This window comes from Dermochelys coriacea, chromosome 9 (assembly GCF_009764565.3).
Source record: "Dermochelys coriacea isolate rDerCor1 chromosome 9, rDerCor1.pri.v4, whole genome shotgun sequence".
In the NCBI taxonomy this organism is placed as follows: Eukaryota; Metazoa; Chordata; order Testudines; family Dermochelyidae; genus Dermochelys; species Dermochelys coriacea.
Genome location: NC_050076.1, coordinates 65,100,202 through 65,232,279, shown reverse-complemented (window position 1 = coordinate 65,232,279; position 132,078 = coordinate 65,100,202). Strand labels below are relative to the sequence as shown.

At 49.3% G+C, this 132,078-nt stretch overlaps 5 protein-coding genes across 11 annotated transcripts; 4 read left to right on the top strand and 1 right to left on the bottom strand.

Annotated features, from left to right (window-relative positions):
- Positions 1-22,035: 22,035 nt before the first annotated feature.
- Positions 22,036-23,385, bottom strand: CLDN2 (claudin 2). Its single transcript, XM_038417277.2, has one exon. The coding sequence runs from the start codon at positions 23,383-23,385 to the stop codon at positions 22,696-22,698; it is 690 nt and encodes a 229-aa protein (XP_038273205.1). The 3' UTR covers positions 22,036-22,695.
- A 4,313-nt stretch (positions 23,386-27,698) lies between these two features.
- RIPPLY1 (ripply transcriptional repressor 1) lies at positions 27,699-39,601 on the top strand. 3 transcript variants are annotated; one of them, XM_043492278.1, is made up of 6 exons: positions 27,699-29,939; positions 30,260-31,376; positions 33,398-33,682; positions 34,426-34,501; positions 38,194-38,264; positions 38,671-39,601. In XM_043492278.1, the coding sequence occupies exons 3-6, from the start codon at positions 33,450-33,452 to the stop codon at positions 38,924-38,926; spliced, it is 636 nt and encodes a 211-aa protein (XP_043348213.1). In that variant the 5' UTR covers positions 27,699-29,939; positions 30,260-31,376; positions 33,398-33,449; the 3' UTR covers positions 38,927-39,601. The 3 variants fall into 3 exon arrangements, with proteins under 3 accessions (XP_043348213.1, XP_038272296.1, XP_038272295.1); XM_038416368.2 differs by having other exon boundaries at positions 27,699-31,376; XM_038416367.2 differs by lacking the exons at positions 27,699-29,939; positions 30,260-31,376 and having other exon boundaries at positions 31,719-33,682.
- Positions 39,602-43,127: 3,526 nt separating this feature from the next.
- PRRG3 (proline rich and Gla domain 3) lies at positions 43,128-63,866 on the top strand. The gene is made up of 4 exons (XM_038415640.2): positions 43,128-43,258; positions 49,099-49,140; positions 57,629-57,789; positions 58,379-63,866. The coding sequence occupies exons 2-4, from the start codon at positions 49,134-49,136 to the stop codon at positions 58,913-58,915; spliced, it is 705 nt and encodes a 234-aa protein (XP_038271568.1). The 5' UTR covers positions 43,128-43,258; positions 49,099-49,133; the 3' UTR covers positions 58,916-63,866.
- A 2,609-nt stretch (positions 63,867-66,475) lies between these two features.
- On the top strand, positions 66,476-92,992 carry LOC119861107 (fetal and adult testis-expressed transcript protein homolog). 4 transcript variants are annotated; one of them, XM_038415639.2, is made up of 7 exons: positions 66,476-66,624; positions 80,298-80,525; positions 82,353-82,516; positions 84,498-84,583; positions 87,169-87,324; positions 89,698-89,776; positions 90,320-92,992. In XM_038415639.2, the coding sequence occupies exons 2-7, from the start codon at positions 80,324-80,326 to the stop codon at positions 90,449-90,451; spliced, it is 819 nt and encodes a 272-aa protein (XP_038271567.1). In that variant the 5' UTR covers positions 66,476-66,624; positions 80,298-80,323; the 3' UTR covers positions 90,452-92,992. The 4 variants fall into 4 exon arrangements, with proteins under 4 accessions (XP_038271567.1, XP_043348211.1, XP_043348210.1 ...); XM_043492275.1 differs by lacking the exon at positions 66,476-66,624 and adding an exon at positions 66,683-66,904; XM_043492276.1 differs by lacking the exon at positions 87,169-87,324.
- A 6,971-nt stretch (positions 92,993-99,963) lies between these two features.
- Positions 99,964-116,159, top strand: CNGA2 (cyclic nucleotide gated channel subunit alpha 2). 2 transcript variants are annotated; one of them, XM_038415635.2, is made up of 7 exons: positions 99,964-100,781; positions 103,981-104,124; positions 106,005-106,115; positions 106,768-106,941; positions 110,200-110,307; positions 111,369-111,475; positions 112,769-116,159. In XM_038415635.2, the coding sequence occupies exons 2-7, from the start codon at positions 104,012-104,014 to the stop codon at positions 114,190-114,192; spliced, it is 2,037 nt and encodes a 678-aa protein (XP_038271563.1). In that variant the 5' UTR covers positions 99,964-100,781; positions 103,981-104,011; the 3' UTR covers positions 114,193-116,159. The 2 variants fall into 2 exon arrangements, with proteins under 2 accessions (XP_038271563.1, XP_043348209.1); XM_043492274.1 differs by lacking the exon at positions 99,964-100,781 and adding an exon at positions 101,955-102,007.
- The last annotated feature ends 15,919 nt before the right edge of the window (positions 116,160-132,078 follow it).

Genomic DNA, 132,078 nt, shown 5'->3' with positions numbered 1-132,078 from the left:
CACCTTTATCCGAAGTTTCTCACCAAAGTGGTTCTGACGTCCACATCCATCAGGAAATATATTTGTCAACTTTCTTCCCGAACCTTCATGCTCATAAGGAATGAGGTGAGACTCCACACGTGAGATGTGTTTTACTTGGACAGGACTTGTTTGTGGCAGTTCGTGGCAGTTGCAGACAGGATTAAAAGACTTCAAATCTCTTACATTTGTGCTACAACATGGCCAACGTAACTCCTCCGAAGAACGTGCTGGTGCATTCAACCAGATCTCATGCAGCCTGTGAAGGCCTTCTAGCCCTGGTGCCTATTCTGGACATTCGTAGAGCTGCAGCTTGGTTTTCACTGCATGCCTTGGCTTCACATTATGCCATCTCAGCAATCTAGAGATGATGCTAGATTTGAAAAGGTAATCCTTCAGCCATTATCCAGGTAGACTCTAGTGCCACCTCTAGACCAAACTGCTTCTGAGTCATCTGAAGTGGAGTGGACATGTGCAATCACTTGAAGAAGAAACTGTTACTAACCTGTTCCGTAACTAGTGTTCGAGATGTGTTGCACGTGTCCATTCCATGATCCACCTTCCTTTCCCTCTGTAGCAGAGTCTGTCCTATCAAAAGGAGCTGAGGTGGGGATTGGGGTGGCAGTGCCCTGTATACCGTCACACAGTAGCACAAGGCAACAGAGGGCATATGCACCATCACAACACGTACCAAAAATCTCTGAAAACACTGTGCACGTGTGAAGTGGAATGGACGTATGCAACATGTATTTAAGAACAACAATTATAAAACAGGTTAGTAACAGTTTCTTATCCCCAGATCTACTCACTGACTTCTATTTTTTTGCATTCTCGATTACCTCCAGAGATCTGGCCTCTTACTCTGTATCTGTCTGGACTTTAGCCATGCTTCCAGCACACTTGCCATTCACCAGTAGAAAAAATAACAAAGGTTACCATGGTTAAATAAAGGTTACTGTGGTTAAATAAAATCCAGGAACAAATTTAGCTGACTTGTCTTATTTTTATGTTTTGGAAACTGAAAACAGCTTTCCAGATATCAAGCCAGTTCTGCTGCCCCTGGGGAAACGTCAAAGTCTCTTTCTTTAGTTTCTTTTTATTTTGCAGGTAATTTAATTTCTTTCCTAAGTGTACTGATACATCAGAGAAGTTAAACTCCCCTTCGCTACTTTCTTCTGCAATAAATTGTCTTTGCCATCATTCCAGTGAATATTTGTAGACCTGTTAACCACAACTAGATGTTAGCTCTAATTTAGAAATAATCTGCAAAGGGATTTTATATTTCTCCCTGATCTTCCCAGAAGACAAGACCACCCTTACTAGCTATGCTGCCTTTTAAAAATTCCACTGTTTCTATTACATTATTTTTCAGCTATAGTGCAGTGAGTACTTCCGTAGAATGAGCCCTGAGGAAATTAGATCCACTGACCTTTATTCTCTTTCTCAGCTTCTTGGCTACCTTGACACATGCTTATCTATTTTTTGAAACTACGCACTTCCCTGTTATAACCTTGCAAAGCTAATTTACTAGCTCAGATACCAAAATACCTCAATTATAATCAAAAATTAATATTTAACTTTCCTATAAAAAATTATCCATCTCAGATGAGTGGGCAAGAAGAATGTGATACCATCTTTTGACTGGCTTACCCTTCCAGAAACTCTCCATTTTTCCCCTTTTCTGTACTGAGCTATGTTTAAAGAGAGGCCTATTCTATAAGATACATGGTAATGAAAAGCAAATTCAAGATTTTGGAGGCAGTCCCTCTCTTCCTTATTTTAATATTTATATTGAAATACTAGAATGCTTGAACTTCCTTACAAAGTGTGATGTGTGCAAATAACTAACTTGTATTCTCTTAACCACTTAACAGAAAACCTGGATGGTAGGGCAAATAATCAACACAGGAGTGTAGGTTTGTATCTTAAACAGATACTAATTTTACCCCAGATGAATTGGGAATAAACTGCATCATCTGCCCAGATCCTTTTCAACTGTGTCCAGTAGTTTTAAAGCTATGGATTTTCTCAATGAATGGATGTAACTTAATCCCAAAGTATTAGCTCTGGGACCCTCTGTCTGAAAGTTAAACCATGTTGACAGTCAGAGATCATCTTGCTTCAGAATATAAATAAAACCCCAGAATAACTCTATTCTCTTTCCGATTAAACATAGCACCTGTTAGATTACTGGTTTCTGCACAATGAGTATTTGCTTAGCGTGGGCATGGATGCTGCCCTGGCTTCATCTGAGAAAGAGTCACTACCTATGGTCCTGATCCTGCACTGTTAAAGTCAATGGAAATTTTACCATTGATTTCAGTGAATGCAGGATGAAGTCCTATATACCTTGTGCAGTTACAGGGATATCTGTTAGAAGAAGTGGACTCAACCCCCATGTCTAAAGTGTGACTCTCCTCTAAAGAGGCTGTATAACAATGGCACCTTCATACTTGCTGCCCCCATGTGTTTTTTGTCATAGCAGTTCACCTGACTACATTTTTATTCATATTTGCACTGGACAGCTAATACAGTTGTGAGGATTCCCTGGATTCACTTTTTGGCTCACATGCCAACAAGACTTGTTAATCTACTTTCAATTGCAGACTCTCTTGTTGATGATCCATAAGCTAGAAAGACCCAATGGGGTGAATGTGTAGTACTGGCTGCTTAAGAGGTGGTAGGGAGAACATAATGCAAACAGGTTGTCATTTTTAGGCAATAGGACATTATTAAAATCAAGGTAACTGTCAATTTGTAAGCCCTGGGATGTTAGCTTTTCAGCCCTGTGAGGATCTGTTTGAGAAATGTGTAACTGTGCTTACCATAAGCTCCCCAGATCCTCTAATGCTGATCTAAAGTATCCTCCTCTCCATTGGATGGAAGACTTGGCATTGTTTTCCTTCTCCAACTTGTTTATCTATGACTCATTCAGAGTTTGTTGGTTCTTTCCACGACAAGGCAAGAGAGGCCCCCTGCATGGATCTTAAAAGGAAGAAGGAAATTATTTTTACATCTGTAGTGATCCAGATCCAGGCTGTCTGGAGTGGCTCGCAACCAGGAATGCCTACCTCAAGGCCAAAAAACAACAACAACAAAAACGAGGAGTCCTTGTGGCACCTTAGAGACTAACAAATTTCTTTGGGCATAAGCTTTCGTGGGTTAGAACCCACTTCATCAGATGTATGAAGTAAAAGATACAGGAGCAGGTATAAATACATGAAAGGATGTGGGTTGCTTTACCAAGTGCGAGGTCAGTCTAACGAGATAAATCAATTAACAGCAGAATACCAAGGGAGGAGAAATAACTTTTGAAGTGGTAAGAGAGTGGCCCATTAAAGACAGTTGACAAGAAGGTGTGGAAATTTCTTAGTCTCTAAGATGACGCAAGGACTCGTCGTTTTTTTTGTTTGTTTTGCTGATATAGACGAACGTGGCTATCACTGAAACCTACCTCAAGGCAGACACCCGAAACTGGTGGTATGTTCTATAATTAGATTTCACCCAGCCAGTAACAAATGTGAACTCCAGGATCACTGTAACAATCTTATCATGGAGTCACAGACAGTCCCCTTAGACTCTCCTGGCTATCTTGTCACCCAGGCAAGCTGGACTTAGTGATAAATAGTCACTTAAACCAAAAATCACAAAATATTCAGGTTCCTTCCAATCCCAAGAGACCAGTCACTTACCCCAGCCTTAGATCTTACAGCAAAGACGACAATGTCTGTAGCCAATCCTGTAAAAAACTATCTAAAGTTTTATTAACTAGGAAAAAATGAGTTATTTACAGGTTAAAGCAAGCAAACATCTACACACAAATGAGTTTTTATCTAAGTCCTAAGAGTGATAGGGTTGTAGCGATCTTTCAATTAAAAATGTCTTTCAGGGTGGGCCTTGGGGTAACTCCTGGAGACCTCTGGCTTCAGTTTAGTGTCTCTGGTCCTGTGAGAATTCAAATAGCAAAGAGATGACAAATTTTCCTGTCTTTTAAAAAAAGAAAAGGAGGACTTGTGGCACCTTAGAGACTAACAAATTTATTTGAGTATACGCTTTCGTGAGCTACAGCTCACTTCATCGGATGCATTCAGTGGAAAATACAGTGGGGAGACTTATATGCACAGAGAACATGAAACAATGGGTGTTACCATACACTCTGTAACGAGAGGGATCAGGTAAGGTGAGCTATTACAAGTGTGTGGTGGGGGGGAAAGCCTTTTGTAGTGGTAATCAAGGTGGGTCATTTCCAGCAGTTGACAAGAACATCTGAGGAACAGCGGGGGTGGGGGGCAATAAACATGGGGAAATAGTTTTACTTTGTGTAATGACCCATCCACTCCCAGTCTTTATTCAAGCCTAAGTTAATTGTATCCAGTTTGCAAATTAATTCCAATTCAGCCGTCTCTCATTGGAGTCTGTTTTTGAAGTTTTTTTGTTGAAGAATTGGCACTTTTAGGTCTGTAATCGAGTGACCAAAGAGATTGAAGTGTTCTCCGACTGGTTTTTGAATGTTACAATTCTTGAGATCTGATTTGTGTCCATTTATTCTTTTACATAGAGACTGTCCAGTTTGACCAATATACATGGCAGAGGGGCATTGCTGGCACATGATGGCATATATCAGATTAGTAGATGTGCAGGTGAATGAGCCTCTGATAGTGTGGCTGATGTGATTAGGCACTATGATGGTGTCTCCTGAATAGATATGTGGACACAGTTGGCAACAGGCTTTGTTGCAAGGATAGGTTCCTGGGTTAGTGATTTTGTTGTGTGGTTGCTGGTGAGTATTTGCTTCAGGTTGGGGGGCTGTCTGTAAGCAGCTGTCTTTGTTTTTATTTCCTTCATTCAGCCTCTAAGACCAGAGGATGAGCTTCCTTGCATGTAACATTTCCAAAGTGTGATGGGGCCATTCACCAGCACAATGTTTCATGATGGCCCATCTGATTTTGATAGTTTTTCAGAATGGCTGGGAGGAAACACTCTTCTCCTCTGAATTCACAGGTTTAGAGCAAATGTGCTTTATAACTTCAAAAACAAGTTACATATTTCCTTATAGTATGGAATACAGACATTACAAACATTCTATAGAGTCTAAACACTAAATACATTCTTATAAGCCTAATACCTATTTTGAGCAAAACTAACACAAAAGTGAACTGGTGTGATATCCAGCTATGAATTTGTGAGTTCATAGAGGGCAGGGGAAGTATGCCAACCAGGAAACCTATCATTAATGGGCAGGGTAGGGCTTATCAGTCTAATCCCTGTTCCCCAGCTGACCTTTTTAATCCATATTTACTTTGCACCATCGCAATGAATTTAAGGCTCCTAGGAAAAAGTGAAAAATCCAAAGGCTAAGATATACTATCTTTACAGTAAAGAGATTAGGTAAAAATTGCAGAAAAATGACTTAGAGGGCATTAATATATTGGAGACAGATTTTAGAAAACATGAGTCCAATGAAGTTTAAGGCTTTACCTGTTTTATCTCTTCACCCATCCACAAAATCTTCTGGCTTCTATGAGGCTGAACTAGGGTAATTAATCCGGTTCCCCTAAACCTGGGATCCTTATATATCACCCTCCCAAAACAGGAAAGCTTACAAACTTGAGTCAGCTAATAACAGTTTCCCCATCCCAACTTGATTTACTGGAGTTCCTGTGAAATATACCTGGAGAACTGGAACTCTTCATATAAGCAGTGACAATTCCTTCAAGATTCCAGGCACATTTAGCAAGGAGTTGGGTGTTAGCCCCAGCACCCGTAACTGGGACAAAGTTACTTGAAAACTTAGCTGACAAGCTGAAAGGGATGACTTTTTCCCTTGGACCAAATGAAAAGCTGCTACTTCTCTCCCGCAGCTCTCTCCTGCTATCCTACTACCCACCAGAAACAGTCCTGTAGCTTTCATCCCTCCTCCCCAGAGAAGGGAGCTGGTTTAATGAAGCTGCTTTAGCAGAGACTGTTTGCTCTCTTTTTTTTCTTCAGCAATGTTACAGCAAAGTACCCAATCATATTAAGAACCCCCCACTGGATCAATCGTCTGTACTGCTAGAAGCTCTGAGGATTCCTTGCGTTGGGTGGGAGGGAGGCTTAGTGGGAAATTAGCACGCCTGGTAGCAATACCCAGCCCTTAGTCTTTGGAAGCTTTGGTCCAGTCTAACTAGTTCTGAGGAATCCATCAAAAGTCTCTCAAGAAAAAAAATCAAAATGAGCTTCTTCCAGGAGTGCTGCATGCTGCAGGTTCAGAACCAGAAATTCTTCTGCTTCATGGGTGTGTTTATCTTTTAGGTATGAAGCTATGTGGATCTCTTTTCTTTTACTGCTCCATTATTTTACTAGAGATTAAAGTGAGACTTGTTGTGAGGGTAAAACTGCATGTTCCTCCAGTTCCTTCCCAATTTTCTGAAGCCAGGTCTACACTATAAACTTTTGCCGGAATAGCAATGTCAAGTGTGTGTGTACAGCACTTGTACCAGCAGAAGCCCCAATCGGGATGCAGTAATACTGACATAAGTCTTTTTGCTGATATTGCTTATTTCTCTTGTGCAACAGGTATAAATTATACTGCGAAAAACACATTTTTGTCATTGTAAGCTGCTTCTATGCTAAGATGATTTGATGGTAAAGTTACACCAGCCAACCTTTTCTAGAGTAAACTTAATCATCAGAAAAAAGCATCCGTCATTTGAGAGTCAACTTCCCATAATTGTCTGGAGATCAAATCCTCCAGCCCTTCTGATTTGCATACAGTGTGTTGCTGTTTTTCAGGCATTCCAAAATCTGTTCTGGATCAATAGTTGCTTTTAAAAGTTTTCATAATTGTCCAACTTTCTTTTGTTTTTATTGTTAAAAATTATTTTTAAAAGGGCAGTGTCTGATGTGCTTAAAATTTCAGTTTCATCCATTAATGAATCTACTTTCTAATATGCCTCTGTCAAGATGTCCTGAATGGCTCAAGAGCGTGAGTACCAATCTCATGGCCAACTGTTGAGAGCCATGGCACAAACCCCAAATTAGTTGTGAGTTCTATACTTGGATTTCACCAACCAATTATCAAGTGTAAACTCCTCAGGTGCCTTAACAGCCTTAATGTGAAATCACAGACAGACCCCTGGGTACTCCAGTCTGTCTTGCCATCCCAGTGAGTCTGCCTCTGTGATTGATGGTCCCTTACACCTCAAATCACAGCAATATTCAGGTTACTTCCAGTCCCAGAGAACCAGTCACTTACCTCAGGTCAATTCCACCTTAGATCTCTCGCCAAAGACAATGCTTGTTGCCAATCCTATAATAAACTATGTACAGATTTAGTAACAGGAAAAAGAAATGAGAGCTATTTATAAAATTAAAGCGAGTAAACATACATACACAAATTAGTTACAATCATAGAAGATGCCTATCATAGAATAGAAGCTTCTATAATAAGCAAGCTCTATACGGTATGTCCTTTAGGGCTAACCCAGGCTAAGTAGCTGGGGATCCCTGGCTTATATCTTGAAACCTGGCCCCGAGAGTCCAAGCAGCATAGAGATCTAGTTCATTCTTGTTAGAGATTTTTTTTTTCCTTCCCCCTTCTGCTTTGAGCTGCACACTCAGCTGATGGGAGGAATCCACTTGCAAGACTCCTCTTCATGGGCAAGGGAGAGTAAACAACAAAGTCTTTTGTCCTCTTCCACTCTATTCAGTTCGTGCTGAAGGGTCTTCAGTGTTGTGTAGGACATAACACCTTCTTTCTGAGACCAGCACTTCACACTCTCCTGTCTGATGATTTACACAGTTACAGAGGCTTATGATGTGAATGCTCAAATATTTCCTTACAGCATGGGATACAGATGTTTTAAGTGAGATTAATGCTCGCAGCAACTTGCAAACATTCAATAAACTCTAAACACATTCTTATAATTCTAGTACCTATTTGAACAACACTTAACACAGGTGAGCCCAACTGATTGCAGCTCTTTGTTTGTCAGTGTTCAACTGAGGCCTGGGGACCTTCAGTGTCCCAGACTCGCATGGTAAATTTGTGAAAGTCCTTATTTCCCTTAACTCTACTATGTAGCTGTGATTTATATGCCCTTTTCCTCTTCTCATCTTTTACCCTAAATGTCTTAACTGGCTGTGTTCCTGTTTGTCTTCCCTCTTCTGTTTCCCATGCAGCTTTTCTAAACTGTCTTGAACAGTCTCTTTTATGAAGGTGGACTGGCCATTTCTTCCTCCCTCGTTTGCTTGCTTTAGTAGAGGAATTGTTCTCTATGCCTTGATATGATGTCTCTTAGGATTCCCAGCATTGCCTTGCGTGCAGATGGATTTTCACCCTTCCACCCTTTGCCCATTACTCACTAAATGTCATATTTCCCCAGAGCTTGCCTTCCTGAAATGTTATACTCTTAAACTGCTGTGTTCTGTTCTGTACTGTGCTGCCTTCAAATAGCGTGGGGTTGCTGGTGTGAAGCTGTCCTGTCAAAGGTTCTCTTTCCACTTCTACTGCTGTATCCAGTTTTAGTTTAAATTAAAACCGTCCCTGTTTTGAACCCAGGGGCTTGCTCTCACTTCTGCTGAAGTGAAGTTTGTGTGATGGGAACAATCCCTTCCTATGGCATTCAGTGCTCTGTGAATTCCAACTCCCCTCCTGCCCCTTTACTATTGCTGCTCTTCAGTATTGGTCTTCTCCTTATTTTCTTACATGCACTTGGCACAAGATTCCTGGCTTGGCAGAGAGAAGTGCTGAAAGAACTTGGGTGCCTTTCGTTCCCTTTCGTAGCATTCCTCGTTCTTAATGTGTGACTCTAGTGCAGGGGTGGCCAACCTGAGCCTGAGAAGGAGCCAGAATTTACCAATGTGCATTGCCAAAGAGCCACAGTAACACGTCAGCAGCCCCCCGTCAGCTCCCCCCGTGCCCCAGTGTCTCCCACATGCCAGCAGCACCACTGATCAGCACCTAACCCTCCATCCCTGTGCCTACAGCTCACTTCATCACTCTGATGATAAATTTGTTAGTCTCTAAGGTGCTACAAGTACTCCTTTTTCTTTTTGCGAATAAAGACTAACACGGCTGCTACTCTAAAACCTGTTTTGTGGTGTGTAGGAGGAGGAAGAGGAGCAAAGGCATGGCAGACTCGGGAAGGGGCCTTGGCAGAAGGAGTGGAATGGGACCGGGCCCTGGGGCAGAGCCAGGGGTTGAGCAGTGAGCACCCTGTAGCACATTGAAAAGTTGGCACCTGTAGCTCCAGCCCCGGAGTTGGCGCCTACGCAAGGAGCTGCATATTAACCTCTGAGGAGCTGCATGTGGCTCCGGTTGGCCACCCCTAGTGGCCTTTATCTTTTTTCCTAGGCGGGTGTTCAACAAGGCATGGAAGCTGTTTTCTACAGACACAGTAGTTTCTCATTGTACCCCAACCTTGGGCACCTCCTGCACTCCAGAGCAGTCCACATCTCCCCGTCTCACCTTGTCATTTCAATATAATATCGGCACTGGAATTGGGACAGCAGATGATCCTCAGGATTTTCTGGGGCAGTGTGGGAAGGATGGAAAAGGGGAAGAGGCTGAGGGAGTGAAGGGTTAATGTAAATTGTTGGCCAATCAATAAGCAGCCTTCACTGCTGCCCCTCTGATATTTCTATCAGGTTTTGTGGCCCAGGGAATATGGCAGGAACATAAGAATGGCCATACTGGGTCAGAACAAAGGTCCATCCAGCCCAGTGTTCTGTCTGCCGATAGTGGCCAATGCCAGGTGCCCCAGAGGGAGTAAACCTAACAGGTAATGATCACGTGATCCCTCGCGTGCCATCCATCTCCACCCTCTGACAAACAGAGGCTAGGGACACTGTTCCTTACTCATCCTGGCTAATAGCCATTAATGGACTTAACCTCCATGAATTTATCCAGTTCTCTTTTAAACCCTGTTTTATACCTAGCCTTCACAACCTCCTCAGGTAAGGTGTTCCACAGGTTGACTGTGCCACTGAGTGAAGAAGAACTTCCTTTTATTTGTTTTAAACCTGCTGCCCATTAATTTCATTTGGTGGCCTCTAGTTCTTATGTTATGGGAACAAGTAAATAACTTTTCCTTATTCACTTTCTTCACACCAGTCATGATTTTATATACCTCTATCATATCCCCCCTTAGTCTCCTCTTTTCCAAACTGAAAAGTCCTAGCCTTTTCAATCTCTCCTCATAAGGGACCTGTTCCAAACCCCTAATCATTTTTGTTGCCCTTTTCTGAACCTTTCCTAATGCCAGTATATCTTTTTTTTTGAGATGAGGGGACCACATCTGTACGCAGTATTCAAGATGTAGGCATACCATGGATTTATATAAGGGCAATAAGATATTCTCTGTCTTATTCTCCCTTTTGTTAATGATTCCTAACATCCCATTCGCTTTTTTGACTGCTGCTGCACACTTCGTGGACGTCTTCAGAGAACTGTCCACGATGAATCCAAGATCTTTCTCCTGATTAGTTGTAGCTAAATTAGCCCCCATTATATTGTATGTGTAATTGGGGTTATTTTTTCCAATGTGCATTACTTTACATTTATCCACATTAAATTTCATTAGCCATTTTGTCGCCCAATCACTTAGTTTTGTGAGATCTTTTTGAAGTTCTTCACAGTCTGCTTTGGTCTTAACTATCTTGAGCAGTTTAGTATCATCTGCAAACTTTGCTACCTCTCTGTTTAACCCTTTCTCTAGATCGTTTATGAATAAGTTGAATAGGATTGCTCCTAGGACTGACCCTTGGGGAACAACACTAGTTACCCTTCTCCATTCTGGAAATTTACCATTTATTCCTACTCTTTGTTCCCTGTCTTTTAACCAGTTCTCAATCCATGAAAGGATCTTCCCTCTTATCCCATGACAACTTAATTTATGTAAGAGCCTTTAGTGAGGGACCTTGTCAAAGGCTTTCTGGAAATCTAAGTACACTATGTCTACTGGATCCCCCTTGTCCACATGTTTGTTGACCCCCTCAACTCTAATAGATTAGTAAGACATGATCTCCCTTTACAGAAACCATGCTGACTTTTGGGCAACAATTTATGTTCTTCTATGTGTCTGACAATTTTATTCTTTACTATTGTTTCAACTAATTTGCCCGGTACTGACGTTAGACTTACCGGTCTGAAATTGCCAGGATCATCTCTCGAGCCCTTCTTAAATATTGCCTTTACATTAGCTATCTTCCAGTCATTGGGTACAGTAGCTGATTTAAAGGACAAGTTACAAACCATAGTTAATAGTTCTGCAATTTCACATTTGAGTTCTTTCCGAACTCTTGGGTGAATGCCATCTGGCCCCGGTGACCTGTTACTGTTAAGTTTCTCAATTAATTCCAAAACCTCTAGTGACACTTCAATCTGTGACAATTCCTCAGATTTGTCACCTACAAAAGATGGCCCAGATTTGGGAATCTCCCTAACATCCTCAGCCATGAAGACTGAAGCAAATAATTCATTTAGTTTTTCTGTGTTGACTTTATCGTCTTTAAGTGCTCCAGGGGCCCCACTGGTTGTTTAGCAGGCTTCCTGCTTCTGATGTACTTAAAAAACATTTTGTTATTACCTTTTGAGTTTTTTGGCTAGCTGTTCTTCAAACTCCTTTTTGGCATTTCTTATTACATTTTTACATTTAATTTGGCAGTGTTTATGCTCCTTTCTATTTATCTGACTAGGATTTGACTTCCACTTTTTAAAAGATGCCTTTTTATCTCTCACTGCTTCTTTTACACGGTTGTTAAGCCACAGTGGCTCTTTTTTAGTTCTTTTACTGTGTTTTTTAATTTGGGGTATACATTTCACTTGAGCCTCTATTATGGTGTCTTTGAAAAGTGTCCATGCAGCTTGCAGGGATTTCATTCTAGTCACTGTACCTTTTAATTTCTGTGTAACTAACCTCGTCATTTTTTTGCATAGTTCTCCCTTCAGAAATTAAATGTCACAGTGTTGGGCTGTTGAGGTGTTCTTCCCACCACAGGAATGTTAAATTTTGTTATATTACGGTCACTGTTTCCAAGTGGTCCTGTTATAGTTACCTCTTGGACCAGATCCTGCGCTCCTTTCAGGACTAGATCGAGAGTTGCCTCTCTCCTTGTGGGTTCCTGTACCAGCTGCTCCAAGAAGCAGTCATTTAAACTATCAAGAAATTTTGTCTCTGCATTTCTTCCTGAGGTCACATGTACCCAGTAAATATGGGGAGAATTGAAATCTCCCACTATTATTGAGTTTTTTATTTTGGTAGCCTTTCTAATCTTCCTTAGCATTTCATTGTCACTATCACTGTCCTGGTCAGGTGGTTGATAATAGATCCCTACTGTTATATTCTTATTAGAGCATGGAATTACTATCCATAGAGATTCTATGGAGCACGTGGATTCATTTAAGATTTTTATTTCATTTGTTTCTACATTTTCTTTCACATATAGTGCCATTCTCCCCTCCTCCTGCACAACCTGTTCTGTCCTTCTGATATATTTTGTACCCCAGAATGATTATGTCCCATTGATTGTCCCCACTCCACCAGATTTCTGTGATGCCTATTATATCAGTATCCTCCTTTAACACAAGGTACTCTAGTTCACCTGTCTTATTATTTAGACTTCTAGCATTTGTGTACAAGCACATTAAAAACCTGTCACTGTTTATTTGTCTGACCTTTTCTGATGTGTTAGATTCTTTATGTGAATGTTTCTCGTCTGATCTGGCCCATACTTTGTCTTCTTTCATCCTCTCCTCCTGACTAAAACCACAGAGAATCTCTATCAATAGTCTCTCCTCTAAGAGAAGTCTCTGTCTGATCCATGTGCGCCTCTGCAGCAATCGGCTTTCCCCCATCTCTTAGTTTAAAAACTGCTCTGCAACCTTTTTAATGTTAAGTGCCAGCAGTCTGGATCTACTTTGGTTTAGGTGGAGCCCATCCTTCCTGTATAGGCTCCCCCTAGCCCAAACATTTCCCCAGTTCCTAATAAATCGAAGCCCCTCCTCTTTATACAATCGTCTCATCCACGCATTGAGACTCTGAAGCTCTGCCTGCCTACCTGGCCCTCTGCGTGGAACTGGAAGCATTTCTGAGAACTCCACCATAGAGGTCCTGAATTTGTCTCTTTCCTAGCAGCCTAAATTTGGCCTCCAGGATGTCTCTTCTAGTCTTCCCTACGGCATTGGTACCTACATGTACCACGACCACCAACTCCTCCCCAGCACTACACATAAGTCTCTGTCTAGATGCCTCGAGAGATAGGCAACCTTCGCACCAGCCAGGCAAGTCACTATACGGTTCTCCCAGTCATCACAAACCCAGCTATCCATGTTTCTAATGATCGAATCTCCCATTACTAACACCTGCCTTTTCCTAATGACTGCAGTTCCCTCCTCCAGAGGGGTAACCTCAGTGCGAGAGGATACCCCAACATCATCTGGAAGAAGGGTCCCAACTATGGGAAGGTTTCCCTCTTTTCCCGTTGACTGCTTTCCTTCTCTGGGCCTTTCATCCTCCTTAACAGTGCAAGGGCTGTTTGACCGGAGGTGAGACAAATCTACAGTGTCCCCGAAAAGCCTCATCAGTATACCTCTCTTCCTCCCTTAGCTCTTCCAATTCTGCCATCCTGGCCTCCAAAGCCTGTACACGGTCTCTGAGGGCCAGGAGCTCCTTGCACCGAATGCACACACATGCCACCCACCCAAAGGGCAGATAATCATACATGCTACACTGAGCGCAATAAATAGGATAGCCCCCACTTTGCTGCTGGGCTTCTGCCTGCATTCTCTCCTACAGCTACCTAGGTTAATGACAGGGTTTTTGTTTAAATCAAGAAGTTTTGATTATAGTTTAATTTAAAGGTTTTAAAGAATGGCAAGTGTACCTCGCCCCTTTCCACTCCCCTTCCAAACTCCCTCTTGAAACTCCCTGTTAGTGGTCCCTTTTGGCCCAGTAATGGCTCAGAAAGCCTGAGTCTTGGTTAATAACTTTAAAGTTCATGAGGGGAGTGGCCCCTCCGATCAACCCCCCCCCCGGGAGACAAGCACCCCGCTGGGCTTTCCACCCTCTCCTGCAGCAATGACCGGTTCTTAAATGCTCCCTACACTTCCAAGGGATCTCCCGTCTCTGATCCTGATAAATGACCACAGTTTGAAAACAGGAATGTGGTGACTCAAAGTGCACCCTGGGGGAAGGCTGGGTCCTGTGTGGGAGGAGGCAATGTGGGTAATATCACCTGCCGCCCTTGCTGGGGTTATTTCATATAAGGCTGCAGCAATTTATTGGGTGGCTCAATATGGACCTCGTATGAGGAAGGATGACTTCTGGTTATCCCCTGGCCTCTCACCATTGGCCACTACCTCTTCCTCCAAAATGTGCTGACGGGGGGGCGGGGAGCGCAGTAGCAAGCACAAAAACTCCTCCGCATACTGGGATGGTCACATAACTTGGCACAGACCCCCCTGCAGAGACCAGGGCAGAAAGCATAGCTCCTGCCCCTGAGGTTGCTAGCAGAGTGGATGGATGCCAAATGGCTCATGGCCCTCTGGGCTAGGACTTCGTCATTGCAGGTTACAGACTTGTCTTGGCTTTAACTTCCTATCTTCCTGGCATCTTTACTTTGATTAACCTTTTAATTCTAGGCTGTTTTAAAAAGCCAATCCTTATTCCTCGATGGAGTCCTGGAGCTCCCCAGTAGGATTAGGAGAGGCTGCTGAGAATCATGACTAGGGGAGAGGAAGCAAGCTGGGGGGAAACATAAAGGTGGCTAGATCAGGGACAATGTGGATCTGCAGTTTGCTCATCCCAGGAGAAAACTTGTCACCGTTTTTTTTTTCCTTCTGCTCTTCAGCCGTGAGCACCTTTCACCCTCCATACTATCACCTCGAGCTGCGAGTGCCTTGTGTCAGGGGCTGTCTCTGACTGTCTCTGATACTGTGGACAGCATCTAGCACCTGGGGCTTCATGCCCAAGCAGTTCCTTTGGGGGTTACTTCAAGATAACTATTTCAGAAATACAGGAAAACTGTGGCAAGAGGATGGTTTCTATTCTGAGTCGCTTATTGTATGCACTAGTCAGTCCACATAAGCAGGCACGATTCTTGGATGTCTGTTGGCACTAAGGGCTTGTCTACGTGGGGCAAAAAGCCCAGTAGAGCTATGCCACACTAGCTCCCCATATGGACACCCCAATTCCGCACTGGGCTCCTTTGTGCAGATGAGGTTAATCCACTTTGGAAGTGTGGAAAACGTGTGTCCATAGGGGAACTCAATATGAAATAGCTACTGCGGTTTAAATTTGCACTCTAGCTATTTAACCATGTAGACAGACCCTTAAGGAATTCAACTTCACTTGTCCAGACGTGAGGTGTTTGACCCAGGTTGCTAGGGGAAAGGATTTGCTTTAGCCTGGCTGAAAGGCACAGATGCACTGCACCTTCTCCAGCTGTGGAGTGAGTGCCAAGGTAGCTCTTCCTAGTGTGGATGGGAGGTTCTGGGCATGAGAGTTACTGACATTGGGCTGAGAGAGGGGGTCAATTGTACCAGGGCCTCCAGCTCAGGGGAGCCCCCAAACATCTGTAACTGGACTGAAATGGGAGGGGAGTGGGCCCCAGTGAACACTATGTACCAGGCCCCACATTTCTCTCAGTGGGCCTGTGACCCCTTCCCAATGTGAGGCAGAGATAACTCTGGCAGGGTAAAAAGTGGAAGGTTCCCTCGCACGGCAGGGGTATTGACTAGAGTTTGAGTTGTGATAGAAGCCATGTTCTCATTGTGGTAGGCACTGCAGAAACGTATGATAGACTGTCCCTACCCCAAAGAGTTTATAATCTATGTGTAAAACTATAGACAACAGGCGCAGGCAGGCAGGCAGGGGAGCACCAGGAAGCTAGGAGACGACATAGGTCAGCCTGCAAAGCAGCAGTTCCAGCACACCAGCCATTGTTGAGTGTTTTGAAGGCATCATACTGAAGAAGAGTTCGAAGGAGGACAGCAGATATTTGTGGGGTGCTTCTCCCCTGCATGGCAGAGAACATGAAGCTGCCTCTTGGAAATTTATAATCATGGATAATCAAGACTGGCATAACCTGCAAAGAGAAGGTGGAGCGGTTGACATCTTGATATAGAAAGAAATATGATGGGTAGGGTGAGGATAGGCTATGAAGGGCCGTCAAAGTGAAAGCAAGTTTTTGGGTGCAGTGGGGAAGGGGAAGCCAGTGGAAGGATGCAAAGAGCAAGGTGACATGGTGGAAGCCAGGAAAATGCTCTTTGCAGCAGCACTAATGCTGAATTCTGCAACCCCCAGATCCAGGTGTGGCTGCTGGTTTCTACCTAAATCTGTTTATGGTGCCTGTATCACACTTGGAGATAAGAGCATGTTAATATTTTATTGCCCCTTGCTTGATATGAGACACCAGTCAGGCAACAAGGCAATCAAAACTAGCTTTCGTGGTGGGAATATATTTATATATGAGTCATCAAAGCAGGGCCTCCGCTTAGCAGAGTAGGCTGGGCTCTGGCCCTCCTGGTCCCACTCTTTCCAGTGTGGCGGTGGCGGAAGGGCTTTCGGGAATGGAAGTGATCCCTGTCCTTGGAAGGAAGTACAGTGGGAGTGCTGCTGCAGGGGTAGCACCTGGTTGCACTGGTTGCTAAAGCCTGGGGGGAGGGGCCGGTCCTGCCCTGGCCACTAACTCTGGTGCCCTCACTGCCTTGTTCTTTCTGTTTCACCGAGTCCATTGCACTCAGTGTCCTGCTCACCTTGGCCTTTCTTCAGAGTGATTCATTCTTGATGTGTAGTGCATCATGGCCAGCCCTGCCAAGAAGGCTCTGAGGGCTGATGATAGACAACTTGCCCATCAAGATACAGGGCATGCTGGCAACAGCCCAGCCCAGACAGCTGCATGGGCATGGAGACAAAACAGGCCTCTCGCCCCTGAACTGAGTAGCTGAGCTGAGTTAGCAGAGGGGAGAAGATGGTCTTCTCTTTGGGCAGCATATTAAAAGAACCCGTCAGTTGGGCACATTCCACTAGCAAGAAATTCACATTAACATTGAGAAAACAAAGGCAGCTTGGAGAACAGGGAACTTCAGACAATGCCACATTTTCAACATTATTGTGCTGAATGAGCTTCTAGCCACCTCTCTCTGTGCAGCGTCTCCATCCCCAGCACCCCACACTCATTCACGTGCCTGATTATTGACTGGCTTTGGTTCAAACAGGAAATGGTTCTGCTCACAAATCCGTTCAGTTTGAGACATGCACAGCAGTGATGCAAATCGTGATACCTCGATGGTCTTGAAAAATACTCATCTGCAGCAATATCCGTAGGCATTCTTTTGGGCTGCAGGGTGTGGGCCCCTGGCTGTTGAATACCACAGTGCATACACCATGTCGCTGAGCTGAGCTGGACTGTACTGGGAGACCCCCCAGTGACCTGCTTACTTGATTAAGTCTATTTGATATCTTTCCCTATCATATATTGCAATCGTGTGTAGTGAAGATTGTGACTGGATTTACATAATCTGCTCAATTTTTTTCCTTTTTCCTGTCCTTAATCCTCTTTTAAAAGTAAACCAGCTCACGTTTTGTAGGTCGTCTGAAGCGAACACAGATTGTTGCAAGTTTCCAGGTGTGTTAAAGTTGGACGAAGGCCTGGTTATGCATTTTGAAAAGCCTTATGCTAATTTTCTTTTGTTGCTTCATTGCTCAAACACAGCTTGGCTTGGCCACTTCAGAGTTGGTTCCAGAGCGTCTGGGATTTAGCACACAGGACTGCTGGAGAAGGGGGCGCTTACTCTTGAAGTTCATTACAGGATCTTGATGAAAGGATTGATCATGTGTGAGGGACTTTTTGTGCCCTGTTGGCACGCCACCTGAGTCTTGGATTCTGGGGCTTCCGTGAAAGCTTTCCCCATGCCTGCCAGAGCCAGGCCCTGTTAGTTACTATTTGTATTACAGCAGTACCAACTGAGCTCAGGCACCCTTGTTCTAGGCACTGTACAAACACCCAGTGAAAGACAGCACCTGCCCTGGAGAGCTTACAGTCTCCATAGACAAGACAGACAAATGATGAGAGGAGAAATAGAGTCACAGACAAGCAGAGGTCACACAGCAGCTCAGCGGCAGAACCAGGGATGGAATATAGATCTAGCGCCCTTCCCACTGCTGACTTAACTTAAAAGTGCCACTAGGCCTATGGGTTGTCCACAGTAAGTTACCAGAGTAAATCACAATAGTACCTAGGCACTGTCTACATTAGGGCTCTGCTCCAGTGTAGTTATGTTGATGCAAATTTCCTTGCTGCAATCAGGCCCCTAGATTTCTGGTTTCAGAGTTTTGTAAATTGCAACATTGGTTCCGGTTCACTTTACAATTGCTGCTAACTCTGGAGTTCTGCTTGGAGCCTTAAGGGCTCATGGATCAATCCTGACGCTCTGTTTTTGAAATGAAAAAGGAAATTCCAAGGCAGTGATTCTAATTTCCTATTGGTAATTTAAGAGAACGTTAGATTTACAAAAGCCACACGTTATGCTAAGAAACTCTATTTTAAGGTTACACATACTTCTTGTCTATTATGTTATCCTAAACAATCTTAATATTGCCCCCATAGCCCTGAAAATTCTGTGACCAACTCTCAGACATCCTTTCACCCATGCACCTTACATCTGTTATTTTGATTATATCTGCCATGTATTCTGTTCTTCCCTTAGCTTGTCGTGTGAATTGGGAGCACTCTCAGCCCTTAATTGTAGCTGCTGGGGTGTTAAAAGATTCAACAAAAGAGCTTTACTTCTGACTGTTTGTTCAGACATTTGCGTTAATTAAGAATGGCTAAAAATAAACTCCAGAATTTTTAATAGTCTGAATAAAGTATCCCCTTTTCTCAATCAGGTCTCCCTGAATATCGATGATATCATAAACCTGCTGGTTCTCCTGTCAGCCGTAGAATCTTTGAGGAGGGGCAGGACAACACTGGATAGACAAAACCTGAATTTCTAGGGCAGGGGATAAAAATTATTTCAAGTGTTTTTTAAGTCACCATTGTACATCATTTGCAAAGAAGCAAGCATTTACAATTGAATGGCTTAAGTAAATGTAAATAGCGCCTGGTCTATACTACAGTTAGGCCAACACAAGGCAGCTTATGTTGCCCTAACTATGAAATGTCACCACTAAAATTTCACTCTCACCAACATAACTGCCATGCTACGTCGACTTCATAACTCCACCTCCATGAGTGGCATAGAGTCAAGGTTTACGTAGTTAGGTCACTAATACTGTGTTGCTTACATTGACTGTTACTGGCTTTCAGAAGATGTCCCACAATGCTCCGCACTGACAGTACGGTTGGTACAAGCGCTCCTGGTGAGCACATGCACTGCTGACACAAGAAGCATAGTGTGGACATGCAAAAGCGATTTAATTACTGTGGTGGCTGTATGCCAATGTAACTTAGGTCAAGATAATTTTGTAGTGTAGACATGTCCTCAGTGATGAACTCACCACCTTTCCCCAATTCTAATGAAGGTGTCTTTTTGTATGAGGAACAGTCTTTAGAAAGGACTTGCTGCATAGTAGGTGGCTAGCGCTTGACAGAGCCCTCTGTTCTGTTGCCACCTGCTGCAGTGAGTTTTCTTCTTGTCCTGTGCTCCTTCTACTGGACCGGGACCCAAGTTCCCTCTCCTGCCCCCATGGCAGGTTACCACCAATACATAGGTTGGCCAACAGATTGGTCCCACCAACCTGTTTGCTCATCCATCTCAGGGCCTTTTGGGGCTTTTGATCCCTTGTGCCCTTTGTGGAAGAGATTTCAGGCTCATTGTTTTGCTCCGGAGGAAGCTGGGCCCAGAGAAGCGAAGGCCCTTTGCCTTGCTATGAGCTGCAGCCTCCCCTAACGTATGTCTCCGTTATCACTGGGGACAGGTCCTTGGGGTTGCTGCCGCAACAAACTTGGAGGGGAGAAAACATGAGTCATGCTATTATCAAGAGTATTAGCGCTTCAGATAAATACAATTTCCCTTGTGCAAGGTTAATGGTGGAGGCGGCGATGTTTGAGCAATGAACCTCCTGCCCCGCTTGCCTTTGCTAATCTAAATTGCTTTATGTTGGGACGGCATGTAGGGAACTTTTAAAACTGCACCTAATGCCCCCAAGTTCATTAAAGGAATTTTGGTGTTGAAGAGGCATTCACTGTGCATCAGATACGGATTAGCTGGAGGATGTTCATACTGATACTGAGCCCAGCGATGTGTGATTCCTCGTCGCAGTGCACTGGCAGTGCCAGCCAAGACTATGGAATTCTGCAGGGCTCTGTGATGTAGTGCTTGGTCAGTGCCACTCCAGACCTTAGCAGGATGGGGCAACACCGTGGCAAAACCAGCTGCCCTCTAAATGATGGATGGTCTCTACAGACTCTGCCCGTGCTCCAGTCTGGCTGGACTGTCCCTTATCACCTTCATCCATTGTCGCACATGTTTGTTTCATCGCTGCATCTTCAGGCCTGGCATCCTATGCTGTTGCCATGGTGTGTTTTCCTCTAGCTTATTGCATCTGTGCAGGGCTTTTTAATTATAAAGCATCTAACAATGTAGCCACGGGCTCATGACATGTGCATAGCATATTGAGGCTGCCATGTTTAATTAGTTTATTTCTCATTTTTGATCGATGCCTCTAATAAAACGCAGCAGAGCCAGCATAAGCACGTCAGCAAAATCCTTCATCTCTGACCTCCCAGAGTGGGTGGCAGAGTTCAGCTGAATGTGCCCTGGAAATACACAACTCTGTAAGGCACCCTTGTCTCCTGAGCCCCAAGGCACTGGGATGAGATTGTCCTGTGACTCATCCGGACAGATTGGGAAACTGACCATGGTGGTACAGAGTGCGCCATGATGTCCTCCAGCAAGTTAGAGGATTTATGAGAAACCAGTTTGCTCATTGAGAGGGGTCTTGCACTGTGATTGCTGAGCCAGCCGGCTGCAGCATAGCATCGTGGTCTGAGCACAGGCCTGGAAGCCAGGAATTCCTATATTTAGACAGCTGTACCACTGCCTTGCTTTTTTGGGGGGCAAGCTACCCCATGCACTGTCAGTTTACCTATCTGTAAAATGGGACCAATAAAACCCACCTTATAGGCATTGGGAAGGATGAACTGGTGTCTGCGAGAGCAGTCTCTGAATTAACAGCAAGGAGTGACGCACGGAGCGTCACACAGCTGTTTGCGCCACGCACATGCCGGGAGGGTCTCTAGTAGGCTCATGTGAGGAGGACCCCACCAAAGTCCTTAATAACAATATTGTGTGCCTGTTGAGAGATCCGTCTAGTCTAGGGTCTCCAGACATTTACGAAGGCAGGAGTTAGCTCTGTTTTACATGGAGGAATGGAGTCTTGTCCAAGGTCACTGGCAGAGCTGGGCTTAAGCCGAGGCATTCCTGGCTCCCCGGGCCCTGCTCCATCCACTGGACCATGCTGCCTCTCTGCTCCCTGCGAATCTCTGGCAGGACTGGAGCTGTGCTTCCAGAGGTGACAGGGTTGTGCTAATATATCTGCTGTCCACACTGAGCTCCTGTCATCTGTTTATCTCAGGACCCAGTTCTGTTCCCCGAAGGTCAGTGGGTATTTTCTCACTGAGTTGAGTGGGACCAGAATTGGGCCCTTCCTGAGCAGCAGCCTGTCTTCTTTTAGATCTGTTTGTTTACTCGGACCATCTGCAAGGGGCCGTGGTGTTCTCATGCCCGAGGGACACGGCTCTTCAAAGCCAAGCACGGAAACAAACACAGGATTGCACGGGGGGTTGGGTTTGGGGCTCCCAGTCCCCTTTGAAATATACCTCTGAGCCTCTTCCCTCTGGCTGGGCATCAAGTGGGCAGCTGTAATGGGCACAAGATGGCCTGGCCCAGCATAGGTGGGGTTCCCTGGGGGTGAGGATAGAGCCCCTTTGGCGCAGAAGGAAAGCTAAGTCAGTTTCAGCATGACTGTAACACAGATTTATTGCAACGCCTCGTCATTCTTGACCCACAAGGCCATTCAGCAAATGTGCTGCTCCTGGAGAGCCTGCCTCTTCCCCACCCCCCAAACCACTCCAAAGTACAGTAAGTGCTTCATGGCCAGTCCCAGCAAGCTCACCCCTGACCCACCGCCCTGTCAAACGCTCTCCCACCTGCTGTGTGACTGCACCTTTCCCATCTTCACTGTCCTTCACCTGCAGGTGGGCAGCATTGGCAAACATGCCCCTTGTTCTGTGTCCAGTGCACATGAGCAAGCAGGCCAGTGACCGCTTGTGAGAGCCCGGTGCTGGGGCTGAGTTCCACACGTCCATCTGTTGCTGTGCCAACTGAGCACTCGCTGCTCTCATGCGGACGGCCATCTGGGATGCTGCTCTTCCTCTTGGTGCAGAGGGGGGTTCCCAATGGGGAGCGCTCCTGTGGGCTTGTGTTTTGCTGCCTGCCACTTGAGGGGGCTATGGCAGAAGGCCAGAACCAGCCTAGTCCGTGCGAGCTGCTGAGTGCCTTGTGGGAGCATCGGTCAGTCAGTGGAAATTGGGATTCAAGGACAAGTACATGAGAGAGACGAGCTCAAGTGATTGGTTTGGCCTCTCCTCTTACCTCCCCCAGTCCAGTCCTTCTGAGTGGCCCGCAAGGCAGGTGAGGGTTTTAGATACCGACTGCGTTGCTGCTGGGGAGTTGGCCATGCCTCGGGGCTCCTACACATACCCAGTCAGGTTGTAGCCATTGAACTCACTCTTAGGTTTTTGAATATGGCTGATGGATGGCTGGGGGGTCGCCAGGGCTTTGGATTGGTAGACACTCTGGTAGGCTGTCACAGACTCCCGGGGCGGGCAGGATGCGGAGAGGATGCAGCCACCAAGGAGGGTGAGCAAGGCTGAGACAATGCCCAGGTACATCGCTTCCCCCATCTCATACTTGGCGCTGTCTGGGATGATCGGGTTGTAGAAATCTCGCAGCACCACGTGGGTGTTCCACACCACGGGGATGAAGCACAGCACACCCCCCAGGATGAAGATCACACCCCCTGTCACTGCTACCCTGTCCTTGGCAGGGGAGTTCTTAGCAAAGATGGTGCACTTCATCCCCATCACGGAAACGATAAAGGCCAGCGAGGAGACGGCACAGGAGGTCACCATCAAAGCCTGAGCTGCCTGGATGTCGATGGGCAGGGCTAGCAGGGAGTTGTAGCTATCGCACTGGGTGACGCCGGTGCTTTGTATGGCACACTCCATCCAAAGGCCCTTGGTGAAGCCCACCATCGTCACGATGCTGGAGCCAATGTAAGAGTTGGTCTTCCAGTTGGGTAGGAGCGTGGTGATCACGGTGCCCAGCAACCCCAGTGCCCCCAGGATGTAGCCCACGACCTGTAGCCTGACTGAGATCATCTTCAGTTGCTCTCCTCACCTGGCTGTGGCTGACTGCTCCTGCCTTTCCTTGCTGGCTGCCTGGCTCCTCACCACCAGCCCCTTTCCTGTCTTTCTATTGTCCCAGCTCTTGGAGAGCAGCTCGGTGGTCTGGGCTTATCTCCTCCCCGGTCCTTGTTTGCTAGGTCTATCGGGCTATCTGTGTGGGGGCGGGAGAGAGGGGAGGAGAAACTCCCTGGGAGGAAAAAAATCCATAGCAGATTAAATATTGACCAGAGACTACTGAGAGAAGCCAAGTGCCCTTTCACCTCTGCTATCATTCCAAACAACCTTTTGAGAGAAAAAGCCCCCCAAATAATAAACTCTACCAAGGGAGTCTAAATGTGCCTTGGTGGCAAGGGTCCGGTAAAACACCCACGTGAAGGAACATGAGACGAATCAGAGCTTTGCTCCACATCTGCATGTTCCCTTCCAGCCCGGCTGCTGGATCAGCGGCTAGTGGCATGTGCCATTGCATTGCCTGAGCTGGGGCACCCTGCGATTAGATGCTCGCTCTCTCTCCTGCAGCCTGGCAGGGGAATCGCCCATGGTTGCCCACAGATCTTGACCCCTCCGGCCCTCTGTGTTTGAGAACACCACCTCGGCGGAGCCATCTCCGCTGGTCATCGCTAATGTCATACACATAGGGAAGGAGAGCACTGTAAGTGCCAGGCCAGCGCCCAGCTCCCTGCCAGCCCAGGCCAGTTTGAACAGTAATGCAAAGGCAGCCTGACGGGTAGTGCTGTCAGGATGCAAAGGGCTTCAAAACAGAGACCCTCTGTCCCTGCTCTGAGGTTCCGCTCATCTGGGATGATTCCACCTTGGTCCTTAGGTGCAGCAGGGACTGGGCCAGGGAGGAGGCTGTGTTTCCCTCCTGAAGAAGATCCCCTAGGCTCCCTCGTTGATTGTCTGATGGGAACAGCACTAGTGAGAAGGCGCAGCTCCAGTATGCTGTCCCTGTGAGCCCTGCTGTAGCGTCTCAGATGACAGCAGAGACCTGACCCTGAAGAAGCTCATCCTTCGGAGGTGAGGGGACAGCTCTGGTCTCCATGTTCATCTCATCTTGGGCTCTCTCACACTGCTCCCCACCCTAAGCTACAAACCTGTCTCTGTGGTCTGCAGCTGCTTGGCCCCTGCCTGGCATTCACTGGCCAATTCAACACTTCTTAATGCTGTCAGAGCTGAACTCATTTCTGCTGGGGTTCCTGCCACTCCTGGTGTGTACAGCACAGCAACGCATAGGCCTCTGAGCATTGGGATGGAGGGAGGAAAGGTCTCCCGCCCCCATGCTTTCTACACTCAGTTACGTTCTCCTCAGTGCAGGGCTCGTTCTCCTGCATTTTCTCCCGTTCCATGTGGTGTTTTCAGGTCCTGCCACCCCAGGTGGCTTCGGCTGAGCACTGGGAGGGACCTTACCCCTTGTGGCATTACCTTAGAGTCCAGTAGCTAACACAATCCAATTGGGATGCTCCCAGGGAAATGCCAGAGAGCAGTGGGACGGCCCTTGGGAGTGGATCCGATCACCCTGCTTTTCCTTGCTTTGGGAAAATCTTTATTTTGAATTCAGCCCCTTTCCCTCTTAAAACATCTCCTTGCCACCAGCACCCCCACCCCCCAGCCCAGCAGTTTGATGATATCCCAGCTGTCTACCTTTGGTGTTTCTGTTGAGCACATCACGCTAGTATCTTGGCACTGCCCCTGTTAGTCCCAGGGCATTTCACTGGTGTCAACCTTCTGGATCATATCACAGCTCTGATGTGACCTCTGGAGATGACTGCAGTGTGGACTCCAAAAGTGGAGTAGATGTGTTGTTCAAAGGTCTGGCTTAAGCCCTGCCAAGTGACATAAGCAGAGCTGCATCCCCCATCCCTGAAATGCAGCCAGGAACAGAATCATAGAATTGTTGGACTGGAAGCCACTTCAAGAAGTCATTTAGTTTAGTCCCCTGCACGCACGGCAGGATTAAGTATTAAAGAGGAGTGTTGAAAGCTGGCAGCAGCCTGTATGTATGGCTCAGCGACACTCTGCAAGAGCATTGGGACTGGGTGAGGCCAGGCCAGGAAGTGAAGAAAGGAATGAGGGGAAATCTCATCCTTGCACCAGGTCCGGCTCTAGGCACCAGCAAAGCAAGCATGTGCTTGGGGCAGCACAGTTCCAGGGGCAGCATTCCGGCCATCCTTTTTTTTTTTGCTTGGGCAGTTGCGCTCTCGGAGCTTGGGGCGGCAAAAAACCTAGAGCCGGCCCTGACTGGCACCCAGAGAAAAATGCACAGGGGCTTTGAAATACTTAACGGAAATACAGCATCTGCAGGGAGCGACGGAGTAGCCGAGTGGGGATTGCACAAGGGGCATGAGTTATCCAAGTGCAGGAGGACCATGTCTCCTTGGGACAGGGCGAGCAGAGAGGAGGCCAGGGCCCAGGGCAATAAAGGATTTCTAGTGGTTAATTGCAGCTTTGCAAAAATCCATCTGCAAATCTTAGCCTGGGGTCAGAGGCTTATTCCAGATCAGAACTAAATCCTTGAGAAGATGCAAAGCATTGAGGAGTTGCGGACACCTTTTTGTTTGTCCCTCCCCCCCAATTAATTAAAATTGTAAATATTTGGCAAAGGGGTTTGGGGTTTATTGCCCATGTGATTTTGTGGGGGGCGGAGGGGGGAAGGGAGGACAGAGCAGCCAGAAGATGGTTCTGGGCAAATAACTGCAAAGCTGAAAAGGTGCCAATTTGGTGCAGTCTCCAATCTGTGCCAAAGTAGGAAACTGACTAGGCGAGGAGTGACACAGATGGTGAGAGCTGCGCGTGGTGGTGGAGAGAGGGTTGGACTCTTACTGGTGAATATAGGATTGCCCGTAAACCTGCAGAGCTGATTTTAGATAGCAGCATCCTATAAGCATCCCTTTGAATTGTCTCAGCCAGTGCATGGGGAAGCATCTTGAAACTGAAGGTGAATTAGACACAGGGGAGACAAAATGTAAGAGTTCTTGAGTCAGTGCAAGTGTCGTTCTGCTACTGATCTTGTACCTCCATCCCCACATATGCATCATTGTGCCCCCATTAGATCCTCTGGTGGCATAGCCATCAGCACACGGGTTTTCCTTGGAGAATGGCCATCAAGGCACTGGCCAGCTGCAGCCCCACTTAGTTTATGAGCTCAGATTATCAAGATCAAAGGTCACAGGGATACTGCTGCAGGCATGGTACTTCTGTCACCAGTGTAATGGCAGATCTGCTGTAGATAGGCCATGGCTCTGCAAACTCTCAGCCCCATGGGGTGTGAGAAATCCAGATGCGGAAAGGGAGTGTATGACTCTGTGACCTTTGTCTGACTCTGTGCCACAAACTTCGAAGTGTGCTGGGTCCAAAGGTCTGGAGAAGTGACAGCTAAGCAGAGTGTGCCAACACCTTCCCGGGCCAAGCTGTCACCTCTGAAAAGGGCAAGAGAGACCATTTGGGAGGCTGAGGTGTGAAGTCTCCCATTTAGGCTACACTTTCCAGACTCCTGTCCATTCCGCTGATCCTATCTTTACTGGAGCTAGTCATGAGATGGGTGAACGCTGCTATGAGGTCCTGACAAGTGTGATCAAAGAATCGTTGCAGCCGGTACGGCATACATCAGACCTGTCTAACTTCAGGCTTGGGGCCTTCCCAGGGCCTCAAACCTGCATCCAAATCGCAGGCTCTTTCATGCTGGAGCTCTGAAAGTGACACTGAGTAGTGTGGAGGAAGGGATAGAGAGAGAGCCCTGTTAGGCAGGCCGCAAAGGAGAGCATTGGTGAGCGCTTGAGCCATGCTGTGGTGGGAGTCACTGAAAGTTGGGAGCTGGTGTTTTAAAGAATTCCTGTCAGGGTTTTTGCTTTGTCAAGAGAAGCTGTAGGGCCAGGGGAGTGGTCACCATGGCTAGTTTCCATTCGTAGGAAGCCAGGCGGTACATGCTTGAAGCAATTGGTCTGGATCCCATGACAGGGCAGGTTGCTATGGTGTGCAGTTGTCAGACCCCCTCATGCGACCACGAGTTGATTTAATGAATAGTTTATAGGGTGCTTTAGAGCCCAGGTAAGGAAACAATGTCCCTGAATCAAAGAACTTGTGAACTACAACAGCCAAGTATAGACCAAGGGAGGTGGGGAAGGGCTGCAGTCGTGATGGCAAAGGGATTGAGCTGGGGCGTGCGTGTCTGGCTTGTTTGTACCGTGGCTGTTGTATAAAATACAATGTGAGCCGTGTGGAGGGGGGCAGGTAGGGGTAGAAAGCTAGCCAGTTACGTGAGGTTTGGATGGAGTGGCAGGGGAGGGGAGGTTTCCAGGTGTCATAGGGTGACTGGGCCCATGAAGAGGGAGCAGGGTCCCATGCACCGGGGCTGCCGACCTGCTGCGCCATTCGGGCTTACGGGGAGGCACTGGGGTCTTCGTAAAGAGGAAAGAAGCAGAGGGCTGCAGATGCTGGGAGGCTCCTGCGGGCTGCAGAGAGGTGAGGGCTGAGAGCCAGGTGAGTAGGAGTAGGAAAGACTGGAGCCAGGGAGGGCTATGAGTGGCTTGCCAAGGCAGGGAAGTGCTGCAGAGAGCAGATCAGGGGAGAAAAGAGAAGCCCCAGGACTGTGCATTGTTGTGTGATTTAGGCCATTAAATTAGACCCTGGGAGAAGGGGAGCTACTGGCCAAAAATAAAGGCTGTGAGGAATTAACAAGGGGTGCAAAGAAGAGACCGGATGGAGGCTGCTGCTGAGGTACACCAGGCAGAAAGGGGATGCTGTGGGGCAGGCATGCCATTCTACAGCACCCCCTTCTGGCCTGCTGTGGCTCAGCTTGTGGGTTGTCTGCCCAGGGCTAGCCTGTAGGGCCTGATTCTCCATAATGCTGGGAAGCTGTGTCCCTGGCTGACTCCAGGTGGAATTACCTAGGTGCCTAGCCCCTCTGATCATCGGAGCGTCGGGGTCGAAGCTGCTGGCCGGGAATGAGCTTGGGTTTGGTACACAGGGCACTCCAGGGGAATGGAAGGCTCTGTATTAGGAGGAGCATGTGTCCCCACACCACCAAGAGTTGGCCCAAGACAACATTGACAGGGGGCCAAGTCATCCAGCTGGGAGAAGGCGTCCATTCCTCCTGAGTAACCCTACAATAACAACTCAGGTTCCTGAACAGGATGGAGGAAAACAAGCTGAAAGGCAACAGTTGCCCATCCAGTATCAGAAACAGTGGGGAGGACAAAATGGCAGCCTGCGCCCACTGAAGTTGATGGCAGAGCACCTCATGCCGGCAGTGAGAGCAAGACTGAGTCCTGGGTGAGGATGCCGTGGCTAAAGGCTGGCTAAGGCTCCCACACAGAGTTCAGCAATGCCCAGGGTGTGCCAGCTCAGCGCTCGCTCTCTTTACTCAAGGGCAGGCCCATGTTTTCCTAACCGCCCTCTCACATCTGCGCACCTCACAACCTGTAATATATTTAGCGTCCTAACGCTCCTGGTAGGCAGGGAAGGGCTGTTATCCCTGCGTCTCCCCAGGCCTCTGGTTTGTGTGTGCTAGCGGCATTTGCACATGCAGCCTGGCTAGGCAGACCCTGAGGACTAGAGGAAGGAGCGTGAATGCACACACAAGCTGGAGTGCCCCTAAACACAGATTCTCAGCTTTGTGAACCGGAGGGGAGGGGATCCTGAAAATCTGTGCCATGGTGTCTGTCTGTCTGGTGCATGCAAATAACCCCAATGTGATTTCCCTTCCCCCCCCACTGTAACAAAGGCGAGGGGGCACTCAGGCTAGTTCCCAGAGGCTGCAGGGCTCTCTGGAGCAGGGTAGTGGGGAGGGGAGGAGGACGGGGGATCTGGACTGACTGGCTGAAATACCTCTCTCAGCAGCAGCCTTCTCCGCCCTTCCCAGGGTTTGTTATTCTAAGACTCCTGGCCCAAATGAGAAACAAATGGGGAAATGTAAGAAGCCCTGCACAGGCTGCCGTGCAGGCAAAGGCCTAACCACCGTCACAAATGGGGGGCAGAGGGAAGCCCCAGGGGTGACAAATTGTGTTTTCCAGAAGGGCCCAGCAAAGCCTGCAACGCTTGTTCCCAGAGCCGGAGCATTTGGGACAGCTGGACGCAGAAGGAAGAGGCTGGACGGGACCATTTGCTATTTTCTTTCCTTCTCCCACGCTGAAGACATCTTGAGAGAGGGGGCTGACCTGTGACCCCACTTTGCCTCCTGCCCCCATCCCCACCCTATGAGTGTTTCTAAGCTGGGTCTCACCCAATGATGAGAATAGCAAGCGGGGAAGAGGCATATCGTTGGAGTGGGTCTCCTGGGATAGGGTGGGGCATCCTACAGCATCGTGTTAGGTTGCTTTTATTTACCTCTTTGCATGCCCTGTATTCTACATCAGCCAGGGACCATGTGCTTCTTGCTGTACTGCTATGCTGAGGCTGAGGGGGATGGTTGCTGACTCTTTTCACAGTGAAAGACAGTTAATCTGGGGTTAGAATGAGGGCAGGGAATGGAGGCAAAGGAGTGGGAAGCAACTGGCAGGGAGTCCTCACCAAATCAGACCCTAAAATGGAATGTCCTTGGAATGAGGGTTATTTTCCCTGCTGTACGACACCCGGCAGCAGCTCTGCACAATGGGCCTTGTTTTGAATCAGACGCATGCTGTTTCCCTGCCTGCCTGCATCAGTTTCTGCTAGTCTCAGCCGGCAGGTGCGTGATGTGAAGTGCCCCATAGCCCAGGCTCCCAGATGGATAGCTGCATGGCTCCCCAGCCCCAGGGGGTGGGGATGGGGGAGAGGCCCAGCACAGAGGAGGTAACATTTCTGGCGTTACAGCACCTGAGCAAACACGGTTGGGAGGGGGAATAACCCCCATGACTCCCCAGAGGCCAAGCAGCACTGATCCCCTAAATGTGCCATAAAAAGACCAGAGCACAGTCCCCTCATGTTTGGAATCAAAGGGCAGTCGGAGGCATCAGAGCAGCCAGCGTGGTGGGGGAGTTGGTCAGGGCTGGAATCCCATCCATGCACGGAATCCCATCCATGCACTGAATCCCCAAGTTCTTTCCCTTGATTATTTCTGTTGAACAAGCAGTGGGAGCTGGGTCACCTCCATGGCAGGCTCCTATGCGAATGGGCAGGTGGAAGGACAGCACCAGTCCAGCAACCATGTGGGCCCAGAAAGGAGATGTCTCATGGCGGTCAAAGCCCCCACTGACTTGTAGAGTGACCTTGAACGTAGGCTCCGATCTTCAAACGTATTTAGGCACCCATTGAAATTCCCTTGACATGGGAGCTAGGTGCCTAAATACCTTTGAGGATGTGGGCCTTTCCCTCCCCATGTCTGAGCTTCCTCCACTGTAAAATGGGGCTAACAATACAGTCTAGCTAATGATTTTATACTGCTGTCCATCATCCTTGTATGTGGGCACCTTCCATATGAAATTGATAGCAACAGGGAAGTTCCTAGGGGACTTGGAATCTCTGGCCTGGCTCCTTTTGAAGTGTCCCATCTCTGCTTGGGCTACCCTTTGGTTTGTTTTATTGATCTCCCCTGTGTAAAGGGCTCGGCGAGCTGCAGCTGGCGAGTTCTCTGGTAATGGAGATACTGTTGGGGGGTAAACTTTAAATGACATGTTTTACAGAGCTGAGGAGTAGGTTGTACCAAGAAATTGAGCACCGAGTATTAACAATCAGAAACGAGTGAGCTTCTACACTGAAAGCAGGGACTGCTTCATGGCTTGAGACTCTTGTGTGATCACTGGGTGTGCTGCACATTTTATAGCTAATCAGCATGCTCAGTCCTGCAGTGCTCGGCTCAGAAATAGTCACTACAGGCATTTTCCGTAGTTGGATTGTCCATAGGATCCTTTTCCCAGCTTCTTGTTCCAGGACCAATGATAGCTTTGCCAGGAGCAGAGTTAGTGGCCAACCCTGTGGTCAGAGCCACCTGTTGAAGTAGGATCCCTGCTCTGTGACCTGGAGTGGTGGCTTCCAGATGTGCAGCCTTGGAGGTGAGTGAAAAATCAGTTGTCACAGTGAGGAAGGGCCCAGCGTAAGCCTGGACTGATACAGCTCCAAAGGGGAGACCATGCCCCCAGCCCAGCATTAAGCTGTCTCAGGGCTTGCAACGCTTAGCGATTCAAGTACTCTTAGGTGTGCCGTGTGAAAAGTCCCTCCCTGCAGGTTTTTTCCAGGCTGTACTGACTGAGCTGGGAAAATTTCCTCCAACTCCTTCCTCCCAGCCCAAAGGTAGGGGAAGGTAGGGAACTGACTCTGCAGTGACAACTCCACCTCCCGCCCTGGCTGGGCCAGCTTCCCCTTTACCCAGCCCTGGGAAATCTCGACTGCCAGGGCTGGGTAAGTGGGGGCTGTGGCCCCAGCCTGGCGGTAGAAATTTCCCACGGCTGGGTAAAGGGGAAGCTGGCCCGGCCAGGGTGGGAGGTGGAGATTTCACTGCAGAGCTAGTTTTCCGAGTAGCAACCATGTTAGTCTATATCGGCAAAAAGAAAAGGAGGACTTGTGGCACCTTAGAGACTAACACATTTATTTGAGCATAAGCTTTCGTGAGCTTCATCGGATGCATTGCAGAGTCAGTGTTAATCAGAGGCCCGTAGCAAATCCTATTAAAGCTTCATTAGGGTCCCTTCGGGGCTATCATTATCAGAGGCTCCCTCTGGTGCTGCAGATACTAGAGCAATGCCTCCCCAAGGCCAGAGGGAAGGAGTCGGGTGACGGGCAAACTGGGAAGCAGAGCGGTGTGGGGGGGCATGAGACATGGGGCCTGGTTGGTCCCAGCCTTGTGTCCTGTGCAGCATATCCCTTGTATGGAGCAGGGGAGAGATGGTGCTGTTTGGATCTGGGCTGGTTTTGCACGCCCTTTGCACTGTCAGTGAGAAGGGGCGAGGTAGGGAGGGGGGCAAGTTGCCCAGTGCTGGGAAGGCAGCTCTGGCAGGGGCTTAGTGGAGGGTGCATGGACCGTCCCCCCTGGGCGGGTGAGAGGGCTCTGCGCGGCTGGTCTGCCAGGGAAATTCCAGAGACCAGCTCCCCAGGGAGCCCCTGCTAACATCCCAGCACCTGCTGGCAATGCCTAGCTGAAAACAAGCTTATTTAGGGAGACACACAGGGCTGCCGCTAGCAGTGACATAGCCCCATGCCAGGCTGGGAGGGCAGAATGCTTGGGAAAGAGTCTGTCTTGCAGAGCCTTGGAGCTGGGAAGCGGGAGCTGGCTCCCTGAAGGTCCTGGAATACACCCAGCTAGACAAAAGCAGGGCCTGTAATCCCCAGCTGCAATGGGGCTGCCCCATTGGTCACCCCTGCTGAATTATCCATCGCTCTCTTGCCAGAGAGCACAGGCCTAGGGGGACCTGGCTGCCTTGTGCTGCCCCAAAGGCACCAGTCGCCTGTTTCTCCCGCAATCAGTGATGCAGCTCAGCCCCGGAGGAGGAGCCGAAGTGCCGCTTTCCCTTGCAGGGCTGCTCCCCGCGCGCCTACATCCCAGACAGCAAATCCTTTTGACTATGTGCGTTCCGGCCCGCACAGTGCTGCTGGGGCTGAATCTCTGGGCTGCCCTGGCGCTGTCCTGCCTACAGAGCAGTGACTTGAGAGCAGGGACTCTGAGCCCAAGGCCCGACCCTGCCCGATGGGTGTCCTTGGCAGCCGGATGGGGCCCACAATAAGAAACCCCCAATTGGTATCGAGCCAGGCCCGCTTCCCTTTTTACCCCTTTGTTACAGCCCTGAAATCTCACGCCTCTCTCTCCCCACTTACTCTGTTCCTTGTCCCCCTCCCTCGAAAGTCCCTCTCTCCTCCCTCTCTTTCCTTCTGGCCCTCTCTCTATTAGCTGGGCCATCCTGCACAGACCCATTTCCTCCCCACATTACTGCCCCCCCCCGTCCCCTCCCTTAGGGTAATGGGGACAAAGCTCCTAATCACCCTCATTAATTGTCCCCGCCCCACTCCCCCTGACCCCCTGGGGCATTTCTCACAAATGGTGTCTAACTTTTCCCTTCTGTGTTTTGTTTTTCCACTGGAGCTGACGGTGCCCCCCCAGCCTCCCGCTGAGCCGCTGTTTACTCAACTGGGACATGCTGGACACCCTGGGACCTCCTGCTCTCCCCCTTCCCCAGCCCCAGCCAGGCTGGGAGGGCTATAAAGGGCTCCTAGGACAGGACGGAGAGAGAGACCTTGTTCCTTCTTCGCCAGCTCACACCATGGACGCTTCTGTCCACGCTCCCCTCGGGCTGGCCGGCTGGCTCTGGGGCCCCCCAGCTGCCTGGGGCTGCGGGCGCCCTGTGCAGGGCCGAGAACAAGGCAGAAGGTAATGAGGATCTTGTGGCCACAGTGCCCATTGCCTGCTCTGTGGCTGGCGCAGCTGAGTCGGAGGAGACAGGGCGGGCAGAAGGGGGAGCATGGCGCTCCGTCTCACTGCTTTTGGCAAAGGGGGGGGAGTGTAATATGGAATGGGGTGCGTCTGTCTGTGATTGTTAATAAGGGCTTTGTGCTTCTCTTTCCTTCTGCCCTGGGGGCTCAGAAACAGGCCCCTAAACCCACCTCCCAGATGGGGACACCCTGAGGCCGTGTCAGAGGATCACGATGCAGGAACTTTCCTGCTGTCACTGCTAGCCCTTAACCCCTGAGCTCTACTTTTGGGGGAGGGTTAGGGTGGGGACTGCAGCGCTTTCCCCTTCCCCCCCATCCCTTGGCACTGCAAAGCATAGGGCTTCCGAGGATCATCCTGCGAAACCGCTGGCAGTCTGGGGAAAGGGTCTGCCCACAAAAACAAATCCCCCGGAGCGGGGAAGGCGGAGGGTGGGGATGGGGCTGCGTCACTATGTTTGTGTGTGGATGTGGGGGGGCTGCAGGACGGGGGATTTTAGTGCTGAGAAAACCCTTGCCCTGTGTGGGCACATGGGCACTATGGGCCTGCATTTGCCTTGGTGCTTGTGTGATGCCACGGCTCTATCAGCTGTGACGAGCTGGGGCTTCTCAGCGCGATAGCACCCTGGGCTTGCTGACCACTGACTGGCCCACTCCATCCCATCTTCTTGTCTCACTTGGCAGATTCCCACCGCTCTGGAGACCCTGGCTTCCCACTGCAAAGGACCTGTGCAGGCAGAACAGGGACCAGACCGACCCAGTGAGTTTCACCCTCCTTGATCAGAGGGTATCCAGCTCGGCCCAGCCCCAGAATCCGCCTAGTCCCTTTGGGGCTCAAGGTGGGTCAAAGGGCAGGGTTGGGTGTTGACCCTTCACCTCTGCAGACCTCTGCATCACAGCATCCACATGGTGGGGCCACTCCTAGGCTGAGCCTTGTTCCCGAAGCATTTCCCCTAGGTTCTTTTGCTGTCCCCAGCCTCTGGGGTTATTGCGTTCAGCTCTGGGCCCCACACTGCTAGTCGCTGTCCAGCAGGGACTGATCTGGGCTCCAGGGAGGTAGCCTTGGGTGACCTCCGGCTCTGGATTCTGTTTCGATTAGGCCCAGAGCTTCAGCTTGCCTGACGGGACGCATTGCAGAGGGGGAATTCAGGATGGAGCTCATGGGAAGCTGCCTGGCCGCGAAATCGGGGGGGCTGGGTGATTGGTTCCCAGGGGAGATCCATCCCTCAACACTTTTTTACAGCTAGGACTGGACAGCACCTGACAGGGCCGGATCCTGCGCTGGCCCCAGGAGCTGGACAGGCTGAGCTGCTGGGCCTTTTCTACCTCTAACCTCCGAGCTCCACTGGCTCGCTGGGCTGCACACAGGGACCGCTCGGGGGCAGGGGCAGAAAAGGACTGAGGGGGTGGGAGCCAAGCAAAGTTATTCTGAGTGCAGGGCCTGGCATCCTGACGCATGGGATCCTTTGAGTAGTCTCCATTCGCATCCTGCTGGAGGCCAGTGGACAGACCTTCCCCAGCTGGCATCCCCTGGAGGCTGGGGTTGAGGGTGGCAGACATCCCCAGCAGATGCCCCCTCGAGTCTGGTGGGCAGATCCCTCCCCACTGGTGACCCCTGGAGGGTGGCAGGCAGACCCCCCCGGCTGACACCCCCTGGAGGCTAGGGGACAGACCTCCCCAATTGGCACCCCCGGAAGCTGGGGGGCAGACGCCCCCTCGCTGGAACCTCCTGGAGGATGGCAAGAAGCCACTCTCCATGCTGGCACATCTGGAGGCTGGTGGGCAGACCCCCCCCCGCTCGTGCATCTTGCAGGCTGGCAGGCAGCCATCCCCCCATGCTGGCACCCCTGGAGGCTGGTGAGTGGACCCCCCAGGCTGGTGCCCCCTGGAGGCTGGGGGGCAGACATTCCCAGCTGGATGACTCCTACTGGCTGGCACCCAGGAGGCTGGCAGGAAAACCCCCCACCCCCCAGCTGGTGCCCCCTGGAGGCTGGGGGGCAGACCTGTCTGGAAGACAGGGCATCTTCCCCCACGCCTCCCAGCTGGCACAGTCTCTCCTTTTGAAGGCAAGCAGCTGTGAAACGAGCCCCCTCCCTGCAGTGGGTAGTGTAGGCCAGTGCCAGGCTGGCACCTCTGCTGGCAGGGCTGGCTCTCCCTGTGTAGCTGCTATGGGGGGTTAGATTTCAGAGGTCTCTGGGTGGTGGGAAAGGGATGCCTCTTCCCTGGCCAAGTGTGCTAGGCAGGGGTTTGGCATAGGGAGAGATTACAATGGATAAAGCCCTCCCGAGGGTAGAACCAGCTTCCTCCCTGGCCCTCATCTTTGCTGTGGGCACCAGGGAGTGTGTTTAGTGAGGCTGGCGTGCGGAGGAGGCCGGACCATGTCCCCTCATCTGGCTTACCCTCTCAGCGTGGGTGACAGCCGGCCGGAAGGAAAGGAAATCTGCCTTGCTGGGTGTGATTCCCCCAGGGATGGGGAGTGGCCAGCATGGCCTCCCTACTCCCTGCACTGCTCATGTGCCCTGTCCCGTTGGAGAATACCAGCAGGCAAAGGAGCCACAGATCCCAGGAGAGATGACAAAGTCCCAGAAGGGCAGCTGGCTCCTTACACCACGGCTGCCGTCCAAGCTGGGCTAGCAACAGGGCTCCCCACTCTCTGCTGGGAGCAGGCCCCACAGATTCCCACATCTCACGAGCAGGAACCTTTTCCTGCTATTCAGCCTAAACATCCCCTGTCTTCATCTCATGCCATTGCTGCTCTCCTATCCTGCCTGATCCCACAGAGAAAGCACTGACACTCCAGAACTGGGAGAGGACTCACCTCCTCTTCCGGCCTATGCAGGCTGGTCCCTGCAGTGCTGCATCAGTGCTGGGGCTGGGTCTAACACAAGAACAAGGGGACGCTGGTGGGAGGCAAATTCAGAACTGGTTCAAGGAAATACTTTCGTGCCAGGCACCACACAGTTAGCCTGCGGGACTCTCTGCCACAAAGCATCACAGAGGCCAAGAGTTTAGCAGGGCTCATAAAAGCCTGCTAACATCCTGGGGTTAGAATAGGCACCACGGAAAAATTAAATCAGCTAGAGCAAAGGGTGTGACCCCTCCGTGTTTGGGCTATGAGCCTGACTCTTACCAGTGGGGATAAGGACGCCACTCTCCCTGCGGGGAGGTTAGTCTCTCACCACCTGCTTGCAGGTTCTCCCTCTGCAGCAGCTGCTGAACATAAGAGCGGCCATACTGGGTCAGATCACAGGTCCATCTAGCCCAGTATCCTGTCCTCTGACAGTGCCAGGTGCCCCAGAGGGAATTAACAGAACAGGTAATTATCAAGTGATCCATTCTCTGTCGCCCATTCCTAGCTTCTGGCAAACAGAGGCTAGGGACACCATCCCTGCCTGTCCAATAGCCATTGATGGTCCTATCCTCCATGAATTTATCTAGTTCTTTTTTGAACCGTGTTATAGTCTTGGCCTTCACAACATCCTCTGGAAAAAGACAGTGCGTTGTGTGAAGAAATACTTCCTTTTCTTTGTTTTAAACCTGCTGCCTATTAATTTCATTTGGTGACCCCTAGTTCTTGTGTTATGAGAAGGAGTAAATAACACTTTCTTATTTACTTTCTCAATACCAGTCAAGATTTTATAGACCTCTATCATATCCCTCCTTAGTCGTCTCTTTTCCAAGCTGAAAAGTCACACTCTTATTAATCTCTCCTCATACGGAAGCTGTTCCATACCCCTGATAATTTTTGTTACCCTTTTCTGAACCTTTTACAAGTCCAATATATCTTTTTTGACATGGGGAGACCACATCTGCACACAGTATTTAAGATGTGGGTGTACCCTGGATTTATATAGAGGCAATATGATATTTTTGGTCTTATTATCTATCCCTTTCTTAATGATTACCAGCATTCTGTTTGCTTTTTTGACTGCTGACCTGTGCCAGAGACCATATGGACCTAGTCTCTGATCTAGTCTGATGAGGTGGGTGAGATCATATCTTTTATTGGCCCAACTTCTGTTGGCGAGAAATATTAAGATAATAGAAGGCATGATCTCACCCACTTTGTCTTTCTGATTTTCTGGGGCCAACCCGGATACAACAGCACTGCAAACAACAATGGCTGATCTTTGATCTAAGCTGGCGGGTCCTGTGTGCCGGAGCTGCTCCTGCTTCCCTTGACAGATGATCCCATGGCCCAAAAGATCCCACTGGCAGGCCAATCTTTCCCGCTAGTCAAATTAACTTTTCCTTTGCTCAGTTACACCCTATTTTTCCCAGCAGGAGACCCCTGGGCTCTCCCCGTATACCCGCTGCATTCCCCATCCCTGCCCCTGGAATCCCATCAGCCCCCAAAGGGATCCTAATTCGCCCACATCCCCCATGCTGGGGGGAGGTTGCAGCGTAGGTGCTGAAGGCATGCATCCAAATTCCTGTTCTGTGTTTCCCAAGGCCCGCGGCAGCGAGACGCTGGTGGATGGTGGCTCCGGCAAGGCATCGGCACTGTTCCGGCACCCTGTCAGGTACATGCACCCCACAGTGATTGCATGCAGGCTGCTTGTTTCTGTTCACTGGGGTGGGTAACTAGCGCTCATGGTGCTCACTAGAGTGGAGCGTCAGCTTCGTGCACTTGGCTCGGCCAATGCCCCACTGGCCAGCCCTGCAGTGCCCCCCTGCTTGGCCAGTTCCACCCTGCCTTTGCCCCATAGCTCTGCCGAGACCCGCAAGCCTTCCTTGCAGCCCCACTCCTGCCACTCTATCACTGGGCTCCCCACACGCAGCTGTGCTGATGCCCCTCACTTCTGACCTGCAGCCCCTTGCTAGCCCAGTGCTGGGCTCCATGAAGGATGTGCTGCCTCTTTCACACCCCCAGGCTTTCCAAAGAGGAAGCGAAGGAACCTGTATTTCTCAAGCATGTTTTCCCCACAGACTCTTCTGGCCCCGCTCTAAATCCTTCGATTACCTGTACAGTGAGGGGGAGAAGCTGCTGGAGAACTTCCCCGTGCAAGCCACCATCAGCCTCTATGAGGACTCCGACAGCGAGGAGGAGGGGGAAGGCTGGGGGGAGGAAGGGCAGGCGGAGGAGGGGGGGCAGCAGGCAGAGGAGTCTGTGTTACGGCAGGAGGCAGGCTGCCATCAGGGGCCAGCTGGGGCCAGCCAGCCAATAAAGCTCTGTCTGAAGTGACCCCCACAGTGCCCAGTGCACTTGGGCAAGACTCAGCTGTGGGGATAAATGCCACCACCTTTCCCAGTGCTGCCAGTAAAGGAGCCTGCCAGAGACTCCGCCCCAAGGTTCTGAGACCCCGGCCCTTGCCGTCCTACACCAGGGTGTGTGTGTGTGGTGATGGGGGGCCAGAGGGTTGTTTGGAAGCATTTTCAGGTCTCTCCAGCAGGGGGCACAGTTCAAACCCAGGGGCTGCAAAACTCCAAGATGGTCCTGCGGGAGGCGAGAGGCCCCCGTACCTGTTCCAGGTGAGCAGTCAGAGCTCGGGGCAGCTGGGCTAAGTGTCTGCCAGGGAGAGGACTCTCCCATTCCAGACTATGACGTCCCCTGAGCAATGCCTGCCTAGTGCTGGGGAGCGGGGCTGGGCCGAAGGCAGAGGTCAGCTTGCCTTCTGCACCAGCCCCTTTGGGAGCTGGGTGAGGGGTCTCAAAGAAGAAGCCTGGACAGACAACGCTGTGGGAGCTGGGCTCAGAGTGAGTGTTCCAGCCTGCTCGCCCTAACCCCGAGGGGGTGTCTGCCCCCACTCGGGGGTGCTGGTGCCCAGGTGGAGCTCAGCTGGGGCTCTGGGTTTTAGTCTGTATGTTCTGAGGGTTAATGTAAAGCAGGGCACTGATGAGTGAAATAAAGCATGTGATGCTCTAACATCAGGGTTCATGGCGCTCTGGAGTCCATGGCCAGGAAATCTGCCTAGCATGGGGAAGCGGGCACATGTGTGATGGGGGGAGAGGGCTGTGGGTCGGGGAGTGACCTGGTGGGGGCAGGACAGGGTCATCACTGTGCTCAACAGAAGGTGAGGAGGACGGGACGAGGGGGGGCCCCACATGGCAGAGGGAAGTGCCAGATTAGCAGATACCCCTTTGCTCCAAGGTCTGACTGCTGTCCCTGGAGCCGGGCACAAGATTATGGCATCTACAACCTGCACCTCTGTCTGCAGGGGGCAGGTGGCTGATAGCCAGTCTCTGGGCGGGGCGAGAACTATGTTGCTAGCCATGCCAGGTGCCAATCTGTGCTCTGACCTGGGGCACCCTCTCCATTAGCACTTGGGGACAGGTGTCATCAGGCAAGGACAGTGCAGCCCTAAAGGCTAATGGGGCTAGGGGAGGCTGCAGGAGGTGCCCAATGCCCTTCGCTACACTAGCCTTGCCATTCAGTCGGGCTCAGAGCAGAATCTACAGTGGCATTCAGAGACAGGAAACTCTTATTTTATGTCAAACTGCTTAAATAGCCCCATCCAGTGGCCGAATGCAGCACAGCCTAGAGCCACCGAGGGGGAACCACACCACGCAGCAGCATTCCTGCCCCTTCTTCACGACAAAACTAGATGTGACTCGCTGAACTAATAGTGTGACAGCAATCTCTAGTGGTTAAAGCTCTGCACTGGGAATCAGGAGATCCGAGTTCTAGTGACGCTGCTAGAAGAGGCTGCTGAATGGACTGAGGGGTGAGCATATTTGCCATATGAACATCCAATGCCCCCATCTCCTCAGACCCGTTCCCCACTCCCACCTGCCCCTCTTTCAGGCTGGCTCTTGTGGTGAGTGAGCCGGCTCATAGAGGGGATGAGGGTAATGTCCGCTGAGGATGCCCAACGCTAGGCCCATGCATGCATTTGCAGCAGCTTAACTAAAAGTGGCTGCAATGTGACCCCACCAGTTTGACTGGTGCAATGTCCATGTAGACAAACCCTAGGGAGGGATGCTCTTATCCCAGAGTCCAAGTGCCTTCTTCTGAGTGTGCTGAAGTCAGGAGCGAATCAGAACAGGTGAAAAGGTGTCCATCCACAGACCTACACTGAAATAACAAGAGGTGGGACTCCAAGGCAGGGTTGTAGTTTTGGTACAAGTTCAGGTGTCAGCCCTTCCCGAGTCATAGCTGCTGCCTCTGTGGACAGAAATGAGCTTTTATGGGCAGCCCTGCAGAGCCATCCTAGCTCTGAATCTGTTCTGGCTTAAGGATCATCCATGCCATTGTCAGCTACGTTCCAGCGGCAGAATCTTTAATCCTGCTGGGGATCCATGAGCCAGGAAGAACCCAGCTTGACTCTCAGATCTCCAAGCCTCTGGTTGCCAGAAGCTGGGACTGGACGACAGGGGATGGATCACTCAATAATTGCCCTGTTCTGTTCATTCCCTCTGAAGCAGCTGGCACTGGCCACTGTTGGAAGACAGGATACTGGGCTAGATGGACCATAGATCTGACCCAATATGCCCATTCTTATGTTCTTATAGGTATTATTATTGTTATAAGGGTCCCAGTTCTAAAACACAGCCTCCAAACAAAATTGTATGCTACTTGTAAACTGTAATGAAAACTCCAGGACCTCTAATTGATACCCATCCTAATTACTGTGCTGTCAGGCCTTTCTAAAATATTAGCAGCTACTGACACCTGGTGGACATTAGGCGTGTTGCACTTTACTGTAGAGTTGGAGATTATGTGAACCTCTTGAGCTATTTCTTGAGTTGGCAAAGCCCGTTCGAGACCACAGACCTTTCTTTCTGTCATTTAAGAGCATGGATCCCCTCTCAGTTTGATTCAGCTAGGAAAAATGTTGATTTCTAGCTAATAGATAGCTTATGCTCTCCATATTATGCATCAATCACCTATATCCTCAATTTAAACAGCACTTTGCTGTTCTCCTTTAAATTAATGTTTCTTAGCTACAGTTGTGTGGACCCCTCCTCCTGCACTCCCATAGTAAGGGTCTCATTTTATATGTCAAAAAGAGAATCCCTTCTCCCCACCCAAATTTCCTGCACTCTAGTCTCCAGTCCACCTAAAGTCTGAGAATCAAGCTGGGTCTTATGTGACTCCTGTGCCATGAGTGAATGGCTGTTTGTGCGGTGTTAGGAACAAAGGATGGGTAGGGTTGGCTCCTCTGAAGTACAAAAAACAGGACATCAGGGATGATTTGGAGACCAAACCCATAAACCTAGACAGCTACCAAAGTGTACTGAGATCCCTTATAGATTTTCCCAGGACAGCTACCTCAAACAAGGGATGATCCTGGGAAAACCTGGACAAGAGGCAAACCTCAGGCAACCAATGGAAGGAACCTCCTTGGTCATCAGGTCCAGTCCCATGCTATCGCAGGCAGCTCTTTCATATTATCCTGTTCATAAATATACCAAGCTCCATTTTAAAACTAGTCCTCATTGGGACGCTGTTCTGGAACTTCCCTCATGTGATGATTAGAAGCCTTCTAATTTGCAGCCTAAGTTTATCTGTGGCCAGTTTATCCCCATTCCCTCCCTGATGTTGTTGTAAGAGCCTTAGATGACAGATACTGTAGAAGTGCAGAGCATCATCAGTCATCATCATTTTAGTTATTTATACGCTGCAACATGTGGTGCTGGGATCAACTTTTGCAGCTTGGAAGTGTTTGGTCTGAGCCCTTTTCTGTTGTTGTTAGCAGCAGCACCAACAATGCTTTGGGGTCAGAGAGGCAGTGGGATGTGCTACTACCTATCAGCAGGGTGAAGCCTGGCCCATCTCATCCCATATCTTTAACTGCCCTGTCCGTGTGGACTGTGAGCTCTCTGGATAGGGCCTGTCCCTTACTATGTGTGGGTACAGCACCTGGCATAACAGGGTTGGGATCTCAGCCTTGACCTATAGCAAAGGGACCCTTCCCCATGACCCCAGCAGCTCTCTGGCTTGGCAGGGCTCCACTGGGAGGAACTTCCTTCCAAGTCTGGGGCAAGTGGAGAATTGTGGCTGAACATGCATGGTGGAGCCAGGTCTCGCTGCAGCCACACACAACAAGGCCCTGGCTTGGTGCGATGGGCCCAGACACTGCGGTGAGGGGCGCATCAGAGCCGCAGCGAGCGGAGACACCTCCCACAGCTTCGTGCCCACCCCCTGCAGCGGCCTGGCACGACCCATCCATTAGGACTACAACTCCCAGAGCACCTTGCGGCGCAATGGCCTTCAAACCCAGAAATGGGACGGCCCTTCCTTCAAAGGCTGCCCTCTGAGTGGACACAGCGGGCGGCAAGGCTCGCCCTTGTCACGCCGATTGGTCACGGCGGGAGACGCGGCCCTCCCTTCCCTTTTTGTGATTGGGCAGATTAGATGGCATGCTCACGCCTTAGCGGCTGAATGATTGGCCATAGACTTCTGCCAGCTCCGCCCCCGCTCTGTGATTGGACAGAGAGGGCGGCTCAGCCCCGCCCTGCCCCTTGTCCGCGGGTGGACACTGGTGGCTGCAGGCTTGGGCTGTGCCGGGCGGGCGGGGAGCCGTCGGCTCTGTGTGTGCGCGTGCGGGGAGCCCGGAGCTGCGGCGGGCATGAGGTACTGGGGGGAGGGGACTAGGGCAAGGGGAGGGGGGAATGGGAGGTACAAGGAGGGGTGGATGGGGAGGGGAGAAGGGGCAGGGCTGAGGGGTGGATGGGGAGGGGTAGGGGGTAGATGGGTGATGGGGAGGGGAGGGGAGAAGGGGCAGGGCTGAGGGGTGGATGGGGAGGGGTAGGGGGTAGATGGGTGATGGGGAGGGGAGGGGAGAAGGGGCAGGGGTGAGGGGTGGATGGGGAGGGGTAGGGGGTAGATGGGTGATGGGGAGGGGAGGGGAGAAGGGGCAGGGCTGAGGGGTGGATGGGGAGGGGTAGGGGGTAGATGGGTGATGGGGAGGGGAGGGGAGAAGGGGCAGGGGTGAGGGGTGGATGGGGAGGGGTAGGGGGTAGATGGGTGATGGGGAGGGGACAAGGGGTGGGTGTTTAGGGTGCATAGGGCTAGGACAGAGGGGAGGACTATGGGGCAGGGGAATGAGAGGAGAGGGAGTTTGGGGAGGGTAGTGGATGGGGAAATAGCGGGAGATGGAGAGGAAGAGCCAGGAGGCTAGAGGAAAGGAAGAGGAGAGGGTAGTGGGAGTGGGCCCATAGGGATGGGGGGGTGGATAGAGGAGCAGGGAGGGGGAGGGGGCCCATAGGGATGGGGGGGTGGATAGAGGAGCAGGGAGGGGGAGGGGGCCCATAGGGATGGGGGGGTGGATAGAGGAGCAGGGAGGGGGAGGGGGCCCATAGGGATGGGGGGGTGGATAGAGGAGCAGGGAGGGGGAGGGGGCCCATAGGGATGGGGGGGTGGATAGAGGAGCAGGGAGGGGGAGGGGGCCCATAGGGATGGGGGGGTGGATAGAGGAGCAGGGAGGGGGAGGGGCCCATAGGGATGGGGGGGTGGATAGAGGAGCAGGGAGGGGGAGGGGGCCCATAGGGATGGGGGGGTGGATAGAGGAGCAGGGAGGGGGAGCGGGCCCATAGGGATGGGGGGGTGGATAGAGGAGCAGGGAGGGGGAGCGGGCCCATAGGGATGGGGGGGTGGATAGAGGAGCAGGGAAGGGGAGGGGGCCCATAGGGATGGGGGGGTGGATAGAGGAGTGGGTATGTGGAAGGGGCTGGAGGAAGAATGAGATAGATGTCTGGGGTGGGGGCACTGTGGGGAGTGGAGGGGAAGAGGGGAAGAAATGGGGCAGGAGGAGGTAGGGTAGTGTGAAGTAGTATGACTTTTTGGGAGCTGGAGACAACCCAGGGCTGTGGGAATTGGGGGTGCAGTAGAGACTGGTGGAAGGCTGAGGGGTGTGCTAGAAGAGGGATGGTGCTGGGATTGAGGGAGAGGGTGGGCTTGGGGCTTTGGGCATTGGAGTAGAGAGAAAGGGGGTTGAGTCCGCCTTTGGGAATCAGGAGGGAGGCAGGAATGTCAGGGAAGTGGTAGGGAAGGAAAGAGGGGTTGGGATGGATGGGGGAGAGGGGAAGCACAGATGGCAACGGAGGGAAGAGTGAAACGAATCGGTACTTGAATGCTAAACTCCAGGGAGCTGGGAAAGTATCTGCTAGGGTGTGTGGGTGCTGTGGACTGTGGGGGAAGGTGTGTTCACTGGGGCTACTGTGGGATTCGGGGCAGGTCCAGGGGGCTGAGGCTGGAGCGTGCCTCGCTGGTACGTATCAGCTTGCACAGTTGTTTGCGAGCATACCACTCCAAACCTGGTGAGTTTTAGGATTGGTTTGTGGGGACGAATTCTGGTCCCATTGAGGGTTTGTGGGTTGGTTTGTGGGATGGCATCCTGGCCACTGTGGGGCTTTGTGGTCTCTGGGAATTGGAGCCTGTGGAGCCTTCCCCAATGTGTTGATCTTGGCTTTGAAAACAAAAATAGTTCTTAGAACTTGCAAAGCAGCTGGCATCCTTGGCGGTATGATGCCCAACAATCCGGCAGCCTCCCGACGTGCCACCACATGTCAGTGGTTTTACGGAATCCCGCAACCCGCTCCTGCGCTGGCAAGAAGATCGGGGGTTCTGGCTAACCTCTCTCTCTGCATACATCCTTCCCTCAGACCACACACCTACGCAGAGTCTGCCTGTATTGCTAGAGGTGGAGGACACCATATTCTACCAGCACAGTTTCCTCCTTCAGCATCATCGTTGGGTAGGGGGAGCCCGGGGGTTGCCAGGTCTGAAAGACACGAATGTGTGACTGCATCAGCATCCCCATTGCTGTATCCCTCACGCCTCCTCACCATTGCCATGGCAACCTCCTATTGATGGTGTATTTATAGAGGAGGAAAACACTGTTTAGAGAAGGAGGGAGGGGAACTGATCGGGTGGGCTTTGAGGCTGGGTTCTGGGTTTGGATTCCTTAGCTTTTTGTCATCCTTAGGCAGAAAAAATTAACTCTTCAGTGTCCTTTGAGGTGGAGTATTTTGTGTTCCAGATCCTGTGTTTTGTATGGGTGCCTATAATGCTGCTGTGTTCAGAAATGTGAAATACATGCCCAGAATATAAATGCATTTCTATATAATCTAAGTCACTTGCTGCTATGATACATGCACGTCAATCGTGTATAGTATACACATGAATATTGAAGTTCATATCTACCAGGTTGTTTTTCCATTGGATTAAATAGCCTTACTCCTTCGTGTTAGGAATATACTCATCTTCCTCACATGACCTGCATCCCATCAGATGGCCCTTTGCATGCATAATTCAAGAATTACCAGCCTGGCCTCAAGCTTATAATTAAGCTTAAAATATCAACTCTTCTTAAAATGATCCCCCCCCCACACACACATACCCCTGCCCCCTGAAATGTGTCCTCTCGCAAGAGGGGTGTACGCCATGAGACACCATGTGGCCTAATGAGCCAGGATTCCTGATTTCTAATCCCAGCTCTTGTCACTGACTTGTGTGAGGATAAATTAATGATTGTAGACCTTGTCCCTTTTAAGGGTTTGTGTGTAACCCTCTCCTGTTGTCACGTAAATCTTTATTTCTTAATGAAACCGAACATAAGCAAAAATTAGCCAGAGCAAAGCAACCTCTGATTATAGCCAATGCAACTGACCACGTTATAGTTACAAGTTCTCGACCTGTGTTACATCAATGTTTTAGGGACTGAAGTTTCCTTTATTGGGCTAACCAGAGCTTAGAAAAAATATCTGGTGTTGAAAGCATCTGTATTGGTCCAGTCTGTCTTCCTAGCCCCTGGTGGAATGTGAGATAACCTGATTTTAGTCTGCTATCTTGCTTTTTTCCTTCATCCCCACTTTAATTCCAGCATGTATTTTGCAGTCAATATTTCACAGACTGCTAGAGAATGCTTTAGGCCATCGAAATATGCATTCCATATGGCTACAGACGACTTATTTTCTGTGTCTAACCATTCTTGATACAACAGCTTCTAAAATCATGTAAGACATAGTTGTGGTGTTGATGGATAGAAATGTTAGTAATGGCCAAAAAGAGGTTGTGTGCAAGATTCACTACTCCCTGCCCTGTTGGGGTAAGAAAAAACTGCTGTTACTGGAAGCCTTCGGTTCCTGGGTTTTGAAGAGACGTGAGTTTTATTTCTAGCACTCGTGAGTAAAGTAACTGGGCTTAGAAACTGTTGCTGAACTATGTAAGGACTGATCTAGATCTGAGTATTGTAAATCCTGGACCTCAGACTAGTGTAGCTTTTATTTCTTGTTGTTTCTCCTCTTCCCCCTTCCCCCCCCAATAATAAAAGTAAAGTCTGGTGAGAATCTTTTTACCTCTCTGGTTTGCAGTGTCACTAGAGCCCCTGGGTGGAATTGGGTTCTGCTGTGCAGACCTGAGATTGGGGGGGAGAAAAGCTGGGGAATTCCTGTAACAATGCATCATGGGCTTGAGCTGGCTAGCAGAGCACGATAGGGAGGTGGTGGAATAGAGTCTGAAGGATCCTCTTGTCACTGGTGAATAGGAAATTGCTCGTGTGTGTGGAGGGACACCAGAGACTTCTGCATAATGTGATTACATTGTTTACAGCAAGTTAATCTTCCAAATGTAGTATTGCCTTCCTGAGTTTGCAGACAGCTGTAGTACCACTGCTGTGCTGTTAGTTTTGCCGTCCAGCATTAATGGAACTTTTCTCATTTGCGCTGCTGCTATTCAGTAGGTTGAGAAGCAGTGAAACAGTCAACAGTTGTCATTCTGCAGCTATGTGGGAAAGCTGTGAACAGCAGAAGCATCCACTGGAACAGTTCATGGAGGGGAAGGGCTCAAAAATAAATACATTGGAGGCTGTTGAGGGGCATGGGTAGAGTAGCAGTAGCCGGGAGGTGGGGGAAGGATAGAGTAGCAGGCTGCTCGATCCCTCTAAGCAGTGCTTTCCAGCACCCTCTTTTTTTAGCAGGTGGGGATACTATTACTATATTACTGTTACTCAACTTGTATTGAAGTGATGCTTTGGGCCCTGGTCCATTACTGAGGCCCCTATGTGCCAGGTGCTGTACAAACCCAAACAGCTTACGTTCTGTGAGTGTTTCTTCCTTCAGGTGGTTGGCGTATTCTCCCTAAAGTTAGCAGGTGCCAGGTGCAGTTTTCAAGCCTGTAGTACAGTATCTGTGTGCTGTGGAGATCGGCTTTGATCTGGCACCTCTGGGTGAAGAAATCTTGTTTGTTTCTCACCCTCTGGCTTGGCTCTGGGCTCCTGGCCATCTAACTCATCTTTCATTTTACGGACACTGTTCTGTATGCACCCAGGTGTCCAAACTCTCTTCTTCAAGGGCCTGATCCTGTGAGGTGGTTGAGCATCCTCAATTCCTATTGCCTTAGGGAGCTGAGAACACCCCAAGCAGCCTACATGAGTGAGGCTATACCAGTAGCTATGCCAGTAGAGCCGCCTAGAGGAAAAGCGGTATAAAGAGATCTTTTGCTGGTATGGTTGAACCACCAGCCCAAACGACATGAGCTATACTGGTAAAAGGACTCATGCTGGCAGCATCTACATGAAGGTTTTTGGCAGCCTAGCTGTGTTTTCACACCCCAATGTAACTATTCCAGGAAAACTTTGTGGTGTAGGCCTGGCCTCCACAGGTTGCAGGATCAGGTTTTAAGTTCTCAGACCAGTAAGGCTCCTAAGTGCACACTGTAGGTTTAGACTGGCTGGCAGAGCTTTCCTGGCCACGTAAGAGGCGCTGGCCTTGGAGCGAGGGGTAGTTAATGTTAGGGCAGCAGAAGTTGGACGTAGCCTGGCAGTGAACTTTAAAGTCTCCTGCGGTGGGGAGAGGTTGTAAAGCACTTTGCAAGCCTGCATGTTCTAGGCCTCTCGCCCACCAGCCTGAGGCTAGATGATATGAAGCAGCCAGTTAATATGTGGGGACTGAGTGTGCTACATCTCTCCTGCATGATGTGATGGAGCAGAAGCCATGGGGATGTTTTTACCCCCTCCTACTGAAGTGGGGCACATTGCTCACTGAGAGACAAAGATGTCCTGAGCTGACTGATGGGAATCCCTGTAGGCCTTGTGGCCTGCCTCTTGGGTACTCGGGAGTTATGCAGAGACACTGATATGCTCTGTCTTGAAGCCAGGGGATCTTGGGGCAGCCAGATGGACATGTGGGGTGAGAGGGCTGAAAGCGGGTGGGATGAGCTGGCGAGGGCCAGCTGCCATTCTGCGACATGTGGTGGGTACCAAAGGAACCTGGAGGCAGTATTGGGTGGGTCATGGTTTCCTGTAAAGATGATGGGTATATAGAGTTCAGCTGGGATCTGCAGCAGGCTGCCTAGGCTCCAGAAAAAGCCATCTTTCCCCATGGATCAGTCCCTGCTACTGGTGTGACCAAGGGCTTGGAACCACGGCCTGTGGCTTTGAGCCCTCCATGACTCTCCCATTTTCTTCCCAACAGGTAGGTGAAAGCCCTGAGTATCTGAGCAAGGCAGCATGGCAAGTAAGTATTTCCCAACGAGGGTCTCAAGGGCAGGGAGGGGCGAACATGGTGTCTTCACCTCTTCTGGAGCAAGGGGTGTTGGGGGATGGGTCTCTTGCATATGGTGGGGGAAAGGGCTGCCAGCCTCCTCTTTGAGAAGAGGGTAGGGAATAGTCTGTGTTGCCTTGGGTCTCAGAGTGGGGCAGTGTCATGGCCCCTCCTAGGATCAGAGGCTTGAGGCACGGCTCTGTCTCTTCCTGCACATCTCTTCACTGTGTGTTCCCAGGCTGCAGAGTCAGAGCCTGGTGTACAGTAGAACATTTGGGTTAATTGCTGGTCCCTCTCACATGCCTGTAACACACCAGGCACCCCCACCCAACTGCATTTTCAGTTATGCCACCATTTGGCTCAGCCTTGCTCTCACCACCTTATCAAGCCAGAGTGGGCACAGATTGCTGGCCTAATAGCCCCAGTCACGCACAGGGTGCTGCTCTGCCCTACCCACAGTGACTGGTCACTGCTTAGGCAGCTTGCCTGGTCTGCTTTCTATGCTGGGGCCATTTGGCTGGGGGCCTGTTACCTGTGCTGCCCAGGTGGTGGTGCTCATTTGTGCACCGTGTTCACAACAACCCACTTCTTCAGCAGTAATTTGACTTTGTTCTGCTCCAGCCACCAGCATGGCTCCTGGGAGTATGGTAGGGACAGATCTGAGAGTGCTGTGGGCATTGGTGACTAGCTGGGAAGGGGAGGTGACCCAGGCCCTGCAGTTGCTGTGTAAGCGAACAGCCAAGTAACCCACTGCAATGGCCGCTGCTTGGACTAGCGAGCTGTGCTGTGACAATATTGAGGGCCTGATTGCTCAGCACGATAAAGCTGGGACAACGATAGCAGGGTGGAAAAAGCATGTTTGATCTTTAAAGAGCTACTCTGAATCCTCCCTGCTCGCTCTTGTGTGCAACCTGATGTGCTGCTGCGTGGCACAGAGGCTGCGTTCAATGCTCCGCTGGGAGCTGAGGATAGCCCTGGTTCTGAAGCCAGACTGGGAGAGGCCAGGGATCTTGCTGGGATCTTGGGATCTGCTTGGGGCATGCCAGGATCCTGACCTGACAGTGGAGACAGCGGTCGAGCTGAGCCAGCAGGAAGAGCCGGGGGACGAGGGCTACTCTGTGCCAGGTACGCAGCTCTTTGTTATATATATTGTGCCAGTGGGGAGGCTGAGGGCAGGTGCAGGGGGAAGAGTGGCTTCTTATGGATGCTGCCATTAGTGCTTTTTAAAAGGCACTTGTCACCTCGGACAAGGGTGGAAGGGCCCACCTCTCCCCCTGCCCTGCCATCCCATCCCTGGCTCCACAGTTACCAAGCCCTTCCCCAATAATTCCCCAGTAACCCTGCCCAATGCCTTTCTGGCCATATGAGCCACGTTCACTGTTAGGGTGGCCATACCCAGCAGCCGCTGAGCAATGCCATCTGCTTGGACTCGAAGCTGGCGAAGTAAGGGGAGAAAACAAAATAACACAAACTGCAGCTTAAGCCTACAAATAAGAACTTGGTGGCAGAAAGCTACCTCTTGTCTGCTGTGGCCAAACGTTTGTGGCACTGCATCTGTTGGTCCCTGGGCCATGGCACCCAATTAGCATGCTGCTCTTATCTGGCCTCAATCATGTGCCATTCTGTCTGATTAATGCATGAAAGACAGTCATTGGCATATTTTGATATCAAAGTGATGTAGAGCTAACACAGGCCATGGGAGCTGCCAGGATAATTACTGTTTATCTTACCTGCTGTCAGGCGCTGAATGCATTGAAAGAAATCTACCGTGGATACCAATTAACCGTAATCCTTATTCCTTTGTGTCTGTAAATCTTTTGTCATGCTTGTGCTCCAGTGTACAGAGGGAGATCTTCAGGGCACACTCTGCTGTTGACAGTCACTGGGGCTCACTGGTCTTAGTGCCTTTGAAAATCTCTACCCCCCGCACCTCCCATCCAGTTTGGAGGCAATGCTTATTCCCCTTTACCCTGTAGAATAGGGGAGGGCAAACTACGGCCTGTGGGCTGGATCCGGTCCATCGGGGCTTTCGGTCCGGCCCGCGGGATTGCCAGCTCTGTGGCGCAGCAGGGCTAAGGCAGGCTCCCTGCCTGCCCTGGCCCTGTGCCACTCCCGGAAGCAGCCGGTACCACATCCCTGTGGTCCCTGGGGAGGGGAGGGGCAGAGGGCTCCATGCAGTGCCCTCACCTGCAGTCACCGCGCCCCGCAGCTCCCATTGGACGGGAATGGGGAACCGTGGCCAATGGGAGCTTTGGGCGGGAGGTGGTACCCGCAGGCGAGGGCAGCACATGGCAGAACTGCCTGCCCTACCACACCCCCAGGAGCTACTGCCAGACATACTGACCACTTCCAGGAATGGTGCAGGGCCAGGGCTGGCAGGGAGCCTGCCTTAGCCGCGCTGCTGCCACCCCAGAGCCGCTTGAGGTAAGCAGTGCCGGGTCAGAGCCCACACCCCGCACCCCTCCTGCATCCCACACCCCAACCCTCTCTCAAACTCTGCACCTCCTCCTGCACCCCAAATCCCTGCTCTGAGCCCCCTTCTGTACCCTCACCCCTCCTGCACCCCAACTCCTTGTCCTGAGCCCCTTCCTCCACACTGCATCCCGTCCCACACCCCACACTCCCTCCTGCACCCCAACCACCTGCCCCAGCCCTATATTCATGGTACTGCATACAATTTCCCCACCCAGATGTGGCCCTCGGGCCAAAATGTTTGCCCACTCACGCTGTAGAAGCTCATGCAACCCCTGCCTTCTCTGAGCCTGTCCCCCAGTGTGACTCCAGGGCTAACCTACCAACCTCCCACCTCGCTCTGATGTCCCTTGCTCACTCTTGCTGGGGCCATCGGCACGGACATGTCTCTGAGGCTCCTGTTTGCCTGATAAGTAGCCTTTGACTGTGTGGTTATACTGACTGTCAGTAGCTCCCCGTTCCTTCCTTGTCCTTCGTTCCAATGATTTAGCATCTCCACCCTTCTTGTAACAATTGTGAATTCTAAGGGGTCCTTGCGGGCTTCAGTCCAAGGAAAGCCTTTCTGGAGACACTGGCATTCAAAATGGAGCTAGAACAATGACTTCCATTGCGTTCCTTAATGATCCAAGGAATGATTGAGCTTTTGATTCCCTTATTGAAGCTCTTCATAGATTCATAGATACTAAGGTCAGAAGGGACCATTCTGATCATCTAGTCCGACCTCCTGCACAGCGCAGGCCACAGAATCTCACCCACCCACTCCTACGAAAAACCTCACCTATGTCTGAGCTATTGAAGTCCTCAAATCATGGTTTAAAGACTTCAAGAAGCAGAGAAGCCTCCCTCAAGTCACCCATGCCCTATGCTACAGAGGAAGGCGAAAAACCTCCAGGGCCTCTCCAATCTGCCCTGGAGGAAAATTCCTTCCCGACCCCAAATATGGCAATCAGCTAAACCCTGAGCATATGGGCAAGATTCACCAGCCAGATACTACAGAAAATTCTTTCCTGGGTAACTCAGATCACATCCATCTAATATCCCATCTCAGGGGATTAGTCCTATTTACCCATAATATTTAAAGATCAATTACTTACCAAAATCACATTATCCCATCATACCCACCATATCCCATCTCCTCCATAAACTTATCGAGTAGAATCTTAAAACCAGATAGATCTTTTGCCCCCACTGCTTCCCTTGGAAGGCTATTCCAAAACTTCACTCCTCTGATGGTTAGAAACCTTCGTCTAATTTCAAGTCTAATTTCTCTTATTTGTTTCTTTTCATTGTAGACGCCAGTACAGCACCGTGGATGTCCCAGAGCAGGGAACAGGCCAGGTGGCACAGTGTTGGAAAGGCTGGAAAACCTGAGGTCCAGGAAAAGCAGGAACAGGCTTGTCACTTCAGGAAACACAGAGGGAAACTCAAAGGAGATCGGAGCGAGTGTTCCAGTGCAAGGAGGAGGAAGTGAGATGCGCTTCTGAAAGACTGGATGCGTCAAGGCAGGAGGCCGAGGAGCTAGTGCCAGGCTATTTCCAGAAAGATAGGAAATGACTTGAGGATAGACAGCTCCATTATGAAATCTTCACCCAGTGCGTGAAGGCTGAAGAGCAGATGACAGCCAAAGCTGACCCAGCAACCGATCCCTGCATCATCTGCTCAATACATCCCTGCTAAGCTGTCCAGTGCTCCTCTCAGGACAGCTCCCTCACAGCCATTCCCCATGAAATTCCTTCACAAAGACTGAAGAAATGAAAGCTGGGGCCCCAGCAAGATGCACTTGATGACTGTAAAATAGTCTCTCCATTCCCATTGTTTTTGTAAATATGTTACTCTGGTCTAGTATTGCAACTGGCCTGCATCTTTGTGTAATAAAGTAGATTCTGGAGAAGTCATTGTAATTCACATCTTTCATATTGTTCTTTATTATCCATGTCGAGCTGTCTGCGGTGACTCAGGAGCATGACTACCAACCTCAGGGCAGACTGCTAAGAACCAGGGCACAAACCCCAAATTGCCTGCGAGTTCTATACTTGGATTTCACCAACTATTAAGTGTAAACTCCGGCTCTGTAACAGCCTTAACATGGAGTCATGTTATATACTGATATCAGTTGCACCTTAGATCTCACACTGAAGACAACACTTGTAACCAATCCTATAATAAACTATTTAAAGATTTAGTAAATAGAAAAGGAAATGAGTTATTTACAAGATTCAAGCAGGTAAATATAAATATACAAATGAGTTACAATCTTAAGTTTCAAGAGGTAAAAGCTTCTATAAAAAGCAAGCTCTATATGTCCTTTAGGGCTAACCTGGACTAAGCTCTGGGGATCTTTTGCTTATGCATAGAAAATCTTGCCCCCCAGAGTCCAAGCATCATAGAGATCCAGTTCTTTATTAAGTGTTTTTTTTTTTCCTGTCTCTCCATGCAGGGGACTGGACTGGATGACCTCTCAAGGTCCCTTCCAGTCCTATGATTCTTTGTGCTCTGAGTTGTGAACTCAGCTGATGGGAGCAATCCACTTGCATGACTCATCTTTGTGGTGGGAGGAAGAGCAGAGCAACAAATGTCTTTTGTTCTCTTTAATGTTCTACAATAGTCCATCTGATGTTGATGGGCCTTCCTCTTGGCCAGGACGTAACACCTTCTGTTGGTGACTAGCACTTTACACTAGTTAATGTCTCTCTTGTATGGTGATTTACAGCATCACAGAAGTTTACAATACAAATGCTTAAATATTACTTGCAGCGTCTGTATCCCATATTTTAAGGTGAGATTAATGCATGCAGCAACTCACAAGCAATCTGTAAAGGCTAAACATGTTGTTAAATTCTCATACCTATTTTAATAACACTAACACACAGGTGAGCCAGACTGCTTCCAGCTGTGTATTTTTCAGTGATCAGTTGAGACATGGGGACGTTGGCATGAGCTGCCACCTGATCTGCCAGTGTCACAATCCATACAACAGCAGTTCTCTCTTCCATAAACTCCCTCACCAGAGCAAATATTAATAAACCACAGGGAAAAAAGTAAATGCAGTAACCCATCAAGTGTATCCCATCATGACCAAAAGATGGTGGCATGTCATAGCAGTAATTGCTAATACACATCAATGCCTCTGGAGCAGTATACTCCATAAAACCATTCACCATACCAGTTGAGAGTAGGAAAAATGAAGGTCACATGAAAACATAAGGAGAAACCTGCCACCAATATAGCAACAAATGACTCCTAGTTAAAGACAAGGTAACGTTTTTAGTTAACTGCTCACATGATCCTTCTTCTAAGTCCTGCCATTAGTTAGAAAGTGTGTGCACAGAGCACTTATTATCTGGGCAAATCGCAGGCTGTGCTAATGAACAACTGCTTCATGTGTAACAGTTTGGCTGCGTGTAAGTTGCTTCAAATCCCGCTGCCCTCTCACTCCGTTGTGCACAGGAGACCTTGCCTTTGCTTTCACATGGATTTTGCAAAATGCATGTGATTGCAGAGATAATTGCTACAGTAGTCAGTGAAGTGTCATGACTGGTAACCCACCTGGCCTTGTTTCCCAAATGTGCACTGTCCTGGGTACAGGTCTCTGGGTTCGTGCCATCTGGGAATGGTTTCATGAACTGAGGCACTGGTTGGCCTGCTGGGTGACCCTGAACTGCTGTGGGGATGGAGACCCCATCACTGCCTGTGCCGTTCAGTGAGAGTGGGGTTCCCCTTTGTTCTTCTGGAATTGTCCAGAGTGTTTGACCATTCTCCTGTGTGCTCTGAGCACCCTGGGTATGTTTGCATGATCTTTGTGTGATCCCTGATTATTTAAATCCATGAATTCTCTTTGCCACCTTGGCTGCTCTGAGCACATGCTACTGCATGGAATGCCATGCCATTGCGAGAGTCTGAAACTAGCACCTGCTGGAGACTTCCCAGCCCCAAACTGGGACCCAAGGGAGAAATAACTGTCCTGGGTGGATAGCTTCCACAGGGAAATCGCCACTCTTCGGCAGGGTGATTGGCTGTCTCCTCCTTGTGGGCTGGTGCTTCCGCACTGGGGCTAGTCCACACCCACTGCACTGAAAAGTGTACTTCCTTAGTATGAAGTTTTGCAGCTGCTTGCTACTCCTCACAGGTCCTGAACCACTTGGTGTCCCCCGTCTGTGGCATGGTGTGGACCCAAAGTGAGATTTCATCTGTGGAGTGTCATCCTTGTGTACTGAACAGATCCAGCCACAGGTGGGGTAGGGGAATGAGCATTGCAGCCGAAGCTGCGTGAACTGCTGGTATTGGTCTCTGGTTCTTCACAGATGCTGTCAGGGCTCTCTGTACCTTGTAGCAGCTGTCGGATGCACCTCAGGATGGCTCCTCCAAAGCTCCAGCTGGAACCATTCCTGAGCTGAGCGTTTGTCTTGGCCTGTTTGAGAAAGGGAGTTGGAAATAATGCCAACTCCTGGGGAACTATGGGAGTTTGGCCTCATCTCCGACAATCCCTCTGGGATCACAGAAGGCCCTTTAGAGTCTCCCACCCTACAGTGGTGTACTGGGAACGTGGGATTGGTAATGCAGCATAAGGGGCGGGGGGAGTGGGGGAGAGCACAGCTAGCATAGGTGCATTGGCCCATGGGTACTTAGACTGGCATTATCCCCTGCTGCAGCTATCATGGGTCAGCGCTGGTGCAGATGCCGCCTAATCTGCTGGCCTATAATGTAGCTGCAGCATAGGCTGTGACGATGACGTAGAGAAGGGCTGCAAAAGCCCCAATCTCCTTCCCTCGGATGGTGGTGCCTCTTAACCGAGAGTCCCTGCTCATCATTGGTTCTGGCAGCAGATAGACGCATGGCGCTTTGGTTCTCCTGAGCAGTGGTGGTGCTGCCGGCAACGCAGCCTGCCTTTGGAGGGCTCAGACTCTCTGCCTCAGGAGCTCCTGTTCCTCCATCCATGCCTCTTCCCTGTGCCCTGGGGCTGCCTCCTCCTGTTGTGGCCATAAATGGGGCAGTGCCATAGCGCTACCAGTTGTGCTCTGGTCCCCTATTGCAATGGGTGCTTTGCCTCTAATTCAGCCAGTGGTTCCCAGCCTATTGAACTGAGTGCACGTGTTGTTGTAAGGAACCAGGGCAGGTGGTACAGGATGGTTGGATCAGCCCAGATTGGGTGTTGCATAGGTATCCAATGCCGTTAGACAGGAGACTGCAGGTGGGTGATATTGCAACAGGAGACCCTCAGTCACATGCAGGGAGCAGCAAACCAAAGGGCAGGGTTTTAACATGAACAATATACCTCAGGTGTGACTAAGATCTCCCTGGAGCTTGGTCAATGCTTTTAGTGGACGTGGCCCAGAGTCCCTCCGTGATCACCACTGCATTGTGTGGGTTGATTGCAGGGTGGGTTCTGATCTCCTCCCCCGCATCCCAACAGCACTGGAATTAGCTTGGGCAGAGGGGTGGGACAGACAATAGCACCGAGGGCCTGAAGTTACAACCAGCCCGGTGTAGCACTCGCACGTTTTCCCCTCAGTCTAGTCACGCCCGCTCTTTGAAGCATTCAGGGCTGTTGAGAGAGGGGGATGGGCTGTGGTATGGCACTGCCAAGGTCATTGCATTCTGCTGATGCGGGGGTGGGAACTATTAAAACTCTACTTGTGAATCTCTCTTGCCATTGTCCTCCCTCAGCCCAGCGCATGGTTCCCGTCTGGCTCCATCACGCTAGCACTGGCCAGCTTGATCCTAGGCAGCGGGAGAGCCTGTAAGGGCTGCTCAGCGCCTGCTCTACCCTCTGTCTGGTAGGCTGTTGTGCCCTTTTAGCTAGCGGGACTGGGTGGGTGAACTCTAGCACTGGGCTGTGTAGCATAGCCAATGGGCACCTGTGCTGCTGGGTACCCAAAGCTGCCACCTGTGTAGTAGCCTGTTCCCTGTGGCAGCGAGAGGCCGCTCGTTGGATTGTGGTGGGGCTGGATGTGTTGGAGTCCTCAGCGCCTCTCTGTGTTGTGTGTTTCAGTGTTCCTGGGGGCCAAGAATGCCCACTCGGTTCTCAAACGCTTCCCCCGGGCCAACAGCTTCCTGGAGGAGTTCCGCCAAGGCACTATCGAGCGAGAGTGCATCGAGGAGATCTGCAGCTATGAGGAGGTCAAGGAGGTGTTTGAAAACAAGGAGAAAACGGTACATGGGGGGTGAGGTTGTGGGGAGCAGAGCCTGAGGAGATGGAATAGCTTGAGCCCTGAGGGAGGCATGAAGGAGATGGAGGGGAGAGAGAGCGGATTGCCCTGTCCATGAGGTGGTTTGTTCCCTGGATGTCAGCAGGAAACCTGAGCTCAGCTCACCTGTCCCACGCAACGCCATCTCCCTGCCAGGTGTCCTTGCACTGTGAGCCATGGTGTGGGCAAGGCATTGCTGGCACTGCCACCGTGTGCTTGTGGCACACTCCCTGCCCCCCAGTCTAACCAGGACAGGAGGTGTTGCTAGCACAGGGGCCCTTAGCCTCTCATTTGGCCACTTGCTGCTGTCAGGGCGAGAGCCCAGAAACCTGTGCACTGGTTCCCATGTCTCAGGTACTGGCTCCCAGGTTTGTGCTCCATTGGAGGGGAACCAGTAGGCGGTGGCGGAACAGTTCTACCTCAGCTACAGAGTGGAAGTCGGGCATGTAAGCGAGCAGCCCCTTGCGGGTGCCCTCTTCCTTCGGCCCCCAAGCTGAGGGGCACTGCTCTGATATGAACGCCTGTGACTGGTGCTGGTTTGTTCCCCTCTGCAGATGGAGTTCTGGAAAGGATACACCAACTCTGTCTACTCCGTCAAGGACCCCGGGCAGGGCACAGAGCGCTCAGATGCCATGTATGTGGTGGTGCCTCTCCTGGGAGTGGCTCTGCTCATAGTCATTGCCCTGTTCATCATCTGGAGGTGTCAGCTGCAGAAGGCCACGCGCCACCGTCCCTCGTACGCCCAGAACCGCTACCTCGCCAACCGAGCGGGCCGCAGCCTTCCCAGGGTCATGGTATACCGAGAGACATCTCACAGCCAAGGGGAGGGCCAGTCCCAGCGCGAGCCAGGCAGCAGGGTGCCTGCTGATGGCAGAGCAGGAGGCAGCTCCCAGCTGGATGGCACTCTTTACCCGCCGGAGCATTCCGTCTCAGTCCTCTCCAGACTGTCTAGCGCCACCCCTCCCCCTTCCTACGAGGAGGTGACCGGGCACCCGGAGAGCAGCAGTGGCGAGGAAACCAGCATCTCCTACAATGACCCACCGCCCAAATACGAAGAGATAGTGGGAGCGGCCCCTGCCTTGGGCAAATAGTGGCGCTAGCTCCCTGCGCCTGGACCCTCCTTTTGGTGTAATTCTCTCTTTCACTTTTACTAGACGATGCCATCACAGAAAAGCCTTACCTTCTTCGCTCACCAAAAATAACCGTCCCTAACGGGGTGGAGGGTGGCACTAGAGTCCAGGCTAGGGTGCAGTGGAGAGCAGCCACCGATGCAAGAAGGCACAAGCCCTGGAGATCCCCCCTTTCCTGCAGCCACAATCCAGCTCGCACAGGCTCTGCATGGAGAGAGACCAGCCCCCGAGAGGCACCCTGGCAGGTTGTGTTAGGTTCCTTGGTGCCCATGATCACTGGGGTGAAGGGATCTCGCAGCAGTGGAATTCCTCTCCCTGTATCCCAGCAAAGCCCCATTTCTTTTTGTAGTGGGAAGAGCAGAGCAGCATGAACAAAACCTTCCCAAGGGGCAAGAGGTGCTTCCTGCCCACCCCAAACAGGCAGCTCTGCCCATGCGACATGGCACTCACAGAAGCGAGGAGGGGTGCTCTGTGGAGCGCCAGGCTGCGAGAACAGAGAATGGCCCCGCCAGCCCTTTCCCATAAGTGCCATAACAGCAGGAGATGAGTGGCAGATTGTCGCTGGCCCTGTGGGGGTTCTCGGCGGTGTGTTCAATCCAAAAAATAGTATATTGTCGTCCTGTGTTTGAAACAGCCACATTGCTGCCTCGGTGCCCACCTCAGCCCCACTGCATATGCACACACTGTCCCTGGTATCCATGGCGCTGAGATGCCCATAAACATGGGACCAGCGAACAGATCCTTTTCAATGTTTCTTACAACATCCGTCAGTGGAGCTGATGATGGTTTGTGCCTCAGCAGTCGTGTTGCTCCTACGTCTGGATGAGGTCCTGTTTTTCCCTGCATCTGGACTGTGGGATCTTTATCTGTGAGAGGGTAGGGGATGGTCCTGGCTATTTCACTGCTCACTTGTTTAGCACTGATACTTTATTTTGCCTTTGGAAGATTTATTTTTTCTTGGTTTCTTGCCAGGGGTGTGTGTGAATGTCAGACACTTGAGATCCCTGTACAGCTTTGCACAAGGGGTGAAACAAATCCACTCTCTAGCTCTGTTACCAGGATCAGTGAAACAGATGCAGTTTATATCGTCCTCCTCCCTCTTCTCTGCTCATTCTGCCCATCTGCATTGTTGTGATCTTCTGCGGGATGCGGCTGCAACCAGGGAGATGTTTTGTGATCCTGTATCTTATTTCCAAAGGGGAATATCCCGGGGGCTAGCGCCTGTGTAGAGAATGTCTCTAGAGGTGGGGACTGGGGTTTGTGTCTCACTGATCACTGCTTTTCGTAACATCTGTTCTAGTGAGCGGTGCTTCTGTAACAATTGGGGGTGAGGGTGTTGAGCTGGGATTGTCCTCTTGTGCCTCCTGTCTCTGTGTGTGGCTGAGGCAGGTGGGCAGTGGTCTGTCCTTTTGCCCTGCATGACGCCAAATCAAAGATTGTTCTGGCAGATTTTTAAGGTTCTTCCCTTTCTTTAAGTGTGGGGATGCCTCTTCCTCCTTGACCCTTCCCCGTTCCCCTCCCAGACCTCTGCCAGGGCCTCTCCCACAAATTGGACACAGTTAAAGAGGATGTCTTTCCATCCCATTCCTCAACCCACCGTGCTCCAGCTTCCTATACCAGTGCAGTCTGTGAACTATCTGCAGAAAGGGATGCGTTGAACTACATGCTCACCAGGCTGGAGGCAGATGCAGTGCAGCATCCCTGCCATCCTGCACCCCAGACGTGCTTCCCCATGTCCATTGCAGCTTTGCTTCTGCGGGACCATCAGCTCTGCAAGGTGAGGATGTGAGACTGGTCTCCAAGGCCCATAGCGTGATCTGTGCTGAGGCTACTGTACAGAACCTGCTAAGGCAGAGGGGAATCCCTGGGGCTTTGTGAGGTCAGGGTGAATTGACTTGGGATCGTAGGGCCTGGTGCACCTGCCAGGGTAAGGCAAGCATGACTTGCTCAGCGTCTTGTGCTGCCCCTTGCTGCCTTCTGGAGCTCACACAGTTGGCAGGGCAGAGCTAGAGGAGGCAGAAGACACAGATAAGGGAGAGCAGACGAACAAGGGAAAGGGGAGGGGAATTGTGGGTGAACATGCTCTTGTGAAGTAAAGTGGGGGAAAGAGGAACTCAGTGCTGTCCAGCCCATAACTCAGAGGAAGCCCCTAGACACTCAGCCGCTCTAATTAGCCAACTGAACCGTGCTGCCATCAGCTCAGGTGCTTTGCGATGTTTCTGTTCAGCAGGAAGTGCTGTGCGGGAAGTTGCCGGGGCTGGTGGACTCTTTCCCCTCCCCAACCCCTGGCAATGTCTCCAGAGGCTGGGGCTGGCCATATGGGTAGGAGGCATTTTCTGCATGGTGCGTGTTTGATACAAGCCACTACCAAGCTTCACAAATGTGACTCTCTGTTGAAGATCCCATGTTCACAGCATTGTGCTTTATATGCAGCCAGGAGGTCAAATCTCCACTCTTTCCTAGGACTTTTGATCACCTGTAACTGTAAAGAGATCTATGAAACATTACAAACATACAGGGGCTGTATGTTGTGGGGCAGATTGTGGTTAAGGCATAGGACTGGGAGCTAGAAGGTCTGGGTTCTGGCCCTGTCACTGAGGCAGTGTGTGACCTTGGGACAGTCACTTACCCTGTCTGTGCTTCAGTTTCCTCCTCCAGACAGACAGTAGCTTGTGGAGGTGTTGTGAAGCTAAATTCATTGCATGTAAAGTGCTTTGAGGTCCTTGGATCAAGGTACAAACGATCCAGTGCAAGATAAATGGGCGGAGCTTAGGAAAGTTCCCTATAAGATTCTGCAGCTTCTTTTGAGCTTCCTCAGTCTGCAGAGGACTCTTCTCCTTATGGGTTTAAGAGTGCTTTGGTGCGTGGACATGGATTGGATTATCTGTGGGGTTTCCCTAGGGGCTGTGTTGAACTTGAGGCTATAGGGCTACCAGTTTAAAACCAGAACGTGTTGTCAGACTCTCTAGAGTTGCAGTGCACACTCCCTGGCCCAGCTTTCATCAGCAATAGTGGACTTCATGCTCCCATGCGGCTCCCTCATATCTGTTCTTGGGCCAATTTCAGAATGCATGGAATGTGCAGAAATTGAGGGTGTGGGCTGATTTGGCTAAGGCCTGGATTTCACAGAATATTGTCAGCATTTTTTTTTTTAAAGAAACAAACAGTGTCAGATGCACTGATCATGTTTGGTTTTCTAAATATCTTTTTTTCAAAAATCTGTGTTTTACTCCCTGACTTTTTATTGGGGTCAGAACATTGAGAACCGAACATCATGAGTAGTTACAGAGAGCAACTTAATTAAACCGTGGACCAAATTCCTTGCTCTTACAAGGGCACAACTCCATTGTCATACACCAGCTGTGAATTTGGCTCTCTGACTGACACCACCTTTGTTATTGTTTCCCAGTGGGCTTTTGCCTCACTCCAAATTCTTTCCTTCTCTTCCCCTCTCTTCAAAAAACAGAAGCACAATGAGCACTGTAAAATCAAAGAGGAACCCCAGCAAAATGTTTAATGAAACCACCAAAAACATTGTGCCTCAAACTTCCCCAAGCTCTTTAAACCTCTTCTGCAGTCCTGTGAATCTAAAAGCTGCAACATTGTGCAAAGGCAGAGGAGCCAGACAGTGAAACTGACAAAGATCAGAAAGAAAAGGAGGACTTGTGGCACCGTAGAGACTTACAAATTTATTTGAGCATAAGCTTTCGTGAGCTACAGCTCACTTCATCGGATGCATCATGAAAGCTTATGCTCAAATAAATTTGTTAGTCTCTAAGGTGCCACAAGGACTCCTTTTCTTTTTGCAAATACAGACTACTCTGAAACCAGTGATCAGAAAGTGACCCATGGCAGCGTGGCCATGAAATGCATCCAGTACACAAATGGCATAAAGTAAACTCTGTTTGCTTTTAGGAATCCACAGCGTTGCTAATAACACTGGAAGGCTAATTCTGTCTTGCAGGGTCTGATATTTAACTGGGAGATGTCCCCTTTTCAAAGCTGCTTTGGAAAAGTAGCTGATTACTGGATCCGAACAATGGTTCAGCTCTGTTACTTTCTTGAGGAGAAATGGATTATTGGTGATGTTTGTGTTGTGTCCATGAGTTGCACAGTGCACTTATGTCCTGACTGGTACAAGGACCCACAGCTCACACTTAGGATAAGCATGAAAGGAATTACTGAGGGAACGAAACTGCCCATAATCTTGTTGCATGCCATCTTGGAAAGCAATCCGGTTGCTTCTCTGAGTTGCACCTCCAACTGTCTCTTTTACAACCCTGCTGGTGAATTCCTCATTGCAAGGAGCTCTGCTTAGCAAGGGGGGCTCCTGCTCTCTCCCTTGTGCCCCCCTTCTTGTTGGCAGCCCCCCGATGTGGTGGTCTCACTGTGCTAGTATTGAAACGTCCAGCACTGCCATCCCTATAATGTTACCAAGCACAAATCTCCCCCTACGAGCACCTGAAAGGATATTTCAGCTGGGTGGAAACTCCCGTCACTACATATACCTCTCAACTGTCCCAGGTTTGCCTCTGGCCCAAGCACATCCCGTGTTCTCTCTCCTTCGTTCTGGAAAACGTCTGACAGCAGAAAGGTGGACTCAGGAAACTGAAGGTTAGAGAAAATGTTATTTCTGTTCCAGGCGCCACGCTTGCATTATTTGCAGATGCTTGCACTACTGTTTGTTGTCTCTCTCTCCTTCTGGATCTGTGTTCCACATGTGGGCCTTAGTGGGCTGAGAGGTGTATATGGTCTGTAGCCGGAGCCTGAAAAGGAACAGAGGGAGATAGATGGGAATTTATTCCTCTCTCTCTCTCTCTCTCTAATATTCACAGTAATTAACCCTGCGGTTTGTACTCTGTAAAACTTGGTATATTTCTGTGCCAAAATATTATTTATTAAAAAAAAACCACTGTCAAAATTGTTTAGTGTGACTTTTCTTTTAACTGAACTAACTTGTTTGTTCCAAGTTACTCTGGGGGGTCAGCTCCTTTTTAGGATGGAGGACTTCTCTGTGGGCCCAGTTCAGCCTTGCACCTTGTGTAGTCATTTACATCAGTGCAAAGTGAAGCACTATGAAATCACAAGGGTACTATTTTTCACCCCTATTGTACAAGTGTAAATAGCAACACAAGGTACAAGGTTTCTGGATGAACTGGGCCCTGTGTGCCTTTTATGGACTAGCTTTCTAACTTGGATGAAGGTGATCAATAAACTGGGCTTGAAATGAAGGACTAAAGAAGGCTGCATGCAGGGCTAGAGCTGGCATTATGCTTATTGAGAGAGAAAAAATTGCATGAAATTCATCTTTGAAACTGTACTTGCAGCTCATTGAACGCTGTGCTGGAAACACAGGGCGTGTTGTCTTCAGGTTACAGCCCAGCACTGGCTAGAGTCTGTTTTGGACTGTGACCTCTGTCACTCTGTAAAGTGGGAATAATGTTTACTTCACAGGCACATTGGGAAGATTAGCCCGTGCTGTGATATTTAGAGCACAGCTCGAGAGCCTTGTCTGGAAGGCAATATGCACTGGTCTGGTTTCTGCCTACCAGTGTCCCTGCCAAGCGATCAGCTGTCTGGCTGACCATCCCCAACAGCCTCCCCAGTGCCAATGCACCAGGAATGAAAACCAGAGGGAAAGGTGTTGTTTGCTGATGGCGTGTTCAGCGCAGGGAATGAAATGCCGTCCTCAACCCACGGAGCTGACATTTATGAAGAGAATACTGCTAACAAGCAGGGCCCAGGGGGTTTCTTGGGTAATATTGATTGGCTGCAGTTATAGCCCTGATGTGAACTGCTGCCATGACCTTTCAAGCAGCGTTCCAGGCTAAGGTTGATTAAATGTAGGCAGTGGTGATGTGGGGTGAGATTTGCACAGGGACCTACAAAGCATTCAGGAGCATTAAGTCCCATGGTCTTTTGGTGGGACTTGTGCTCCCAAGTTGCTTAGGCATCTTTGAGAATCTCCCCCATAAACAGCAGGATGGAGGCAGCTTGGGGTTTATCTTAAACCCTTTTGTGACCGGACTCTATGGCCAGGAATTGAATCTCAAGCCCATGGCTCCAGGAGGGTGATTCAGAACTCCTTAAAACTGGCCATACTTTTGCATCATCTCATACCACTTAGCAGGTAGTAACCCTCGACAGGTTGATGTGGCGCTGATGGAGGCTCCTTCTTTGCTGAGGCTCTCAAAGGACATTTAGGCCTGGCACATGGGTTTTGTTTGGATTTAAACTTTTCCATGCCATGCTTGCAGCCCACATAAGGACATGCCCCTGCTGGAGCTTCTCAAAGTAAAACTAACTAGAGATGCACCACTGAAACCGACCAGCGTACATTGTCCAGAGTAAAAGATGCAAAAATAAACAACCACAATAAATGGGTCAAAGGAAATGAGAGGGTAACGTTCTTCAGTTTCCATGCTCTAGCATGCCATTGAGCATAGGTGCTCAGAGAGCCCAATCACGTTTTTAAAAATACATATTTTAACCTGATCATGTCACGTTTTTAATAACAAAACCATAGTGTTGTTGAGAAGGATTTCCATTGAATGGTAGATAGTTTGTGGAGTGGAGGATGGGGGGAGATTAACAGCCAGGCTCCCCAGTAATAGCGCTGTGATACAGTACAGAGCTGAGACTCCAGCCCCATCGAATCCCCAGAAAGCATGTTTCTCTTACACCCTCTAGCAAGTGCATGGTCCCAATCTCTCTGGGGACTGAGTTCCAGAGCAGAGAGCCTTCCACTGCCATTGTCCCACTTCCAGTCCCGCAGAGTGCTAATCTAGTGACTGTCAGCAGGAACACCCGTCTGTGAGGGTGGAGCAGCCTCATGGGCAGCCAGGGTGTTGTAGATGGAAAGCACCTTAAAATGTCACTCAGGAGACTGTAACTTCAGATGGGGAAAACACAGTTGGAGCAGAGGAATTTTTCACAATCCTGTGTTCACACTAATACTTAGATCGGAAGCTCTCTGTGCAGGATACTGTACACAGAACAATGGAGGCCTGGTCCAGGACTGGAGCTTTTAAACACTATGGCAGTACAACTAGTAACTTCCTTACAAAGAATTGAAAGCAGTCTCCTGGGAATGGCAGAAGAGCATTATCTTAGGGCCCTTATGAGAGGGAGAAAAGTCTAGTGGTTAAAGCTTGAGGATTTTACTTCTATTCCTGGCTCTGCCTTGGTGAAATGATCCTAGACCAGTCACATCACCAAGTCTGCCAGATGGTAGCCACTTATCTCTCCCTGACAGGTTGAAGTCATTAGTGTTTGTAAAATGCTTGGAGGTCCTCAGAAGCAAAGTCATGTAGAAAAACAAAGCGTCACACAGCCACGAAGAGTTACCTGTTTGCCATGTCAGAGACTAGTGCTGGATGAAACTCTCCAGACAGGAGGCTTGAGGGAAAATGCCGAACATATTGTGTGCGTAACAAGGTAAGTGGATTTCTAACTCCCACAGACAAGAAGACAGGTGCTAATTAGCCACCTGCCATGTCTCATTAACCGGCCCTTCTGTCTCTTTAAAAGAGTGAAGGACAGCTGTATCATTCAGCCAATCCCACAGCTTTCCTGGAGCCTAAACTGCCAAAATGGGAGGGATCAGGACTTCTGGGGTTGACATCACTATCCAGCTGATTGCAAGGGACCGGAAGAAGAGTTGTTTACAGGTTAGTAAGTTTCATTAACAAACTGGAAATAACACAAAAGTACCATGAAGCTAGTCAGCTGAAAGGGGAACAAAGTTGGCTAGAGCAAAGGGGGATGGTGGGTTTGTGGCTTTGGAAAGGGTGCACAACATAGTAAAGTTTTAGTTTCCTTTCTGGAGCAATTCACTCTGGAGTTGCCTGGACTAACTACACGAACGATTCCAGTTTCTCTCTCTTCCTAGCTGCGGCCTGACAAAGACATAAGGCTCCTGGCTTAGCTTTCTTGACTTTACCCTGGCAGGTATGTATGCCTGTGACTTGCAGGGAGAAGTGTGCTTACAGAGCTTCCCTATGTTCCAGGGACAGGATCAGGACTGGGGAGGAATGATTGTTTATCTTGGGGCAGGGGCGATTGGCAGCTGCCTAAGGTGAGCTGGAAACAAATCTCTCTCCTGACTGGAGTTCTGCCTCTTGATTTCACGATAAGCCTGGTGCAATTTACCTTGGGCTGTTTCCCTCCCAGCTAGGGCTTCATTGTTGTTTTCTGTAGGGAAAATTAAACGAGTTCTCTTTTTGGAAGTGGGGGTTTTCCTCTCTGATTTGTATTAGGCTGGCATATGTAATCGCACACACTGAAGAGTATGTGATACATATACCAGCCTAACAGGGCAAAGCCAGCCCTCCTGTTCCTCATGGTTGGAGCTCAGCTCTTGCTGCTTGTGATATTACAAGGCCCCCTCTTGTGGATGTCAGTAGAGCTCATTCTCTACTCTGCCTCCCCTGCTATTGCTGTATATGTTGCTCGCCTCCTGGCACATGGAGCCCACCTGCTTTTCCTTCCTTGGCCCGATGCCATGCTGCAAGCCAGGCTGCCGCCGGAAGCCTTTGGCATCAAGGGCAGAGCTTGATTCATTAAGCAGGACAATGCACTTGTTTCCGATAACACCTCTGCTACTTGAGGTGTCCTGGAGTGCTTTCTGCGGGGACGGGTTACCTGTGGGAATGCAGTCACTGTGCAGGCAAACATAGCAGTCACTGGATCAAATTTCCAATCTGGTGTAGGCATATGTCAGGAGAGTTACTTCTACCCCCGCTGGCTCAGAACGTGGCCTGTTAAGCAATCCACAATAGCTCCTACCCAACTGCCACAGTTCATGGAGAGTTTAATGAGACTAAGCACAAAATGCTGGTCATCCTTTACTCTCTGTGTAAAGCACATGACACCCTCCAAGTACAGGGAGCCCGAAGTGAGCTTGATTTTAACATCTGATCCAAAGAATGGATTTGTTAGCAATGCACTGTCCCCTTGCTAGTGCCTAATAAAGTCAGTGTTTGGGTCAAAGCTGTGTGTGTGTGTGTGGGGGGGGAATCTGAAATGCTCCTCCAGCGCTTCTTGTCCCCCAGCTCTGCCAATGCACCTCTAGCCTAAATCTTCAGTCAGTGCCTCCTGCTGTCCCCCTACTAGGCACTCATAGCTCCATTCATGTACCTCAGCCCTCCCTGCCATTCCGGTCCCGCCCACCCACTTGCTCTGCCTATCCATCTCAGTCCCAAACCTTCAGCACCTCTGATTCATCCCTGGGCTCTCCATACAGCTCTGCCAGTGCCCCTTCGCCCTTGCTCTGCAGCACCCTACATTCCAGCAATGGGTGTTGCCTAGTGTTCCGGTCCTCTCTTTACAGTAAGATTGACAAAGTTGAGGCCAAAGAAGTCGCTTCTATGTGTGACTTGAACAGGATTAGACCTTATGTCTTCAGAGGAGAAGGGCAGATATTCCACAGGGTCCTTAATACACATTTAAACCCCCATCCAGCACTTGTGGGGTCACATTACCTGGCGAAGCTTTTCATGCAGTAAGGCCAGGTGGTTCCCTCCAGACAAGGGGCTCCTGAGTGCCCCCCCCAGGAAGGGTTGGCTGAGTCAGAAACTCTCTCTGACTTTTGATGCTTAAAATGCAGAGAATTGGCCCAAAAACCACTCCTGTTCTACTGATGTGATGGGCTCGCTATGCTGCTGCAAAAAAAGCCCTGAAGAAAGGTGTTTATGTGGTGCTTGTTTTTTTTTCTTTTTTTTTTTTTTTAAAGAAGGAAATCCATCTGCTTGAGCGCTTCTTTCTCATGTATTTTGACAGCTGAATTTTTAGTCTTAATAGTCTGACTCTCCTTGGGGCCTACGTCCTCATTCCCCTCTGGTCCCTGAGCTCTTTAGAAGCTGTGATATTTCCATTGGTGATTAGAAAACGAACAGATCTTCTGCTGTGCACGAATTGAGCATAGCTTCTTTTAATGTCGATTTTCTAATGACCCACATTGCTTTATAACACAGCAAAAACCTGAAGGAAAAGACCATAGATTGCATACACTACAGTTGTTATCAGTGAGCTAGGGTTTGGAGAAAGGGCCTTTCTGTGAGGGTTCATTGACTCTGGCATTTACTTTGTCTCTTGGTCTACCAGGGCCTAAATCAGGGGTGGGCCAACGTTTTGGCCTGAGGGCCACATTTGAGTGAGGAAATGGCATCCAGGGCCATGAATGTACGGCTGGGGCAGGGGGTTGGGGTGCGGGAGAGGGTTTGGTATGCAGGAAGGGGCTCAGGGCAAGGAGTTGGGGTATAGAGTGTACTGGGGACTCACAGTTGGGGGGCAGGAGGGCTGCAGGGGGCTCAGGGCAGGAGGTTGAGGGTAGGAGGGGTGCAGGGTGTGGCTGGGGTGCAGAAGGGTTCAGGGTTTGGGCTTCGGCATGGTGCTGCTTACCTTGAGCCAGTCCAGGGTGGCAGTGGCGCGCAGCAGGGCTAAGGCAGTCTCCCTGCCTGCCCTGGCCCCATGCCACTCCCAGAAGTGGCTGGCACAATGTCCCTGCGGCCCCTAGGGGATGGGGGGGGCAGAGGGCTCCGTGTGCTGCCCTTGCCTGCGGGTACCTTCCCCCAAAGCTCCCATTAAATGTGGTTCCCTGTTCCTGACCAACGGGAGCTGCGGGGGACGGTGCCTGCAGGCAAGGGCAGCACATGGAGCCCTCTATACCCCCTCTCCCTCAGGGGCCATGGGTACATGGTGCCAGCCGCTTCCAGGAGTGGTGCGGGGCTAGGTCTGGCAGGGAGCCTGCCTTAGCCCTGCAGCACCACGGGGTTGGTAATCCCGTGGGCCAGATCCAAAGCCCTGATGGGCCAAATCCAGCCTGTGTGGGCTGTAGTTCGCCCACCCCTGGCCTAGATCTACTGATCTCCAAGGCTCGCTGCAAGATACCTCTATTTTTTCAGGATTTGGGGGTCTGGGATGGATGAGAGGACAGAGCTAGTTTAAGGATGTGCTCTGCAGACTGTTCTGGGATAGCAGTGTGGGGTACGTGCTGTTATAGCTTGTAACAGGTTTTTAGAAGTGCCTGTCACTGCTTTAGCATCTGCATTCGGGCCCTGATTCAATACAGCAGATTAAAAAAAAAAAACGGTTTAGTGGACTGGGACTCCTAAAATGTGGCTTCTATTCCTGTCTCTGCCACTAGTTTGCTGGATTATCTTGGGCATGTCACTTCCCCTCACCATGCCTCAGTTTCCCCCCCATCTTGTGTAATATTGTAAGGTCTTTGGTACAGTGACTCTCTGTTGGCCTTTGTTAGGCCAACAAGGATCATTTATCTGTTCTGACTCCGGCATAACAATCTATGAATGGACTTAATCATATGCATAAAGTTCAGCAGCTGCTTTTCTGGAGTGCCCTGATGCCACTATATAAATCCATGGAATGCCCACACTGTGTGCAGGTCCGGTCATCCCATATCAAATAAGATATTAGAATTGGAAAAGGTACAGAGAAGGGCAACAAAAATGATTAGGCACATTAGGAACAGCTTCCACAGGGAGAGATTAAAAGGATTGGGACTTCTCAGCTTGGAAAAGAGACGACTAAGGTGGGAGGGGAGAATATGACAGAGTCTATAAAATCATCAATGGGGTGAAGAAAGTAAATGTTTACCCCTTCACATAACACCAGAACCAGGGGTCAACCAGTGACACTAATAGGCAGCAGGTTTAAAACAAACGTAAGGAAGTATTTCTTCACCCAGTGCACAGTCAACCTGTGGAACTTGTTGCCAGGGGATGCTGTGAAGGCCAAAAGTATAACTGGTTCAAAAAACTGGCTCAGTTCACAGAGGATAGGGCTATCTATGACTATTAGCCAACATGGTCAGGGACATCATCACAGGCTCTGGTCTCCTTAGCCTCTGACTACCAGAAGCTGGGATTGGATGACCAGGGATGAATCACTCAATTGCCTGTTCTGTTCATTCCCTCTGGGACACCTGGCATTGGCCACTGTCGGAAGACCGGATACTGGGCTAGCTGGACCTTTGGTCTGACCCATATGGCCATTCTTCTCTTCTCTTCTAATGGGGCTCCAAGGAACAACTCAGTTGAGGATGCCATTGAACTGATACTTGTCAGGAGACGCCTCCACTTTGATGCTGTGGAACAGACCTGAGGGGACGCAGCTCCCTTGAGCATACACTTGAAAGCAGGAGATTCTAACAGTTGATGTCAATTTAAAAAAAAAAACTTAAGTAAAGATTTGACTTGATTAATGAAGAGAGAACTGCCTGACTGAGGCAGGTGGTAAAGGGAGACTGCTGATCATGATGGAAATGGGTTGCTTCGCAGTCACCTGGTCCTTCCACCGCACCCACTCCTCTTTCTTTAACCTGCTGTGCTCTCTCATAACCCTGATTGTGAGCTCTGGGGCAGGGATTGCTTGTTATACTATTTGTACAGCACCTACTGCAAAGGTGCCCTGATTCTTGATTTTTGGGGCGGGAGGGGGCCTCCAGGTGCAACCATAGTGCAAATAATAAAAACTTGCCCTCTGATGGCTTTGAAAGTCTCCTGCAATAGAGTCTTTGGGCCAGGTCTCTGGGCCTGGTCAAGCTGTGCTCAGTGCAGAACCTTGAGTGAGGGTCAAGATGGGGAGTGGCTCTAAGGTCCCTGTTGGCTCTGTTGAGCCTCCGCCCTGGGGGCTGAATCAGCCACCAGTATGACTTAGAGCAGCATGAGGGCGGCTCTGCATGAAGCCATTTAGTCTCCTCTGCCAGCTGACAATGGCTGCAGCGCATTGTACTCTGGCTCCATGCTATCCCAGCCCACCCAGGGTGTCCCCTATGTTTGCAAAGGAATGCGGCACATAGAACTGGGTACCAGGGCTTTACAGCACCCTGGGATTCCCCCAACATCAGGGCAATCCCCAACAACCCTGTGCTCTTTGGACCATCCGAGTGGTACAAAGGCACTGGGTGTATGGGCCAGGATATGGCCCTTTTCCCCTTCGCAGCAGCAGGCTGTCTGGCTGATGTATTTTTCCAGTTAGATTTAATGACCCACTAAACACATTTTTAAAGTGACCAGCCCCTGCAGCCAGATGATAACTATTTGAAACTCCCATGGTTGGCTCAGCAGAGCCCCTTTACTCAGCCATAGGGGACCATGCATCCCTCCTGTCTGAGGCCAGCCTTGGGCCGAGCAAACCCCCAGGAACATCTGGTGAGCCAAGCCTCTGGACTCTCTGATTGTGCTACCTGCATGTTGGTTTTGGGGGCTGTCTGCCCAGCCTGTGAGGGTGAAGGGATCGCAGGGGACCGTCGCAAGGAGAAGTTGCAAAAAAGAAAAGGAGTACTTGTGGCACCTTAGAATACAGACTAACACGGCTGCTACTCTGAAAGGAGAAGTTGGCATCTCTGCAGGGTGGTGCAGTGCCATCCATTGCCCTGACACCTCTGTGGGTGTCAGGACAGGGTGGGGAGGAGCTTGTGCATCTCAGACCCCACACAGAGCCAAAGGCTTTGGCACCATGGTGGATTCAGAGGAGAAGCGAGTGGGTGACTGGGCAGAAAATCAAGTCAATGCTACTAAAAATAGACCTGGGGGTGTACTGCCATTAACAAGGCTGGGCCCCAGTGCATTCATTTGTGTTCCTGAAGCTTCCTCCTCTGACATCCTCTCCCTTTTGGTGCCTCCGCTCCCTTTGCCATCCTTTAGGTGGTCCTTCTCCTCTCTGAGGTTCTGAGCTGCATGGCGCCCCTGCTGGGCTCCCTGGGGAACTGCAGCCTTTGTTATGGAAATCCTGATCTAGCAGGGGACCGGCTAGTGGGGACAGGGTGTGTGGTTGGAGGTGTGGAGTGGGAGGTAGCCAGGATGACTGAGAAGAGGGATTGGTCTGAGATGTGGCTCTGATTGGATTCTCAATCTCCTTTGTCTCCTCCCTACCCCCATCCCCCGGATGGAAATAGCCTCGCTGCTGGCCTGCTTCTCAGTCCTTCCCTCTCCCTGCTGCTGCCGAACCTATAAAGAGAACAAAAGCTGGGGGAGGCTTTTGGGACAAGCCATGCTGCATGTTTTCTTCCCTGCTAAAATCCTCTTTTGCCATTAATGCCTTCTCCGACACCTGGCTCTTATACAGTGCTTTACATCCAAAGAGCTTAACAAAGGGGGAGGAGGGGCCAGTGTCATTATCCCCATATTACAGAGGGGAAACTGAGGCACAGAGCGGGGAAGTGACTTGCTGAAGGCCTCTCAGGCAGAGCTGGGAATAGACCCCAGTTCTCCTGAGTCCCAACCTAGTGCTCTATCAGCTTAGCTAGGCTGCCTCCCCTGTGGCTGTGTGAGATGGGGAGCCCAAATCATCTTTGTGCTTCCCCTCCACTCCCACCCTGGAGAGAGCTGACTGCACCACAAACTTGAATGAATTTGGTGTGATCTCCCTAGTGCAGATGGGGGAATGGAGGTGTGGGGAGACTGACTTAACCAAGGTCGCTTAGCGAGTCAGTGGCAGAGCTGGGAGCGGTACTCGGGTGCTTTTCTCCTCAGCATTTATTCTCACCCTCTTGCAGCCCCATGGAGAGCACCTCTCTCTGCCTGACTTCCTGCTGTGCCCAGCTAGTGTGGCTTGTTCTGCGAGGTTTCTAGCTTCAAAAGAGCAGCTGCTGGGGGGTGGGGGCTGTGGCTAGAGCCCCAGTACCTATCTGATGATGATTTGATTTTCTCTAGGGAAAAGGAATTGAGCTGTTTTAAAATAAATACACAGCAAAATTCTCTTGGCTGGCGAAATGTTTCTTGAATCCTTCCTGGGTTGGTATTCATACACACCTTTACCAGAACTGCTCCCCTCTTGCTTTTCATCTTTTTTTTGTTACTTTTTGGGGCAGGGCCCATAGACTTTTTTTTTTTCCTCTGTTGTTGTTTGTTAAGCATATTTGTCACAGAAGTTCCTAGGGACAACCTGCATTCATCACCCCACTGTGCAAGGCACTGGCTACTTTTGGGATCATCTCCTTGACATTTGTCCTAACAAGGATCTCAGCTCAGACACAACCCACCTGTTAGGAAGTTCGCTGTTGCACATCTTCATAGGGGATTGTGCTTTTGTCTGGGTGCCTTGGAACACATGGAATTTACTCTCTCACCCACCAAAGCCTTCCCTCTAGCTCAGGGGTTCTTAAACTTCATTGCACCGTGACCGCCTTCTGACAACAAAAATTACTACACAGCCCCAGGAGTGGGGACCAAAGCCTAAGCCCTGCTGCCCTGGGCAGGGGGGCCAAAGCTGAAGCTTAAGGGCTTCAGCCCCAGGCAGGGGGCCTGTAACCTGAGCTTGGGCTTTGGCCCTGGGTGGTGGGGCTTTGGCTTTGGCACTGGGCCCCAGGGAGTCTAACACCAGCCCTGGCAACACCATTAAAACAGGGTAGTGATCCACTTTGGGGTCCTGACCCATAGTTTGAAAAACGCTGCCTAGCTCCTCTCTCATAGCTTTTTAAACAATAAAACTGCTACAACTATGGGGTATGCCTACACTACGAAATTAGGTTGAATTTATAGAAGTTGGTTTTGTAGAAAGCATTTTTATACCGTCGATTGTGTGTCCCCACACAAATGCTCTAAGTGCATGTAGTTGGCGGAGTGTGTCCACAGTACCGAGGCAACCGTCTACTTCCAGAGCGTTGCACTGTGGGTAGCAATCGCACAATTTCTGCAGTCTCCACTGCCCATTTGAATTCTGGGTAGAAATCCCAGTGCCCGATGGGGCTAAAACATTGTCACAGGTGGTTCTGGGTACATATCGTCAGGCCCCCTTCCCTCCCTCCTTCCATGAAAGCAAGGGCAGACAATCATTTTATGCCTTTTTTTTTTTTTTTTTTTTTTTTTTTCTTGTTACCTGTGCAGACGCCATACCACGGCAAGCATGGAGCCCGCTCAGCTAACTGTCACCATATGTCTCCTGGGCGCTGGCAGACATGGTATTGCATTGCTACACAGCAGCAGTTTATTGTCTTTTGGCAGCAGACAGTGCAGTATGACTGGTAGCCATTGTCAACATAGTCCTGGGTGTTCTTTTAACCAACCTCGATGAGGTCAGGCGCACATGGGCAAACATGGGAGTGATTCAGCCAAGTCATTTCCCTTTTAAGTTTAGTTTCGTGGCGATAGTGCACTGCTGGTAGGACTCAATCTTTTAATCTGCAGCCAGCAGAAGATGATGGCCAGCAGTCATACTGCACCATCTCCTGCCAAGCACCCAGGAGATGACGATGGCTAGTGGTCGTACTGCACAATCTGCTGCCAGCAAGATGTATAAAGATAGATAAAGTGGATCAAAACAAGAAATAGACCAGATTTGTTTTGTATTCATTTTCTCTCCCTCCATGAAATCAATGGCCTGCTAAACCCAGTTTTGAGTTCTATCCTTGAGGGGGCCATTCTGTTTCTCGCAAAGCCACCCCCTTTGTTGATTTTAATTCCCTGTAAGCCATGTCGTCAGTCGCCCCTCCCTCCGTCAGGGCAACGGCAGACAATCGTTCCACATCTTTTTTTTTTCTGTGCAGACGCCATACCACGGCAAGCATGGAGCCCGCTCAGATCACTTTGGCAATTAGGAGCACATTGAACACCACACGCAGTATATGCAGCACCATAACCTGGTAAAGTGAAACCGGGCAAGTAGGCGACATCAGTGTGGTGACGAGAGTGATGAGAACATGGACACAGACTTCTCTCAAAGCACGGGCCCTGGCAATGTGGGCATCATGGTGCTAATGGGGCAGGTTCATGTGGTGGATCGCCAATTCTGGGCTCGAGAAACAAGCACAGACTGGTGGGACCGCATAATGTTGCAGGTCTGGGACGATTCCCAGTGGCTGCAAAACTTTCGCATGCGTAAGAGCACTTTCATGGAACTTTGTGACTTGCTTTCCCCTGCCCTGAGGTGCAAGAATACCAAGATGAGAGCAGCCCTCACAGTTGAGAAGCAAGTGGCAATAGCCCTGTGGAAGCTTGCAACGCCAGACAGCTACCGGTCAGTCGGGAATCAATTTGGAGTGGGCAAATCTACTGTGGAGGCTGCTGTGATTCAAGTAGCCAAAACCATCAAAGATCTGCTGATATCAAGGGTAGTGACCCTGGGAAATGTGCAGGTCATAGTGGATGGCTTTGCTGCAATGGGATTCCCTAACTGTGGTGGGGCCATAGATGGAACCCATATCCCTATCTTGGCACCAGAGCACCAAGCTGGCAAGTACGTAAACCGCAAGGGATACTTTTCAATAGTGCTGCAAGCACTGGTGGATCACAAGGGGCGTTTCACCAATATCAATGGTGGGATGGCCGGGAAAGGTACGTGACGCACCCATCTTCAGGAACGCTGGTCTGTTTCAAAAGCTGCAGGAAAGGACTTTCTTCCCAGACCAGAAAATAACTGTTGGGGATGTTGAAATGCCTATAGCTATCCTTGGGGACCCAGCCTACCCCTTAATGCCATGGCTCATGAAGCCATACATAGGCAGCCTGGAGAGTAGTCAGGAGCTGTTCAACTACAGGCTGAGCAAGTGCAGAAAGGTGGTAGAATGTGCATTTGGACATTTAAAAGCACGCTGGTGCAGTGTACTGACTCGGTTAGACCTCAGCGAAACCAATATTCCCACTGTTATTACTGCTTGCTGTGCGCTCCACAATATCTGTGAGAGAAACGGGGAGATGTTTATGGTGGGGTGGGAGGTTGAGGCAAATTGGCTATGCACAGCCAGATACCAGGGTGGTTAGAGCACAGGAGGGCACGGTGTGCATCAGAGAAGCTTTGAAAACCAGTTTCATGACTGGCCAGGCTACAGTGTGAAAGTTCTGTTTTTCTCCTTGATGAAACCCCTCTCCTTTGCTATAAGCTAACCACTCTTCCTTTGATCACCACTTGCAGAGGCAATAAAATCATTGTTGCTTCACATTCATGCATTCTTTACTAATTCATCACATAAATAGGGGGATAACTACCAAGGTAGCCCAGGAGGGGTGGTGGAGGAGGGAAGGACAAGGCCACACAGCACTTTAAAACTTATTGAATGCCAGCCTTCTGTTGCTTGGGCAATCCTCTGGGGTGGAGTGGCTGGATGGACGGAGGCCCCCCCACCGCGTTCTTGGGTGTCTGGGTGAGGAGGCTATGGAACTTGGGGAGGAGGGTGGTGGGTTACACAGGGGCTGTAGCAGTGGTCTGTGCTCCTGCTGCCTTTCCTGCAGCTCAACCATACGTGGAGCATATTAGTTTGATCCTCCAGCAGCCTCAGCACTGAATCCTGCCTCTTCTCATCACGCTGCTGCCACCTTTCAGCTTCAGCCCTCTCTTCAGCCTGCCACCTCTCCTCCCAGTCATTTTGTGCTTTCCTGCACTCTGACATTGTCTGCCTCCATGCATTCGTCTGTGCTCTCAGTGTGGGAGGACAGCATGAGCTCAGAACATTTCATCACCTGTGCGTGGTTTTGTGGTGTGGTGTGGTTTTTTTTTTTTTTTTTTTTTTTTCCCCTCCTCCCCTCCCCCCCCCCCGCCTTCCGATCATTGCTAGTCTCTGGGAAGGAGAAGATCTTGTAATCCTTGAAACACATGCAGCTGGTGGAGGAGGAAAAAAAGGGATAGTGGTATTTAAAAGGACACATTTTATAGAACAATGGGTATACTCTTTCACAGTAAACCTTGCTGTTAACATTACATACATAGCACATGTGCTTTCGTTCCAAGGTCGCAATTTGCATCTCCCCAGTGCGTGGCTAGCACCTCCATCCTTCCCCCTCCCTGTGGCTAACAGCAGGAAACATTTCTATTCAGCCACAGGCAAACAGCCCAGCAGGAACGGGCACCTCTGAATGTCCCCTTAAGAAAAGCACCCTATTTCAACCAGGTGACCATGAATTATATCACTCTCCTGAGGATAACACAGAGAGATAAAGAATAGATGTTGTTTGAACGCCAGCCAACATACACTGCAATGCTTGTTCTACAATGATTCCCGAGTACGTGCTACTGGCCTGGAGTAGTAAAGAGTCCTACCATGGTGGATGGAATAAGGCTGCCCTCCTCAAACCTTTTTGCAAAAGCTTTGGGAGTACATACAGGAGAGCCGCGAATGCCAGGGCAAATTAATCATTAAACATGCTTGCTTTTAAACCATGTATAGTATTTTAAAAGGTACACTCACCAGAGGTCCCTTCTCAGCCTGGCGGGTCCGGGAGGCAGCCTTGGGTGGATTCGGGAGGGTACTGGCTCCAGGTCCAGGGTGAGAAAAAGTTCCTGGCTGATGGGAAAACCGGTTTCTCTGCTTGTTTGCTGTGAGCCATCTTCCTTGTCCCCAAAACCTACTTCCATGTTGCATCCATCTCCATTGAAGGAGTCAAACAACACGGCTGGGGTAGTGGTGGCTGAACCCCCTAAAATGGCATGCAGCTCATCATAGAAGCAGCATGTTTTGGGCTCTGACCTGGAGCGGCCGTTCGCCTCTCTGGTTTTCTGGTAGGCTTGCCTCAGCTCCTTAAATTTCATGCGGCACTGCTTCAGGTCCCTGTTATGGCCTCTGTCCTTCCTGCCCTGGGAGATTTTGACATGTTTTGGCATTTCGAAAACTGTAACATAGTTCTGATAGCACAGATTCCTCTCCCCATACAGCAATCAGATCCTGTATCTCCCGTTCGGTCCATTGTGGAGCTCTTTTGTGATTCTAGGACTCCATCATGGTCACCTCTGCTGATGAGCTTTGCATGGTCACCTGCAGCTTGCCATGCTGGCCAAACAGGAAGCTGAAATTCAAAAGTTCGCGGGTCTTTTTGTGTCTACCTGGCCAGTGCATCTGAGTTGAGAGCACTGTCCAGAGCGGTCACAATGGAGCGCTCTGGGATAGCTCCCAGAGGCCAATACCGTCTAATTGTGTCCACAATACCCCAAATTCGACCCGGCAAGGCCAATTTCAGCGCTAATCCCCTTGTCGGAGATGGAGTAAAGAAATCGATTTTAAGAGCCCTTTAAGTCGAAAAAAGGGCTTCGTCGTGTGGATGGGTGCAGGGTTAAATCGGTTTAACAATGCTAAATTCGACCTCAACTCCTAGTGTAGACCAAGGCTATGTTTGCTGTGTACTATAACTTTTAAGTTTTGAAAAGCCCCTCTTCATTTATGAGGAGAGGCTGAGGGAACTGGGAACTTATTTAGTCTGCAGAGAAAAGAGTGAGGGGGGGATTTGATAGCAGCCTTCAACTAACTGAAGGGGAGTCCGAAAGAGGATGGCGCTCGGCTGTTCTCAGTGGTAGCAGACAACAGAACAAGGAGCATTGGTCTCAAGTTGCAGTGTGGGAGGTCAAGGTTGGATACTGGGGGTGAACTGATTCACTAGAAGGGTGGTGAAGTACTGGGATGGATTACCTAAGGAGGTGGTATCTCCATCCTTGGAGGTTTTCAAGGCCTGGCTGATATGATCCAGTTGGGGTTGGCGCTTTGAGCAGCGGGTTGGACTAGATGACCTCCTGAGGTCTCTTCCAACCCTAATCTTCTATGATTCTCAGAGGATGTGACCATTTTCTTAAAGGCACACTAGGGCTGCTCAGAAAACAAGCCCTTTTTTTTTTTTTTTCCAGAAAATTGCTCTGAAAATGGCAGCGGGGAATTAATTTTTGTTGAAATTTCCCAGGGGAAAATTTCAGCTTTTTCCCTGAAAGAAAATAAACATTTTTGTTTGGTTTTTGACAATACTTGAAAATTTTGTGTGGCCAGAACACTCTTTTCATATAAAAAAAATAAAATTAAAATTCTGAGTTGAATTGAAAACCCAGTTTTCCCACAAAAAAACAAAACCTTTTTGGTGGAAAAATTTTGCCTGGCTGTACCATGTATACTGTGCTCTTTCTTATGGACAATTTACTACTTTCTTACTGCTGAATGTAGATGGCATGCTCTTTGCATGTGGAGAAATGTGAGAGAGAACATGGTTTTCCCCTTCTACAGGAATTTTCCATTTTTAATCATTATCAGAATCTTTTTGTCTCCTCCCACCAGCTAATTCTTAGGGTGTGCTGTTGTTTGGTTTTAAAAACAGTGTCCGTGGTGTGTGGGGGTTTTTTTTTTTTTTTTTTTTAATTGATTACCTCTGCTATTGGCCTGCTGGGTGACCTTGGGCAACTCACTGCACTGCTCTGTGCCTCAGTTTCCCCAGTATCATCCCCCATTTCACAGATGGGCACCCTTGTAAAATACTTTGAGATCTGCCAATGAAAGGCCCTGTATGAGAGTTGGGGATTATTGTTACATTTGCTTCTTAAATTGTGCCCACCATGGCAGGATGTGAGAGTGTTTGGTGTTGATAGCTTTCTTTCAGTGCCGTGCTGGCTTTTTTATTTTAATTGTGTGACCTCACAGGCTGCCAAAATGAGGCTGGGAATGAAATGATGATGTGGCCATTTCGGGGCCTGGAGGGGAACCGAGCCCCATGCGACCTGAGCTTCATGGAGGCCATCAATCAGCGCATGCAGGTGCCCAGCAGGCTGCAGGTGGTGCATGAGTCCAACCCACTGGAAAAGGAGAGAAAAGCTGAGGAGCTTCGTCCTTCCTTCCGGATGCACATCCCTGATAGGCTGTCGCTGGCAGGTGATGGAATGGACCGGCTCTGACTGGACGTGGACTAGCACAGAGCATCAAATGCAATGGACTCTGTGTAGCATCCCCCATTGGCCAATCCCAACACACTTTGCACTGAGAGTGGGGACAGAGGGTTTGTTTTGGAGAATTGCATCGGCTGCTGCTGGGGAGGGGGGAAGCAGGAGCTGGAGTGGCGAAGAGGCAAAAGATCTGTCTTCCTGTAGCATGAGGGAGGTGTAGGGAGGAGTGTTAGAATGATGGGGAAAGTGAGTGGGAAGTGATGTTCATCACACCCTAGTAAAGGTGTGAAAGGGCCCAATGGCAGGGAGGAAATGGGCTCCAGAGAGATGAGGGAGGAGAGATTACACTTTCCAAGTGTGGAGAGAAGATCCAGAGTGAAGAGGCAGAAGGAGGTAGCTGTGCAGTATGGCAGGTTAGCTGGAGCAGCATGAGTCTATGGAGAACTTTGAAAACCATGTGGGAAATTGTGGATTAGGTCTGGAAGTGGATATGAAGCTAGAGATAGTGATGGAGGCGGGAGCAGTGTAGCTTTCTGGGGCAGCAGAGTAGTCCTGCCGCTACATTCTGGGCCCTAGACAGCAAGGACCCAAGAGAGACTTAATTAGCCAAGAGGAAGTGCCAGAGATATGAATGAGGGTTAAAGCAGGGCCACGGTGAGGCTGGTTTTGGCAGTGCTTGTGCAGCTGCTGACAGGCAGGTTTGCAGATGTGGGAGCAAAAACGTTTGGGATGAATTGCGCTGATTGTGCAGCCACAGGGCAGAGGGCTTGAGGTGGGTGGTGTTCAGCCATGGTTAATGAGTGTGCATGCACTCATCAGCGAGCTATAGAGGGGAGGAGGGAAAGATCCAAGATCCTCTTGGTGCCACTCAAGCTGGCTAATATCTTGGAGTCCCTGCTTGGGGGAGGTGGAGCTACAATCTGTATTATCCGGATCTTCCCCCCTCCACCCCTTGGTAGAGTCTCCTCCTTGGGATGCCAGGTAAACAAGGACCCAGGGCCCCTATTCTTTGAACACCAACTCCCAAACTGCAGTGTACTAATCGCTTTGGAGCTATATCGTAAGTGACTTTCCTTCTCTGTGCCTTGAGAGTAAGGCTGGCTTATCTTCAGCACAGCTGGTGGTGTGTCCGAGGAATGCTTTTGCGTGGTGTGTGGTGGTTTTTTTTTGTTTTTGTTTTTTTGTTTTTTAAAAAGAGACTTGGAGGTAAAACTCTGCTTACCACTCTGGAGCCTGGCTTTTGGGGAGATTGGCCACCAGTCAGCGTGTTCAAACTGCTGCCGTCAGTGCCAGATGGCTCTACTTGTTTTCATGGACCTTAGAGGCTAAGTAGGGGCATGGTTAGACTCTGCCTGAAGCAGTGAATGTCTTAGAGGAGTTTTGTCATTGTTCTCTGTTCAGTTTCCGGTCCATGCAGGTGTAAGAATTCCCACATGGGATTTCCATGTACCTGTGGGAGAGTAGTTTGAAGCCTGCCCCACTTTCAGCTAAGGGGAAGAGTGCTGCAGTGATTACTGGAGGGAGGGAGGTGGGGAGGAAATCCTGAAATGGATTTCTATGGGAAAACCTGGAACAGGCACCAGATAAAGACTGCAGACAACGACTGTCAAAGCTGCCGGTGTGGGTGGTTTTTGGTTTTGTTTTTTTGTGTGTTTGTTTTTTTTTTTTTTTCTGGTGGGGTACTGTATTGGTAGTCATAGAAACACAGGGATTTTGACATCATTTCCCCCCCCCCCCCCCCCCGTCTGAACACGATGCTGTTATGTTCTGGGATATAGGCAAATGTTTCTAACTGCCCGCTCTTTCCTCTCTGTAGAGATGATGGATGATAGTCAAAGGCCTCTCCTGTTGAACCAGCTAAGGCAGCACCCCTCTATTGTGCATACGCCTCAGGACCCCTCCACCCAGCCTACAGGATTTGGGGAGCTCCTGTTTCTGGACACCACGACCCAAACAGGCACCCAGAAACGCAAGCGATCGGTACTGTATCTGGAACAGACTTGGGCACTCATAACAAAGCAGTCTCCCGGAGGAAAAATTCCTGGGATAGTGAAATTGTCCCCAATGTCATCTTCCTCCTGCATCCCATAGCCCACCTGATAGTGCCGCGTACCTGTGACAAAGTCCTGATTTAAGTGACAAGACAGACAACGTGTAAAAGGAGAGCTCCCACCTCTGCAGAATAGCTCGATAGGATGACTCATGTCGTAGTAGACTCCTATGAACTCCGGTTCTGTCCAGAACAAGAGATCTTTGAAGGGGTTCTCTCTCAGTTTATTTTTGCCCCAGCACTAATGTCCACTGCTGTTATCTCCTCTAGGCAGAATGTGTTCTGGTGCCACTTTGTTTCATGTGGTATGTCCAGTGCTTAATTTGTAATGAAAGAGGTGCTGGGGCTCAAGCAATTTTTACAGTCCTAACAGATACAGCAAGCCCAGAGGTGCCAGAGCTACGAACTGCCAAGCCTAGTAGTGCTGGGGCTCAGCCCTGGCACAAATTAAGCACTAGGTGTGTCCCAGATATAGGCCAGATGGGCGGTGGGATCCCTTTTTAACCCTCCTACTGTGTCAAACAGGAAAAGAAGTTAGTTTTGTCAGTATTTGGGATCAAAACAGTGTTCAAAAATCCAGTATCCAATAATCCAGAGACAAATTTTTACTCTAATGCAAAACTAATCTAGAAGAAAGAAGCTGTCTTTTGTTCTCCAAAGCTTACAGGTAGAAATCTTGCGTCTTTAGTCAGCCAGACATTCCAACCAGGCCTTCTCTAAGGCACCGTCACCCACTGGAGCATTACAGGAGTGCTAGGATATGTAGAGCTTAATTTCTTTCTCTTCAAAGCTCACTCATTAATCTAAATGCCAGCTCCAACTTTTCTGGCTCCAGTCCGGTCCTGGCTGTGAACTGAAACCAAGGGAAATGCTTCCACAGCTAGCTGTGAAAAGAAGCTACCAAATTTCATGTAGCTCTACTGTGGGTGATAAGGGAATGCTGCTGCTGGGAAGGGATGACACTGCGTGGGATGGTCACATATGCACTTCAGGCCCAAGGTCAAGGTTGTTCCATAAAACCTGAAGGTAGTGGAAATATTTCCAAGAAAGGTTGGCTCACTGGGCCTTCTGCTCCTATGGAATGGCAAAACTCATCTGTTTCCGCCCACCCGTATATTTTAAGCCTCCTCATATGCTGTGGCAGGAGGCTAGTCTATGATCAAACCAAGGCATAAACCGGTCAGTCTAGCTTTGCTGTCTGAGCCAAATGAAATGCAAGAGAATAAACAAACTTCAAACGAGCTTGTATACAAATTCTTTCAGCTTCAATAAGGGGTTTCATTTGAATATGACATTTGCATTGAGACTGTCCTTTTATGTATTCTCGTGGAGCAAGGCTGATCATGGGCAAGGTTGGTGTGGAGATGCATTTTGGCATATGCTGTTCCAGGATCTAAGCACAATATGTCACATTAATGCCTTTATGGCCTGAATGCTTGCATAATTATGGCATAATATATTGTGTTGCACTGTATAAGAAGTGGGCTAAGATAACTACTGAGTAGCTTGGGAGTCTATTGCCTAAATAGGTTGTTATTATGTTACCCCAGTGGCAGAGTATGAAATTGAAATCGTTGCCACGGTCTTTACTCAAGGCAAAACTCCCATTGATGCCAGTGGGTCTTTATTGGAGTGAAGACCATGGGATCAGGCCCACGTGGCTGTGAAAGCACATTTGTTTACCTTGATAAAACCCACTTGGCACTGTAGTTTCACAGTAGATATGGTGGGGATGCAACAGAGCTGTAGCAGTTCCAATGAATTACTGGGGTTTTTGCCCTCTGCTGCCTCCTACCCCTGGCTGACAATGGCAGAGCATAATGGATGCTGTGGGATCATTGAAGAGTTGAATGAGGGGAATGACTCGCAGAGTCAGTACTAATACTCTGGTTTGTGTGTGCGTTCTAACAGACCCACCATGGCAGATTGTGGAAGGAGAGAAGTCCGAGCGAGACCCCCCAGATGGCCTTGCGTTGCACGAGCCAGAAGCCTGACCGGTAAGAACTGCCAGGGGCTAATTCCCAGGCTGAATGCTCAGCCTCTCTCTTATTGTGTTCAGATGGCCCATCGGCCCAGCAGAACTCTCACACTATGGAAGGCATGATCCCCATCGATCTAAGGGTATTGACAGGCAGCGGCATGGAAGGAAGGGACCAAGCCCATGTTGGCAAGTTCTTGCTCTTATTAAATGATGACCCAGCATCAGATGATCCATCCTCTCATGTGTGTGATCCTCCGTACGAAGTGCTCTCCGCTCACTGAGGGCTCAAGGCCTTGTCAGCTCTTGGCCTTACTGTCATGCTGAAAAGTGTGGCTGGTGCCTGGTCAGCCTTGACCAGCTCAGGCTGGACAGGCCATGTTTCTCGGAACCATGTTGATCTCCCTCCTTGATCTTTAACAGCATGCTGGCCTTCTCTCGCACCGTCCATCTTTGAAGGCTGGAGCCCTTCACCAGCAATACGTTAAGATTCTGAACACCTTCCTGAGCTAGGTGTCATCTCTGTTTTACTGAGGCACAGAGAGGTTGCCCCAATGTTACACTAGCACATCCGTAGCAGAGCCAAGGATAGAACTCTAGCCTGCTGACTCCTGGAAACACAATCCTCCTTCCCCTTTTGCTAATGCTATGAAGGCTGACTTTGCCAAGGGCTGGCAGGGCATGGTATGCAAGGATGGCTGTCCCTGATTACATCATTCACAGAAGCTAATAGTCAGATACCACAGTAGTGAGAGCGGTATAAGCAGATGGGTCACCAATCTATTGACTCTGAGCTGGTGATCCTGGTTGAGCAAAACTATCATAGAATGATAGAAGTAAAGATCTTGAAAGATAATCTAAGCCGTAGCCTGCGCCAAGACTGGACCAAGTATACCTAGACCATCACCTGTTCTTACAAACCTCCAATGAGGGGGGGTTCCACAGCCTCCCTTGGTTACCTATTTCAGTACTCAACTATCCTTAGACTTAGTTTTTCCTAATATCTAATCTAAATCTCCCGTGCTGATTACTACTTGTCCTATCTTCAGTGGACCATGGAGAACAATTGATCACTGTCCTCTTTATAACAGCCCTTAACATATTTGAAGAGTGTTAGCAGGTTTCCCCTCAGCCTTCTAGTCTCAAAATTAAACATGCCCAGTTGGTCAGTTTTTCTAAACCTTTGATCATTTTTGTTGCTCTCCTCTGGCCTCTCTCTTCAGTTTTCCCATATCTTTCTGAAAGTGTGATGCTTAAAACTGGACACAATACTCCAGCTGAGGCCTCAGGACTGAGTAGCATGGGATAATGACTTTGTCGGTCTCTCATACGATATTTCTGTTAATACCACCAAACCCCCCCTCTCCCCCCCCCCGAAGCATGGTATTAAACTTTTTTGCAGCTGCATCACATTCTTGGCTCCTAGTGAATCAGACTATCGCCTCTAGATCCTTTTCAGCAGTACTACTGCCTAGCAAGCTATTCCCCATTTTGCAGTTGGGAAGGAAAAAATAAAATGCACAAGTGAAGTACTTTGCACTTGTCCCTATTGAATTTTATCTTGTCGAATTCAGACCAATTGTCCAATTTGTCCAGGGCATTTTGAATTCTAATCCTGTCCTCCAAAGAGCTTGCAATCCCTCCCAGCATAGTGTTATAAAATCTGAAGATAAGCACATTCTTCACTTCATTATCCAAGTAATTAATGAAATATTGAATAGTGGCCAGACCCCTTGATGGACCCCACTAGATGCTTCCCAGTTTGATGGCAAACTATTGATAACTACTCTGAGTTAGATCTTTCAACCAGTTGAGCATCCACTTTATAGTCATCTTGCATCCGATGAAGTGAGCTGTAGCTCACGAAAGCTTATGCTCTAATAAATTTGTTAGTCTCTAAGGTGCCACAAGTACTCCTTTTCTTTTTGCAAATACAGACTAACACGGCTGCTACTCTGAAACACTTTATAGTAGTTTCACCTAGACCACATTTTGCTAATTTGCTTATGAGGAAAGTCATGTGGGACTGTCAAAAGCCTTTGTAAAATCAAGATCTATTACATCTACTACTCCGCCACCCCCAGTTCACTAGGGCAGTAACCCCATCAAAGAAGGCAATTAGGTTGGTTTGGCATTTGTTCTTGACAAATCCATGTTGGTCATTACTTATTACCCTATTGTGTTCTAGGTGCTTACAAACTGATTGTTTAATAATTTGGTTCAGTATCTTTCCAAGTATCGAAGTTAGGCTGATTGGTCTATAATTTCCTGGGTCCTCTTTGTTCCCCTCTTAAACAAACAAACTAGACAGGTACTATGTTTGCCCTTCTCCAGCCCTTTGGGACCTCACCTGTCTTCCATGAATTCTTGATTGTTTGTTTGTTTTTAGCTAATTTAAGTATCCATTCCATGATGCCTGGGTGTAAGTGAGATGGTACCCTTGCTAACTACGTTCCACTGTAAGGCTTGGTGCAATCATAAGGATACTGAGAAAAGTCAATCCTGGGTTCCCTGGCACACCAGTGCAAAGGGAGGGGGAGGGGTACTGCAGCCCAGCCCAGCCCAGAAGGGAATAACCAGAGTGATTCTGTGTATGCCCTGCAGGCCAGACACAAGCCCACTGCCCAGACCCCCATTCCCTCCATTCCTTCAGAATGGCAGGATCTACTCCCTGCAGAACATCTTCCAGATGGTGTACTTCCTGGGTCACCTACTCTTCCACCGTGTTAAGAAGTCTGCCCGAGACCGTGCTCAGCTCAGGTGACTATCTGTCTTGCTTCAGGCCTGCATCTGCACAACTGTGTGTAGGTGCTGTCGCTTTTCACATTCCTCAAAGACATAACGTGGCATGAAGCAGAGATGTGCTTTTTAACCCATGGGGGCAGCGCAGCAGGAGAAGAGCCGTTAAGAATATTCTCTTGGGGCCTTTCATGCTCTTTGCTGCTTTACTAATTGCTAGCCTATGATGACGGGGTGAGGGGAAACTAGCTGTGCAGTCAGCCTGGACTATCTGAAACTCTGAGCTAGGCTTCTGGCCACCTGCCTCTGCTAACATCAATAATTCCCTTGACTGTCCCAAATTATCTAATGTCTCCTGTGACATTATCATGACTCAGGTTATTGCCTTAATGTTACATGAGTGCTAGGGTTCTGCATTAACACTGCCTAGTTGGTTTTATTAAATGGGTTTGGGGCAGGAAAAGGAGTCAAAATCCAGAGCTATTTGGCGACAGATTCCATGATCTTGAGCCTCTGATGTGGGTTTCAGATTCAGCAGCTCTCTTCTCTACAGAGTTTATAATCTTTGTAGGTTCCCAACACCAGTGGCTATAACTCAGTCATCCTTCAATTACCTTTCAGGATCCTATTATGCTGAGCTATGTAGCCCCTGGAATTTACACATCTGTGTTGTCAGCAGGCTAGGACCTCCGTAATCAAATGATTTTGAGGAAGGACAGGGGAAATGGAAGTTATATTGTGTAGACACAAAGTGACATTCACACATTTAAAGCTGCTTGACTAATGTTCTTCAAACCTGGCTTGTTTTTGGAAGTCTGTTTTCTCTACAAAACCAGCCTAGTTTGAAACTGAGTTTTGGCTATTTTTTTTCTCTTGGCCAAATGCACCATTTCTAATAGATGAAAAGTTTATTTTCACACACAGTAAAAAAATGACAACTGATTTTGCTCCAACGTTCATAACCAGAAACAAGCCTTTGGTAAATCTGCTGCTAGATGACATTCTTGAAAGTTGCATCAGTGGAAAAAGGTAATTTTCAGTCTAGACCATAATGGTCACTACCCAGACCTGGCATGATTTTTTTTTTTTTTTTTTTTTTAAATTAAAAATTGTGGGTTATTTCAGTTAATATTTTATGTCTGGTGACATCAACACTGCTGCATCACAATTATTTGTTTGTTTGTTTATTTTTACTTTTGTCATTGTATTAGTTATATGAAGATCAGCGTCCATTTCCTTAAACCTCGTCTTACTGTCTTGGATTGTGGTGGTTTCCCCAGAGCAAACTTTGCAAACTAATTCAAATCCACAGAGATCTCCCATCTGTCTTATATGTATGATACCATAGTCCACATTCTGGGCCAGAGCCTCTCGAACAGTGTAAATTGGGAGCATTGAAGTCAGTGGAATGACATCTGAGGCTGGCCCATATTTTATAATTACAATGAAATCTGTTTGGAGCACTGTTAGAAAAGTTGACTCTGAAAATGGCAGCTCCCTTTTTACCCAGCCTGTCCTCTCGAGTCCTATCTGCTGACTTTCCTGAAACAAAGCTGTTACTCCCAGTAGCCCCGCAGAATCAATGCGGTTATGGGAGAGCAAGATGGAGCTTTTTCTGTCTCACATGGGCAGGTCTGTCACTAGTGCCGATTGTGGGATCTTTGCTACTGTTGATGTAAGAAGCAGACAGAACATGAATGGTGGGTGTTTTTTGTTTTGATTTAGGGCCTCATGTAGAATTTCTCCTGAAGGCAATAAGGTCCTTTGCCTAGTGAAGTGACCCTGCTGGAGATCATGCAAAGTAACTAGATAACCCTCCTTTAACAGAGATCCATGGCTCATGCACTGGGACAGACAGTCACCATTTGATTTTTAATGGAAAAAAAACAGCAGCTTTATACATTATGGGCCAGATCCTCTGCTGGTGTAAATCAGCATGGATCCATAGATTTCAATGGACCTATGCCCGCTGAGGCCTTGGCCCTGATTTGTGTTTTGATGACTGGGGGGGGGCAAACTGCCAACTGGTAAATATCACATTCTCTATGCCCCATATGTTGGGATTCTAACAATATAGACACAGCTGTATAACACTATCCATTGCAGCATGCGCTGTATATTTCACAATGATGGTAACTGAGGGCTGCATGTTGTTAGGGTTTAAGTGGCTGTGGTGTGGTTAAAAAGACATGCTACATCTCCACAATAACATCTGGTGGGTCCCCCCCCCCCCCAGCCCCGCTCAGTGTTTTTGATTTTCCCCGTCCAACAGGTGTGCTTTTTGTGTGGGTAACCCTTTCCTCACCTCTTCCTGGCTGTATACATGAGCTGATGTGACTGCATCTCTTGATCTCTGTTTGCACATTTGCATCTCTTTGTTTTCCTTCTTCCTAGCTCCCAGGATGCAGGGCCAGCCTCAGAAAGCTCCCTGGAGGAGGTGGGCGTGACTGACATCATAGCAATGAGGAAACAGGTGAGATAGAGAGGAGACTTTTGCAACTGGACTCTCTGTGAAAGCTGCTTAAGGGATAATGAGAGCAGGTACCAGTAGTGGGCTCCTCCACAGCTAGCTTTCTTACATTGATCCAAGCCTTCCCTCTTATCAGGGTGCCAGCAAGGGCAGTGTATCTGTGGGCTCCTCTCACAACCAATGCTCCTATACTTGGAGCTGGCTGTAGGGATTTTACTGTCCTAAGGCAAATGGGAAGGTGCTTGACCCTGGCAGACTCCAGTCACTGACACTAAATGGCCCTGATGCTCTGCTGGACCCTAACATTTTGCTTCCTTAAGCAACTGCCTGCTGTGTTTGTGTGGTCCAGATGACGACCCTTTCCACACCAGGACAGTCTCTCCTGCTAGGAGAGGTAGATCTGGAGCAGCTGTAAGCTCCCACCCTGGCACTCAGTGCTGTTGCACCAACCCTACAGAGACACCTGCTGGTAGAAGCTAGGGGCAGCTTCCTTTATACCCTCATTTGCTGCGTAACTTGTAACTGACCTGGCTGCTTTTTCTGCAGTTGAACAAAATCTCTGGGAGGCTGCGGACTCTGGAGGAGCAATGTACTGGCTGGCGTCAGAAGGAGCTTCTGGTCTACTCTGTGCTAGTCTCTGCATGTCTTATCAATACCTGGCTTTGGCTAAGGAGATAAAGAGCCCTACCCATCCCAGGAGAGAGACAGCCTCTATGTGTGGATGGGGGAATCCTCACTAGAGCACTTATGAACAGTAAACTCAGTGTGCTTCTTAAAGTGATTGGCCCACTTCTCCTAGTGTAGATTCCCTGTGGATTTGAGACCTTTGGCCCCTATTGGAGTGAAGATGAACAGACTGGGATGTACCTGCAATGCTGGAGGAAATGTGTGTGTGTGTGGGGGGGGGGGTGAGGGTGAGGAGTGAGAACTGCAGGGCTGGTTCTCTTGCCCATGCAGCCAGTGCCTACAGGAAAATGTTTGGGAGGGTTGGAGAAGGCTTGCTTATAAACAATGAATTTTGGTCTGTGTCCTGCGGCTTTGCTGCTTTGGGCTGTGGCTTTATCAGATTGCTACTGCTCTATAAATATAACTATGGTGTGGTAAGCTGGTTTCGGTTAGTATCTGGATGGGAAGCCTCCATGGATATCTCAGACACTCCGAGAAGTAGTGTTTGGTCGTTCAGTAGGTGGTCCTCTATTTCCTCTGCATCTGCACTGAACTGGCACCCCAGCCCTCTGTTAGGGGATGCTAGGCTGCTATTGATGCCATCTTTTGGAGGAGAGACAAAACTGACCGTCTAGGCACTTGTGGCCATCAGAAATTCCACTACATTTTGGATATGGTCAGCCCTGGTCTGCTGATGAAATTCCAGCTGGATAACTAAACATTGACTCAAGATTCCCCTGTAGTTTTATTTAGGCCCTTCTACATCTCCTGCCCTAAATTCATGTTGGGTGGCTGTGCACTTTTAAATGGTTACTATATCTTATCACAGGGAAGGCTGCATTTTTGTGTGTGTGTGTGGGGGCAGGGGCGAGTGAAGCAATCCATATTTATTTAGCTTGTAAGGCACATTGGTATCCTTGAGACTGCCAGGGGCTCTGTAAGATCGCTATCAGTGTTCAGGTATTGTCTAGGAGTCTGGACGATGACTTTGGTATTTGGGTGTAAAGGGGGGATAAATGGGATCTCCTGCTTGGAGCATATCCGCTAGATAATTGAATGGCTTATCAACTCTTGTAGCACTCCTGGAATGCATGGGGCTACACGTTTGGGCTGGGATAGAAAAGGATTGTTCTGTGCTACAGTAACTGGTGTGGAGCTGTTGTCAATATGACCTCCTGAGCAACTGAAGTGGCCCTAAGATGCCGACAAGGATAATTCTTGGCTCATTATTGGCTAAAAAACTGCCATGTGATGAGTCTGGAAACTGTTGCCATCCACCTTCTTGGATCTCCGCAATCTTCTGTTTTGGAATGATGGAAACCATTCAGCTCACGTACACAAATCACTTGCTTAGCTCTCTTGCAGCCCACTATGGTTTTTGCAGCGGCATCCAACTTCACCCCTCATTTTGAACACTGATTGTGTGCAGTAATATTTATATAGCGCCATCACGCTAAGCACTTTACAGACCTGTCGGAAAATGGACCTAGAGGGCTTGCAATCTAAATAGACAAGGTACAAATCTAAGAAATGGGATGGATGGTACGTAGCAGGAACCAATGCGACTGAATAAGCGCACACTAAAATGCACCATATTGTATACTTTCATAGCAATTCATGGCTGTAATGGGGACACTTCCAGTTAGTTCTGATGTATGCATCATTACATACACCCAGAGTTTAGGCCAGATTTTTAGCCCAGTTGTAAGCAGGCTTCTCTTATTCCATCTATAAATAAACACGGATGGCAATTTAGTCATTTAGATGTCTAAGTACCTGATTTACAGGAATGGGTATGTGGCGGTTTAAATGACTTACATTTTACCAATTAACCAGGCCTATAAATCAGATACTTGGGCACCTAAATAATCGACCCATAAATAACTCTGGGTGCAAACTGTGCTTTGGGACTGAGCTGAGGAGAACATCAAGATTTATTACAGCAGAAGCTGAGATCTGCTGATTGTTCAGCTGTCTCACCATGAAATGATGGTGGGTGCCTGGGTTGGGATGGCTATCTGCCTACAGGTGCTTCCTTCATCTCAAGGTTAAGGAACAGGTGTGAGGGAGTATGGCAGGGATCTTGTAGTGCTTCTGCCTGGGTGACTGGATTTTAGTCTGCAGGGCTGTCATTCCAGCTTCTCTTATCCCTTTTTGGGAGGGACCACACACATTCCAATAGGGATTAGATGAGCCTGCTCTTCAGTCACATGTAAAGTCAAGAACGAATCTGCTACAATTTTGCCAGAAATGTGTGTGCTCTTGTGGTGGCCCCTGCCAAGAGATGTTTGCGGTAGGAAGCCATGCTTTCCAATCCAGGCTAGAGACTGATCCTGTGGGGCATCCAGTGCCCTCACACTCCTTGAAATCATTTGGAGCAGGAGTCGCTCAGCAACTTGCAGGATCAGACCTGTTGTGTCTACTCAGAGGGCAGTTGGTGAGTAGACACTAGAGGTGAAATATGGGTTTATTTTGTATAAGGCAAATGCCCTGCTGATCATATGTGTGTATAAATCTGGAAATATCAATAAATAAAAAGTATTTTTAAACAAAGGCATTGGCATGTGCTAGCAGCCTCTTGGCTAATGGTGCTATGACAGCACCCCCCCAACTCTGAACCCTGCAACTGCAAGATTCCCAGGTGACTAGTGCTTCCCTGCTCCCACCCAGTAACTTGCTACTAAGTATTAGAGCAGAGAGGCCATGAAACCTGAAGCTACCTTAGGGATGCTTTGCCAGGGCCCTGATTGGAGGAACACAGTGACCACTGATTGGCCAGGGCTTCCTATTTAAACCTAAAGAGAGGTACAGGGATATGTCTGAATAACTAGCGTGACCAGACATCCTGCTATTAGGGGCTTTGTCTTTTACATATGCAACTATAAAGTGTCCTGATTTTTCACACTTGCTATCTGGTCTCTCTTTGGCTGCTACATTGGACCCTGCCTCTCTGACTCCCTGGGTCCTGCCCTGTTTCTGACCCTTGCCCCTGGGCTCTAGCTCTGACTCTTGATTTGACTCCTGCTCTAGCCACTGGACCTGGCCACCTGCATCCTGACCCTGAGAGGTGGCCTCTGAACCCTCTCACCCAGTGGTGCAAGTAGAAATCTTTTCTTGCTGGTACTGTACTTATGGGAGGGACATGGGGGGGCATGTGACATCCCCACATGATCCTCCATGTGAATCCTCCCCACCCTGCTCCGAGCCCAGGGCCTCCACATTCTCCCTGTCCCCTCTGACACTCCCCTTTGTATATACAAACATCAACATGCTTAACTACTCACTTTCCCCCCAGATATGTAGTATTCAGTCTGTTTATATGGGAGTTGGGTGAGGAGCCATTTCAGCATGTGTATGACTTCTTTAAAAGACAAATTTTAAGTAGAACTATATCCTAAACTGCTTTATGGTATTGTACCTAAACATTGAATTTCAATGGGGGATTCAACTTCCTTTATAGGAACAGACTCCTGAAACTCTTACCGGCCACAAAAGTGGTCCATAGTCATGCAAATAATCCCATTGTCTTCAGTGGGATTGATCAAATGATTAAGGGTTTACAGCAGAGGTGGGCAAACTATGGCCCGCGGGACCATTCTACCCGGCCCTTGAGCTCCCGGCCAGGGAGGCTAGCCCCTGGCCCCTCCCCTGCTGCCTTCCCTCCCCTGCAGCCTCGGCTCGCCATGCCGCCAGCGCTCAGGGAGGCAGGGCTATGAGCTCCTGCCGGGCAGCGTGGCACTGTGGCTGGCTCCAGTTGGGCAGCATGGTGGCCAGTCCTGCTGCTCTGAGTGGCGTGGTAAGGGAGCGGGGTGGGGGAGGGTTTGGATAAGGGGCAGGGGATCCTGGGGGGGAAGAGGTTCAGGGGGGACAATCAGGGGACGGGAAACGGGGTGTTGGATAGGTGTAGGAGTCCCAGGGGGCCTGTCAGGAGGTAGGGGTGTGGATAGGGGTCAGGACAATCGGGACAGTGAGCAGGGGGGTTTGGATACAGGGTGGGGTCCCAGGGGGGTGGTTAGGGATGGGGAGTCACGGGAGAGGGTGGTCAGGGGACAAGGAGCGGGGTGGGGGGAGGTTGGATGGGTAGGGAGTTCTGAGGGGGGCAGTCAGGGGGCAGGGGCCAGGATGTTTTGGGAGGCACAGATTTTACTTCCTGCTCTCTGACTGCTGGGTATGTGCTTGTCCAAAGTGGTGATGGAGGCATATGCTATTAAAATATTGGCTTTTTCCTGCTGTTTTCAGCCCGAGTGCCAGCTATAGCATGGCATGGACATAATGGAAATAAAAATATTAGTGTTATGGCTGATTGCGGTATCCCGTGCCATATTGATTAAAGCCAGGAGGAGGTGCTGTGCAGACTCGGGTTCTAGTTCTGACTCTCCCAGTTTATTCTGTAGCCCTCATCATCCCAGTCTCTGAATGCCAGTGGCTCAACGTGACAAGGTGAGGGAGGTCATATTTCATTGGACCAACTTCTGTTGGGGAGAGAGACAAGCTTTTGAGCTTACACAGAGCTCTTCTTCGGGTCTCAGAACTAGTGAGTGAGTCACTTAACAACCTTGTGAGGCACAGAGCGGTTGGGTGTGTTAATTCATGAAGGTTTGTGAAGTGCTTGGAGATCCTCAGACCAGAATTGCTAGGGAGGTGTAATGGATGGCTATTCTGTCCCACCACACTATTCCTTGAATGCTTTGTGAAATGCCTGCCTCCCATAATGGGAGGGCAGGGGAAAGGAAGAAATGGATACCCCTGTATTCTTTCCAGGCAGGTGGGGACTCAGCCAGACCCAAATGGAGGGTGAGTGGGAATTTGCTGGGAAGTAGAGCAGTCCCAGCCCAGTGGTATCAGAAGGAGGGGGGAGAAGAGCTTTTATCACTCCTCCCCTTTCATTCCCCAGACACAAAGCCATCTGTGATTAACGCCTGTGAAGTACACCTAGTGCTTTGGGACCATGCAGGGGATGCGCACGCTGTAGCATGGGGGAGAGACAGACCAGCTCGGAGACTCTTTCACTAATGTTGGGGGCACCGGCTGCCCCACTCCCTTTCATCTCAAAGTTTACTTCATTTCTTGGCTATAAGCTACAGCCTTGCCCCATGGTCTATTAGCCGAGCTCCTGAGTCCAGGCGAAAGGCAGCACCTTGGACAGGGACAGAGCTGTTTCTTTTCAAATCAGTATGTGGAGTTAAAATCCTAAATTAGTTCAGTCCTAGAAGCTGCTTAAAATTATTGGGGTGATGAGTCCCCAGTCAGCTCCTGGTTGCCCCTGGAGATAACAGAAGTTTGTGGTTTGCTGAATCCACCTTCTGCACTGAGACAGGAACTTGGAGGTGAGCGACTGGTTCAGACAGCACTGCACTGGAGAGGCTGAGCCAACTGGAGCAAATTGCTTGTGATAGCAAAAGCTGCTCTGAGGCTGAGTTTTGTCACTTGACGCTGCGCGGGACGTCTGATTAGTAAGTAAAAGGGCTTGTTCAGCTCCAACCTGGGAGTGTCCCATATGTGATTGTTTCCCCATCTCACAGTGTGCATGTGTATATTTCATACAGACCTGTGTGTGTTCCGGGGGTTGGGAAGGAATTTCCCCCCGGGTCAGATCGGCAGAGACCCTGGGGGCTTTTCGTCTTCCTTTGTAGCATGGGGCATGGGTCATTTGCTGGTTTAAACTAGTGTAAATGGTGGATTCTCTGTAACTTAAATCCTGTAACCCAGCATGAATTCTTCTTTAAATCCCAGTTTGAGGACTTCAGTAACTCAGCCAGAGGTTAGGGGCCCATTACAGGAGTGGGTGAGGTTCTGTGGCCTGCAATGTACAGGAGGTCAGACTAGATGATCATGATGGTCCCTTCTGACCTTAAAGTCTATGAATCTACTCGTCATGCATAGCTGGATGTGTACATATGCCAGATGCATTGCACTCTATATGACTATGATGTGGGGTGTGTGGATATCATTGCCCCTCTGTTGTATGTTGGTATATCTGTGTTCTTGTAGACCAAGAACTTCAGTTTATAATACATTGCTTGCATGCACGCATGCATGCATGTGCTCATCTCCTCTGCATGCTGCATAAGTGTCATTATTTGCATTTCCTGTATATAATCTATATGCATTATTTAGTGTATGGTGCATATGCGAATGAGAAATTTGTGTGTATAATTGTGTCCATGCAGCCTGTCTTTAATGTAGGAACATGTGGTGTTAAGGGAATACATCCCTGTTAATGCATGTGTACTTGGTGGCTATTGTCCGTGGATCTTTGTGTATTTCAATGTGCATGTCTGTGTCTCCACGGAGTGTCTTTTTAAGCCGCTGCATTGTTTGTGATGTATCCACTCTGTACTTGTCTGTTATTAGCATCTCTGCCTGCTATATACATTACCTGCAATGGAGTGGGGTTCCCAGGAGTTTGCCCACTGTGGGTACATGGGTACAGTTTAAAGCTAGGCTGAGCATCCCTGGGACCTGGGCAGGAAGAGACTACAGATTTCCTTTTAGGAGCCCTGAGTTTGGTTTCTGCCCTGTGACTGCATTAGGGATCTGTGGTCTGTTGAGCAGCTGTGAGAATTTCAGTTGCTCAGCCCCTCTGGTAAGAACAGCTTTGACATCACCTCCCTAAGCGGGGTTTGATCTGCCATCCTGAGCTGAAGAGGTCTGGTCACAAGGGTAGTGACAGGTGACCCATCCAGCTGCCAAGAGCCCTGAAGGTTCTGAGGGCTGGAACTGCCCTTTCCTCCTACAGATGCGGTCAAGGGCTCATCTCTGCTGAGACGTGTTCTGGACTTAACCTCTGTCCCCTTCATGGATTCTGAGTTCACCCCCTCAGGTCTCAGGACTTGGACCTTCTTCTCCTGGCCTGGAATCCCATGAATCTCCCACACTCGGACCGGGCCCTGGGCTACAGCACTCTGCCTATTGACTGTGCTTACTCAGCAGGTCCGACTGGGTTCAGTCCCGGCATTTCTGCCCTCCAGGGGTCTCTGATCTCTGGTGACTTGACTGACCAGAGGGTCTGCAAACCAGACCAAAGTATTGTTTAATCTGAACAGTAGGAATAAAACATTTAGAGAAAAGGATTTTAAAACAATGTAGTCTACATACATGCATCTCTATCTTACCTAGAGCCCTACCATCCTGTGAGAGAGTCGCTGCTGTTCTGCGAGAGTTCCTTTGTCTTTTCAGTTCCCAGGCATTTAGGCCCTGCTGTCCAAAATCAGTTTGGTGGGCTCATTGGCAGGTTGAGCCAGTCTCTTCATGGCCAACGACTCTGCCATTGTCCTGTAACAACCCACAAGTGTGTGCTGAGAGGTGTTTTGTCTTGAGCCTTTGTTCTGTCGTCCTGCTTGTTTCCCAACAATGCTGGTGGTTGAACCCGATATAGTCCTCCAGTAAACATCCCAATAACCAGGTTAGCACTCGCTGTTCATTAATTATTGCCGAGCTGCCTCCCTTCTGCCACAAAGAGTTTGACTGGCTTCTTTATAAAATATCTTGTCCTGTGGGAGTTTCACTCCCTGCAGCTATCCCCTGCATATCTGGTCTGGGGGAGCAGTGGCTGATGCAGCAATTCTCTCATCTCATCAGTGGGTGACCCTGCTCTGACTCGAACCCCCCGTGACTAGGACTTCTGCAGCCATGTTCCTAAAGCTGGGGTGAGCCTCAGCATCTGCAAATCTGGGACTGAGAGCACAAGCTTTGACTAGGCCCAGAACAGTAAGGCGCTGTACGTTCTGCCATCAGATCTGATTCCTAATCTGCAGCACAGCCACAACCCCTTTGTCCAGTGCAGGGTGTTCCCCCCCCCCCCACTCTGCTGAAGCCCCTCAGTCCTGACCTGCCGCAGTCCCAGCCTTGCCATCTCCCCTGTTTGACCAGCCCTAGTGACCCCTGCACTTCACGCTGCGATGGATCTGTACAGCATACATTGCAACGAGTGCTGTCAAGTGATTAAAAAAATGAATTGCGCGATTAATTGTACTGTTAAACAATAGAATATAATTTATTTTAAATATTTTTGGATGCTTACTACATTTTCAAATATATTAATTTCAGTTACAACACAGAATACAAAGTGCACAGTGAGCACTTTATATTATTTTGATTAAAATATTTGCACTGTAAAAACAATCTATTTTTCAATTCACCTCATACAAGTACTGTCATGCAATCTCTTTATCATGAAAGTTGAACTTACAAATGTAGAATTACATACAAAAAACCCTGTTTTATTTTTTGAATGCAATGTAAAACTTTAGAGCCTACAAGTCCACTCAGTCCTACTTCTTGGTCAGCCAATCACTCAGACAAACAAGGTTGGTTACAATTTGCAGGAGATAATGCTGCCTGCTTCTTGTTTACAATGTCACTTGAAAATGAGAACAGGCGTTCGCATGGCACTGTTGTAGCTGGCATCGCAAGATATTTATGTGCCAGATGCACTAAAGATTCCTGTGTCACTTCATACTTCAACCACCATTACAGAGGACATGCTTCCATGCTGATGATGGTTTCTGCTTGATAATGATCCAAAGCAGTGTGGACTGATGCATGTTCATTTTCATCATCTGAGTCAGATGCCATCAGCAGAAGGTTGATTTTCTTTTTTGGTGGTTCGGGTTCTATAGTTTCCGCATCAGAGTGTTGCTCTTTTAAAACTTCTAAAAGCATGCTTCACACCCCATTTCTCTTAGATTTTGGATGGCACTTCAGATTCTTAAACCTTGGATTGAGTGCTGTAGCTATTTTTAGAAATCTCACATCGGAACCTTCTTTGCATTTTGTCAAATCTGTTGTGAAAGTGTTCTTAAAACGAACATGTGCTGGGTCATATTCCGAGACTGCTATAACATGAAATATATGGTAGAATGTGGGTAAAACAGAGCAGGAGACATACAATTCTCCCCCAAGGAGTACAGTCACAAATTTAATTGACGCATTCTTTTTTTAATGAGCATCATCTGCATGGAAGCATGTCCTCTGGAATGGTAATTGAAGCACATAGGGGCATATGAATGTTTAGCATATCTGGCATGTAAATACCTTGCAACGCCAGCTACAGAAGTGCCATGCAAACGCCTGTTCTCACTTTTAGGTGACATTGTAAATAAGAAGCAGGCAGCAGTATCTCCCATCAATATAAACAAACTTGTTTGTCTTAGTGATTGGCTGAACAAGAAGTAGGACTGAGTGGACTTGTAGGCTCTAAAGTTTTACACTGTTTTGTTTTTCAGTGCAGTTATGTAACCAAAAAAAATCTGCATTTGTAAATTACACTTTCACGATAAAGAGATTGCACTTCAGTACTTGTATGAGGTGAATTGAAAAATGCTATTTCTTTTGTTTCATTTTTACAGTGCAGATATTTGTAATCAAAATAATAAGTGAGCACTGTGCACTTCGTATTCTGTGCTGTAATTTAAATTAATATTGAAAACATAGAAAAACATCCAAAATATTTTAAAAAATTAAGCACAATTAATTTATTAATCACAATTAATTTTTTTGAGTTAATCGTGTGAGTTAACTGAGATTAATGGACAGCCCTCATTGCAACAGATACCCCCGTGCCCAGCTGAGCTGCAGACTGGTCAGTGGATTCTGTAGCACATGACAGGTGACTGAGTCCAGGACCCTATTTTGAGAAGTACAGGGATGAATTCACAATCCTCCAGAAATAAACCCCTCCCCATTTTGTGCTCACAGGGAGAGAGGAGCTCTCCATTATGACAAAATTCTTCTCCTTCTTGAGGGCTGGCTGGGGGGATTCCCTGCTACGCCCTCGTGGGGAGGGGTCCTGACTCAGCCAGGATGACTTTTGTGGAGTGCGGTGAGGAGTTTCCTCCTTCTCAGGACTGACTCACTCTGCTGACTTACTGCTCCCAGCCTGCTGTGTTGGAAAGGAAGAGTCTGAGCATCAAAGCTGGGTCTCTATTGGCAGAAGAGAGCATGGATCATAGAGCTCCTGGGTCAGTGTGAAATGGGCACAGTAACACTGACTGGGAAATAATGCTGGGAGACACTGGCAGTGGGAGCAGGAGGTTAGCACTTGCAAACCAGTTTGCACCCCACTCCCCCTGAACGTTACTTTCTCTGCTGGGGGACTGGATGGCTCCAGGGCTTTGTAGGGGAATGTGGAGTTTTTCTGTGTCTAAGCTCCTGTTCCGTGACCTCTGCAATGTGAGTTTTGTGTTCTCGGTTCCATTCCTAAGGGACACCTGTTCGCACCGAAGCAACCAGAATTGGCACTAGCTGGCCCCTTCATAGGCAGTCTCAGCAGAGAATGGGGCCTGGAAACCAACCTCCCTTCTTCTCCTCTGCTGAGGTGACCACCCCAGTCAGGACTCGGGTGCGTTGGGGAGGGGCGTGATGTACGAAGACTTCAACAGTGTGCTGCAGGACCTGGAAAAGATGAAATGGCAGAGCCAGCTCAGATGCTACTTCTAAGCATCTGCTTGAATTGAAGCAGCTGCCCCATTCTGAGCTGGGCCCCTACTTAAACTGAGCTGTATCTCCTGAGTCTGGGGGAAAATGTCATTACTTGCTGGGTAGCAGAAGGAGATCAAAGCTGCCTGGCATGGTCACAACCCTTAGCTCCTGCATCTCCTGCCTCCATGCTACCTCAGATAGGGCAGGGTCCACCTGGGGCTGTTCCTCAGTTCATTTGAGAACATGCAGAGTTTTTATTCTGGGGGATCTGAGATTCTGTGCCAGTCATAGGTTTATTTAAGGAACGGTAAACAACACAGCGAGTTCTGTCCAACTACACAATCCTTGAGCCATCATTGATTCAAAGGGTATTATAATGTAAGGGCGGGGGGCTTGGATCCACTTGAATATGAGTTCTCTGGAATGGTTCATTCACCCTGTGCATCTTAAGACCCGTTTTTGCTTCTGTATCATGGGCAGATAGTTCCACTCTGCACAATTTGTCAGGTGTAAGGACAAATGTCCCCACCCCCTGAGTCTGCCTAGATATTTAAACAATTCAAAGGGGCTGAATTGACCATCTTTGAAATACTGCACTAGAACTTTGAATGAACAAGGAGACAACACTTAGCCCTGGGTGCATTATAAAAGTGAATTGGGGATTATTCTGGGGGAGTATAAAATCTTCCCTCCTCCCCTTAGAAATAAAAGAAGCTGTTACTGTCTAATACAGAGCTGGTCTCTGGGGCACTTGATGGGGAGAGCTGGGCTGAATCTCTTCCTGGTTTCCAGCTGCTAAATTGCATTAAAAGAATCCTGGTGCCCTGGTTGCCACAGGGAAGTTCCAGAGTCGTGATTGGCAGGGTGGGGATGGGGGTGGGGGGGGGGGGGGGGGAAGAGGCAGTCTCTCTACTAAGATGTGGTGCACACTATGATAAACCTGGAGACCCCCTGCTCTAACAACTCCGCAGCATTGTTCATGTATCAATTATGGTTTCCCCGCTGCTATCTTGAGCAGGGCAGTGACGGCTGCCCATCAGAGGCTCAGAAAGGCCCATTTTAATGACTAGCCTTAATTTCAAACGCAGCGGAGATGAGGCTCGTGGCATGCTGGGCAAACTTCAGGGCTGCTGCCCTGCGGGTCAGGTTTCTTTGTAAGCAAACAGGTACCAGGCGCTGCCAGCCCTGGCTGCACGACAGGCCTTCAGCAGCACCTCGGTGACAGGGTAGCTTTGACTTTCTTCACTGCCTGGAGTCTTCTGCTTCCATAACTATTGAGTATTCACAAGGGGATGGGGGGTTGAAGGAGCTGCTCCTCCCTGCATGCTCCCTCTGGGGGGCCTCATTACCTTGCTGAGGTTGCAGCCCCTGGAGCAGCTGGCACCTGTTGTTAGAGCAGTGCTTGATGTTGATGCCGTCACCCTGGTAACGGTGCAAAGATTAGAGCTAGTGCGAGAGCGTCTTTCCACTTGCACAGCACAATGGAGGGCCATGGGGGAGGGAGATTGGGGAAGGGAGGGCGGCATGGAAGAAGCAGAGTGGAGCAAGAGGGGATGAGGGAAGGGAGGAAGAGAGAGGCAGAGCTTACGGAAAAGAAAAATAGGGAGAAATAGAGAAAGATCAGTACAGAGGAGAGAGAGGAGACAATTTTTTCTCTGCCTCATGTGATCTCTCTGTACGCATACACACTTACACCCTTGTCAAGAGAGGCACATGCTTTTAAAATGTAGTCAGAAGACTGCTCCCAGCCATGTCCCATGAGACAGGCTAGTAAGTGTGGTTCTTGCTGGACTACGGATGGGGAGACTGTCAAGCACAGAGATTAAGTACTTTGCTGACAGCCCCTTGGGGAGTCTAGAACGCAGGCTTCCTGTTTCTAGCCCTGTGGGGTAACCCTAAACCTGCATGTGGATAGTACACAACGAGATTTATTCATAAAACCATGGTTTGTGATAGCCGCCTTTTAAGGTGAAATTAGGGTTGCAAATGGCACAAAACTGAACACCCCTGCCCCGCCCCTTCTCTGAGGCCTTGCCCCTGTTCACTCCATCCTCGCTCCCTCCATCGCTCACTCTTCCCCCTCACTTTCACTGGGCTGGGGCAGGGAGTTGCGGTGTGGGAGGGGGGAGGGCTCCAGCTGGGGGTGCAGGCTCTGGGGTGGGGCTGGGAATGAGTGGTTTGGGGTGCAGGAGAGGGCTCCAGCCAGGGGGTTGGGATGCAGGGGGTATGGGCTCTGGGCTGGGGGTGTGGGCTCTGGGTGTGGCCAGAAATGAGGGATTCAGCTTGTGGGAGAGGGCTCCGGGCCAGGGGTTAGGGTGCAAGGGGTGGGTAAGGACTTCGGCTGGGGATGCAGGCTATGAGGTGGGGCCAGGGATGAGGGTTTTGGGGTGCAGAAGGGGGCTCAGGGCTGGAGCAAGAGGTTGGAATGTTGAGGTGTGTGGGATGCAGGATGCATGTAGGGAGTTTGGATGCAGGAGGGGACTCTGGGCTGGGACAGAGGGTTTGGGGGCACTTACCACAGCTCCCAGGAAGCAACTGCCAGGTCCCTGCAGCCCTAGGCGTGTGGGTGGTCAGGGAGGCTCCGCGTGCAGCCCTTGCGCCTGCAGCTCCCATCCCCGCAGCTCCCACTGGTCGTGGTTCCTGGCCAATGGGAGCTGCAGAGCTGGCACTGGGGCAGGGGCAGCACACGGAGCCTCCCTGGCTGGCCATGGCATAGGGGCCGCAAGGACCCGGCAGCCGCTTCCAGGAGCCACACAGAGCTAGTGCAGGCGGGGAGCCTGTCTTAGCCCTGGGCCCCCACTGCACCGCCAACCGGACTTCTAATGGCCTGCCAGGGTCCCTTTTTGACCAGGCATTCCAGTCGAAAATCGGACACCTGGCAACCCTAGATGAAATGCATGGTAGAGGCCACTGCTGGAGGCAGAATGGGGAACACCCTTTTAGTATGATCTGGGTCAGCAAAGCCTTTGTTCTTGGATGCATCCTCTTCCAACAGCAGAAGCCTTCACAAGTGCTGTGTATAGGGGGTGGGGGACAGCCCTGCATGGGGTGTGACACGTGTGTGCCATATATTTTTCAGATCTTAGTTATTTTCTGCTCTTTCCTGCTTCCTGGGGCAGGGTGCATGCCGGCTGCTTTCTCACATGGAGGATGAAGGGACAGAGTAATGGTCTGAAGAATTCGCCTGCCAGCTGCCTCCCCCAGTTGTCCGTCACAACTAGTACTGAAGATGATCCGGAGCGGCCCAAGCTCACTCCCAGCAGGTCAGGCAGCTCTTCAGTTTGGAACAGGAATGGTTCGCTAGAGAAGGGGAGTCTATTAGTAGGGGTGAAAGGACCGGTGGGCCTCAGAGTCCTTTGGGGGGGGGTACCTGGCCCTCTCAGGCAAGGCATAATAGAAGGATCTGGACAGCACAACCCAGCTCCTGGGGAACTCAAACTGAAAGCAACCAGAGTGGTATAGGGAACCTCTAATCAATATGGGGAAAGTGTGTATGTGTGGAAGGCATCTCCTGGACACCCAGTTTTGAAGTGGGGAGCAGAGCTATTCTGCTGGCTCAGCCTGGCAGGCAGACCAGACAGTGTCTTCTTAATGCTGCTCCAGAAGATAAAGGCTGAATCGCTTTTCTCTCAGGCCAGAGAGAGATGGGTACTACAGGAAGAATCCAGGTAGGAGCCTGAGGGATGCTTAGATTTGGAGTTGCAGCCCTGGTTGAGGCATTGGGCAGATTCCAGGAAGGCTGTGTATGGGTCAGCCAATGCCCACAGTATGTGCCCTTTGTTAGAAAAGGGTGCAGACACCAACTACTTAAAATGTATTGGAGCTTTGGGGAATACCCCTGAGAGATCCCAACCTCTCCTACTGTAGTCAATAACACTGAAGGTGCTATCTGTCTTAGATGCTTATATGCCACCATTGAAATAGTAACAAATTAGATAGTTTCAATACCTCTGTGCACTGATGCCCAAGAACAGTTCGGTGAGAGAAGAAAGTAAGGCCCAGTTACAGAGTGGGAATACCTGTTACTTTGCTCCACAGGGAATGTTTAGCTCCAAACTACTACTGAGAAAGTCCAAGCTTTAGATGCACAAGGCTGGTAGTTTTATATGGACGTGAGCCCCAGGCACTGACTAAGAAGGAAGAAAGATGCTAACTACCTTTGAAAATGAAGAGTTGAGATGAATTTTGGGGCTAGTAAGGGAGAGTGACATATGCAGAAGATCTAATAGGGACCTGCGGGAGGTCTGTGGACCAAGAATAGTAAATGTAGTGAAGAAGCCCCAATGGCTTCAGTGGGCAGGGCATGTGGCTAGGATGCTGGAAGGCAGGCCAGCTGAGCGTGTCCTGGAAGGATGTCTTTGAGATGTGCAGCATGGTGGCTGACCTAGTGGAAGATGGAGAGAGGTGGGGACAAACTGTGACAGCAGCCAAGGATTTCTGTGCTCTGTAGAGCCAGGGAGGAAGAGTAACAATACTTCACTAGTATCTGAGCACTTCATAATCATTAATGTATTTACCCTCGCAGACGTCTGTGAGGCAGGGCAGTGTAGTTATCCGTACTGTACAGATGGGAACTGAGGCACAGAAGGCTAAGTGACTTACCCAAGATCACACATGCTGTCTCTGGAGGAGCAAGGACTTGAACTCCTGTCTCCTGAATCACACATTAGCATGCTAATGGTAATTAGCAGGGGATGGTGAAATCAGTGCATATCCAAAGGGAAATCCAGACCTCACGGTGCAAGTAGCCTGGTCACTTTACTCCAGCTCCTCCTGGACACCCACCCTATTCTCCACAGAAAGCCAAGTGGACTCACGTGCTTGGAGGGGAACACCAAGGAGATGATATTACCATGAACAATCTCTCCAGGCTGAGTGGAGGAAACCAAGGATTGAAATAACAGAGAAGATCCCTCCTTGCTTTGTTCTAGCACAGGTGGGTGAGGGGGAAGTCCAGGTCTGAATGAACATGGGGACCCCAGGCAGTCACGCAGGTCAAGGAGCAGAGGACTGGGAAGTGGGAGGGCAGAATCTTGATGTCCGGTCTCTTCTCTTCTTCCTTCAGGGTCTAGTTCATCTAATGTAACTGGTGGTGGACACTGAGCAAGCAGAGAGTCACCCCGATCTCTTTTCTCTTCTGCAGAGTCCTGTCTGCAGGTGATGACACCTCCTTGGAGCTTCAGGGGGTGGCTGCATTGGACAATGCAGATCAGCCAGACCACTCTACCATCCAAGGGAGAGGAGCTCTGTCGAGGTACTTGTGCTTGTAAGATGTAGCCAGGCGTGGATGAAGGGATGTTCAACCATCACTGCCTTTGCTGGGGCTGTGTGGGGCTCCAAATGACCAGCGTGTTTGGGCCCAGCTGCTCTGTGCTTGCAAAGTGAAGTATTAACCTGTCACCTCTGGCAAATCCTTTTCCAGCCACACTAGGCAAAGTGGGCTCTTTTACAACTGTGGCCTTTTCATTCACCCCCCGAAGAGGTGACATTTGCCTGGCTTAGGGCCTAATCCTGTGCTGAGCTGAGCTCCCTCCTGTCTTGCTGCATTCAGTGGGAGTCGGGGACATTCTGCACCACACTGGATCCCTTTTGCTTTAAAGGGGCTGAAGATCTGGGGTTCAGACTTGCTGGTTTCTGCACAGGTTCACCTGGCATGCAATAAGCGCGTTGAGCTGTGTGGAGGGCTAGAATGCAGAGACAGTGAGCACATGGGGCTGGAGGGTGCTCATGCTGTATTCCATGGTTTAGAATGGGCATTTGGCTTAGGTGTGCACAGTCTACCAGCACCCATGCAGTTGCATTTGGGACCACACAGTGACGCCTCTGAACAATGTCCCGGCAGGGAATGTGTGATTTTTCTATACCTGCACAGACTCCTGACTCTGGCTTCTTCTCTCCCTGGACAGGATAGTCCGGCTGGTCGTGGTGCTTAGAGACTGGGCTAACAAAAGCTTGCGGGAGGAGGAACAAAGGCCAGATTCGTTTCTCGAACGGTTCCATGGGCCGGAGCTCCAGACGGTGACTGAAGGAGATGGCAATGCCCAAGGGGACCAGGAAAAGGACGGCAGCAAACGCAAAAAGTAGAGTTTCTTCTCTAAAACGTCTTGGCAGAAAGGGAAATGTTTCTTATCTGTGGTAGACCTCCTCCCCCCTCTGGGTTCCTCTCTCCCACGGTGAAGGGGGCTAAGTGATTTGATTGTGTGCCCTGATACCAGCAGGATGGTCACATAAACTAGAGGTGACTGGGGTCACCATGCTGTGCTGTGTCAGAGGACCAGACCCAGCTCAGTTAACTCTGTTTCTGAACAGTTTGGTATCGGTGTGTTTACTGTCTAGAAGCTGGTGCTTGGCCCTGGTCGGGGCAGTGTACACAAATTGTCCCCGATCCATTGCCCAGACAGGGGCACCTGCATCTGTAGTTGGTGCGTACCCTTTACTCACTGTCTAGTCTCACATGCCATCTCTGATTCTGTACTAGGCCCTTACACTAATCACTTATATCTGCCACGGTGCTCATAGCTGGCACATCCATAGTGCCTTTGATCACATTGTCTCAAAGCACTTTATAAAGGTCTGTAAGTCGTAGGGTCCCCATTTTATAGAAAGGCGAAGCTAAGGCTTATAGCACTGGTTTGCTATCTTTTCCAATATGGTGGCCCCCTCTCCTATAACAGGATCCCCCTCCGATCTAGCCATGACCCCTCGTCCAAGTCGCAGTATGGGAAGGCAGTGTGGCTGTTCGTGATCCCCTGGTTGAGAGCCCCTGGTTTTGAGTGTTTAAGCTCAAATCAGAAGTCTGAAGCAGAGTTTGAAATGGACTCTAGTCTCCAGCTCCCCAACCCATACTGCAGCTATTAGGCCAAGCTACCTCTCATCAGCAGTAGCTCCTTCCAGGAGGAAGTCCCGGGGGATTTTGACAAAGTGAGTGAGTCACCTGTCTGATGCTGTATTTGCAAGCCTCATTTCATCATCTGCAGGAAAGGAAGGGGAGTGTGTTCCTTGCCCAAGCCTTCTGCCAGAACATACATTGTGAGGGTGCCACAATTACTCCTGTTCTTTTTGCAGATACAGACTAACATGGCTGCTACTCTGAAAAAAGTTCTCTAAAAGGCTCTTTCAAATCCAGTCCTTTCATCTGCTCTACACACACTCACATAGTGAAAAACAGTAACCTGGCTTTTCTTCCTCTCTATAATTAAAGGGCAAAGCTCATTGACTAGTCTGGACCCCTCCATTATAAATGGTAATTAGAACACTGAGAAATGATTGTTTTCTGCAGGAGAAAAATATCTGAGGCTTGTATCTGAGACTTTAATAGCCACGGAAGAAAATGTTTGGCCCCTGTGAGGTTAAGGGTATCTTGTTAATTATCAGAGGCAAATAGGCTCAGAACTCGAATACAGAGAGATGGAATTGGAGTATATTCTGAGGGGTACAGTGAGGCTCTTTAGCAGGAATAAGCTCTGGGCTCAGGGCTGCAACCTTGCTGAGGTTTGGCTTTCAGGCAAAATCTGTCTGCATCTGCTCGTTGTGGTGCAACAAAATGTCACCATAACGGTATACGACAGGACGCCAAAGATGGTGGTGGTTAAATGTTTGTCAGCCTGAAGTTATGTGGGGCCATTACTCCATTTGAGGGTTTGTAAATTCAGGATAGTCTCACAAAATTCAGGATGGGTTCCCTGGCCACCTGGTTCACACAGGGATGACTAAGGGTGCGGAGTTTCCATTTCCATCATTCTCTAGGGAGAAATATCTCATTGAGCAGAGATGGAGGACAGAGATCAAGCCAATACCTGTCATTGACATTGTCATTAATGTGATGTTGTGACACAGTATTTTGGCATCCTAATGCAATTATTAGGGTGGACTTGGGGCTGACCGATCCGTGATGACCACCAGGGGTTCGTAGAGCAAAATGGTGTCTTCCATACATTGTGACTCTGCAGGCACCATATGCGATGTGCGGAGCAAAATTGTGTCCTCCCCACTCGGGTGCTGGAACAATTTTGTATAGTGGGGGTGCTGAGAGCCATTGAACCAACTGTAAATCCTGTGTATGATGGAAACCACTTCATGCCAGAGGATCTGGCAGCACCCCTAGTTCCAGCACCTATGTCCACACTAGGGATCAGCACAACCCCATTTGCTGATGGCACAACCTCATTTGGGGTCATGACCCACAGTTTGGGAGCTGGTGGCCTAGGTGCTGCCTCTGAGATCAGCTATGTGATGTGCAGACACAGTAGAAGACTGTCCGTTTCTCTGAAAACACATGACCCATTTTTAGAGTCATGTTGAACTACCATTGTTGTTGTGGCCCTACCAAAACCGTATGAGAACCTACTCTCCAGGCTTTGCCAAATGCGTTATTCCCAAAACTCGGTGTATTCCTGCTGATGACACCTGTGCTGTGCAAAACCAGGGGCATAAACAAAAGGCCAGAAGATGCTGGTTTTGAATATGGCAGAAAGAGCACTGGAGGGTGAGGAAACTGGCAATTGCCAAATGGAAAAGGGTGAAATTTGTTGGCAAATGAGCCATTTTCTATCTTGGGGAGGGATTTTTGTAAACTCAAAGGCTGTGGGGAGTTTTGTCCTCTTGGCACAGAGTGAAAGAGAGACAAGCCTATCAGTTCAGAAGCAGAGTTTCTGTCCCCTCTCTCCTCCAGTGAAATATAGCAATTGCAGCACACGCATCTGGTGCATCTGCTCAGTCCCTAGATAAGCAGGATCAGACACTTGGGAACAGTTCAAAGGCTGGACCCAGTGACTCAGTGAGCAGACTGCAGGCAGCACAGAGCAGAGCTGAAATGGCAATTCTATAGTACTAGCTGCTAAAGCAACCCCTTTCCTTCCTTAGTGTGGCGCCTTGTGTGCCCCTAAACTGCATGGATATGCATTTCACTCTGCCCGAATCAATATTAGAGTTATAAACTATCTCAGAGCTGTATCTATTATACTGACACATACTGTTCTAGGATTCTATATGAGAGAGCATGTTGTCTAGTGATGGCAACAGCAGCTTGGAAATCAAAGACCTTGGTTCTATTCCTGATTCTGCCACTGACATGCTGGGTGACCTTGGGCAAGTCACTTAGCTGCTCTGTGCCTCAGTTTCCCCATCTGTAAATTGAGTGAGCTCATTTTTTACCTACTGCAAAGGGGTGTTGGGTGGAGGATGGTTAACTGATAAACCTTGGCAGGTGCTTAGTGCTCTTTAGATGGAAGGGACTCAGTGCTTGATATGATAATTAAACCAAGCTGTAATTGATGCTGCTTGTGCCGTTAACCACATGCAGTCTCTGACGCTCTAGTTGCCTTGGTTTCTATTTTCAGGAAGAAATGGGAGCTGTTTGTGGTGGATCCTGCTGGAGACTGGTATTACCACTGGCTGCTTGTCATTGCTGTGCCTGTCCTTTATAACTGGTGCTTGCTTGTGGCAAGGTGAGTAGGGAGCATTCCAGGGTGACTGTTCTGTAACTCTTCCACCACCTTAGATGCCATCTCTAAGACCAGCATCGGCCAGCTGAAGACTGGTTTATGTTTTGCATTGTTTGTTTCTGAGGCTGCTTGTCACAGGGTGGCTGGCCCTTTCAAAGGGAGGGAGGGCTCGGCTCACCTATGATATAGCTGATTTGCCTCCCTAGGCAGAGAGGATGAATTAGATCATGTGAGAGGTGGTTATGTGTCTAAATTGGAGGTGTGGGGGGTGGGAAGTAGTGGCCAGTAGACAGCTGGGGTGCGGTGACTGCAGTGTGAAGTTGAAGGAAGAGTGTCTCCTGCAGTGATCCCTCTGGGAGGGAGTTGCGCCTGGGTAGAAAGCCCTAGTTGGAAGTTTTTGTTTTCCTTTTGGGGAGAAGGCAAAGAAAGAAGGCCAAGCCTTGCATCTTGTCCAGCGGCTCTGAGAGCAGTAAGAGATGGTACCTCAGGGAGGTGAGGCTGTCCCTGGCATAAGGCCAAGGTGAAAGACTTTTGGGGTTTATTTTTGAATTTTATGCTAATAAGTCAGACCCCAAAAAGGCTGCTGTTGGACTTGTGAATATCTTGGGAATATCTGAGGAGTCCATGGAGGGAAATTGAGGCAGACCCACCCTGGCCATGAGGGGGCCCATGGGAAGTGCCTGACCTTGTTGCATGAATGGCAAAAAATCCCCATTTTTCTGTTCTCATGGCTCTGGAAAGGCAAAGCCACTTCCATCTAGGTTAGCTGCATGTGCTGGGCTGGTCGCAACCGAGCGTGGGGTGGCAGAGCGGCATTATGCTGTTGTGTATGGGAGGCAGTTTCAGTAGCATCACTGCTTCGCTTAGTGGAGGGCAGACGTCGCAGACATGATGGACTTAATTTCCGAGGAGTGAGGGGATGGCTGGCAATTGTCAGCGATCAGCCCTGGTGCCCACTGTGACACCACAGCCTGCAGGAACCCAGTATCCACCTTTGTTCAGTATAGGTGATGGGTTTGAGTTGGTTTTTTTATCTTGATAACTGCCATGTGCTTCTCCTGCAGGGCCTGTTTCAGTGACCTCCAGAGTGACTACTGGATCCATTGGCTGGTGCTGGACTATGTCTCGGACTGTATCTACATCACCGATATTGTCATTCGACTGCGCACAGGTGAGCAAAGAGGCTGCCTAGCCTGGGAAGGGTTTGTTTTAATGTTATCACCTGAGATCTGATATAAGCTGTGAGGGGCTGGCCTGATCTGGGGTTGCTTTCAGAAGAGTGGCTTAATCCAGTGGTTCTCAACCAGGGATACCTCTACCCTTAGGGGTACGCAGAGGTCTTCCAGGGGTACATCAACTCATCTAGCTATTTGCCTAGTTTTACAACAGGCTACCTACAAAGCACTAGTGAAGTCAGTGCAAACTAAAATTTCATACAGACAATGACTTGTTTATACTGTTCTATGCATTGAAATATAAGTACAATATTTATATTCCAATTGATTTATTTTATAATTCTATGGTAAAAATAAGACAGTGAGCAATTGTTCAGTACTAGTGTGCTGTGACACTTTTGTATTTTGATGTCTGATTTTGAAAGCAAGTAGTTTTTAAGTGAGATGAAGTTGGGGATACACAAGACAAATCAGTCTCCTGAAAGGGGTACAGTAGTCTGGAAAGGTTGAGAGCCACTGGCTTAATCCATACCTTGGTGTTAGCAGGCAGGAAACGGCCTCTGGAGAAAGAATCTCATTAAAAGCTCTCAGAGTAGCAGCCGTGTTAGTCTGTATTCGCAAAAAGAAAAGGAGTACTTGTGGCACCTTAGAGACTAACGAATTTATTTGAACATAAGCTTTCGTGAGCTACAGCTCACTTCATCGGAGCAGTAGCTCATGAAAGCTTATGTTCAAATAAATTTGTTAGTCTCTAAGGTGCCACAAGTACTCCTTTTCTTTTTATTAAAAACTCTGTAAAACAGACTGTTTCAAAATGAAAAATTCATCATCCACAGCTTTTAACTTCAACCTATGAATAATTATACAAAATTACCCACATGACCATTAGTATTTGGGCACAGCTTTAGGTCTATGTCTCTGGTTTGGTATCTGTTAAGTTAAAGAGTAATTTAAATGGAAAAAACAGTAGAATTTAATGTTCCCAGAACGTAGCTGGTTGCTTTACAATTTCTGTCGGTCACTGAAGAGCTCTGATATAATTTGCTATATGCAGTGAATGTGTGTCCTCCTATCTCTGTGTCATCAGAGTAAATCCCTAAGTAATACCTTTATGTGGCTTTTTCCAGATGAAGTACTCGAGGGCTGGCAAAGACTTGTAGACTGAGCAGATCAGGCGGAATTAGAAATATTTTAATTACTATATGTGTATGTTGGTTGAATGCATAGCCCAAAGCCAGGAGAACAAACCTATCTGAGCCAGGATAATTCTTCCCCTTGTTCTCCGGTAGGTTTTTTGGAACAGGGTCTGCTGGTCAGGGACCCGAAGAAGCTACGGGATAACTACATCACCACCTTACAATTCAAGCTGGACATCCTCTCCATCCTGCCAACAGACCTGGCCTATCTTGCAGTAGGATTACATCATCCTGAACTACGCTTCAACCGGCTGCTTCGCTTCTCTCGCATGTTTGAGTTCTTTGACCGGACTGAGACCAGAACCAGCTACCCAAATATCTTCAGGATCAGCAACCTGGTTCTCTACATCCTGATCATTATCCATTGGAACGCCTGTATTTACTATGCCATCTCCAAGGCCATCGGGTTTGGGACAGACACCTGGGTGTACCCCAATATCACCGACCCTGAGTATGGCTATCTTGCCAGAGAATATGTCTACTGCCTCTACTGGTCCACTCTGACCCTGACCACCATTGGGGAGACCCCGCCCCCTGAGCGCGACGAGGAGTACCTCTTCGTCATTGTCGACTTCCTCATCGGTGTCCTCATCTTTGCCACCATTGTGGGGAATGTGGGCTCCATGATCTCCAACATGAATGCTACCAGGGCAGAGTTCCAGGCCAAGATAGATGCCATCAAGCACTACATGCAGTTCCGCAAGGTCAGCAGGCACATGGAGGCCAAAGTTATCAAGTGGTTCGACTACCTGTGGACCAACAAGAAGGCTGTGGATGAGCGCGAGGTCCTCAAAAACCTCCCTGACAAGCTGAGGGCAGAGATTGCCATCAATGTCCACCTGGAGACTTTGAAGAAGGTGAGGATCTTCCAGGATTGTGAGGCTGGTCTGCTGGTGGAGCTAGTGCTGAAACTTCGACCACAGGTTTTCAGTCCAGGAGATTACATTTGCCGAAAGGGGGACATCGGCAAGGAGATGTACATCATCAAGGAAGGAAAGCTGGCTGTGGTGGCGGATGATGGTGTGACCCAGTACGCTTTACTCACTGCGGGAAGCTGCTTTGGCGAGATCAGCATCCTCAACATCAAAGGGAGCAAAATGGGCAACCGGCGCACGGCCAACATCCGAAGCCTTGGCTACGCCGATCTCTTCTGCCTGTCGAAGGATGACTTGATGGAAGCAGTGACCGAGTACCCTGATGCCAAGCGGGTCCTGGAGGAGCGTGGCCGGGAGATCCTGATCAAAGAAGGGCTTCTGGATGAGTCCGCGGCCGCAGAGAGCACGGAAGGGAAGGACACGGAACAGAAGCTGGAGAGGCTGGAGTCCCTCCTGGACACGCTGCACACCCGTTTTTCCCGGCTCCTGACTGAGTACAATGCTGCCCAGCTGAAGCTCAAACAGCGCATCACTGTCTTGGAGTCCAGGGTAAAGCAGTACAACCAGGACGAATTCTTCTCGGACAGTTCAGACAGCCCCCTGGAGGAAGAAGAAGAAGCTAAATCCAAAGGGCAGGAGTGAGGGCCACAGATGTCAGCTCTGGCTGTGTTCTGCATGGTGCTGAGATGGTATTTCCAGGAACGCATTGCTCCCAATGCCTTTTATGAGACTTATCTTGAACCCATAGAAGTGCTGCTGCCAGCCTTGGAGGGCTGGGAACTGAGTAGAGAGGAGACAGGTGATTCCAGTAGCTCCCACTCAGGTATATCTCTCTCCTTGCTGCCTTTATCCAAGACCTCGCAGGTCAGTAAAAGCATGAGACTGACCTCTGCTGCTGCTAACATTTCCTTCGAGCTTCTGCAGGGAGCCTGCTGTCCTCTTTCTGGCCTTAGAGATCAGAACTCCAGTAACTCAGCGCCTTGTACTTGGGAGTCAGTGGGGACTTCTAGGCCCCGACATGGCCTAGGTGGGGGTACATAAGTATTGATGTAGTCACTTCTCCCTTTTCTGATGGGGCTGGTGAGGAGGATGCCCTTTGTTATCTGATGGGAATGCTGATCCTTCTAAACCGCAAGAGAGAAACTGAACCATAAACCAGATGCTCATTAATGTATTTTGGTATTTGCTTTTATAACACACTATGTTATGTAAATACTTCTTTTCCAGTGCCTGAGTCCATATGTTCAAGAGACTAAAACCTGATGGGAAGAAATCCAGCCCAAACCCTATCTGTCTGCAAATCGAATGTCATCTGGTTCCGCGTAGCCCTGTAGGTCAGACTCACTATAGCCCTGAACAGGAGCTGATGGTGGGGATAGGAAAAACCTATTCCCTACCTTACTAGGCTGTGTTTTCCTGTATGAACATCTTACTCAATAGGCAGAAACACTCTTGTTGTGTCTATTTAGTACTTGGTTCATTAGGTTGAAGAGCAATTTTCCTGGACACGTTTTACTAGGTCATGCTGTCTTGGAGAATGGCATTTTGCTAGGCATTCTGTTCCCAAACCACTGGATAAAGCGGCCGCTTGAATTTTACTTGAGCTACAGAGGCCTAGGGTGACATTAGCAGTGTGCTTGGGGCTGACAGCACCTGTTCCTTTATGTGCAAAAATGTCTCTCTCTGCTCTCTAATCATGACTGGATGTACAAGGGACACATGTTCTAAAGACACAAAGCTGTGGCAAGACTCAACTACCTGTCTTTTGTTTACAGTGGGAAACTCATAGGGTGTTAGCAGAGCCATGTATTTTTCTACATGATATTTCCCTTTGCCAAGCAGCAATAGGTGTCGGGGCTTTGCAGATCCATTTGGAGGAGGAATTGGTGACCCAGGGTCAGGGGATGAAATGTTGGCCCCCTTAAGGTCTATGGCAAAACACCTGTTGACTTCACTGGGGCTGGGATTTCACCCCTTGTGTATTCTTGATGTAACTGTTTGTTTATTTATTAGCTGTTTCCTTGGTCACAACTGCAGCCAGGCAACTCCCTCTTGCAGCAACCTGCTCACCTCTGCTCTGTCCGCGAGAAGCAGCTGTGTGGGGCCTCTGCCTCTCTTGGAATCTTGCTGCTTAAAACGCCATTCCCTGTTCTGCCTCGGTACCTGAGCTTCAGCTGGGAAATCCCCCAATCCAAGCTCCTCACCTGGGACCACACAGCCTTCAACGGTGAGCCTGGGCATCAACCCTGCTTAGCGCAAGCTGTTTTGTGATGCAAAGGAACCTCTGAAAGGTTTCTCTGCCTACCAGCAAGTGCTTTAGCCTACACCCTCCCTGTAATGACCTGTGGGTGTGATAAGTTTCATTCCGACTGCTTATATACCCATGGCTCTTACCATGCAGGATGGGCCATCTGCACCCTGCATGTTTACAAACTAAGCATTCCAGGAGTTGGAGCCCCCAAAGGATCCTATAATGTCACTGTACTTGCAGAATTAAGGTACACGGGGTGTATGGACTATCATCCCAATTCTCTGAACTAGCTAATGCCCGAGTGCTGTAGTCACAGTAAGCCTATAATATCCTTGCTTGCAGACGCTGGGTATCCTGGAAATTGTAGGCAGGTTAGATAGTGTGTGTGTGTGTGTGTGTGTGTGTGTGTGTGTGCGCGCGCGCGCGCAGTTTGACAGTTTTCCCAAGCCACAGCAAAGGATACTTACCTATCCCCCTGTGTTACCGATCTCTGAGAAAACCCCCTTGGGAAAGACAATCTGTTAACACGGCCCATTTGCTCTCTCTGAGGAAAAGAAATGACGTGCTTCTTTAACAGACCTTGCATGTTTTTGCTTCCTGTTGTATCTCAGTGGGCCAAATTCATCCCTCCATTGAAGTTAATGGAACTGTATACCAGGGTTGGATCTGGCCTATAACACAATGAGGTTAATAGGATTTGAAAAATATACCAGGCCCCTGGAGGTGGCAGAGCCATCTTTCCGGTTGATGCAGCCCTGATGACCCCAACTTCAGCTCCTTAACGTAAGAAGATGCAGTTCATCTCACTTGTTTGTTGTTTTTATCATTGCCATGCTAGTTAAGGTCACTCTCCCTTCCCATCGTGGCCATTTAGCATGGGGGGCTGCACAGACCCATTAGAGTAGAAGTGGTGAGCAGAGATGTTGTAGAGATGTGTACATGTCTCCTAGTGACCGCATTGCACACTTGCAGATCAGAGGCCTTCTTTTTCAGGGCAAATGGAGAGGTCTCTGACCCCAAATGGTTAATATCTTGTCAATTTCCATCAAATTAATGTAAATTCAGGATTAGTCCAGCCCCTCCCTGGAGCTGAATTTCTCTATGAAAAGCTGCATTTGCTGGTAGGAAAGGTCACGTTTCACCCTGGATCCACTCTGTGGACAATTTTCAAACACTTATGACACGACCAGTTTTCACATGGGAGGTAAAAATGGGTCACTTTTCACACCTCTGCACAGCCATGCCCACCACGTCATTCCCTTGTAGTGGAGTGAGAACTATGTCTGTCTCCCTAGAAGCCAGGCCCAGACTGAGCCAAAAGGCCTTACAAATCCTGTCCCAGTTGGTGGAGTGGGATCAGGTGCGCTTAGTTAGCTTGGACAGGAACTTTGTCTTCACCCTATTAAAATCAGAATCCCTTATTCCCAGTCCCTGCCCCTTCACACCCTGGGAACTTAGTACGTCTATTACTCTAGCACCTACAGGCTCCTAATGAAACTGGGGCCCCATGGTGCTAACTGCTCTACAAACACAGAGTGAGAGTCTCTGCGTGACATCTAACCTAACCAGACAAGACAGCCAGCATGGGGAGGAGAAAGAAATCCTCATGCCTGTTTGCTGGACAGAGAACTGAGGCTCTGAGAGATAAAGTAGTTCACGCAGGGTGTCTGGGGCAGTCAGAAGCTGAATCCAAATCATCGGCGCTCCAGCCCTGTGCCTTAACCCACCAGGCCTGCCTTCCTCTGTCTTGAAGCAAACTGCCTCAACTTCTTTTTGGTCCTTTGTTGTACAGAAGCTTTGCTAGGGTCCTCCTGATGGGCTCAGATGTTATGGTGATGGAGACACTGTAAGAGCCTACATAGGGAGAATACAGAATGGTCTCCTCTCATCCCTCTCAGACTCACCCGAGCTGAGGTCTCACCCTGGGAAACTATTCTCTAGACAGCCTGGTATTTCCACTAACTCTGGTCCTGCCAGGCTGAAGGAAAGAACTGTGTAAATGAAGCGTTTGCTTTCTTTTATTGCTGCTGCAGTTGGGCAAGGAGATGGAACAGAACTAGGCGGGAGCACAGAATGGGTTGGACCTCTCCTTGTAACCCCCGATCTTTGTGCTCCTGTCTTAAGGGCAAACCACAATAAGCCCATAAGCCCCCCCCCCAAAATTCCATGTGGCCTTCCTAGCTATGTGCACCTCTGTGTTGTATCACTGCAAATGCAGGCAAATCTGTAAGTCCATACCCCTCCCCTAGAAACAGTGATTCCCCGGCCAGTTTGGATGCTGTCACCCTGTGGATGCATGGAAGGAGCCACAAGAGGGTGCTGTGAACCACAGAACTGCACACAGACCTGGCTCCCTGACAGAGCAATGCTGAAATGGGGACAGAATGGAATAACGGGAGAGAAGTAGAATGTGGGTCATAGGTTCATCCCTGAGCTCTGGATCCCTTCACCCCACCCAGGTATCACCCTCAGAAAATTATCTGATTCCTTCTCCACGAGACAAGGAAACTGTCCCAGCTGAGGGGCTAGAGATATGCTGAGCCAGTCCCATGTTCTCATTGGAGATCTGAGTGTCCAAGTGGGTGCGGATGGCAGAAATGAAGGGATGCAACTACAAGGAGGATCTTGGGAGCATTTGCACAAAGACAGTCCAGTGCTAGGGCAGAGGTTTCCTGGAGATTGGGGCAGGGAAGAGAGAGATTTACATTCCTGAGCTGGCAGAGATGCTGAGGGGCCAATGATTGGGAGCAGAGGTTTGATTTCACGGGGACTAGCCCACAGCTAACTGACATTTCAGCACCGGGACAGTGACTGCAGGGAGCCTAGAGAGGGCTGGATTCTGATGCCTTCAGTTATAGACATTTCAGCACTCGGACAGTGGCTGCAGGGAGCAGCTGCAGCTATAGTTACTCCAGGGAAGCTAGCCTGGCAGCTGATAACAGCTAACTGTTTTTTCTAAAAGCTAAAATACACTATCTTTAATCCAACATATTAATCCACTTGGGAAGTTTGAAGCCTTTAGACAAATTACCCCAGAGGATGATGTTAAGAATTCAGAACACATCCTGCCAGGAAATCACAGGGTGATGAACTGCTCGATGAGAATGTGAATGAAATGAGCACCAGCTTTAGGATTCTCCAGTGAGCAGGATGGAGGTGGGTTTGCAGGGAAAGGAACAATGGTACAAATGCACCATCAGGCAGCTCCTTTCCTAGCAAAACAGGCACATGGAATCAGGGGAAGGGGATTTAGCAGTTCAGTTTGAAACATACCTTGTCCCCCATTCGGTTTGTTGTTGTTGCTAATGGGGACTAGGAATAGATGAGCTGTGAGCTTTCAACAGTCAGGGTGCTTGACACTGCTCTCTACAGTGCCTCCTGCTGGGAGAGGATGGGAATATTGCTGAGAGTTCTCCATAGCCAAGGCTCCTAAACCACCCCTTACAGTGGCTCCTGCTGGGGAAGACTAGAACTAGAGCAGCTGTGAACTACCCCCATCTACTCTATGCCGTCCACCAAAGCACCTCCAGCCAGCAATGATTAAGGTAATTGTTAAGGTTTCAGCACCCGTCTAGCCCCAGATACAGCCCGTCTGTGCAAGACCATGCCTTAGTCTGTAATATCGGTGTGTTGTTGGCACTCTTCCTTCTGCACCTCTTCAGTGGGAGGTTATTTTTGATGAAATTCCTTTTCATTAGCACACTGAGCGCAGTGTCATTTAACAAGCCCCATTTCAGCCCCTAAGGCAAGAGGACATTACACATCCCTTAGTGTGGGCACATACTAGAACAGGATTATTCTTCCTGAGAGAGTTAAGAAGAGGATGATAGGAAATATTTTGTCAGTTTGCCTTCAAGAAAAGAGAGAGACAGGGAATGTGGTTTTCCTTTGGGGGGGGGTGTTGGTGGGGTTATGTGTAAATTAATAGCTTCATATTCTCTAGGGATGGGTGAGGCAGTGCAGGTAGAATAACTCACTGCTAATGATACTTTGTATAGCTCTGTTGCCTTCCCACAGACCGTCTCAACATTAGTTAATTTAGCCTCACAACCAATCCACCCACCCACCCAAGGAGTAGCCCCGTCCTGCTCCTCTGGAAAGCCATGGGAGTCTTGCTGTTGATGTCAGTGGAAGCTGGATCAGGGCCTGCATGACCATTATTACTATTGTACAGGTGGGGAAACTGAGCCACAAAGAGGTTAAGTGACTTGCCTAAAGTCACTCAGAGAGCCACTGTGATGGGGTATCCACCCCACACAGGGCAAGCAGATTAAATTAGGTTAATTACCCTGATAGGCTGCACCTGGGGGAGAGCCAGGGCTAGAAAGGCTGTTTGAAGATAAAGCCCAGCTGAGAAGAACAGGTAGGGCTGGTACAGAGCCAGGCAGTTGGAAGCAGAAAGGGGCTGTAGGGGAAGTAGTCTGCAGTCACTCCCTGGGAGATGGGAGTGGGGAGTTTGAGCTGGTAAACACAGTGGGTGGGGAGCCAGAAGATGTAGGAAGGAGTCCAGGGAAAGAGGAACAGGGTCTGGGAGCAAGCAGACCACAGTTGCTAGACACAGAGTCCCTGGGCTGGAACCTGGAGTAGGGGGAAGGCCTGGGTTCCCCTGCCAGTCACTGAGGAAGTGGCACAGAGAGGGCAATGGAGAAGACGACGGCCTGGGACAGTTGTCCAATAGGGCTTTGCTAATGTGGAAGGAAAGGACTATAGACTGAAGGGTGAGAGAGAGAGCACCCTGAGTCATAAAGAGAGAGAAGAAGGTGGTGTGAGTGAGTGGCAGAAGAGGGCATTGGACCTGGAAGGAGCTAATCCCCACAGCAGCCAGGAGGAGGCGCCCTAGTGGTGAGAGGAGCCTAGTGACAGAGCTGGGAACGGAACCTGGTTCCTGTGCTTTAACTCCAAGACTGATGGGGTTGAGGAGGCTGTTTTGATTTTCTGACTCCCAAGCCAGGTGTGGCTTAGAACTGGTTTCCAGTTAAACTAGGTCTTTCCTAGGTTTGTGGACAGGAAAGTTGGGTTTCAGAGGTAGGGTGCAGTTAAAAGATTCTGGGTTTGTCCCAGCTCCAGAATGGGCAAGGTGGAAGGTCTCAATTTAGCAAACCCAAGCTCCAAACTGAGCTGATTTGGATGTAGTTTCTAATTTAATTTGAACCACTGGCATATGGGACTGGGGGAGGTTCAGGTTTTGGTCCATCTCTACATGAAACCAGACTTTTCACTGGATGTGGCTCCCCCCCCAGCCCTTGTTATGTATCATTGTTATTCTCTGCACTGTTTTGGGTCAGCGGATGAAATCTGGCAAGATTGTGGTCTTGCTGGGAAGTAGGGAGTGCTGGCTATCTCTGCTCTGGCGTGAGTGCCAGCCTGATCTTGCAGATGCAACAGATTCAGGCAGTTCAGAAGAGCTTCTGACCTCTGCAGTGTACATCCCCACTTCATATCATTGCTAACATCCTCTTCTCCTGCCCTGCTCAGATAGGTTAGGAGGAGAGATGGACCTGAGTCAGTGGGCAGGTTCCAATCTCGATCTATCTTCCTGGCTGGCCCTTGCTCGCACAATGTGACCAACTAGATTCAAATCCCTTGAGCTGTGGGAAAGTTCAGATTGCGATCTGAACTTTGCAGCATGGGCCTATGTCAACAGTGAAGGCTGCATCTATAGCAGTATCTGTCCCCCTGCCCATCCCTTTCCCTTGCGGCTGGCTGCCACTTGCACTATGTCCTCTGGTAGTGAAGTTTCTGGTCCAATCAGTTACCTTGTGGCTTTGCAAGATCTCTCTCGGCTGCTTGCGAGGGCAACAGATTGCTAGGCAATTGCATCCAGGGGAGGCTTTGGAGGCTTGGCCAAAGTGGAGCTGGGCTTTATTAGCTGTAAACTTGAACTGTTTTCTTTTCCTCCTAAGGGAGCAGAGTTGGGTTTTCTTTATTAAAAAAAAAAAAAGGGTGGGGGGCTCTGACTTTATGCTGCTGTCCCTGCTGGTGCTGGATGGGGCTGTGCTTCTGAAGAGGGGCCCCTGCACATGTGCTGAGGTACCGTGTGGGGAGGGAGTGTGGGAGCCCTTCTTCATTCCCTCGTAGGTTATGAAGGAACCTCGATGGAGTCAGGAAAGGCCTAGTCCTGCTTCCATTGGAGGCAATGGCAAAATGCCTGTTGGTGTCAGTCCGAACAGGCCTGGGCCCTAAGATAGCCCTGGCAGCCCCCCCTTGAACTTGCAGTGTGTATAAGAGCTCAACCCTGGCACAGCATACCCAGCTCCCGGCCCCTTCCCTCCCAGCCATGAGCTTAAAGCTGAAGTCAAGTGCTGCCCTCTTAATTCCCACCAGCAGCTCATTTCCTAGCCTCCCATACGAAGCCCTGGAGAAGAGCATCTGCAGAGATGCCTCTGCCATTGCTGTGTGTGCCAGGTGCGGTCAGCTGGTCTGAGAACTGCTCAACGTGTGAAGCAACGGGCCACAACCTCACTGGAGCGTATACTGATTGGTGGGTGCATGGCCAAGATAGGGTAAAATTCCCTGTGATATAAATCAGCAACTTACCAATGAGAAATTTCCTCCACAGGGCTGACACATTACTGCAACGTTTCCAGGCGCATTGCCACTAGCCTGGATTTGCAAGCCCTCTCAAAGCCTTCCTGAAGCAAACGCTTGCTGTACAGGAATGGGTAGTTTCCTACAGTGCCAGTGGTCACCCTTCTTCTGTGAGGTTCCTCTTTGCCCAGGGGAAGTTGGCATCCTGTTGATTGACTCTCAGATTTGGGCAGGAGGAGGCGCACAGAAGAACAGATTCTGGGCTGTGCTGCCAGAGACACAGCCTGGGGAAGGGGTGGCAAAGATAGCTTTAAACAGTGTTTAGATCTCAGAGTGCTGGACAATGGAGGGCAGTATCATTATCTCCACTTCATATGTGGGGAAACTGAGTCACGGGGAGGGGCAGTTACTTGCTCAAGGCCACCCAGCAGGCAGCCAGGAACTGAAGCCGGGTATCTGGAATCCCAGTCCAGTGCCCTACCCACTGGGCAACAGTGCCTCTCTTACTGCTGGCATGCTGGGGCAGAATCTCTCCCAGAATGTTGCAGATCTAGACCTGACCCTCAGAGGTGCTGAGAACCTGTGACTTCAGAGAGCTGCAGGCACTCTTTGTCCCATCATGATGTCTTGCTCTTGGGTCTGGCCATGGCACTGTGATGTGATTCACCCGGTCCGATGGTGACCTCCCCACGTACTGCAGTGACCTGCTCTGAGGGCGCTAGGCAATCTTTACTCCCAGGGTGTGGGAGACTCCACCTGCTCCGTGGGACAATAACATTTGAAAATAGCCCTGTTCAATTACACTAGGAAGGAGCAAATCCGGCTCACAGGACAGTTCTTCCAGAGTTCCAGCCAAGGATCTCTCTCTCGGAGTCTCTTCTTTTACATTCAAAATGTCAGGGGCACTTTCTAGTCACTTAAATAAACACACGTCACAGGTTGGTTCCTTGCCCAGATCAAAACATGAGTTGTCATGACAACAGTGATGGGCGACAAGAGCATGGCACATGACATGAGCCAGAGCAGCCCTCTGTTAGAACATGGGGGGAGATATCTCACTTCCCGAGGGAGAGAGAATTGTTTGATTACAGAGGCTGGAAACACGGCCTGCGATTGCCCACAACCCTCCAAATATCCTTATGGATGGAGAATCCTAGGCACGTGAGGCTGGAAGCATACCTAGACCACCCTAACAGCTGTCCCCTTCACGCGTTCTTCCAGAGAGCGGGCACGGCAGCAGCTGAGTCCAAGGCTGGAATTCCGAATCCCGAGTGCGAATTCTCCTTTACTTCTGGCAGAGGAGGGGAGGAGGGTCTCTCTCTCTCTCTCTGCAGTGCTCCCTGCAACCCATATGGGAGTGGCACTGCTGGTCTAGTAAGAGGGGCAACCTGCCCTTTCGGAGCTGAAGAAAAGGGATACGAATGGGAGTATGGCTAACCCCTTCTGAACACTGGCTTTGAAAAGGCACGCAATCTAGTTAATCCCAACCCACCAGGATCTGCCCATCTGCTGTGGGCCTGCTCCATGCTTGAGGGGGAGCTCAGGGGAGCTGAGCTGTCACAGTGCAGGGCATGCCAAGGAGCAGAAGTTGGTCAGTCACAGCAGGGCTGGATGTGGTGGGAGCTAAGAGAAGAAAAGGAAAGTCCCTCTGGGCTCGATTGAACCTTGGACTGTATGAGCTGCTGCCAGGGTCATGGTGGATGAAATTCTGCCTGGAGCGGGTGAGTGGGGGCATCAGGGTGCCTGTAATTTCCCCTTTGTTAGGAGACCCTCATTGTACTGCATTTCCTGGGAGGACTCTGAATTCAAGGCCTAGAACTTGGCCAGGTTCCTCCGGGTTTGAGCATGATAGTGACCGTGGATGACATTTCATCAGAAGGTCTGGCACTGTAGAAGCATAGTTGTGGGTCAAGGATATTCCCAGGTCCAGCCTGAGATGCATATGTTTATTTTACAGGCCTCTCTCCCTCTCACATTCCGCTCTGGGGCCCCACTCTATCTCCCTTCCCCTCTTCATCCTCCCTGTCCTGGCAGCTGTCCCTATCTCATGCCTTTCCCTAATGCTGTATTTCAGTCTAAACCAGATGCTAGATTGTCTCCTGGATATTGGAGAGAGTGAAGGGGGTGGGGGAAATACAATGGAGGATTTAGGCTTATCCTTCCTGGAGCCAGATAAGGTCTGCAAGGAGAACTGAATTTGCCTGACTGCTTCACTCCAAGGATTATTTGTAGCTTTAGCAGGACCCTTGATCTCAGTAATAATATGATCTCTGTGGCTGAGGGGTGGCACTCACAGACAGAGATACCTGAGTAATCTAGGGATCTGCAGTGGTTGGTTGCATGAGCAGAAGTGAGTGGGGTCGGTGCTGTCACCAGCCTTTCCGTTATCATTCTCAAAGGCTGGTTGAGCTCCGTAAAGTCACAAGAGCACTTTGCTCAGAAAGATCAGCTGATGCTCTGGGAGGCTGTCTGGCTATGCTTGGGAGTGGATATGAGGAGGGGCAATCCAGGTTGTGTAAAATCAGTCCAAAACGCATGAGAAGTTTGAAACAAAGTTCAGATCACATAAAAGACGGAGCACAGGAGAGCCTTTGGACCCCAAGAAGATAGCATTCCTGACTGTGCTTCTGCCTACAAGATCACCAGCGCAGGGCTGGAGGCTCGAGTTTGGAGATGGCTCATAGAGGGGTCTAGACAGTGGGTTGCTTGTCCAAACCTATGGTTATGCTGTGTCACCTATGAGTCCCTGCTTAGGGTGACCTGACAGCCAGTATGAAAAATCGGGACAAGGGAGTGGGGAGTAATAGACACCTATATAAGACACAGACCCAAGTATTGGTTCTGTTCCTATAAAATTGGGACATCTGGTCACCCTAGTCTCTGCTTGATTCTAGTGCTCTGGGCGATCCTGCTCATAGCCCATTTACACCAACATGACGAATTCTGCTGCACAGTGTATGTGATCAAAGGAAGATTACAGCAGACTTCAGTGGAGCTGGGAGCAAAAGGGACTGATCTGAGTTTCTAGTTTCAGTTGTTGGCTCCTTTCACAGCTCATGGGGTAGAAGTTTGTAGGTTGTACAGGGCGAGAGGCGCAGGATAATGCGGTACAAGGGCACAGTGGCTCCCTGCCTCATAGGCAGGTGTTTGAGTCTATTCATAGTGCTGTCAGCGGCACAGAGCTGTCAAGCTGCTCTTCACTTTGTTTATCTCTTAATTAAGACAGAATGTTTTTGTTCCTGTCCAGAAATGAGGAGTCAGCAGCTTCTCCTCTATCCAAGCAGAGCACAGGTGCTGAGACCAGACATAGGCAGTTTCATTTCACCCTCTGTAGAAAATAGCCTGTACAGCTCATGAGCTCTTGCTGAATAATTGACTGGTGCATGCCAGGCTGTGCAGGAGCCAGATAGATGATGACTTACCTCTGTGCGTTGCTCAGTTCTTCACAGATTCAAAGGCCAGAAGGGGCCATTGTGATCCTCTAGTCTAGTCTGACCTCCTGCACAGGCCAGGGAATTTTGCCTGGCGAATCCTAGCAACTTGTGGTTGAAATAGGGCATCTTGTTTAGAAAGACAGCCGGTTTTGATTTCTTATTTATTTCTCTTATTTCAGGACTTTTGAAATCCAGGGTGACTGTTCAGCATATAAAAACAGGCGAGGTTCCATGGTATGCCAGGATATTTACAGAGTAAATGTCATAGAATTGCAGAGTTTATTTTTTTCAATAAGGCAAGTGCCATACAGTGGTTCATTATTTATCATGTGACTGCCCTATACTGGCTGGATATTTACAATATGAATACTCTCCCCCCCGCCCACTGGCAACAAATCACAGATGACCAGGGCACTTCTGCGTCTGGCACCGTGACTCAAATCAAGCCATGGTATTTACAAGGAAGTCTGCTCTTTCCTTACTCACGAAGCACAGTGGCTGGGTAGCTCTGAAAAGCAAAGTTTGCTGAAGATCTAACTCCCGGCCAGCTGCACTGCTTTTCATTGCTGTGGATCAATATTTTTAATTAGCTATTGTTTCTCATTTCTTCTCTGATGGGTTGAATAAGCAAATTTTAACGGAACATTTTGTTGTTAAATGTTACTGTGGGTCAGTTAAATGCAAACATTGTTATGTAACCTGGCTGAGAGTACCTTTCTGCTGCTCAGTTCAGTGCAAAGCTGCTGGAGGTGCTGTTGGCCATGCCATGGATGTTGTACCGCATTTACTGTACCTCCCAACCTCCACCAAGAGCGGTGTTAAAATACAGAGATGCTTGGGGTGCTGCCCTTTCTAATCTGGATGTGCACCATCTTCCAAACATTCAGTGTGGCCTTAGGGTGAGGAGCACTTCTCCAAGTGTGCTCCATCACTATCTAGTCATACTCTACCTCTGGACCCCACAGCGTGCTGTAACAGATGACCCTGCTCATGGCGATGGTTTCCTAGACTGGACATCTTTCCCCAACATCCCAAAGGTATCTGGAGGCTTGGGTTCATGCTTTGTGAAAATGAATTTAACTTTTTTTGAGTTTCCATCTCAGTGATGAGGGAGTTGGATAGGGAATGGATGGAACAGGAGGAGGTGTGGAGCAGCTCCTAACAACTGGAGGGGACTGTTTTTGTGTGGTGTGAGAGGAATGAGGTTCTGGTTCTGGTGGAACATGGGTGAGAGGATGTGAGGGCTGGAAAGGCAGTCAGGAGGCAGGAGCAGGTTTGATGGAGTGGGAAGGAGGAGTAAGAATTTGGGATGGTGTTGGAGTGGGGCTAGCATGGGAAGAGGGGAAGGTGCTGGCAGGAAGGATAGGCCATGTGGAGTGGAGGGAGAGCTGTGCATTGGAACTGGGATACAGGGTTGCAGTGGAGATGTGCTATTGGAGGGGACCCAGAAAGAGAGAGGTCAAGCTAGAGGAGGAGCACAGCTGGTGGAGCGAGCTGGGGAGCACAAGACAAGGCATCCCCAGTAGGCATGAGGAACTGGTGCCCCACTCCAGTGGTACGTTTGGATGAGGTGGCTAATCTCATCCAAATTTTCATTGGACTGTTTGTCGGAATACGAAAAGCACCATGGCATTCAGCATAAATGGCAGGTGCTGCTTGGGGGGAGGGGCAGGCCAGAAGATAAGTAGTGCTACGTGAGAGAAATCAGGTGCATTGTCAGATCTGTATGGAGACTCTGGCACTGCAGGGGGTTAGCATGTCAGAATTAAGCCATGACCCGTCTAAATCCTGTTGAGGGCTCCAGGCTGCACATGAATTCTGTTCTTGTGTGTGGATCCCAGGGCCAGAATAGACAGGGAGTCTTCAGGTCAGGATTTAAGAACGTTGGCCAAGCTGTGAGTGGGTCCACTAGAACTGCTTCCTTCTGGTCTCACTCTCAGCCTGTCAGAGAGGAAAGGGAGACTGAAACAGAGACGCTGTGAACTGGTGAACCAGTTTGCCCCCTTTGTTTGAGAGATGCCCTGATCCTGCAGCAGGAGAAAGGAAAATAAGTGTGTCCAGGAGGCACAACTCTTATCCCTGCATCAGAGGCTGTGGATTGAAGATCCCCTGCCTCAGCGTCTGCACTATGTGCCAGCACATGTTCCAGCTCTCTGGCCCCCAGCAGCTTGCTGTCGGTTACAGGAGTGAAGGATGGCTTTATACCTCTTGGAGTTGATACAAACAATTAAGAACACCACTGACTGCCTGGGGTTAGCAAAACCTTCCCCCAGTGGCAGATTATTGCAGAATCATCCTTTAGGAGGTTGAAACCTTCATCTAATACTGACTACAGTTGGAGACAGGCAACTTGGCTAGACAGAGCACAGCCGTTACCTGCTACGGCAGCTCCTAGCTTCCTAACCTCTCCTTGCCGGGAGGACTCTGCCGTGATATCATTGACAGACCAGGATTAAACGGTGTTAGCTCTGTTGTTTGACTCCACGCGTCAGCTTTCTCTTGGCTCCGGAGCAGTTCCAGCCCAGCGTGGTTACTGACCAACCAGTGGGGTTTCAGGACTCGGGGTGGGTTCCGAACCAGAGGCTGGAAAGCAGATGTTTGGCTGTGCAGAATGGATGGGGTAATTCAGCACCCTCCAAACCGTGTGTTAGGGAGGGATATGAGCTATTGATTCTATTCTTGGATAGCCCTGAATCTCCTGCAAGTGAGTATCTGCCTTATCCCCGCTAGTGCAAAGGGTAGGTAACCACAGGGTGGGATTGGCAAGTCTACAGCTGTTCAAACACCCATATGAGCCACCCACCAGGCACAGTTAGGATGGATTGAACCCAGCACTCTTCAATAAAAAGCTTGGTGCTCTACTTCGTGTGCCGACAGAGCATGTCCCCTAGCCGGTAGCTGTAGCAGACTTTAACTTCTTATGTGGACCAGCTACTAGAGGAGAACATAGACCCACACTGTGGTAGCTTGGGTAATGTCTGAAATTCCAGGGTCATTATGCCAGGGCAGGCTGCTCCTGGGAAGACAGAGGCAATCTCGGTGGAATGAAGGAGCATATGGGGTGCTAATCTTGGTCTGACTGTGATCTTATCCACGTGAATTCCTTGGTCTCCTTCCCGCTCTCACTGGAGAGCTCACCCACAATGGCTACTGAATCTGGCCAGCTTTTAACACACGGTATAGTAGCAAACTGCCAATCACAATGCCAATGTGCTGAATAGCCAGCCGAGCAGTATGGGGCCACACCGATGACCCCAGTCATCAGCAACATGACCCCATGTCTCCCCTTTCCCTGCAGTGCCCAAGATCCCCATGGGTCAGACAAAGGGCATGGACAGAAGAGTAGAATGTAAGTGGTGAAAAACTTGCCCTGAATCCATCCGTCAACAGTACAAAGACTTCTTACAGGAATACGCGCTTCTAATCAAGGGAGGCAAAGAAAACCTACTTCTCTTCTGATGGCCTGCAGAAGTGTTGTGCACAGAGAACTGGCTAATCAATCAGCACTGTGTGATCCAAGCACAGGACCCAATCACCAGGTGCTGTGAAGAGCTCTCTCCCACTTTGCAGATAAGATCAATGGAATGTGTCCTGAGCTCTCTGAGGCAGAACACTCGACACTGGGCCAGAGAGCTAAACGTTCCACTACCCTGATGGAGTTCGGTGCTTTCTTGCACAATAAGACCTCTAGAAGCCTCAAGAGAGACTTGTTACCCCCTGCAAAATAGATATGTGCCCTTCTTGATTGGTGAAAGCCCAAGCAGAATGACTGCGCCCACTCCTAATGGAGTTTAATGCCTCCTTCAAAGAAGTGACGCTTCAAACCCCATTGAAAAGTGCAAATGGTCCAATGGCATCCTCAAAAAGCCAACAGTGCTCAAGACCTCCCCTACTACTGATTGGTTTCCAACCCCCTGTTACGAGGTCAAATCATGAAGGAAGTACTGAGAAACACACTCTGCCAGCAAGAGTTCTGCCAGTATCCTGGGTGCTTTGCAACTGGGCTTCAGACCATGGCACAGCAGGGAGACAGCCAGAGACTTATTAATGACGACTTCCACATGGTGCCAGATAAAGGCCGTATGTCAAATGCTCAGAGTATTCAACTTCTGCTTGGGCCTGATCCAAAGCCCACAGAAGTTGATGGGAGTCTTTTCATTGACCTCAGTAGGCTTTGGCTCAGACTCTAAATGCAGATACAGGCTAAGAAGCTGGGGGAGAAGGGAGAGGTAAAAATGTGGAATAACTATATAAAAACCTGCACCCAAATTAGAAATGTTTCCATTATAAAAAAGGGGAGCTCTTTGTTATCAAAACTGAGCACTCTTGGTGCATCTTTTCACTGTCTAACTTCAGTTCTCATTCTGCTCACGCTGACAGTGGCTGCTTGTGAGTCTATAGCTAAAAGATCATGTTAGCAAAACAAAAATTCAGTTTAGGAATCAATGTGGAGTATCTAATCCATAGATCTTTCCAAAGGAGCCTCCTTCCCACTGGGTCAGTACCGCATCAGTGCTCCAACATGGTGTGTAGGGGCTGCAGCACTGCTGGAGGTTATGACTTTTGAAGGAGATGGCAATCCAACCACTTGTGTTTCTGGAAGATCCAATGCACACCTTGCCAGAATGGGGATGGTTAGCTTCAGTGTCCTGGCCAAATTCTGACTTTGGTAACATTCTGCCCACATAAACCTCTTCTTGTAGTTTCATTGAATACAGTATCCTTCACTTCCTGTCCTAAACTGTTGCATAGCACTGCTATTCCTTGTTAAACAATGAAGGCTTTTTACCCCACAGGTCAGTCATCCGTTTCAGTGATAGGTGATGCAATTTCTCTTACCTGGCTTGGAGGGTTTTTGCAAAATTTAATTGGTTCATATATGAAAAGACCTTTGAGAGCCTTTGATGAAAAGAACTACTAGAAAAGTGCAAATGATTATTTTTTTCATTATGTCTTCTGATAGCAGAAGTTTACTCCACTGAGAGAGAATCTACCACCATGCTCTGATGTGCAGCAGACTTTGGCCTTGGATGCATTAATCCCAGTCCAAAATGTGGTGGGGAACTAAGGTATAAGAGGACACAGGCCTGCACAGGATCAATTTTACCCTGGGAGGCACGGAACTAAGACATAAAGTGTGGCTGGGGGTTCTACTCCCGCATCATAACTACTACTGCCAAAAACACCTCTGACTAGCGCTGGTCATAAATTTTCCATCTGAATTTTATTTTGGAAGAAAATGGGAGTTTTTGACTCAATGTTTTTTCACACAAAGCGCCTGCTTTCCGTGGGAAACTTTGAATGTACAGTGGAAAAACATGAACTTTTTGGGTGTTGGCCAAAACCTGAAAAATGTTGATTTGGAAATGCCACCTTGGTGCCCCGTACTGTGATAGTTTGGGTGCCTCATGCTGCTGTTCTCCTTCACAGGCTGGACTCCCGAGAGGGATAACATCTCCCATGTTGCACTGCAGTGGCTGACCAGGCAGAGAGACCATAGTGCATCATGGGAAATAAGGTCTGGCCAGGAAGCCTGGCCCATAGAGGAGAATGGGGACATGAGGCACCAGAACTACAATTCACATGATTCTGAAATGCAGATTGGTGGGTAGGAGAGCTCAGTGCCACTTTCACATCACTGTGCACTAATGCACCTTCACTCATGTCCTGACTTAGCATGATTTGTAGTTCCCATGCTGGGCCTGGGAGTGATACACCCATACTTTTAATGAGTATGCGGCTTTCTCTCACCAAGTCTTGATGAGCTAGCACTTACTGGCAGCTTTCGCCCCTTCCAAGTGCGAGCTCCCTCAGCACGTCCCCAGAATGTTCCCCATCTTCGTGTGGCTATTTCTTCTCTCACCCTGAGGGGTGGAAAAGGAGATGGAGAAAGTCACCAATGAGGGATCACCTGAGAAATGTCCATCACTATTATTTATATCACAGGAGCCCCATTGTGCTAGGTGCCGTACAGATACGTTGTATGAGACTGTCTTTGCCCTCCTAGTCTAAGCAGACATGACTGACAAAGAATGGGAAGAGCCACAGGGGCACAGAGCTGGGGAAGCAACACCCCACAGGTCAGTGTCAGAGCTAGGGACAGAACACACCTGGTTCCCAGCCCAGTGTCTTGTCCACTAGACCATGCTGCACATGGCTCCAATAATGTTTCCAAGTTGCTCTTCATGGTTTCGGATGCTATGGTTTACGTTTGCCCCCTTCCTCAGAGTGAAGGTGCCACTCTCCCCCACCCTCTATTTTTTTCTGCTTTGCAGTGAGACTCTTCCGGCCTTCTCCCATAGAAAATTCTCTTCC

Bases quoted from the DNA above. Each gene is read 5' to 3' on its own strand.
- RIPPLY1 (XM_043492278.1), top strand. From the start codon at position 33,450: ATGCTGGACACCCTGGGACCTCCTGCTCTCCCCCTTCCCCAGCCCCAG. The intron at 34,502-38,193 runs GTGAGTTTCACC...GTGTTTCCCAAG, and splicing joins ACAGGGACCAGACCGACCCA to GCCCGCGGCAGCGAGACGCT. The intron at 38,265-38,670 runs GTACATGCACCC...TTTTCCCCACAG, and splicing joins CTGTTCCGGCACCCTGTCAG to ACTCTTCTGGCCCCGCTCTA.
- LOC119861107 (XM_038415639.2), top strand. From the start codon at position 80,324: ATGATGATGTGGCCATTTCGGGGCCTGGAGGGGAACCGAGCCCCATGC. The intron at 80,526-82,352 runs GTGATGGAATGG...TCCTCTCTGTAG, and splicing joins TGATAGGCTGTCGCTGGCAG to AGATGATGGATGATAGTCAA. The intron at 82,517-84,497 runs GTACTGTATCTG...GCGTTCTAACAG, and splicing joins CCCAGAAACGCAAGCGATCG to ACCCACCATGGCAGATTGTG.
- CNGA2 (XM_043492274.1), top strand. From the start codon at position 101,955: ATGAGGCTCGTGGCATGCTGGGCAAACTTCAGGGCTGCTGCCCTGCGG. The intron at 106,942-110,199 runs GTAGAGTTTCTT...TTCTATTTTCAG, and splicing joins GACGGCAGCAAACGCAAAAA to GAAGAAATGGGAGCTGTTTG. The intron at 110,308-111,368 runs GTGAGTAGGGAG...CTTCTCCTGCAG, and splicing joins TGGTGCTTGCTTGTGGCAAG to GGCCTGTTTCAGTGACCTCC.
- CLDN2 (XM_038417277.2), bottom strand. From the start codon at position 23,385: ATGATCTCAGTCAGGCTACAGGTCGTGGGCTACATCCTGGGGGCACTG.
- PRRG3 (XM_038415640.2), top strand. The intron at 57,790-58,378 runs GTACATGGGGGG...TCCCCTCTGCAG, and splicing joins TTGAAAACAAGGAGAAAACG to ATGGAGTTCTGGAAAGGATA.